A 142,620-nucleotide genomic window follows, 5' to 3' on the forward strand; every position below is an offset into this window, starting at 1 on the left:
ACTCTTGTCAGGCAGTATTTATGTTTATATTTTGTTATTTGAGCAACTGAACATTTGTTCACATTGTTCAGTGAAATAGCCGGTTTCAATAAAACTACCTGTGACTTGTCATATTTGGCTTTAACTTTGACTGAACATTTGCTCTCACTTTGCGGAAAAATATCGGGATATATATATCGTATATCGATATTCAGACAAAATATATCGGGATATGACTTTTGGTCCATATCGCCCAGCCCTACGGTAATATATAAATAAATAAGCAGCATGGAGCATAAAGTGCAGATGCAAGGTGTGTGTGTGTGTGTGTGTGTGTGTGTGTGTGTGTGTGTGTGTGTGTGTAATTAATGTGCTGCCTGTGTGTAACAGGAGATCTGTCAGAGGCTGGTGAATCTCAGTGTTTACCTCCATGCCCTCCAGGTGAGTAGATCTCTGTTTTCTCATTTCTGTATATGACATTTAAATTTAAAGTCATATATAACAATTCTATAAAACCTATTATATTAACATTAATATCCAGGGCATATAAATCTGTATGTTTATGTATTTGTGCTAATATTGTAGACATGTTATTTGAATATACCTCGATCCCAAAACCTGTCATATTTCAAATTAATATATATGTATGTAGATAATAGATATTGGATATGTGTGTGTAATATCAGTGACATCATTCTTGCTATAGGGGTGTATTTACATTTTTTACATTTACGTTTGGCTCCAGTCAGAGTCTTTACTCTGGATGGATTTTGTCCTTGAACTCATTTCAGCTTGTAAAATCTTTAAAACTGGATCTTCTATCATGTCCTTAAGGGCGCCGTCATCAAACAAGACTCCATCTTGGAGCTGCTGCTACAGGACGCCATGATGCCAACCGCAGGGGGCACGTGGCGCCCCCACTGGCGGGACGGTGGGAATCGGGAGGCCAGCGTGGGGTCGACCATCGGGGAGCTGGCTCTTCTACAGCGGCAGCACAGCCTGCTGCAGGAGGAGCTGCTGAGGCTGCGCGACACCGAGAGCCGCCTCAAGGACAGCGAGAGGGCGCGGGCCAAGCTGGAGAAGCAGGTCCGACACATGAAGGTCTGCGGCGGGAACACGCCGGGGGAGCAGGAGCCTCAGGTAAGAACATCTGCAGCTGCTCAGCAACATCTGCAGCTGCTTGACATTATGGAGACACATCCGGAGTTTCAGTCTCCAGTTGTTGGAGCTTCATAAGAAACGATCACTACCACTTCTCATTCAGGCCGATCATAGTTACTGATTAAAACATGTGAACACTAAACAGTTATCAGGAAGAAAGGCGACATAAAATGACGAGCAGGAAAAATCAAAGCTCCGTTACCTAGTAACCAGAAGATTCTTTGCAGCAACTTAAAGGGTCATCAAAACGCTTTTGGACGGATTTTCATATAATGGCGGCGGATAGAGTTCACTTTTGAATCATCTAAAACACACACTATGAAACATCCAAATACCTCCATACTGCTCGTCTGTACTGACCCAAGTGTCCTGAAGCCGCCACATGAAAAAGTTGTTTGAAAAAAAAAAGTGATCTCTGTTTTTAGCCTTGTTGTAGCAGTAGCTCCCAGTGGCTGTGCGAGATTTGCTTGAAGATGTTCTTCCGTGTTTCCAATAGTTTACAACGACGAACATCTCACAGCAAATCTTGCGCATGTGCGACCAAACATCAACACAGCCACTGGGAGCTACTGCTACAACAAGGATAAAAACAGAGATCAAATTATTTTTTTTCGAACTTTTTCATGTGGTGGCTTCAGGACACTTGTGTCGGTACAGACGAGCAGTATGGAGGTATTTGGATGTTTCATAGTGTGTGTTTTGGACGATTCAAAAGTGAACTCTATCCACCGCCATTATATGAAAATCCGTTGCCAGCCGGACCCCCCCTGGAACTCCTAAAGTGTTTTGATGACTCTGAAACCCTTCCTTGGCATGACAGAGAGTAGAAAATTGGTGTGAATTATCGATTTTGGGTGAAGTATCCCTTTAACATCTAAACACTACACTAACGGAAGACAACACAACATATTTCTATTTCAAAATAAAAGCATTTTAATGTTTACCCTAAGTGTAGAAAGAAATATTTACAACAGTAGTGAGGAGGGTTCATGATGCCTTCAGGGTCTCAACAGGCTCTTTCCTCTTGTCGTTGTTGTTCTTGCAGCCTGCGTCTCTGCAACCGGGGAGTAATGACGCCCTACGGGCCAGACAGGAGCACGTCCACCAATCAGATGATCTACAGGACGACAGCGATCTGGAGGTAGACGTGACGTCAGACGATGACGATGGGTCGGCATCAGAAAGCTCCAAAGGTCAGCACGAGAACAACTGGAAAGAAAAAGAAAAAAGATTTACACTGAACTGGTTCGAGGAGGCAGTTTAGTCCCAAATCAAACCAGTTACTTCCTGGACTGACTCTGGATCTGTTTCCTGTCTTTCAGACCTTCAGGACATCCCAGAGGAGATCTGAGCCTCGTCCTCTGCTGATCAGCTGTAATTGTAACTTTACTGATTGACTCCAACGATGTCCTCATATTTATTAAGCTGCTTTGCTTTTTGCCTTGTGACAAGTGAGCTGTTTTTATTCTTCAGTTTTATTTGGATTTCTCTTATTTAATGTCATCATCGGACTGGAAAACAGCTGGAAGACGTGAGTCTATTAGATGTGAGGGTGAGACCGGACGAACATTAGTAGGAATGATGGTCAAGGCTCCTTTAGTCTCATAGTCTCCCAGACTTCACATGCAGCAGCAGCAACAGTGGTTTGAAAAGAGTATTTTTTTTCATGTCTGTGACACATAGAAACTACAGTGGAAGCGCTACGATGTGAACATGGCATCATCATCGGTCGACTTTTTCTGCCAGAGACAAAAATAGACCTGGTCCAAAAATATGAGTGTAGTTTGTTTATTGGAATAAAAACTGTCCTCATCAAACAACAACCTAATAAACAGCAGGGCGGCTGACACTCACAGCACAGACAGGTTCGATCCCAGTGTCCACACTCAGGCTTTGAGACAAATTCCCACTAAGTCCATGACGGCTTAGTGCTGTCTCACTGTGTCCTCAGACATTTTAAGTTAACCATTTTCTGTACATCTGCATTTCTGTACACTTTACCCTAAAGATAATGATGAAAACATGGGGTTTCTGTGGTTAGACATAAAAAAAAAACACACCACAAAACAGAAAAAAGGAATAAGGTAGAAGACACGGACATTGCTATCTGTCCAAAAATCTGCTTTCAACATTATTTGATCCTACATTATTTAAAAAACAACAAGTCCCAAAACCAGATGCATCATGTTTTGGCATCGTCAAGCCAAGGTAACAGATTCCTCTTCATGCCAGCCTGAGCCCCTGCAGCCACTGACACTCAATCACTGACCAGGAGATGTCAGTTAAGTCTGTAAGTCTGTAAGTCTTCAGGACTTAGGCCTCATGGGGAACACTGGGATTGAACTGGGGCTCCACCAGACTTCCTGTCTCTCCGTCAGAGACTCGCTGTCCGACTCCAGCTCCACGTCCACGCCACACACTAAAAGTGGAGGTCAGGTCAGTCAGGGTCCTCTTTGTCCACTGACTGAACGTAGGCTTCATCACAGCAGCCTGAACATGTGGAGCAGACATTTTTAGAATATTTTAGTTTCCATTTGGTCTTCAGGTCTGGATACAGTCAGTCCTCCACCTGGCTGCTTTAACCAGCTCAGAGGTCAGAGGTCAGAGGTCAGTGCCTTCCCGAAACCATTAGACATGACTGTTGCAGATACTATGTGATCTGCCACTGCTGTGGTTGAAGTAGGTGTAAGGTAAGTGTTTTAGATTAGATTACATCAGTTTTTGAACTCCAGGTTCCTGTAACAACGCACAACTGCTGCTGGAACTAATGCATGGCTTTAATTTATCTTCTACAATATGATCAATAAGTAACAAGAAGCAGATTGAGCAGGTATACTGTGCTGATCATAGAAACAACGGGATTTTATTTTGAAAGGTCTTTTAAAGGGATAGTTCAACTTTTGGCAAATTATCCTATCGCCATAATCCCTATAGTCATAGCAGTATAGGTCCATTACCTTTAATTATCGGTGCATGTTGTTCTGAGATCAGCGGGGCAGAGACGTGAGCTGCTCAGTGAACACAATGGAGGTGAACGGTACAGGTCCCCAGTCCCTCATCAAACTCATCAAATACACAATCCAACAACTCCAAAACGCTCTCGTGGACAAGTTGTGACCTGCACATTCACCACGCTATGAAATAACAATGTAACATTATGAGACAGAGTTGTTTTCGAGGCAAATGAAGCCGAAACTACATCCCAGACACGGCTGCTGGGCAGAGTGATTTCCAAAGCGCAAGTAGTTCAGAGTATTTGCTTTGTGTGTCGTAATGTTACATGATTATTTCATAGCGTGGTGAATGTGCAGGTCACCACTTGTCCACCAGAGCGTTTTGGAGTTGTTGGATTGTGTATTTGATGAGTTTGATGAGGGACAGGGGACCTGTACCATTCATCTCCATTGTGTTCACTGAGCAGCTCACGTCTCTGCCCCGCTGATCTCAAAACAACATGCACTGATAATTAAAGATAATGAATCTACTGCTATGACTATAGGGATTATGGCATTAGGCGAATTTGCCAAAATGTTGAACTATCCCTTTAATATTTTACAGAATGGCCTTTCACAAAATAATGAATAAAATAATCCTCAACATATCTGATTTTATTCTCATCAGTTTTTTTTGCCCTAGAATGATCGTCTGCTGAAGTTATGGACATAGATAATAAATATAATTTTAAAAAGTTGATGATCCTGCATTTCACAAATATCAAATTGTTCATGTGTGCCGGTGCGGACCATGTGTGTGGGAAACTGTTAACCCACGAGCAGCAGGGTAACAGGCTGAGAGTGCTCGCTCCCACACGGCCAGTAGAGGGCAGTGTTGAACATTGACCTCAGTCGTTCACACCTGTAGTTATCACTGAACCAGATGAGCAATGAAGCAATGAAATGAACCGGAACAGACAGACAGTACGTCCTCATGCATCTCAGAAGCAATAGCAAACTCACCGGGGCTTCACATTTTTGTAGTCAATCAGTTTATTTTCTGGGGTTTTGCATGTTTTTCAACTGGACTTCAAGATCAGTGAAGCAAACACGCTTTCAGCTTTATTGTGTTTTTATCCATTGAATGTCAGATCTATCTATCTATCTATCTATCTATCTATCTATCTATCTATCTATCTATCTATCTATCTATCTATCTATCTATCTATCTATCTATCTATCTATCTATCTATCTATCTATGCTTTACAGTGGAGTTTGGTGGTTTGATTTATTCAGGTGTTGGTGTGGCCTGTGAACTGGCCTGATGCTACACGTCCTGCTCTGACATGAATGTATTTTAGTTTTGGTTTATTTTTAGCGTCGGTGGCGTCAGAGCCAGATAATGATGACATGTATGAGATAGTGTGAGCAGCAGTATCGGGTCTGATGTGTGCAGCAGATGCAATAGGTCGGTGACAGTGTTAAGGCCTGAACTAAAACAGGGACTGTACTTTTGCACAACCTTTTGTCAATCATGTGGACTGAATGTAAGATAAATAAAAGTTGTAATACAGAGGGTGTTGTGTTGTATTGTGTGATTCCCATGCTGAGCCAAGATAGATGTGACTGATACAAACAGGTACTTGTTAGGTTAATGTGTTGGTCACATGATATAAAAATGAAGATGCTGAGCTACTTCTTGGTGTTACCTGAGCTACGAGCTGTTACACAACACTCAGATATATGATTCATATAGAAAGAGATGGAGCCTATAGACCAGATCATAGTTGTCTGGACTGAGACATGGACAGAGACAATGGTCCAAAAAAGAGACACCTGGATACTAAAAAACAGAGGACAAGGAGGAGATCAGAGGGCTACAGAGATGCAGCATGTTTATAAGCTTCAAGCGCCTCACTTGAACTCACCAGAACTCTAAAAACAGGAATTATGTGAACCCAAAAGATGAGTTTTAGATTTCGATAAAAAGGCCTTGAGATGTTTCTCTGCAGCCCGCTGAGGCCTTCTACATCTACAACAGCACATACGACCATCTAGGCCAGGCATGGGCACATCATTCCTGCTGCTGGTTTTTGTTGCAACTAGAATGCTGGAATAAGAGAGTAACGTCACCCATTGGTCAAGAGGAAAGTTGGTCATGCGCCTCCTTGTGGCGGGATATGGGCATTGTTAAAGTGCCCAAGAACTGGCATTTCTGCCTTATTGGCGAACGACTAAGTGCGGAATTTTCAATAATTTAAGGACATTTCTAGATCACCCATGTAAATAGCATAATCATGGACCCTTTTTTAAAAAACAAAACAATTGTCTACATTAATGTTAGAATCTACATTTTGAATTAAACAAATTATAAGCATAACTTAATATGACACCTAAAAGCAAAAACACGGCCATTTTCATCAATTTACAAGCAAATGGGCAACAGAAATTAATTGTAGTGAATGGGGTTTCTGGGCACTTTTGCAATACCCATATCCCGCCAATAGGGGCACATGAGGCTTACCATGAGACTCAATAAAGGGGCGTTACTTTCTTATTCTAGCACTCTAGTTGCAACCAACCAAGACCACACAGTTTGACCAATCAACTGTCTGAAAAAATGATATCAGTTGATTAAATAAGTCAGGTCTGGTGTGCTGATGCTTGGTTGGAAAGAAAACCTGCAGCCAGACCGGCCCTTTGTGGAACAGGTTGCCCATCCCTGATCGAGGCCTTTTGAAGACACCCGAAGCCGACGGAGGGGAGTACAGGGTGGTGCAGTAATCGTCTAGTTTAGTTCAATTACAGCTGCAGCTGTGTGAACTGCGGTTCTCAACCTAAGGGCCGGGGCCCACAGTTTGGCCTTGGAGATATTCCAAGTGGACGAACAAATCAGTTCCAGAGCAGCTCAATGATATCGCTGTTATCAGCCAATGACGGCCCGACCACAGCATGTCGGCCTACTTCTTCTCTATCCACAAACGATTTCTCCAGCTGAGTTTCTCCTGCTGTGAACACACTCAGCCTGTAAAAGAAAAGGTCAGAGTCGAGCTCTATAAACCCTGCACAGACACACGGACTGATATCAGCTTCTTCTCATCTGATGGATGATTGGTTCACACAAACAAGAGTTCAACTTTGACAGTCACACACTTCTCCGGTGATCCTGCTCCTTCTTCCTTATCATGTTCATGTCTGTGTGTGATCTGTGTGAATAGCTGCAGACACACAATCTTATTCTAATCCTCTAGACAATGTCAGCCAAAAGATGTTTATTAATAACCTGACTGGGGGCCTACAGAGGGGTGGGTGGGGCTGCGGTGGTATAACTGACATGGTCAACCCGCCGGCTCAGTACACCATCCATCCCAGGAGAAATCCAATTATAGGCACTGGAAGCCAGGTGATGGAATAGGGTTACAGGACAGACATTCCTGCCCAGTGTCAGTTTGTATTGTGTGCTATCTCCCAACCTCTCACCCGCCATCACCAGGACAGTAGTCGTGTGTAGAAAAATCAGTGCAACCATGAGTCCAACCGTATCCCTTTTGGACAACATCATGCAATGGCTGAAATGGCTGTATCCATTCCAATTGTGAGGAACGTTAAACCTGCAGTATCTTGTAGCGGTAAGTGTTTGACATTATGGAGAACACCCAACAACCCGACAGAGGAACACCCAGTCGCCCAAGATGCTGTCATCCATCTATTTAAAATGTAACCTAAGCAAAAACCTCTTCCTCACGGGTCCTTTAACAAACAAGATCTTCCTCTCCAGTGCCTACTCTAGCTGAGGTGTGGACTAGTGTGTTGACAACTTCGAACTGTTCTGGAGTGAAGACGTCCAGAAGAGGTTTTCTAATGGCGATGTCCAACCCCGACGGCCCAGGGGAAATGTATTGTACTCGATGTGTAGCTGCCTCTCATCCTGACTGTCCCCCTCCATCACCTGACCTCATCTTCTCCTCCTGCATGGTCACGTCCAGTGTTTTTCCAAGAGTGTCTACTGCCACCTCTCTAGGAAACCTTTCGTCTCTATCAACAATCTCTTCTTATAATGATAATTTATTTAAGCGGGCTGCACAGCAAATACCAGACTGTTCTCGTCAATATTTATACACATTGGCAATTAACAGTATCTTAAAGGCCTTAAGGACAGTTTGTCTGTACTTTTGCACGTGATGCTCAAATGATAACAGATGTTTATAACACATGTGAAGAGTTTGACAATTTCACTGAGAATCAACTGATCAGTTTTGATCTGTGAGTCGTTTACAAGTGATGAATTTTACAAAGTCTATAAACCGACTATGGCTATGGTTATGGCCCGAAATAAATATTACACTAAATTATATACTATTATTGCTAATACACTATTAATACGCTGGATGCTGTGCTGCTTTCATTATGGATCTAGAACAGCTGCAATTTTAGTTTAATTCAATGCCATACACAGTATATCAGACAAATACAATAACTGGGATTATTTATTGTTTCTTTTTCATATTGATCATTTGTTGTTCATTCAAAGAAAACTATCCCATAAACTAAAGCACATACATACAAGCACGTTAGGCCACATCTGGAAAGTCAAACATAGCAAGTTTCAAAACAAGTAAATAAAAAAAGTGATGATAATTATAAATTAGTAATTTTTGAACAGCACTTCATAAACAGAATTTCATTTTAACTTATCTCAGTGATTTAATAATGAATCTGTGAGGTGATTAAAAGAATAACTGCTTTTATATACACTGCTGCCCATAAAGTTGGAATAATTTTCTTTTCAGACTCATTCCTCTTTTTATTCCTATTATAAAGGTTAATTGTGGTTTATGTTTAAGAGTGATATGTTTGAAAGAGATTGATCAATAAGGCGGAAAATAAAAACTTTCTCAAACTGTGTCATGTGTGTTGGTGACAACAACAGTAGTGTTACAACCCTACTCTCCAGCAGAGATGGACAGACTGCTGTGGAACAGTGAAAAAGACAAAAATATCCCACGAGCTCAGCAGAGATGAGGCTTCAGCATCACGTCACCGGTCGCTTTGGTTTCATGACTGGCAGTTAGCATCATGCAACCAATCAGAGGACTTGTATCCAGGACAATAAGCACTGTGCTGTACAGTATGAGCTCTGTATTGTCCCTTTATGGATTATTATTGATACTTTTAAACAATCCCTGACACATCAATTGTATTTATACACAAGGATATGTAATAATAACTGCCTGCTAAAGATTGTCAGTACTCATCCAGTCCTGCTGCATCTGTTTTGTGTTTCACATGCATTTTCTTTTAAGAACCTGGCATATTTGATGATGAGGATAAGGTGATATTATTAAATAACATCAGAAAATCTATTAAATCAATTCATGAATCATTTATTAACCAGTGTCTGCATGTTGTGATAGAAGATATTGTCCTCTCCTATTAACAGTAATGGCGCTTTCATGTCTGTCACTGTAAATTAAATGGTGGCGGAGAGACAGGGGGTCACTTAATGGCGGCAGCAGCAGCTGTTGCTGGACTGCAGGGTGGCCATAACAAAAAGCCAAATTAAATATGGAAACCTGTAACAACATGCTTATTTAAAGAGTTGAAGAGTGATGGTATTCAGAGGAACCAAGTACCCAGAAACCTTTCTGAAGTCACAATGACAGCCAGGCACTGATATTAAAGTGTGTGACGAACATCCTCAGATTGAAAGTGACAATAACATCTTCTCTGCATGTCTTCTTCATTCAGCCTCACCTCATTTCATATCAGTTACATTGACCCCATGCAGGGAAATGTGAGAGGTTTTTCTCTCCTCTACACTTCAGAACCGCATCACAGCAGGTGGAATTAAGGAAATCTGAGAAACTATATCTCTAATTGTGGAAACCTGCAGGTCCACTTTTGATCTGCACCGTGGCTGTGAGGGCAGAGGAGGGTGCGGTGGTGTGGGCAGGTTTAGGGGCTTAGGAGTGGGAGTGTCTCCTCATCTGTCATATAAATGGTCTGACTCTATCTCTGTCAGAGTTTGGTGTCTCCACCAGTTTGCCGGGCTCTCTCCTGCACCCGCTCATCTTCTCCTCTCCTGTCCGAAGCGCGTCGAAACCTCAGCCAAAATGGAGGCCATCAAGAAGAAGATGCTTATGTTGAAGTTGGACAAGGAGAATGCACTGGAGCAGGCTGAACGGGCTGAAGGGGACAAGGTTGGAGCGGAGGAGCGAAGCAAGCAGGTGGGAAAAAACCCAGAGACAGGTATTTCATTAACAGCCTCATCCACACGGTGAGAGACAAAAGGGATTCAGGAGATGCAAGGAGGTGGTTTTAGCCTTCTGAGAAGCTCCTGTGATGATTAGAGCACTTTTAAAACAACATGATTATAGTATTTTTTGTTCCAGTTTTCATTCTTTGTGGTGGTATCCAACACCACCTTTTGACTATGGACAATGACAAACACTTCTCCACAGGCCTCAAACTAAGACCAGGACCTGGTCTGTACCTCTGTCTTGAAGAACCGAACCAACTGATTCCAACTAAAGCTGCCAAGTTTGAGACTCAGCAGAGACTTGGAGTTTATTTTCTACTGTATCTTCCCATTGGGCGTCTACCTGCAGCAAATACCATTCAGATCCGCACAGTCAATGGAGAGCAAGACGACTTACTTTAGAAATAATAACTCCACCCCTCTTTCTGAAGCTTTGTTGGGGTCAAGTCTGAGTCAAATCAATATTAAACCATGTATTATTCAATAGGTAACCCTGTAAATGGACCATGACCTGAACTTCTGGATTGGTAACGATAGGTACCGCCTGAGTACCTGTGAACCGAGGACTCAGTTCAGTAGCTAATGACAAGTTCATAATTACCTGTGACACATTAGTGTCTTCATAATTAGTTTGCCAAAAAAATATTAAAGCAGATTGTTTTCTGAATTGGGTATTCTGACAGCAGCAACACACAAACTGTATAATTTAGTTTTTGTTTTTTGGTTCCGAATAGAAATTCATTTTTGGTTTGAAACAAATAATGATATTGAGGATTGCTGAAAAACAAAATTGCTCCAATTCGATTGGCAAATTACATCTTTCATTTTCAAATTACAAGTTAATTACGGATTATCATGAATGCCCAGACAGAAGGCTAACTCTGCCTGGACCAGAAGATCTGAACTTTTTTTTTTAACGCCTCTGGATTTCAGGGGCGTCTCTTGAAATGGCGTCCCTACTACGGTGGTCGATCCGAACCTGGCATGTCCCTGAATAGAGCAGCGTACCTTCGTCATCGCTATGGCTACTCTACCTATTGCAATGGCTTGGTTAGGTTTCGGAAAAGGTTGTGATTAGGGCAAAAATAAGTACTCCTTCAAGACAATCTTTGTTGTCATAGTTGCAACAGGGTTAATGTTAGCTTTAGCATGGTTACTTCTGTCAAATGGTTGTGGATAATAGAAACAATCTGAACAGGTCGATTCGTGACCCATTCGTCCACCACAACGTTGACTTTGTCCTTTATTCTACATTACGACACTTCTCCCTACACTCCTGTTGTAATTTCTACATCTGCTTGTTTTTGCCTAGCAACAAAAATTATGGGTAAAAATAACCTGCTGCACAGACTACCAACGGACTTCTAGATCCATGAGGTTAGGGATTGGGAGTCTTCTTGCATCGATTGGTCCACTTGGCTCAAGACAAACTGACTCCTGACCAGACAAGACCTGAAACCTGGTTTGAACCCGCCCGAACTCAAATCCCCTGTCAGGTGTCAGATGAAATGGTCCAAGTGGACCAATGAGGACTTCAGGCTACATGCTAATGCTAAACACTTCCAGTTGCTTCTTATCCAAACTATCAATGTAGTTTCAGACAGGTGTTTTCATACCTCAGTGAAAGTGTTTAATGTCCAGCGTATTTCAGAGGAATTCATCTCCCTGATTTACACTGATTGGTTCTGAGAGTGGTATTGATTAGTGGTAGTGGTTCTGTTTGATGACAATTGACAACGGGTGGCTGTAGACAGAGGAAGCCACCTGATTAAGTAAAAAGTGAAATATCACATTGACATAAGAGTTGAAACACTTAACTCTGACTCAGTCTCCTACATTTTCTCATTTTCTTTTCTCATTTTCTGCATCATCTGAGATGTTTCTACATGTAAGCTTGACTGGAGTGCACCTGCGAACTGAACTGACTGGACACACACCTGTCTGTACCAGGTCTCAGGTCTGATGATCCAGACCAGAGACTAAGATCAGAAACACGAAGAAGAGGGAATTGGCTGCAGAGCTCGGACAAAGGATTGTGTCAAGGCTCAAAACATTAATGCAGCATTGAGGGTTCCTGAGAAGAAGAGTGGTCTCCATGGACAACCAGGACTATTGTACAGGTTCACCTGGACATTGGAGAAAAGAGAGGAGACAAAGAACCGAGTGGTCAATCTGAGCTCCAGAAACCCTTCCAGAGTGACGACCGTAATCTCTGCTGATCTGGTCTCTTTATATCCAGATGTAGATGAAGCCTCTACTTTGAGATACTTTGTAAAGAATCAGCTAAAAGAGACTGAGACTGAGAGGAACCAGGCTCTCTAGTCTGATGAGACCAGGACTGAACTCTTTGGTCTCAGTGTCAGAGTCACATCTGGAGGAAACCATGCTCCATCCATCATCTGATCAACATAATCTCTGATGGTGAAGCATGGTGGAGGCAATATCAGACTGTGGGGGGATGGGGAGACTGGACAGAGTACAGAGATTTTCATAATGAAAACCTGGTCAGAGCTCAGGATCTCAGACTTCCAGCTGGAGAATGACCATGATAGTGCAACATCTGGAGAGACCAAGTCCACTAATGTCTCCATTCAAGAGCCTGAGAAGAATGAGAGAAGATCACTTGTTCTTCAACAAAGTCCTGAGTAAAATGTCTCAATACTTATGTCGGTGCGATATTTCACTCTATCCTTGCAGTTCATTCGTGAAACTTTTATTTTTTCTTTACAAATAGCGATTGAGTCTAGACAACATGAGAACTCAGAGTCTCAAGACTTTGAGACCATTTAAATCCAAGAGGATTTTTCATTAAAAGTCTTAAAGTGAAAGTTAGACCATCAGAATCAGTTCAACAGGTATCTGCATGTGTACAGACAGACATCTTGGTGGTTATGGTTGATGAAGGTGTTGACCACAAAGGCCAAACCAAAATAAGACAGTCTGGTTGGGGGATGATTTTCAGTTTGTGTCACCAGCTGTGCCCATCCTTACAGCTTTGTGACAATTTGACGTTTTTCACAAAACTGTAACAAACCTTTAACACTTGCTGTTGAACTGAGCATAAAAACAAGACTTAGTTCAACAGTGTAAGACCTCAGACTCTCCGTCGGTGTCGCCTGCTGCCAAATCATGTTCGTTAACGGCATGCATTTGGTATGTAAGCAGGTTCTCTGATTTCGATTGTGTTAATTTTGTGTTTGACCTCTCACACCCACCAGCATGAAGACGAAATTCTGCAAATGCAGAAGAAGCTGAAGGGGACAGAGGACGAGCTCGACAAATACTCCGAGGCCCTGAAGGACGCTCAGGAGAAGCTGGAGGTGGCCGATAAAAAGGCTGCTGACGTGAGTAATACGGTCGTCCCACACAGAAATCAAACACTAGACATGCATTCAATATGATTTATAAGAGCTGCTGCTGCTGCTGCTGCTGCTGCATAGGGGGCCCTCTGAACTGTACTGGTGGGACAGTGTGAGTCCTGGATCGGGCTCTGATAAAAGCTGTGATAATGCCACTGTAAACCAACCCTGGCTGATTCACTGCTTCTCCCTTACATTCCATTCTCATCATGCCCGGCGTGGACTCCTCAGCTGTCGGGGGGATTCAGATCCCTATTTTGGCCATGATGTCAGCCACTCAACCTTGACTGTGAGCTTAACAATGGTCCAAGTCCATTTTAGGTCCATCATCCATTCCTCCTGGGTCAACCTCCCTCTTTCTTTAGGAGAGAGACACCAATTGGATTTTACCATCCCGGTCGGTGTAGTTTATGGCCGTCTCAACATTTTCAATTTAGTCCACGACTTTAAAGCTGCTCCTGCACACAAGCAATCAAGAAATATAGTATACAATATATGTGTTTTTATGTATTATATTATATATTCCATATGTCCATATCACCAACCAGGCTGGGAGAGGCACACTGTTCCCTCTTCCTCTGTCTCATTTAATTCTTGCTCAACTTGAGTCACAGCTGAAGAATTTATTTCAGCACCTACATATAGAAAGAACAGCTGTCGACACACGCCATTGTTTTCCCTCTAGAGAACGCCTGGAACAAAATACTCATGGAGCGCAAATGCTGCCAGGGTTTGTGTCCGGCCGCGGCGACAGCCTCAAACACTGTTTATCAACTTACATCCACACAATCCTGCATCACAGTTAAAGGCTGAGGCCGACACAGAAGATGTAGCAGCATGACAGTGTGATGTGCTGCTCCTCGGAGGGTCATCTACAGCCACGGCTAATTTGTTTAGAGAGAACACATCGCCTTTGACACTGCTCTCAGAATAAGTATGTAATTGATGTTAGTGTTACTGGCAGAAGATCTGAAGGGAATCTGGCAGCAGAGCAGCAAGCAGCACACAGGCACAAGGACTACGGATAGTGCCATAATAAGGCTGGAGCTAGTCTTTTCTGGTTGCAATATCATCCACTTCGTAGGTAGACAATCTCCACAAATAACTGTACAATTAACATATATATAACTGATGCAGAGAGGATCAAAGTTAGCACATTGAACAAGTCAGAACTCGTTAATTTGTGAGCTCCATGTGCAAAGAGAAAATCCAGAACAGCACCATCTGCTGGCTGAATGAAAATACTGAATTTAATTCAGTTCAGCCATTGGTTATACCATGTATCTGAGGAGCCAATTCCAGCTGAAACTGGTTTAATTTACAGTCACAAATAAACTTAAAGGGATAGTTCACCCAAAATTCAAATTTCACTCATTATCTTCTCACCCTCATGTCGACTAAGGGCTGGGAGAAGTTTCAGAGTCCTCCGTGCCTTCTCTGAGTTACGGAGGGGGTCCGCGCAGCACTGCATGTCCATATAATGGTTGTGAATGGATACCACTTTTCTTCGTCCAAAAAGACACACCAAAAAACAATCAAATACCTCCATACTGCTTGTCTGTAATGTCCCTCTTGTATTGAAGCCCCGACATGAGAAATTGTTCCGCCAGTCAGTGCAAATCATGCAAGATTTGCACTGACACAGGAAGAGCAGTGAACTGAGACACTGGGAGCTTCCGCTACAAACAAGCTTAAAATATAGACTTAGCCTATTTAATTTTTTTCGGAACAATTTGTCATGTCGGGGCTTCAATACAAGAGGGACATTACAGATGAGCACTATGGAGGTATTTGGATGTTTTTTGGTGTCTCTTTTTGGACGAAGAAAAGTGGTATCCATTCACAACCATTATATGGACAAATACTGCTGCGCGGACCCCCCCGTAACTCAGAGAAGGCACGGAGGACTCTGAAAATTCTCACAGCTCTTAGTTGACATGAGGGTGAATAGATAATGAGTGAAATTTGAATTTTGAGCGAACTATCCCTTTAATGTGCAGGTCTTTGGACTATTGGAAAGAGCTAGTCAACTCCATGCAGAAAGGCCTCATGCTCAGGCTGGATGGCTGTTTGCATCAACCAGTTGGCTCACTATAATGAGTATATGACAATATTAGAAAATTAAATTAGGGTGGTTGTGTCGCCCTTTTCCAACCCGCCACATTAGCACTTGCAGATAAAGTCAGGTAGAAATAGTTTGTGGGCTGAACCCCGGTTTGTCTGAGTCAGTTCCTGTTATCTGTGCCCAGGCTGAGGCAGAGGTGGCTTCTCTGAACAGACGTATCCAGCTGGTGGAGGAGGAGCTGGACCGAGCTCAGGAGAGACTGGCAACGGCTCTGCAGAAGCTGGAGGAGGCTGAGAAGGCTGCAGATGAGAGCGAGAGGTGACGTTTCCTGTTTGGTGCATCCTCCCTCTGAATGATAAGACAACAAGAGGGATCAAGAGTTTCACTTTTACCCCCTTCTGACCTCAACAATGCTTCTGCACACCTTGGGCAAGCTGAGCGTGGTCCGAGGATCTATACCTGTTGGATCCTTCATCGTCCAACCTATTCCAAGATTCATTAAGCACCAGTAATAATCATATTGCAGCAAAGAACACTGACATGAGAGCATGAAGTTTCAAGCTCAGTTACCAGAACCTTTCAGAAAATAGTCTTAGATGATTCCAAAAACATGAATATCGTTATTGATTATTTCTTTATGGGCTTATCAAGGACCTGGTTCTTCTACTAGTAATGTCTGGCCTAACTCCAAACAGTGTGCATGAAATAAGTGACGGTCTCTTTGTGCAGAGGGATGAAAGTCATTGAGAACAGGGCCCAGAAGGATGAGGAGAAGATGGAGCTCCAGGAGATCCAGCTGAAGGAGGCTAAACACATTGCAGAAGAGGCCGACCGCAAGTATGAGGAGGTGAGTTCCTTCTGACCAATCTGACACTGTCTCCTATAGGGGACTTGATCGGTCAAACCTGATAATACATATATGTTGTACGATGTGTTTGTCTAGGTGGCTCGTAAGCTTGTGATCGTGGAGGGAGAGCTGGAGCGTACAGAGGAGAGGGCGGAGCTGGCTGAGGCGTGAGTATCTGCATTGGTCATCATGACTATATGAATGAAGTAGGATGAACCTTAATGGTGAAGCCTATTCTTTGCATACATACCTCTGTCACAAGAGCACCTCCTACTGGTTGATGTGCACACTTTCTTAGCAGTTGATAAATTAGTCCATTAACTGCTATGCTGCTTACGCCCAGCTGACATTGGACAAGGTCCAGTGCCTCACAGGGCCAAGTTACATACAAAGACAAGCTACCTCACACACTCACATTCATACCTCACAAGGGCAATTTAGTGTCGCCAGTGAACCTAGAGTGCATGTGTGTGGACTGTAGGAGGAAGAAGTGGAAGCCTGAGAACCTGGAGAAAACCTGGACAATATAAGTGCTGTGTCTCAATTCAGATACTTAAAGGGATAGTTCCACATTTTGGCAAATTGGCCCATTTAATTGCCATATAGATTTTGTACTAATGGGATTTCTTGGTTTCCCTCATCAAACTCATCAAATACACAATCCAACAACTCCAAAACGCTCTGTTGGACAAGTTGTGACCTGCACATTCACCACGCTATGAGATAATAACAGAATGTTATGAGACGGAGTTGTTTTAGAGGTAACTGAGGAGAGGAGACTACTTGCTGAAAAACTGTTTCTGATGGGAACACACATCAGCGGTTTTGTATGAATTTGCCTCAAAAACAACTCTGTCTCATAACGTTCTGTTATTATCTCATAGTGTGGTGAATGTGCAAGTCACAACTTGTCCACCAGAGTGTTTTGGAGTTGTTGGATTGTGTATTTGATGAGTTTGATGAGGGAAACCAAGAAATCCCATCAGCCTCCGTAGTGTAGCTCTGAGCAGCTTGCGGCTCTGCTCCGCCGTTCTAAAACTAGCTTGCACCGACAATTGAAGGTAATGAACCTACTCCTAAATTTATGGAAATGGGCCAATTTGCCAAAGACAGTAAGGAAAAACAAAACAAACAAAAAAACTAGTGAGTTTACAGTGTTACTGTGTGGGTAGCATGATATCTACAAAGTCTAAAACATGTAGGTATGGACTACTACATGATGCTATCCATGTTTGACATCACACCCTGAAAACAGACCTTTGTCACCTCACTGATCCTCTGTGTCCGGCAGTGATTGCGATATTCACACGTGACGTGAGCCTCCAGATTGTCCCCACACTTTCAGCCAATCAAAAGCTGGTATGCCCAAATCGGGCGCCTTGGAAACCTGCCTCTGGAGGGGAGGGGGGGCACAAAAGAGCTATCTTGACTTCACTCCAGTCAAACAATATGCAAAAACCCTACACCCTTACATACACTGTACCTGTAACATGTGGTGTTATTACTGACTGTATTAGGAGATATCAATTTGTTTTTATCATGATTAGTAGGCTACTTGGTCTTTACGCTACTCACAGTTTCTCTGTTCTCTCTTTCTTTTTGTGACATTATAATTAAACCAGTAAATGCGCTGAGCTGGAGGAGGAGCTGAAGAACGTCACCAATAACCTGAAGTCTCTGGAGGCCCAGGCTGAGAAGGTAAAGAAATAGGGCCATCCTGGTGGCAGAGAAATTAACACAGTGACAGAGAGATCATTGTGGAGATACAGATGGCAACAGCTTCAGACATTAAACAGACTATTCTAGTCCTGAATGCGTCACCTCCACAGTCGAGGGTCCGGTGGCTCCCTCTGCAATGTAGCGTTATGACGGTGGAAGGTCTGCACTTGATTGATGTAGTAGCTTGTGTAAATATATTTTTATACGGAACAGGTGCTGCCCCTCAGCTGTGTATGGACACCTGCAGTGAACAGTAACTCAATGTACTGTACATATACGTGTTTGGACTCTATTGTGGTGCACCTGAACAATCAGAGCTGGTCTAGGTGTATATTTAAAGATTTTAAGTGTTTAACCTTGGTAACGTCCATATAATCAATCAGCACCATGACCACCTGCATGTGTTTCCACCTTGAACCTCACACGTCACAAACCTGGTGTTGATCGTAATCTAGTTATTTGTCAGAATCACATAAGGAGAAGCTGCGGAAACGTTGATGTGTTTACATCTTTGGATGTTGTGTCTCGCCACAGTACTCTCAAAAGGAGGACAAGTATGAGGAGGAGATCAAGATCCTCACTGACAAGCTGAAAGAGGTGAGAGAGTGGGAACTTTAAAACCCAGAAAGGCTCAATTTGAGTCACAGTTTCCAATTTTGAATCCATTGAACTTGCAGAAAGATTAACAGAGTTTTTCATATCATCTCAGGCTGAGACCAGAGCTGAGTTTGCTGAGAGGTCTGTAGCCAAGCTGGAGAAGACTATTGATGATCTGGAAGGTATGACTCTGACTTTTTCTAGCAGTGCACCTGTATCTCCTGACTGACACACTACAATACAACAACGAAGTTTGGACAGTTGTAAAAAAAAAAAAGGTTTAATACTGTACACTGTATATTACATGTTTTGTATGACATATATTTTGTCCTTTGTTCTCTCTTCGGTTTTTGCTTGGACGAACAGATGAGCTTTATGCACAGAAACTGAAGTACAAAGCCATCAGTGAGGAACTGGACCACGCCCTCAATGACATGACCTCCATGTAAGTACTGATGAGTCAATGCTAATAGATAGATAGATAGATAGATAGATAGATAGATAGATAGATAGATAGATAGATAGATAGATAGATAGATAGATAGATAGATAGATAGATAGATAGATAGATAGATAGATAGATAGATAGATAGATAGATAGATCCCAAGCTGGGAAATTACAGTGCAGCAGCAGCATTACACAGACACACAGTGACGATAACAACATATAGTATAAGAATATAAAGAATAAGATTATAAAAAACAAACTATACATAATAAAATAGCAAAATAGCAATAGCAAATAAAATAGAATGTAATGTACAAAAGTATAAACAACAGAATTGGCAGTGTTGATTTTAGTGCAAAGTAAAAAATGTGCGATGTGTAACTGTGTAGAAAATAAAGTGTGCAGTGACTGTAAGTTATGATAATTAAAGAACACCATGATTTAAATTGTGTATTGTACGTGGGGAAGGCTCCTTGTCAGTTCAGATTACAACATGATGACAGCTAATTTACTTGAGCCTGTTTTTCTGGATTATAGTGGTTTACTTAAAGGTTTATTAGTGTTTCATGTTTTTTTCATGCACTAATTAAAACCAGCACTTATTAATAGACCTGTACAAGCTGCAACTACCTTTGTGAAGTGAGTAGGACGCTGAAGGCTGAGAAGTTCAGCTTTGACGATCTCTGTTCTTGTCTCCTGTCTCTTCTGTCTGCAGCTAAACGGCCTGAGGCTCCACCGTCCGGTCCGGTTGTGGTTTCAAGACTCAGCCTTTAATGCTTCACCCTCCCCGCCCCGCTCCGCCACTTGTCTGAGCCTGTTGTACTCTGTTTTTAGATCTTTCTCAGTGTCTCCGTTGAATCTGGATCGTCACTGTTCTTTGTATGTTTTTCTGTCGATGGATGTTTTTATGTCTGATTCCAGTCTCCTTCTGTATCAGTCCTGTACCTGTGTTGAAAAAAACAACAGAGGGAAGAAACGCTTTGGTTAATGCATCTGTGTCTGTGGCTTTTTTTCTTGTCCACAGTTCAGTGTTAAGTTCAGACAGGAACTTGGAACAGGAGGTTTTTGTATTTATTGAGACCCAGGAAAATGTGCATTAGCTTTTGAAATATACTTGTGCAATTTTATGATTTTCTCAATGAAGATATTCATATGCATCCACGTGTGTTCGGTGCAGGTGTGTTGGGAAGTGTCACTTCAAGTCTTGAAGAGAAGAAGATGGCCATATGCTCTGGAATATCGATAGAGTTTACAACTTGTTCAATTTCAGTGATGACAGATGACAGCTACAGCGATTGGTCGACTCAGACAGCTCAGATATTGATTCATTGTTCACAAACTCCTCAGGGTCTGGAGGCAGCAAGCCCAGTCTCAATAAAACTACTCAGTGTAAAATAAATCACACAGGCCATGGTCTAACTATAATCAGGATCAAACATTTGTACGATACATTACAGACACTAAGATAAATGACTACACGTGATAATCACTCAGAAAGACCATCCATACATTTATATATTAATATTTACACAAATTTCTTTAACACTTACTTGGGGGATACAAACCTGGCACTAGCTCTAGATATGTATAACCTAACATCAATGACATCAAACAGGAAACATAGGGACTTGAGTCAGGACAGGAATGGTGTTTACAATCATTATAGCACAGGACAGAAATAAAGTGAAATTGTTATGTTTTATGATCAATATCACAAATAACAACAACAACAATAATGTTCTGGTTATTTACAGATAGATAGATAGATAGATAGATAGATAGATAGATAGATAGATAGATAGATAGATAGATAGATAGATAGATAGATAGATAGATAGAAAGAAAGAAAGAAAGAAAGAAAGAAAGAAAGAAAGAAAGAGAGAAAGAAAGAAAGAAAGAAAGAAAGAAAGAAAGAAAGAAAGAAAGGGTAACCCTTTAATTTTCAGGCTGTTAATTACGCGATAATGTCAAGAAATAACAATTAATTGCGTGGTAAAGTAATAGCCTAGAAATAATGGTCAATTTCATAGTAATGTCATGTTTTTCCACCAAGTCCTTATTGCTTTGACCATTATTTCTGGGCTGTTTCTACACAATCTTTTCTTGGCTTTATCTCTTGACATTGTGTTATTTCTACGCTATTTCTAGACATTATGACACAATTAATTGTTACTGTAATTCTTGGCTATTGACATTATCACGTAATTTACGACCTGTAAATTACTGTAAAGGGTTACCAAAAGAAAGAAGAGGGAAAGAAAGAAAGAAAGAAAGAAAGAAAGAAAGAAAGAAAGAAAGAAAGAAAGAAAGAAAGAAAGAAAGAAAGAAAGAAAGAAAGAAAGAAAGACAGACAGACAGACAGACAGACAGACAGACAGAAAGAAAGAAATAAAGACAGACAGAAAGAAAGACAGACAAACAGAACGAAAGAAAGAAAGACAGACAGGCAGAAAGAAAGAAAGAAAGAAAGAAAGAAAGAAAGAAAGAAGACAGGCAGGCAGAAAGATAATGTACGCGGCTCTCAGCTGGATCGTATTTCGTCGGAACCACGTAATGACACCAAAGTTATCTGGGTGAGTAAATGATGTTAAATGCTTTTGATATTATGCTAGAAATAAGGTCCAGATTGTTAGCTCATCATCAACACCATTTGATTCTGTGTCCACATAAGGAAGAGGAAAAGATTTGATTGATTCTTTGGTTAAAACAGTTTTATTGATGATGTGAAGCTTCAGTTTGTTCACACATTGATCAGTAAAGTATTTTCAATGACTGTTAGTAATTGTACAGCAATTGATTATCATCATGGTAGCCTATATGCAGATTGAAGCTCATAGACCGTATTAGTGAATGGATCTGTGATCTTACAAACATTGATTGACTGTTTGATTGACAGGTGATCTCTGTGCAGTGCAGAGACACAACAGCAATGAGCTTTTATAGCAACAAACATGGAGACTAAAGAAAGTGACGAACTAAAATACAGATTTTAACCAACTGGACCTTCAATGATCTTTGTCTATTTGAGTTTACACAACTCTGCTGTGTCTCCATTACACCAGTAAAGACAAAATCCAGCATGTAGAGGCTGAGTGAACGTGGTCTGGACTCTGTGGAGGAGAGTCATGGTTTCAGAGACGCCGTAGAAGGACAGAATACCTGCACTGTGATCCAGGTACACTCCTACTCTGGAGGACCGAGGACCTGAGACTGGAGTCTGGATGTTGTTGAACCAAACTGAGAAACTGTTGTTATGACAACGTAACGCCCAAGATTTGTCATTGAATCCAAATCCACATTCATGCAAAAACCCTCCTCTGCTGATATTCTTGTATGCGACTGCTACATAAACTCCTCCTCCTCTCCACTCCACCTCCCAGTAACAACGTCCAGTCAGACTCTCTCTGCTCAGGACCTGATAGTCAGTGAATCTGTCTGGGTGACGAGAATAAGACTGTGGTTGAACTCGTGATATCTTTCTGTTTCCTTCAGATAATAATAGTTCTGTGTTTGCTGTGTTTGGATCCAGTGTGATTTCCTGTGAATATCTTAAAGGAGCATTATCGCAAATCCAAATTCTTAATTCGGCCACTAGATGGAGCCAGGCGGAGCTTATCAGATATAAACAAGCGGGCAGCTGTCAGAGAGAGAGAGCAGCCTCGTTTAGTCCTCCTTCCTCCCCCCTCCCCCCTCCCCCCTCCTCCCTCACCAGGCTGAATGAACGTGCAATCGCGGGAAAGGAAAAAGAAAACTCGCTAGTGGAAGCGGCAGCTCTACTCGCGCACAACCACAACAACGGCAACAACAGCAACTGCAACTTCCTCCTACAAATGTATGATAGTTGGTGTGACGTGCAGACCGCAGTGGGACGATTCAGTGACTGTAAGCAGCCTAACACTGCTACATTACAATTTACTGTTGCATTTTTCCGGTTCGGAGGTCGGATTTGCGAGTTCCGAGTGCAATTGAACGCAGCAAGCGCTGGGCCGGCTTGGATCATAACAAAGACAAATGCTGCATTTGCCCCACGGACACTATACTGTTGGCGATTTTTTTTGTAAATTTAGTTATGGCTCCCCCCGACCCATCTTTTGCATATTTCAGTTTGTTTTATGCTATTACTGCTGTATTTGCGATAATGCTCCTTTAAGAAGTCAGCTCTGGTCCTGGGCTCTGGTGGTGGTGACAGTGAAACATCCACTTGAGTCTCTGTCAGTGAGGTGTTTGTCCTCGTGTCTCTCAGAAGGTCCTGTAGTTTATCTCTGAGCTCTGACACAGCTGCTGTCACATCCTCAAAGTGTCTGAGAGGACGGATATTGATGCTGGACGAGTGTGTAGACGGACTGAGTGCTGACAGTGAGGGGTAGTTGTGTAGAAACTGGGTGTGATCCTCTGTGTGTGACAGCAGCTTCAGCTTAGCGTCTTTCCTCTTCAGCTCAGTGATCTCCTGCTCCAGCTTCTTCTCAAGCTCTTTGACTCCACTCACTTGAGTTTCCTGCTGGGATCTGATCTGCTGCTTCAGCTCAGAGCTTCTTTTCTCCACGAGACGGATCAGCTGAGTGAAGATCTTCTTACTGTCCCCCACTGCTTTATCAGCAGAGCCATTGATGGCCTCCACCTCCTTTTGAAGCACCTTCACATCTTTCTCTCTGTCCTGGATTCTCTGCTGGATGTTTTGTCGACTCAGCTGCAGCTCTTTCTGCCTCTCAGTCCTTTCTGCTGCAGCTGAGACTGTGTCGTGGCCTTTATGTTCATCCACAGAGCAGAGATAACAGATACACTGATGATCAGTGCGGCAGAACATCTTCATCACCTCATCATGACGAGAGCAGATGTTCTCCTGCAGCTTCTTGGTTGGCTCCACCAGCTTGTGTTTCTTGAACTGAGCTACATCATAATGAGGCTGCAGGTGTTTCTCACAATAAGAGACCAGACATTGCAGACAGGACTTGACAGCTTTGAGTTTCCTCCCAGTGCAAACATCACAGGCCACATCTTCAGGTCCAGCATAGCAGTGATCAGCAGCAGCAGCTTGGAGTCCAGTCTTCTTCAGCTCCTCCACTAAAGCTGCTAACATGGTGTTTTTCACCAGGACCGGCCTCAGTGTGAATGTCTGCCTACACTGAGGGCAGCTGTAGATTTTCCTCCCATCCTCTCCATCCCAGTGGGTTTTAATACAGTTGAAGCAGTAGCTGTGTCCACAGTGAATAGTCACTGGATCCTTCAGTAGATCCAGACAGATGGAACAAGAGAAGGTCTCCTGGTCCAGATGAACTCCTTTCTGCGCCATTTCACCTCTCAGAGAAGACGACCGTCTGAGTTTCACATCCTCTTTACAGGAACTAGTTTGAGCTCTGATCTAAACAACATGTGTTTCTGCAGTGAACGGGGCCTGTCAGCTCCTCCTCTTCACCACATGTTGGGTCCACCCATCTTCAAACTGTAGATCTAGAGGGGATGGAACAAAGAAACACAGCGTGGAGTTCACTGTGTTTCAGAGCAGGGCGTTGGGAGTTGTCTTAATCTGCAACAGGAGAATATCTGTTGCTGTAGTCGTGTAAAAAGTCCAGTATTTCCATCTATAATGTGAAGAAAGAAAGCATAAAGGTGGAGAAAAAGAAACCTACTCAAGTCAAATAGCCTACAAGAACCTCAAGACTGTACATTAGCACTGTTTGCATCTCACATCTGTATGTCAAATGTAGTTTTAAAGGAACTGGAAGTTCATGTTGCTTAGACAACACTCATTCATTATTTCATTCCCAGACGTTGTACCACCTGATATCATCCTAGTGACCCTTAGTCTGAATAATACAGTCTGACTTGCTGGCCTACGTACTGCCCATTCAATTATTGTGAAGTGTCATAGCCTACAATACATATTTATTTATATAGCACATTTAAAAATACAACCCAAGTTGTCGAAAGGGCTGTACAATAAACACACAAGTAAAATAAAGCTAAATGGGATACAGATAATAGTAGTAGTAGTAGTAGCTAATATAATCTCCCTGTTCTCTTTGTTGTTGTTCTTCGTCTAATTGGCTCTATGCACAGCTCCACTACTTCCTGAACTTAAGGCAGCTCCTTTATTTCCTGTCTTACATTATTGGACAAACTAATTAGCCTAATTAATAACTAATTGTGTCTAAAGTTGTCACAATGGTCAGACACACCTGGATTAATCAGTTTGTCCAATAATGTAGGGACAGGAAATAAAGGAGCTGCCTTAAGTTCAGGAAGTAGTGGAGCTGTGCACAGAGCCCATTACTATTATTGTATTACTTTATTATTACTGATAATACCGTAATTCGTTTATATTCAAGTAGCCTAATGGTTGCATCTATTATATTCCAGTAATGAGTGGTTGTAGTAGGTTACATTCATTGCCACTGTGCTACAGTTCAGACTGTGACCGGCCGGCGGCGCTACGTCTCTAACGGGGAAACACACACAGAGGAGGAGGAAGAAGAAACTTGGCGACCGGCTTCATCTATCTGCATCATCACGTCGCTGCTGCTGCTCTCTGCTGCTGCTGGGCCGCATGACATGTGTGTGCGGCTGAGAAACCTGCCTAGATAGAAGAAACAACAGGGGGGAAAAAAGGACACAATAAAGTTTCTGCTACGTCGTTTTTGTCCGTAAAAGCCCCAGTTGAAGCGACAAAATGCCCCGCAAGACGAGAGAGGAGCCGGAGTGGGTGGACGATGAAGCGGCGCCGGCAGCTGGTGAGAAAACAACGTGACTGTTTCTGCTGAAGCTAACAGGAGCTAACAGCTAACTAGCTAGCTACAGTAGCAGCGTCACAGCTAATAGCGTTAATCTGGCAGCAGCAGAAACAGAAACAGAAACAGCAGGGTTATAATAAAGGTGTCAGAGAGAGAGGTCAAAATCCTCCTGTTTCCACCATGAACTGCACTGTCAGTCGCTACTTTATCTCTCTGTTCAGTCCAGCTCATCCTCTGATGCACTGGCGTTAGATTGAAGGAAAACAGTAAAAACTATAACCTCATCTGTTTCCATCAGAATTCAAGGTTAATTAATAAACTGGATAAATAGATCATAAAAGGCCCTACTTGTTTTCTTTATTACCGGTATTCACATGTCATCATGAGGAGGCAGTTAGTGGATATGTAATCTAAAGATGATGCAACTTGGTGAAATCTACCTGAATATATCAACACGCATGATGATGTTTAACTACAGATTGAGGTTTGTTTTTATGGGACTACCTCAGTTTCAGCCTATAAGAATAATAGTAATTTTACTTTTATAGCACATTTCATACAATTATTGCAGCTCAAGGTGTTTCACAATAAAAGGCAAGGCCATAGCCCGTTTTTACAAACAGTTTGCTTCACATGACATCATAACAACATCCTCTGCCCTTAGACCCTCACATCGGCTGAAGAAAAACCCCATGGAAAACCCTTTTAACAGGGAACATTAAAAGAGCATAAGAACATTTAAAGAGAGAAAAGAGATAAAATAACAATAAAAGATTGATATAAAGAATAATAACAATCACTACTGTTGTGTGCAGTGACATGTGTTGTCAAAGTTGTAGGTTCAGTCTCAGTTTTCTTGACATTAAAATTAAGATCAGGTGCTGGTTTCGCTGGCGGACTTTCAGGTAGAAAGTGCTGACTGGGGTTAATGAGCAGCTGCAGGGTGGACGATGTCCCCATTGTGTGAGCAGAGATGAACCAGCACCTCTTTCTATAGCTGCCTACAACAGAGGTGGAGTGTGTGTGTGTCAGTCACACAAGTCCAGCTGTGCGGTGGGTATGCAGACACACCAGATGTTCCCTCCTGAGGCGTTCAGTCCTCAAATTAAAGCCAAGACTCGGCCCCTGTACCTCTTAATCATTGTAGGGCTGATCAATAATGGCAAAAATCGTGATTAGTTATTCTGATCAATGTCGAGACCGTGATTGTTTAACATTGTTACTACTTAAAAAAACATTTGGACTTGAGCTTTGTAATACAATTCAACTGAAAAATAAACAAGTCAATAAATGCATAGATAAATGTAAAGGCAATATTTACCGACACATGCATCATAGTCATTCTTTAAAGGTCCAGTGTCTAATATTTGTCAAGGTTTATTGGTAAAATCTGAATATACTACCAATTAATATATTTTTATAAGTGTATAATCGCTATAAAATAAAATCCATTTGGTTTTCATAGCCTTATAATTATTCTTTTATATAAACATATAGCAAGGGTGTTGCTTAGAGAGTGTCGCCATCTTGCGCCGCCAAGTTTGTACAGAATGGAAAATCCAGCCAACCAGGGTTTCACGTTCATAAATAAACAATAGAATCATTTAATAGATAAATAATAGAATCGAAATGCTAGATGTCACTGTTTTCCCCTTATTTTACACACTGGACCTTTAACATTTTAAAATGCCTAGTGTACAAATAATGCGGCTTGTTGATAATAAGGCTAATATCAAGCACCGTCAAAAAAGAAAAAACAAATTAATTACAGAACCGAATTCAAATCAAAGTGTTGTGTTGATGTAAGTTTAGTTAAAAGACTGAGCGCTGCCTTGAATAAATAAGTTTTAAAAACATCCAACTGTTTTCATTTCAACATGCTCTCTGTCAAGAACCGGACCAAACTCTCAAAGGTAACCAACACTGCTGCAAAGATAGTAGTTGTTCTTCTTCCCACACCCAACCTCACTGAACTCAACGACAGGGACATTATTTCAATAACGGAGAGACTCCACACATCCACACAACGAACATTTAGCTCCACTGGGTGTAGAGAGAGAAGAGCTGTTTATGTGTGAGAGTGGATGGGAAGTGTTGTTTTTTGCTGTTTCTGTGTTTTGTATTGTGTTGTGGTATCTAGTATTGCTGTTGTTGGTTTTTATTTGTCAAACTAGGGGACAATAAAAGTCAAACTCAAAGTGTGTGTGTGTGTGTGCTCCTTCTTGCAGCCTTGTGTGTCTTGCTATTAGACTAAACAGGACCTCTATATTATGCAAAGATCTTGGAACAGTTCAGTTGTTTTAACGTGATGATAATCTGGTTTTTAAACTCATATTTTAGGAAATAAAAGGACATAAATAGCTCAGTACTAGGTCACTGTTTAATTTCAGGTTCAGTGTGATGATGGTGCAAAGAGCTGATGAGCTGATGTTTTCCACTGCTTTTTTTTTTCCAGCAGAGAAAACTGTGAAGAAGGGCAAGAAAGACAAAAAGGGGAAGAAGAGTGTGAGTACTTAAACTGCCTGTGGCTCTTTTGATGAGTTGATACCTGAGTTTGTGACGCAACATATCTCACTGGATTTTGTGTCGTGTGGATGTTTCCCTACAGTTCTTCGAGGAGCTCGCCACAGACAGCAAACCTGAGCCGGTAGAAGAGGCTGTGAAAGAGACACACGGAAAACAGGTAAACTTCACCTCTTCTGGTTGTTCATCCTGACTCCACAGAGCCGGACTAACTAACTAACCTCTCTCGCCTTACAGCCTCAGAAAAAGAAGAAAGACCGGCGGAAAGGAAAAGGTGGAGATGCGAACGAGGATGACGATGACAACGACGTCATGGAAAAGCTGAAGAAGCTCTCGGTCCAAGCGAGCGACGAGGAGGAGGACGAGCCAGGTACAACACGCCCAGGCCGACGCTCACAGCTCGGTGTCTGTTGATCCGCTCCGTGTCGTCTCATTGTTCAATGTGTCTCTTTTCCACAGTCGTGGCCCCCAGTAAAGGAAACAAGAAGAATAAGGTTTGTTTGTTACTCTGCTTCACCTCTACTCCTCACATGTAATTCACTCTGGAGCATTTTTACTTGAAGAAAGATTGTTCACTATCTCTCTTCGTTCTGAGTTACTGGTTTGTTTGGAGGTTGTGACGTCGCCTCTTGTGTCTTTCAGGGTGGAAACATCTTTGCTGCTCTCCAGAGTGATGAGGATGAGGATGCTGAGGAGGAAGAAGAGGTGAAACCAGTGAAGAAGGTACAGTGCTGAGCTCCTTCTGTTATGATGTTTTTATTCTGGTGTTTGATTTGGAGGTTAGTTTAGTTGGTTGCACCGTAAGGACGTTTACAAAACACACTCCAACTCACTTTCAGTGATGAGTTTTTTAAAGGGGTAGTTCAACATTTTGGAAAATTGGCCCATTGCCATAATCCCTATAGTCATAGCAGTAGGTTCATTACCTTTAATTGTCGGTGCAAGCTATTTTTAGAACGGCGGAGCAGAGCCGCGAGCTGCTCAGAGCTACGCTACGGAGGCTAATGGGATTTCTTGGTTTCCCTCATCAAACTCATCAAATACACAATCCAACAACTCCAAAACGCTCTGGTGGACAAGTTGTGACCTGCACATTCACCACACTATGAGATAATAACGTAACGTTACGAGACAGAGTTGTTTTAGAGGTAAATTCATGCAAAATCGCTGATGTGTGTTCCCGTCGGGGGCAGTTTTTCAGCAAGCAGTCTCTGCGTTTCCCTCTAAAACAACTCTGTCTCATAACGTTCTGCTATTATCTCATAGCGTGGTGAATGTGCAGGTCACAACTTGTCCACCAGAGCGTTTTGGAGTTGTTGGATTGTGTATTTGATGAGTTTGATGAGGGAAACCAAGACATCCCATGAGCCTCCTACAATACAGTAACAGATTAAAGACTTTACACATAGATATAGAAATTAGTCTTGAAGTCTAGCTGCTGCTGCTGTTATTTCTGTGTATGATGCATGAAGAAAGTCAAACAAGAGAAGATGTAAACATGAAGGATCTTCAAACAGAAATTAAAGATCACCTCGGTGATGTGTAAGCTGAGAAATAAATCAAAATACTTAGATAAACTGTCAGATGTGATGTGGTGCCTTTAAGGTTTGTCGTGGTGTTTTTCGCTGAATGTGCCGCAAAAGTGATGATGAACCCAGATTGTGTTAAAGCTGTGGGTCTGTGTCTACATGTTTGTGCGTCTTTGGTACAGGAGTTTAAAAAGGCCGAGAAGAGAAGAGAAAAACCTAAACCCAAGAAGGTGGGAGCCGGAAATTTGTTTTCCTTCCTATTTCATCCGTTGTCTACATCTTCCATCCACTCATAAATCCACGTACTAACCCGTCTGTGTGGAGCACAGACTCGTCTAACTCCATCGGTCTCCAGGCTGATTTCAGAGAAGCTGCAAACTTTACAGTGACACGTGTGTTTGTTATTATCAGGAAGAGGTAGAGGAAGAGGAAGAGGAGGAGGAGGAGGAGGCGGAGGAAGAGGCGGAGGAAGAGGAGGAGAAGACTACGAAGAAGAGCAAGAAGGCAGAGCCCAAGCCCAAGGTGAGATCCAAGTCTTCATGAATCCACAAGTTAAAAATCAAATTTGTCTGGTTTGATGGAAACTTTTGTAACACTTATGTATTCTTTTTTTTTTTTTTTTTTTTACCATCTTTTAATTGAAAACAAATGTTCTTCTAGTCACCAGACAATGATGAGAAGCCGAAGAAGGGAAAGAAAGAGCAACAAAAGGTGAGAGTTTGTTCGTTGTTGTTTTGTTTTGATCTGACTTTCAGCTTCTTGCCGGTAACAGTCAGTACGTTTACATGACACTTGAGAAAACCAAATTATTGCCTTAATCCGACTATAACTGGACAACTGAGTGCATATAAATGCCTTAGTCCGACTAATATATTAATATTAATAATATATTAACCGGAGTATAACTGGACAACGCATGCTCCACACCCCCCGCGCAGGCGTGAGACCCCGGGAAAAAAAACATCCAAGAAAGCCGGTCACAGAAGCTGTTGTTGTAGCGTTACGGCGTTCTCGTCTGCCTCTAGAAATCACCATGACCACGAGGGATAGCGTGCACCTTATCTACACAACAAGTAACGCGCACACTACATATGAGATGAACAAAGCCGTACGATTAACCATCTCGCTGTTGTTCGAAAACGCCGGTCTGCCGTCTGGCTAATGGGCTCTATGCACAGCTCCACTACTTCCTGAACTTTAGGCTGCTCTTTTATTTCCTGTCTTACATTATTGGATAAACTGATTAATCCAGGTGTGTCTGAATCATCACAATGGCCAGACACACCTGGATTAATCAGTTTGTCCAATAATGTAAGACAGGAAATAAAAGAGCAGGAAGTAGTGGAGCTGTGCATAGAGCCCATAGGTCAACAGGAAAAGGTGCCGTATTAACCCGCTGAAACGAGGCATCATCGCCACCTGGTGTTGAGGAGGAGGACACGTTCCCGTCAGTTATTAGATTTTCTCAGTTGCTTGTAAACTGGGACAAGGACAGAAGTCGGATTAGACGCCAAAATTGAATTTTCAGCCTAGCTCGATGAAGCTGTGCATGTCAACGTACTGAGTGACTTGACTGAACTGTGTGTCTGTGCAGAAAGGAAAACCGGAGCGACCGCGCAGCGAGGACGAAGAGGAGGCGGAGGACAGCGACCAAGGAGACATGATGTTGGTAAGTTTGCTCCTCTCTCTCCTCTCCTCTCCTTTCTCTCTCTCTCTCTGTCCTGGATTAGTTTAGTTTAGTTTAATAAGTTTATTTGTATCAGGGACAATGTACAAAATAACATTAGTCTCGAGATGAGACGAGATGCCTTGTACCGGATTTAGCTTACTAGCTACTTTCCATCCGTAGTCCCTGGGCAGATGAATAGGATAGAAATATAAGAATTATCAATTTACATAGCATTCTAAACATCCATACACATATGCATATACACGCTCTCACACATCACAAACACTCAGGACATAGGCCTATTTCATATCAGTTAACAAAACATACAGTTATTAAAATACTTCACACTTTGCCAAGGTTAAAAATAATTTAGGCTCATGATTAATGCTGACATGTCTGATTTCTTAGCATCCATTGTTTGACTTCCCGGGAGAAAACATTGAAGTCTGTACAAAGTTTCAGATTAGTTGGAAGATTGTTCCATGATTTGACAGATTTAAAAGAAAAGGCAGATTGAGCAAAGGCAGAGCTACGCTTAGGGATGTTACATGTGTGTGATTATTATTATTATTATTAGTATGATCAGTGCGTTAACTCGTCCCCTCCTCTTGTTTCCAGAGCGCCGAGGACGTCATCGCCGAGCAGGCCAAGCAGCAGGACGACGACCCGTACGCCAACCTCAGCAAGAAGGAGAAGAAGAAGAAGAAGAAACTGGTTAAGAGATACAGATTTTTTTATTAGCACATGAAATATATATATAAAACAGCATATTAAAAAGGGGAACAACAACAACAAAAACATACAAAGTATAAAGCAAGTGGTCCTCCTAAAGATAAACATTCAACATAAATTTAATTTACAGTAATGTGAAGAACAACATAAAACAATTAGAAAAGAGAGAGAGAGAGAGAGAAAAGCAATATTGTGAGGTGATGTAAAGAAAATATGTGGATTATGCGTTGCTCAACTGGGCCAATAGAAAGTGAATTATTTGTTTCTTAAATGAATTTATGCTTGTGCAGTTTCTAAGGTGGATTGGTAATGAATTCCAAAAGTGCAGACCTCTAAATACTGAGAGAAAGTAGACTTGAAAAAAAAGGGATGAAGATTATTTGCTGACCTAATGTTGAAATTATGAATCTGGGAATTGAACTGAAATACAGTTTGGAAACAGATTGGAAGTAACTTGTGAATGGATTAATTCTCTCTCTGTGTTGTGGCGGTCAGTCACATCTCATCGAGGCTCTGTGTTGTCGGTTTGTGTCGTTGCAGCTGGAGTACGAGCGTCAGGTGGCCAGCGTTCGTGCTCAGAGCGCCCTGGAGGGAGACTTCTCCATCTCCCAGGCCGAGATGTCGTCCAGACAGGCCATGCTGGAGAACGCCTCGGATATTAAGGTTGGATACGCTGATCACTAATATTCTCTCTCAGCGACTCGGTTGAAATGTTCTTCACGGTCTCCGTCAGTAAAAATCTGTTTTGTGCTTTGTGCGCCGCAGCTGGAGAGGTTCAGCATCTCTGCTCACGGCAAGGAGCTCTTCGTCAACGCCGACCTTCTGATCGTGGCCGGGAGAAGATACGGTTTGGTTGGACCAAATGGGTGAGCACCTTTTTTTATTTGTGTGTTTTTTTGTAGAAATGTGTTTGTTTTTCAAAGGAAGGAAAGAAAGACACGGGGAAAAGAACAATCACATAACATACAGAACACAGCACATCTCTGTTTGCAGCAGTCGTCCATGGTCACTAAGGGCAGATACCTCTCAGATGGAAACGCACTTGAATTGGCATTATTTGCATGAATATTTTTTATCATTGTTTAGATAATTCAATTGTCAGGTGGATGGAAACATGGTTTCAGCCTCTCCAGATGTAAGGTGTTTTTCTCCCAACCACAAATCATATGTAGGCACAGAGTCCATTTTCCACACACGTAAAATCCATTTATTTTGCAATCACCATCCCAAATTGAAAAGCCTTCCTCTCATATTTGATGATAGAAGAAAGACACTTGCAGCTACAAGAGGGTTGGGTACCAAACTTTTGCCAAAAGCCTCAGAAAAACAGACCAGAAGGAAATGTGCTAGAATAATTGTAGAATAAATGTAATAATTTACATCGATTACACACAGGTGAGACAGAATCTGTGTAGCTTCTCCTGCGATTAATGACACTTTGTTGTGATTGAACATGTGACCGTGACAACAAGACCGCAGGTAGTTTGTAGGATCATGACGAAGCCGGTGAAATGGACGCACAAATTTGACATGTGTCCTCTGTGTGTTGTCGTCTCTCAGCAAAGGAAAGACCACATTACTGAAACACATAGCCAACAGAGCTCTGAGTATTCCCCCCAACATCGACGTGCTGCTGTGTGAACAGGGTAAGTCCAATCCATTTTATTTATATATTTATATATGTTTCCAAAGTTCTGTACAGTAAAATAAAAACCATAAAACATAAAAAGACAAAATACTAAAGATAAAAGACACAACACATAATAAATAAATAGACTGTCCACCCCAGATAAAGTATCTATGCACATAAAATCAACAACCTACGTAGTGTGAAAAGCCAAAGAAAAGAGAGACGCTCCGTCGCTGATCGTCACGTCAACATACTTTGTGTTTGTGTTTTTTTCTCAGAGGTGGTGGCTGACGACACGCCGGCGGTGCAGGCGGTGCTGAAGGCAGACACCCGCCGTCTGAAGCTGCTGGACGAGGAGAGACGGCTGCAGGCTCGTCTGGAGAAGGGAGAGGACAGCGTGGCCGAGAGGCTGGACAAGGTGAGTGAGGGTCCATCGTCACACACCTGGAGCCGTGGTTTAATTAGACTGTAACACGACTGATGCTGCTAAGTCACAGCTGTGTGAGTGATATTTCTGATTCATTATTAAGTTTGAAGCATTTATTGTCTTTTACATCTATGTCTTTATTGAGTGACTTGATCAATTTAGCCTCACAAATCAACACTTGAGCTTCATAGATTTAAAACACTTAATAAAATAGTATCACCACCACAGTAAATGGGCATTTGTGACAAACTGAGGCTGCAGCTTGCCTCGGCGTGCAGAAAAACAAACTGAGATCAAAAACAAAAACAAAAAATATATATAAAAAACAAACAACAAAAAAACATGCAGGGTGTCTTACCTTCCGCTATGCATCAAAAATCAAGGCTTCACCACCAAACAGGGCCTTTCTTATTTCTCCAGTCAATAATCTTTGTTTTACCATCGCCAAATTTAGTTTATTATAACTGGTAGACATCAAAGACATAAATTGGAGAAGCTTAATTAAACAGGCCTGATGCCAAGCCAGAGGGACGCAAATGAGTTGGGCTCAGGGTGAAATACAGAGCTCTAGTAGGAGGCCTCGAGTCAGAACCAGCACACTGATTATAGATTAGATGAATATAGATTTCATGTAGCCACTGGAACGACTCAGGATCCTCCAGATGGAAAATGTTGCTGGAGAGGAGGAACATCTAGATCACCTCCATTATAACTTTACAACAGAAAGAAACATGTTGACAGCCTGATGGAAACGCTGTTGTCTAATTCACACACACAGAGACTGTAAACAGGTACAAGGCCATGTACTGAGTCTTCCTCCTCCTCCTCCTCCTCCTCCTCCTCTTCTTCCTCCTCCTCCTCAGGTCTATGAGGAGCTGCGGGCCATCGGAGCAGCAGCAGCTGAGGCCAAAGCCAGAAGGATCCTGGCTGGTTTGTCTTTCACCCCTGAGATGCAGAACAGACCCACCAAGAGGTTTTCAGGAGGATGGAGGATGAGAGTCTCCCTCGCCAGGTAAAACCGCCGCCGCCGCCACCAGACTTCACCCTGGATCAGGTCTGAGTTTGACCTTTGACCTTTTCACCTGACTGTCACTGTTCCCATCTGCACACACAGAGCTCTGTTCATGGAGCCCACGCTGCTGATGCTGGACGAACCCACAAACCACCTGGACCTGAACGCCGTCATCTGGCTCAACAAGTAACAAAGCTTTTTATTTGATCTAATGCACGTCCATTAACCCTTTCATGTCTGTGTATGTGTATGTGTGTGAATACATCACTAACAGGAGATGTTTCTTTCTCCTGCCTGCAGCTACCTTCAGGGCTGGAAGAAGACTCTCCTCATAGTCTCTCACGACCAGAGTTTCCTGGACGACGTGTGTACGGACATCATCCACTTAGACAACCAGAAACTCTACTACTACAGAGGGAACTACTGTGAGTATCCACTCAGACCAGGATCCTTCAGACTTGTGATGTTGTGAAGCTGAAAACAGCCCAGAACAAAAGTTTGAGGCTCTGAAAGTGACGAATACTTGACTTGAACAATTAAAATCTCTCAGTGCACGTCGGTATAAGAGCCGGGCTCCAGACTAACATTTTTTAATAGGAGCACAGTGGCCCACGAACTACAAATTTTAGGAGCGCAAGCAGAAAAGTTAAAGGGATAGTTCAACATTTTGGCAAATTGGCCCATTGCCATAATCCCTATAGTCATAGCAGTAGGTTCGTTACCTTTATTTGTCGGTGTAAGCTACTTTTAGAACGGAGGAGTGGAGCGGCAGGCTGTTCAGAGCTACACTATGGAGGCTAATGGAATTTCTTGGTTTCCCTCATCAAACTCATCAAATACAAAATCCCAAAACTCCAAAACGCTTTCGTGGACAAGTTGTGACCTGCACAATCACCACGCTATGAGATAATAATGGAACGTTACGAAACGGAGCCGTTTTCGAGGTAAATACAGAGTCTGCTTGCTGAAAAACTGTCCCTGAACGCAACGCGCATCAGCGGTTTTGCATGAATTTACCTCTAAAACAACTCTGTCTCGTAACGTTCTATTATTATCTCATAGCGTGGTGATTGTGCAGCTCACAACTTGTCCACGAAAGCGTTTTGGAGTTTTGGGATTTTGTATTTGATGAGTTTGATGAGGGAAACCAAGAAATTCCATTAGCCTCCATAGTGTAGCTCTGAACAGCCTGCCGCTCCGCTCCTCCGTTCTAAAAATAGCTTACACCGACAAATAAAGGTAACGAACCTACTGCTATGACTATAGGGATTATGGCAATGGGCCAATTTGCCAAAATGTTGAACTATCCCTTTAAGGTTTCACACCATAAATCGACTTGCAAAGCAAATATTCACGTTTCCTTTTCATTCATGATCCTCACACACATTGACCTGCCACTTTAAATGACAGATAACAGATTCTTTGAGTCGCCTCTTCCACATTTCACCAGTGTTAAAAAAAACAAACAACAACAGCAAATTTACTAGTTGCACATAGAAGAAAGAAAAAAAGGGAAAAACGTTGCTCGCACACTGTCCTTTGTAATGTAATAAAAAAACTTTAATAAGGAAACAAAAGGGCACAACGTTTCAGTCCTCAGACCTTTGTCAAGCAGAGATTTACCCGACTGGTTGCACATACAGTATGCAAGCAGATGAATTTTTTTTAAATATATTTTTGGGCTTTTTGCCTTCATTGGATAATATAGTTAAGAGAGACATGGAATAGGGAGGCAGAGATGCGGGATTTGAACCGAGGCCGACTGCAGTGAGGACTGTAGCCTCTGCATATGGGGCGCCTGCTCAACCCACTGTGCCACACGGCACCCCAGATGAAAAATGTACTTGCCCTGTTTCATTTAGGGGCAAAATGACCACATTTAGGGGCAGTCTGGAGTGAAAATCTCAATGCGTTTGCCCGTTAGCAATAGCAACATTAGCATGGTTCTCTGACATCATGTCTGAGGGAGAGTTGATGGACTCATTCGTTCTGTGTGTTTTGTTTCTTTGCTTTTTCCTCAAGTGACCTTCAAGAAGATGTACGTGCAGAAACAGAAAGAGATGCAGAAACAGTACGACAAGCAGGAGAAGAAACTCAAAGAGCTGAAGGCTGGTGGCAAGTCAACCAAACAGGCTGTGAGTACGACACGCAGCCCACGAACCCTTCAGATCTCTGACTTTAAAGACCTGTGCTGTATCTATCTATCTATCCATCCATCCTCTCTGCTCATGTTGGTTTCCCTCTGAATGTTTCCTCTCAGGAGAAGCAGACTAAAGACGCTCTGACCAGGAAGCAGCAGAAGGGCAAGAAGAAGGGAGCCCAGGAGGAGGAGAGCCAGGACGCCACAGAGCTGCTGAAGAGGCCTAAGGAGTACACCGTCAAGTTCACCTTCCCCAACCCGCCGCCGCTCTCGCCTCCCATCCTGGGACTCCACAGTAAGAAGAACGTGTGCAGCTCAGGGTCAGAGCCTCAATGTGAAGCCTCAGTCACGATGGGGAAGTAGCTTCTGTCCATCGATTGAGCGATGGGCCACTGTGGTGGCGTTTATCGTCACTAGTGAAACTAACCTGCTCAGATCCACTTACTTTGGGCTTTTGCGGCTCCAGTATCAGTTTTCACTCCTGTTACACCTGAAACGCAGCAGCAGCAGTGTGAGCTGTAGTGGAAACAGATTTATAAACATGTCCAACCTTCATTTGTTACTGTTCAGCAGCCAGTGCAGGTTGATTCAGGTCGGCTTGTGTTGATAGTAGGACTGATAGTGGCACAATCATGAAATTTTAGTTGCTGATTAGCTGCCATACAAATAATTGCGATTAATGATTTAATTGTCTTTTTCTGATCATTTTATGCCACTCTTATAGTATGAGCCATTTATTGGCATTAAAGGGATAGTTCAACATTTTGGCAAATTGGCCCATTGCCATAATCACTATAGTTTTAGCAGTAGGTTTGTTACCTTTAATTGTCGGTGCAAGGTATTTTTAGAACGGAGGAGCAGAGCCGCAAGCTGCTCAGAGCTACGCTATGGAGGCTAATGGGATTTCTTGGTTTCCCTCATCAAAACTCATCAAATACACTCCAAAACACTCTGGTGGACAAGTTGTGACCTGCACATTCACCACGCTATGAGATTGAGTTGTTTTCAGCAGCTCGCAGCTCTGCTCCGCCGATCTAAAAACAGCTTGCACCGACAATTAAAGGTAACGAACCTGCTGCTAAAACAATTGGGATTATGGCAATGGGCCAGTTTGCCAAAAATATTGAACTATCCCTTTAAACATTGGAACATCTAAATAAAAACTGCATTTCTGTTTGACTTAAGGTTTTGCAACCAAATCCATGATGCTAATGTTGATAGACGCTCATCGAAAGGAAGTCGTTGAATATTAGAAATGAAGCACCTCGAGATAAACAGTTGGTGGCGCTCCACTCATGTGTCATTAAACCCATAGCAAATGATGTCATTAAAAGAGGACCAGTCAAACCTCAAACGGTGGAAAACAAGGAGAAAATAGAGATGGAATTATGACATTTCTGTTTCTGTTTCATCCAGCTGTTTTTATACAGATGATGAATTAAAAAATTTGAACGATTACGCAAAAATAATTGCAGTCAGCTCAAGTAACTGCAATCAGGCAGTTTTGTAATAATTATAACAGGCCTAGTTGATAGATATACAGTAGTTTGATCTGAATTTTTATGTTGACTGAACTGCAGTAAATGAACCCACTGTGGTTTCTTCTTTCTCTGCACAGCCGTTGACTTCTGCTACGACCCTCAGAAGCCTCTCTTCAAGAACGTGGACTTTGGCATTGACATGGAGTCCAGGAGTAAGTGAAGTTCCTCCAACTGACACACGTGTGAAATGTCTGTGACGCGTTCAAAGAGCGTCCGTGTTGATGCTGCACCATTGTCCCACTGTCCCACCGTCTGATGACGTCGTTGTCCTCTCCCCTCTAGTCTGTATAGTTGGACCTAATGGTGTGGGGAAGAGTACCTTGCTGCTGCTGCTCACTGGGAAGATAAATCCTGTAAGTGTGTGCACATGTGTTGGTGTCTTTGTTCCAACATTTACAGGAGAAAAACATCTGCATCATTTAGATTGATCAGATTGATCAGTGTAGGGTTGAGACCTCTGACCTCAATAGAAGCTAACCAGAGTGTTTTTCTGTTTCAGACTAAAGGTGAAATGAGGAAGAACCATCGTCTGGTGAGTAAGATACTGTTGCCAGTTCAGTTTATCGGCTGTAACAAAACACATAGTCACTGTTCTAACATTGGTCTTAATATTTAATGTTGTGGAGAATCGCGCTGCTGCAAAAAAAAAGCTGAAATCAAGACTCAATTCACAATATTATTATGCTTATCTTGCAGCCGTAGTGGAAACTAGTGAGACTGAACAATAATTATAATGTACATTTTTGACGTCAGCAAAAATTTTAATTTATAGGTGCCTTTCAACACACATAATACGAATAAAAATTACACAAATAAATAATAAAAAATAAATATAGTTTAGTTGCTTTTTAGAAATAAGAGAATCAATACAGAAGTGACCAGCTAAAGTGATTATTGTTGCCTAGATGAAACATGAACGAGCTGCAGAGCTGGATAGTAACGAAGTAGATGTACTTTGTTACACTACTTAAGTCGTTTTTTTGACGATCTGTACTTTACTTGAGTTTTTTTTTTAAATCAGGACTTTTACTCTACATGTTTGCTCAGGTGTTTTTTTTTTTTTATCATACCACATCTATTTCATTCACCTGAAAGTGAAATAAAGAGAACAAAGGGAGAACCCTTATTGGTTGTTTTGCTTCTTTTTATGCGTACTATAAAAATACTTTGCACTTTACTTGTACTTTTGATATTTCCGTATATTTTTTTCATAAGATGTGAGCTACTTTAAGACTTTTACTCATGTGGTTTTCTTATGGGTGACTTTAACTTTTTACCAAAGTCATTTTCAGTTATGGTATTTGTACTTTTACTTAGTTTTTCTTTTTTTCAAATACGTTATACACCTTTCTGACAAACTGTTTGTAAAACCGAAGAGAGTAGTAAACAGGAGTCAGAATAAAGACTCGTCTGTCCACACTGATGTGAGACCAGTTGTGACCTGGTGTTGTGTCCGTCTGCAGAAAGTGGGCTTCTTCAACCAGCAGTACGCCGATCAGCTCAACATGGAGGAGACGGCCACCGAGTACCTGATGAGGAACTTCAACCTGCCCTACCAGGACGGCAGGAAGTGCCTGGGTCGCTTCGGCCTGGAGAGCCACGCCCACACCATCCAGATCTCCAAACTCTCCGGTAAGAACATGAACCGTCGGACGTTTACTGTGACCTGTGGTGGTGGTGGAGGAGGAGGAGGAGGAGGAGGAGGAGGAGGAGGAGAGGTTTCCTAACGCTGAGTCTGGATCTGCTCTCTGACAGGCGGCCAGAAGGCCAGAGTGGTGTTTGCTGAACTGGCGTGTCGTCAGCCTGACGTCCTGATTTTGGTGAGACTTTTATTTTCCTAATGTTTGTAAGAAAACAGAGCAGGTCTGGATGTCACAGCATGATCAAAAAAAAAAAAAAAAGTTGGGACGCTGTAGACAACTTTAATACAAACAGATTTGATTATAAAACATTTTAACGCCATATTTTGATTTATATCGTGTTAATTGAAAATAAAATGGGCTTATGTTTATATAGTAAGTCCTTCACAAAATGATAAAAACAAGAATAAATCAACAAGAACAGTGGTTTATAGAAACATAGAGGATTATATCATCCTAACGGAGCCTTTTATCCTCTCTAACTGTCCTTGTGTCTCACAGGATGAACCCACCAACAATCTGGACATCGAGTCGATCGATGCTCTGTCGGAGGCCATCAATGAATACAAAGGAGGTAAGTGACTGAGGATGAAATGCCTCACGTTGACCAGCAGGGGCCTCACTGAGCTCTAATTTAAGTTATGAACCCTTTTCAATGCAACTGCTTTGAAAGCTTTACTCCACTATTGTTTATTGAGGATTCCCATTAGCTGATGCACAAATGACAGGCTAGTTACCTGGGGTCCTCTTCTTTTAAGACATTAAATAAGATCATAAATAAGATGATCAAAATATAGGCACTTGAATGCGACTCTAAGGTTTCTTATTTATTCATTATAGGACTCTGAAGACTTTCTATTTCCAATTAAATACAATAAATATTTTATTTCAGTTCATTTTTATTTGTTCCATGCATGGACATTTTCAATTTGTTTATTATGATAGATTATAATTTACATATTCCATGCATGGAAAAGAGCAGGGTGAAGAAAACAAACTGATTTTTCCTGCCCCTTAATCAATTCATTTTTAAATTAGAAATAGATGATTTGCCTTGTAAATAACACCGACTCAACTTAATTACGGCCAATGACTTCACATTAAAAATGCATAAAGATATCATAACAAGGCTCATGTTATGATGTATATTTTATTACAGTAATACAATATTAATCCACTGTTGCTTGTTGTTGCAGCGGTGATCATTGTGAGTCACGACGCCCGGCTCATCACAGAGACTCAGTGTCACCTGTGGGTGGTGGAGGACCGCACCATCAACGCCATCGACGGAGACTTTGACGACTACAAGCGCGAGGTGCTGGAGTCCCTGGGAGAGACCATGGTCAACAAGGTCAACCCCTGATCACGCACTCACTCGGAGGACACGTCCCCCCCCCCGACCCCCATCCCATCATGAGCTACCTGCGCTCCATCTGGACTGGTTGCAGCTGGACGGATACTCGAGTGTTATTCTAATATGAAATGCCCCGACTAAATGATCTATGATCGAAATCTGCAGAAGCCAAACAATAAAATCCATTTTTCATCATGTGGTTTTTATTTTGTAATTTTATTTGTACACGTATAATTATGGGATATGAAAACATGGTGGAAATTCACAGAGGTCATGAGACAGGAGCAGCTCTGTGTGTGGGTAGGAGCAGTCTCTTCACTTTAAATAAGCCTTGTATGTCTTCTTGACCTTAGCGACTTCTCCCTCATCGGGAACCACCTCCCTGTACCAGTTGTACCAGGTGTCGCCAGAGGTTAAGGATGGGGAGGGTTTTGTGTGTCCCACTGCATCATGGGAGTTGGAATAGTCTTCTCCTGAAAAGTCCACGAATGGAGTCTGTAGGGGAAGAAAACCTGAGAGAGAATACAAGGTGTTAGTGACGCTTCACCGTGTCTGCGATCGAAACAGATTTAACTCAGATCAGTGAGGAAAGGTAGACTTTCTAAACATCTGTAACAACCATAATACTCTGACAGATGTTTTCTTAATATGTCAGAGCTGAACTTTGACCACATGTGCGTCACTACCAACATCACTGTCTTTCACATTAATACTGAATTTAAGGCCATAATCCTGCACAAAGTGACGATAGCAGTAGGTGTTGCTAATAGCTACAGGTTGTTATCTCAGAGCCTGATCCAGGTATTTCAGGTGAGGATTAACTAAAACTGAGTGCACAAAACCTGACCTAACATCAGAAATACAAAGCTGTGTGTTTGAATTGGTTTTGTAAAGCTCACTGCCAAATACTGGTCTTTTTTATTGATCAATTTAATGTAAACTTTAGTAACCCTTTTAATTTACAGACCTTTAATTACATGATAATGTCAAGAAATAGCCACGAAATAACAAGGAATTTGGTCCTAATGTCTAGAAATAACGGTCAATTTCATAGTACCGGTAATGTCAAGAAATGGATCACAAAATAACAATTAATTGCGTCACAATGTCTAGAAATAACGGTCAATTTCATAGTAATGTCGGGAAATATAGCCGAGAGATAACGATTGATTGCGTAGAAATAGCCCAGAAATAACGATTCATTTGAAGGACTCGTGGAAAAAAATTACATAACAAAGCATGCAAAATGTTCTGCCTTTATGAAAAACATGACATTACTATGAAATTGACTGTTATTTCTCGGCTAATTCTTGACATTAATACGCAATTAGCGGCCTGTAAATTAAAGGGTTACCTAAACTTTTGTTGTGGTCAGGATCCTGTAGGAATGATGACTGTTTGGTCAGACAGGTTTTGGTCTGAACCCGACTAACCTGATTCAGAGCAGGTTAGGAGTTCAGCACCAGTTACCACCGAGATCTACGTGAAAATACCCCGGTAAGCACAGATCTTGCTTCTGAGTCATAACTGTGAATTGTCAGTGTTTGAGAACTGTTTAGTTACAGAACTAGCTTTAAAAACATGACAACTGCTCTACTAGGTTCCCTTTTGTGATTCATAATCGAAGTATTCAGGGTTTTCTTTTTTCAAAAATAGAAACAGAAACATAAGTCATGGTTCAGAGGGTTCAGTGTTTTTGTTATTTACCGTGATCTCGGGCCATGTTGACGGCCTCGGTGAGCTTCTTCTGCTGTTTCATACACACACCTGGGGGACAGAACCATGGTAACATGAGCCACCTGGTAAACAGCTGGAAGATGTAGCGACTTCAATAATTGATGATTGATCGATTCGTGACTTACCGGTCCGAGTGGGATCGTGCACCAGTCCGGTGTGGGGACTGACGAACTGCTCAAGTAACTTCACATTCTGCAAGAGAAGATTATGTGTTCATTATAGACACAGAGAGAGAGCATGAAGGAACAGTTAATTACAGACAGACAGCTAATGACATTCACACTGAATGAGGCAACAGAAAGGTGACTGAGCCTTATGAAGTTATTTGCATGAGGCTGGTTGGAGCCACAGCCAATGAGCATTTGTACACAGCCTTGTCTACTTTGGGTGGGTGGTCTGTGATAGAGCTAAGCTGCTTTTTGCATTTAATCAATATATCGTCTGTCATGGTTCAGTGAGGATCCAAATAACAAATAAAAGTAGTCAACACTCACGATTACGTTTTAATTGCACACAGCAGCAGCAAAACGGACACGTTTCAGCCCTTGGCCTTCCTCAGTGAGGATCCAACCAAATATGTTTTAGGTTTTGCACACAGGTCTGTTCAGGGAGCTGGTGGGGTTGCAATAAAAACCTATCTCTGGTGCATAACCAGGGCTCCAGACAAATTTATTTTTACTAGGAGGATAATGGCCCATTGGCCCCCAACTTATTTTAGGAGCACAAGCAGAAAATGTATAGGCGCACACCATGAATCAACTTGCATTGCAAATATTCACATTTCCTTTTCATTTATAAGACTCAAACATTGGTCTGCCACCTGTAATGACAGATTCCTGATTATTTGAGTCGCCCCTGTCACATTTAATCAGTGTTAAAAAAACAAAAAAATGGCAAATTTACAGGTTGCATATGCGCAAGTAGATGAAAAATGTACTTGCACTGTCTCAAATTTGAGGGGAAAATGCCCCCATTTAGGAGCAGTCTGGAGCCCTGATGACTGAAACCTAGAATGTATTGTGTGTATATTGTGAAGTGAGACCATGAGACCAAAGACTGCAAATTAGCTGAAGCTATACGTCTTATATGCATCACATTTTCCCATTTTTTGTGGCAATGTTGTATGTATCGTCCCTGTTAAATAAACATTAAAATAAAATAAAAATAATGAGAGTGACTGAGACTATAACCCACCTGGTGGTGGACAATAATGTTGGGGTCTCGACATATCGGACAGGGGTTTCCACATATCTTGTCTCCTCTCTGCAGAAACAGAAACAAAGTTCATGTTACTTTAGATGGCACGAGATGCTTTATAACTACTGTTCATTATCTGTGATGGGTTAAAATATATATTTACAATGCAGGTCCTGCGGGTCTTCTGTGGGGGGATGCCTCCTTTGTGGTTCCTCCTGTAACCTGACCACACTGAGCTGGATCCATACTTCTCTATGTACTCTGTGTCAGGGTGGGGGGCAGGAAAGACACTGTTAAACCCTATTATATGTGCGGGCTGAAGATGATGATAATTTATTTTCCCCCCTAATGTACCTTCACTCTCCAGGTAATCCCAGGGTGCGTCCTTGTAGCGGGACAGAGCCTCTACAGCCTGAGCAGCCTCCGGATCCTCGAGTGAAGCCTCTTTGCAGAAAGAGTGGCTTGAAGGTAGAAATGGAGGAGGATATGTTCTTCCAGGTAGCCTCCGTAGGCAGGGCTGAAAGCACAACAAAAAGTCAGCATCACAACCCCCTGCTGTGGATGTGGACAACAGCCACCGCTCATGCTGAAGTGTCAGGATGCTGATGTCAAAGTTTATGTTTCTAACCTGTCAGTTTAAAAAATCACTTCCTGGTACAACACCCCTTTAATAAAGGACAAATTATCTAATGCAAAAATATCATCCCCCAAAAAATGTCAGATCTAAACATTGTCATAATTTTGGGCAAAACCCATACTTTTGCAAATGTCAATGAGATAAAGTGCCTTGGATTTGTGTTTACCTTTATTATTATTTATTCAATATGTATTTATTTTCTATATAAAACTTTGTAGATTTAATTTATAAAAAATTGATGCGTTATGAAAAAAGGAGAGTCTATGTTTGTGGGAAAAATATCACTTCCTGGTACATATTGTTGTCACTAAATAATCTGTAAACATCACCCCAAATGCCTGACAACAAACAGTCTTCAACAAAATTTGCACAAGCTTGACCAACAAACACACACACGTTTTCAAACATAAACTGATAATTTGCAAACCATGACACCGTCCTCTACCTAGGTTAACACCATAGACACCAACACATCTTCCAGCGTGCTCTCTATCTCCAGTATTACAAAAAAAAACACCTTCGTGGGAACCAAATACACAATAAATCCCGCTTGATAAGTCGTTTTGTACAATTAAATGCAATACCTGATAGTGTCGTAACGGATGAAGTAAAGGTGATAAACTGCACAACGTCTTCGCGATGTGTCTGATGGAGGCAGCCATGTTTACTTCTTCTTTCTTCTTCTACTCCTCATACGCGTACTAATCAGCGCACTACCGCCCTCACAGGCCACCGTTCTTCTGACACAGCCTGGGGTTGTATGTGAAAGGTGAAAGATCAAGCAACGCTGTAGCCAAATAATATTTCATATCGAAATTGAATCATTGAAAAATAACAAATAACCCATATCATGCATAAAACCATATTGTGTCGTGCTATTTTAATCAGAGGGGCATTCATAACTGTTGAGCTGCAGCTCTCTCTCTGAGTGGCTCATGTGACCAGATGGCCGTAACTGACAAATCAGACGCCATTTTGAAGAAATATTAATGATCTAATTTATTGGTCAAAGGTTTCCTGTAACCCAGGTTTCTCTTCAAAATACGTTGTTGTTCTTTGGTATCTTTCAAAAAATGTCGAAACATGGCGATTTAAGGGCGAATATAGGTAGAAATTCAAAATAATAGTTTCAGAAATGTGACATGCGCCATTATGTCCTTGTACGTGCATTGAAGGTCGCTTATTCGCCATTTTGTTTCCCCGTAAACGGCGAAAAACGTAGCCAGTGACGTAAAAAACGTCACGCAGTATAAATACTGAAGTCCCTCCCTTCGAGCTCATTCCTGGATTTGGTCAGAGGTAAGTGAAGTCAGAAAGACAGCGAGCGTTATTTCAGCCGTTTTTATATGGAATTCCTTCTAAATGTATTCAGAAAACCAACAGAGGACATAGACTGAAGACGGACGCTTAACAGTCGAAGTTATAATGTTGTTTTTGTGTGTTTTGCAGGTATGAAATCGCTTTGCCGAAGACTGAACCGTCGAGGACTTTGAACAACTCTACTCAAAATCATATTTTTTTCTTCAAGTAATGGACATTTGATTTCTATTTTTGCCTCCAGTTTGTTTGTTCCTGAAGGAAAGGCTATAGCTTTTTAGCTACCACAGCCCCACCCATAAGAAGCCTCTTTCAGTTGATATTAAAACCATGAAGGTTGCCGACATAAACTTTATGAAATAAGAGATATAAGTGCATGAAAGGCACACAATAATATAACCCGAGACGCTGAGGATCTATAGTATCAATAGTAAGTTGATTTTGAAGTTGAATTGAATCGAAATTCATCAAATGAAAATAGTCGTAGTAGATACAAAAAAATAGGGCTAGCTAGCGGTAGCTGGCTTAGCAGGCACCGCGAGTTAGCTTGAAGCAATTTGAAAATAGACAAGTGATAGTATGAGCTCACACAGGAAAGTGGACGGAGGCACAATGCTCCGTTTCTTTGTGTGTGAGACGGGATGGACGAATTGTATAAATGATAATAATAAAAAAAAACTAAATATAGCCAGTAAATTCGCAAAAGATAATAATAACCATAAGCAATCTATTCATAAAGATTGCCGTGGGCATAGGTAGATCAGATCATGAAATCGGACTTTTTGCCTGTTTGCCAGATCCTGTTTTGTTGTTGTAGGGGCTGCTCCACGGAACAAACACCCCACCGCAATCTACACATAAAGATTGCATTAGTTTGATGGTGATGATGAGAAGGAGGATTGATTGTGGACATAACTTTATGAAGCACTGTGTGTGGTGTTGATAATGTTGATAATTATAGCCCGCACCAACCCATGTTAACTTAAAAACTCGGCAATCTGTGGATAAAGATTGCAGGATCATGACGATGACTCAAAGTGAAGCGAAGTATCAGTCGGGATTGTGACAAATATGGTGGTGGTTTGGACTTTAGTTGTTGTCGTTTTGCCTTTTCTTTTTTCCTTCCGTCCTCGGGACAGCTCCAAGTGTGTTTTTTTCCTCCTCGAAGCAACATTTGGGACTTGTTTTGTTTCGTTTTTGGTATTTTTTTATTTTATTTTTTTGTTACTTCTCAAAAGAAAAAAAAACGTAAATTTATGCAGAATAAGTACAGACTGGTGTCGATCGCGTTTTGTCTGTCTGACTTGACTGACTTGCCGTAGGCTCCGATAGTTATCCATCCAGCGCTGGTCGTCTGATGTTTTTCCCCCATCTTTTGCTCTGAGAGCCATTGTTGTTCGTGTGTAGCGAGAGAGAGAGAGAAGAGTTTGTGCTTCCTTTTTTTTTTTTTTTTGTGCAGCCGCCGCCGTCGTCGAAGTGGTTAATAGAGGGAGGAGGGATCTGTTTAGCAGTCGGCCTCCTCCTCCTCTTCCATCGCCCTCCCCTCCCCTCTCGCTCCCTCCCTCCTCCCCCTTTTGTCGGGCAGCTTTAGCCGCAGGAGCAGCGAGGGCCTAGTGTACTCAGCTCAGCTATGACAGATGTCAGGTTAAGCGCCAGCCTTTTATAGGGCCGCCTGATCTGCTCTTATATAAGCGTGGGCGTATTTTTTCTTTTTTTAATAGGCTGCACTGTTATTTGTCTCTTTTTGATGTAAATACCTTGGTGCCGTTTATTTGTAGTCGGGTCCATTGTTGCGCAACGCGTTATCACAATAAGAAGAGAGCAACGTTAGGCCTACTTACTTTTTTTTTTTTTGGTAGGAGGCTTGGTCATTGAGTAGTCAGGTTGTTGTTTTTTATTTTATTTTTGTCATGATCTACTACTACCAGTGATACGTAATAATAACACCACACTGTGACTGTGCACAAATAATCTTCTTCCCCCCCCCTTCTCCTCACTGAACCAGGAACCAGGGCATGTTTTATTTATTTAATACTGATTTTCTTTTTTGTGTATATGTGTAACAACTGTGACATTTGCAGGAGTTGTGTTATTTGCAGTGTTGTGGAGGTCTGAGACTCTATATAAAACTTCTACTACAACAGTTATGCGGGTAAGACTTAACTGATTCCTCACATCATGACTTTTCCGGTGGATTGATTTCCACCAGCATTGAACGACTCTTGTACATGAATTGGTAAATTGGCACAGAAGCTGTTTCATTATAAAGCTCATGAACAAGGATAAAAGAGTGCATGCTTTATATGGTTAAACCAAACAGTTATACAATTAATCAATACCCTTTTGTCATCTCTATTTAAAACAACAGTAAAGTAATACTAAAGACCCTCATTAAGGCCAGATGACCTTCTGTTAAATAGATATTTGGGCTTTGAATTTACACCCTAGTGATTTATTAACAGTCAGATCAATGTGTTATATTTTTCAGGCCAATATTATGTCATGTTGCACTAACAATTGTTCCTAATTAGTGTGATTTCTGTGTTGTGTAACCACACACAGTCAGTCAGTAGTGCCAGTGTGTAAACATGAACGAGCCTGTAGGGGGCAGCACGTGTCCTGGCTTTTACCCTGTGGCTGCCACAGCTGACAGTGATGTCATAAACACCACTGTGACCCAATGCAGAGATAGATACCTTCAGTCTGATCATCACATGTACAGGACACAGATAGTATATATTTTTTAACAAACTTAATTTTAAAGGTTTTCAAGCATTTCATACTTCATACAGTAACCAATCATGTTTTGATTTATACTTTGAGTTTGTACCATCCATACTTTCACCATGTACCATGTTAATGATAAGAGATCTTTAGAGGTTATTGAGTTTTTGTTTTGTTTTTTAATCCCTTGTTTGAGTGAATATGAATGACAGTGATAGAAGTGTGCTATCATAATGTTGATTAGTAATAATCATTAATTAGAAAAGAAGTAACATGCTGAAGAAATTCTCTCTTTTGCTGTGAAACACCCTTTGACCTTTGACCTTGTTTCAGATTTGCTACATAGATATAAAAACAAGTTAATACATAATGACTGTAAACAGTAACACACAGTTAAAGAGAGTTTTTCCATTCTCCCTTCTCTTCTGTGATTAGGGAATTAACAAAATAAAGTTAAGAGATTTGGTAAATAAAACAAGTGACCTTATAGTGAATGTATTAACATTTTGTTGTTTTGTCAGTTTCATAAATATGCAAATTTTTGTTTTGTTTGTTTACATTTACTGCTTCCTCCTTGATCATAGCCTGGAACAAACAGCGCTGCCTCACTCACACACTCACACTCACACACAAAAAAAATGAACATACTATCAGTCTACATGTCCTGTCGTGAGATGAGACAGTCTAGCACTGATGACTAAACTGCACTGTCCCTCCCTCCCTCCCTCGTCCCAGTTGCACCGGTTTCTAGTTGCCCCCATTAAAACAATCCACAAACATCTGAGCTATGAGGCAGCACTGAAGCCACCGTGGCTGTTCGACCGCCCCAGCAACAGGCCGCCGCCGCCGGGACAAAGCCGCTCGCTCGCTGCCTGTGGGTGAAGGAAGTTCAGTTCAGTCTAGATAGATGTTTGTCCCTCTTGGCTTAGTATCAAAAAATAGCGTCCTGGGTTGTGGGTCAGCGCGGTTTCCTGCTGCAGCATCCGTCTGCTGGTAGGATGATGTTGTTGTGCAGCTCGGTGGGTCTGGTGAGACCTTGTTGGCCTTCTCTGGTGTTGATGTGTGTCGGGTTTTGGTGGATGTTTTCACAGTGAGATCTGGATGTTGAGTTGTTGGCCTCTTTTTGTTGCACTTTTAAGATTTTGTTGTTGCTGTTGTGAGTTTGATATGAAGCAACTGTTGAACCCCGAGGGGATTTTTATCGGTTTGAGTCTGGACCGTGGAGCTCCCTTTTTTTTTCCTCTGTCTGGCAAAAAGGCAAAAAGTCCTCAACAACAAAAAGCCCTTTGATTTATATTTGATCATGAAAAGAAAGAAAGAAAAGTTTTATCTGTAACATGCCAGGACATCTCATACACTTGTCTCCTGTTTGCCTTGTGTGTATTAATGTTTTTTCTTTAAATGTATTGTGTGTTTTCAGATGATGGCAGGCGGGCCGGTGGACCCCAGGGAGATACTGAAGGGTGTGGAGGCTCTGCTGGGGAAGGATGGAGAGCTGCGCAGCCTGGAGGGAGTCCCAAAAGTGTTTAGGTGAGGAACTGAACTGAGATGAACTATTGAACTCAACCACCCCACTCATGACTTGTACATTACATGATATCTTAATAACCTCTGCTCTTTTTTTCTTTTCTTTTTCTTCAATGCAGCCTTATGAAAGCTTCTACCAAGATGGTCAGCAGGTGTATGTACCTGAACATCCTGCTGCAGACGAAATCCCATGACGTTCTTAACCGGTGAGTTCCTCCTCAACTTTGTATATTGATAGTTTGCAGGTGGTCCTTAGCAATATGAACACAGATTAAAGTACAAACACATTTAGAAGAACTTAGAAAACATCTGTGCTGCTGATATTTCAGGTGATATATTGCTGCTTTGTTCATAACTAAAAAAAAAAAATACATGGAACGATTAAATGCCAAAAAAAAGTCCATACAAGTTTTAGTCCACAGTTTCACCTGTTGTTTTTTTGTTGTTAAAGTTAATTCAAAGAAAATGATACTAAAGACATTTCTAGTGTTTTGCATTGTGTCTTTAAAACATATAAATATATAAATTAAGGTCAGCTTTAATTGAACTGAACTATAATCAGTTGTTTTCTTACCTTCCACTCTGTTAAAGACGTATCAGCATGTTGTACTGTGCTGCTGCTGAAACTGTTTAGTAAATGTGAATTGATCCATGAAGCCCAGAAACTAATTAATAAGTAGTAGGTGATATTAAGTTCATGTGAACAGAGAAAAAGAAACAGAAAGAGAAAAACACCACAGCAGCTGCTCAGTTCTGATCATCTGAGTTCACATTACCAGGTTTTCATGTCTCTGTTGCTCCGTTGGTGTCGTCATTGAGCTTCATTAAAAATCCATTGTTCCTTCCTCTCATTAGGTTCATCAGAGTCGGCGGCTACAGGCTGCTCAACTCGTGGCTCACGTACTCCAAGACCACCAACAACTCCCCTCTGCTGCAGCTCATCCTGCTCACGCTGCAGAAGCTGCCTCTCAAAGTGGACCACCTCAAACAGGTACCGGCTGTTTAACCGACTCAAATCACCTCTGGGATGTTAAAACCCGGGGAAACTATTGCAATTAAACCTGCTTTTTTTTCTTCCCCAGAACAATACAGCCAAGCTGGTGAAGCAGCTGAGCAAGACCGCCGATACTGAAGGTCAGTTCACTTTTACAGAAACAAAACTACTTTGACTCAGTCTTGTTTGTGTGTGTGTGTGTGTGTGTGTGTATGACGCTGACCTGTTCTGTGTTTTCAGAGCTGAGGAAGTTGGCCTCTGTGCTCGTGGAAGGCTGGATGGCCACCATCCGCTCCCAGAGTGTTTCGGCCAGCAACAACTCTCCTGCTGGTAAGGACACCTCATTTTGTTTTGTTTTTTTAATTGATTTTTGCAGTGAAAAACAAAACACAAACATATAATAAATATTTGCATAGAACAGGTACAACACAATGGCAGGCTTTGTTCAAAACAAAGGGGCTGGCAGAAATCAGGCTGACGAATCGGGTCTAGGGGCTTTTATGCACCAAAAGTTCTCCATTAAAGTTGACACAAAATACCTCAGTGAAGTCCACAAGGTCACCGGCCAAAAAAGAAAATGACCCAGAGCAACATTTTTCAGTATTGTATCTCAGGGAGAATGTTAACCTTTCCATGTTGTAAATTTCTTCAACTGTTCCTATCCAGTCTGAAATTGTCGGACACTCCTTGCTCAGCCATTTCCTGGTTATTGCCTCATCGTTTTACTTTTTAAATGTGTCTTTCTGTTTCTGGCAACTAGTTTGTAACACACTCTGTACTGTTTCTCTCTTCCAGATAAGAAAAAGAAGAAGGAGGAGACCAAGGTGCCGATTCGGGAAGTGAAGGAGAAGATTGTAGAGGAGGAGAAGAAGAAGGAGAAGCCCAAAGCTCACGCACCAAGCCACGCTAAGATTCGTTCCATAGGTAAAAAAAAAAAAAAACAGAAACGTGTTTGGCTCTGAAATGTTAAATGAAAACGTCGTCTGTCACAAAAGACCTGTGTGAAATAATAACCGACATGCTTTGGTGTTTTTGTAGGACTGGAGATGGATACCCCCAACCCGGCTCCACCCAAGAAGCCCCCCGTCGCCCCCCAGCTGGGCGACAAGTACAACATCAAGCCCCCGGTCCTCAAGAGACTCAGGTACTGAAACAGCACCGTCTTGTGGTGTATTGTTGCACTTCACTCGCTGCTGCCCTCCAGTGGCCGATGGTAGTAACAACATGTTTTCTTTTCTTTTCTTTTCTTTTCTTCTCAACAGTTTGGGACCATTAGAAGCTCCACCTCTGGAGAAAAAATACAAACCCCTGAACACCCCCTCCAACTCTGCCAAAGAGATCAAAGTCAAGATCATTCCAGCCCAACGTGAGTCCAGTCGCATCTCGTGTTGTTTTCCGTTTTTTTTTTTTTGAGTGATTTAAGTTAAAGTTAAAGTTAAAGAATGCTGCAGTTTATTTAGTGATTTAGCAGCCTCAGTGTTGACATTTGTCTCTCTTCCTCCCCCTCGCAGCCATGGAGTGCACCGGGTTCCTAGACGCCCTGAACTCCGCTCCGGTCCCCGGGATCAAGATCAAAAAGAAGAAGTCCGGTCCTAACGCTCCAACAAGTGCCAAGGCTGTGTCCCCCACGTCCAACAAGGTACCGACCGATCTCATTCATTCATTCCCAGCAGTTTGTAAACATATGTATTTATTATTTAAAATGTTTTCACCAACTCCTCAATATAGATTGTTAAGATACTTTATTAATCCATAAAGGAAATTGTAGTGTCACAGCAGCAGCATCTCTAACAGACATACACAAAAGAAAACAACAACCATTAAATAAAACAGATTTAAATAATTAAAAACTCTAATTAGGATACAAACATATTATTGCACACTACTGATCATTAAAAAGTCTTACAAAAAGTGTCTGTCTTGCATTTTAAATCTGTTAAATTTGCCCCAAGCATCGTGTTCTGCTCCAGCTGTGACATAATATCCTGTCGGCTTGATAACATCTTTGCCTTCTGCTCATCAAATAAACTTTAAATGTTGTCGAACCAGTCGTCTCACTCTGTTGTTTTCTCTTCTTCCGTTCACAGCCGAGTCCGTTCGACGGCAAACCCTCCGTGTATTTGTCGTCTTCGGCCAAACCGTCGTCTCCAGAAAGCGCTGCGTCCGCCACTCCGGCCGATGAGAACCAGGAGCCGGAGCAGCCCGGCACCCCGGTTCCCTCTGAGGATCCTGAGGCCGCCGACAACGGTGAGCTCTAGAGTTCAAAGAGCTTCTTAAACTAAACACCACACCGCCTCCTGTCCACACGGGTTTTAACGTTTGTCTTTTCATGGTCCGCAGGCGAGAAGCCGAACGCTCTGGCAGAACCACGAGGAGACGAAGAAACCCTGACGAAGAAGGGCAAGAAGAAGAAGACGGTCCACTGGGCCGAGGAGGAGCAGCTCAAACACTACTTCTACTTTGACCTGGACGAGACGGAGCGAGGTAAGACTCATGTTCTGAATAAACCGGCTGTAAATCGTATGAAGACGTTTGAATTACGGCACTAAAAGTTTTTTTTTTATCGCCCTCAATTCACAGTCAACGTCAACAAGATCAAGGACTTTGGCGAGGCAGCTAAACGAGAACTGATGATGGACAGGCAGACGTTCGAGATGGCCCGGCGGCTTTCCCACGACACCATGGAGGAGAGGGTTCCCTTTACGCCGCCGAGGCCTCTGACGCTGGCCGGCAGCCTGGTGATCCCCGGAGCCAACAGCACGGAGAAACTCACCCAGAGGGATCGTGAGATGGGAATCCTGCAGGAGATCTTCCTCAGCAAAGAGAGGTACGGTGTCGAAACTGTGATGTTTGTCGGATAATCTGATGTGACGTTGTCCCGCGATGTGTGTTTAACATCTCGTGTCTTTTTCCCATCACCAGTGTTCCTGACAGTCCGCATGAACCAGACCCAGAGCCTTACGAACCCATGCCTCCTCGTCTCATCCCCCTCGATGAGGTTAGTACAGACACACAAACTCTAACACATGTTCTCAGTGCCCTTCCTCTTATTAAAGGGTGGTCAAATGCACCTATCGCCACAATCCCTATAGTCATAGCAGTAGGTTCATTACCTTTAATTATCGGTGCATGTTGTTTTGAGATCAGCGGGGCAGAGACGTGAGCTGCTCAGCGAACACAATGGAGGTGAACGGTACAGGTCTCCTGCCCCTCATCAAACTCATCAAATACACAATCCAACAACTCCAAAACGCTCTGGTGGACAAGTTGTGACCTGCACGTTCACCACGCTATGAAATAATCATGTAACATTACAAGACAGAGTTGTTTTTGAGGCAAATGCAGCCAGAACAACATTACAGATTTGGAGTGATTTCAAAAGTGCAAGTAGTTCCGAGTATTTACTTAATGTGTTGTAATGTTACATAATTAAACATGATTATTTCATAGCGTGGTGAATGTTCAGGTCACAACTTGTCCACAAGAGCGTTTTGGAGTTGTTGGATTGTGTATTTGATGAGTTTGATGAGGGACAGGGGACCTGTACCGTTCACCTCCATTGTGTTTGCTGAGCAGCTCACGTCTCTGCCCCGCTGATCTCAAAACAACATGCACCGATAATTAAAGGTAATGAACCTACTGCTATGACTATAGGTAGACTATATTATGGTGATAGGAGAATTTGACCAAAATGTTGAACTACCCCTTTAAACACTGTGTATGCCCGTGTGTACCGGCCCGCCTGCTAACTGTCACTCCCTCTTCCCGCCGCAGGACTCCTCCATGACGGACGAAAGCTACGCGGAGCCCATGGACACCAGCGCTGCGCCGGGCTTGGCCCTGGCGGCGAACGAGTCCTCCAAACTGCCGCCGGTCCTCGCCAACCTCATGGGCAACCTGAGCACCAGCAACCTGAGCACCAGCTCCCGCAGCCCGCAAGCCACCAACACGGTCACCAACCCCGTGGCTCCTTCCGTCAACGTGCAGGAGCTGCTCTCATCCATCATGGTAAATATTCAGCTGAATGTTTTCTGTCTTTGGTTTCAGTCGTTCAGTAGTTGTGATGTGTAGCTGACAACGTCTGTCCGTCCTCAGGGCGCTTCTGGGAACCAGTCGACCGAGGACTTGATCAAGCAGCCGGACTTCTCCGACAAGATCAAGCAGCTGCTGGGCTCGCTGCAGCAGACCCAGAACCAGAACCAGGGTGGACCTCCACCAGGTAAGCTGATGAGGTCAACGACATCCACCTGGCCTTGTCCCTGTGGTCCACTTTGTTTAGATATTTTCAAGAGCAAAGTTATAGTTACCAACTGATAAGACAAAATCAAATCAAGAAAAAAGACAAAATCCAGAAGGTGGCAAAGAAAAAACTAAATGAACCCTTTATACAATAACAGGACAATAGAAAGTGGAAACATAAATAAAAATAAATTAATAAATAAAATACATTATGCAATCATTGGAGATACAGAGAGAGACAAAGGGCATCACTGCTCATAGGTTAAGCTCCAATACAGAGAATTTAGTCAATCTGTAGTTCTGGGAGATTTTCCATATAAATAAAAAAATGATTGCCGTATTATGTAAAAAGTTTTACTTCTCTTCTGAATCCAATAAGTTGTTTTCTCTGGGGGCACACAGCTATTGATTTCACCAAGCCACAATTCTAATTAATACTGATTTCCACTTTATCGCGATACATTTCTTAGCAATTGTCAAAGCGATTTCTGTAAGTTTCTTTGCATAGATAGATATCTGTCTTTCTTTGCATAATTTGTGTCCACGTTGTTTTAAACGTCTTCCTCTCTCTCTCTCCAGTCAACCAGGGTCTACTGGGCCACGGACCAGGCATGAACAACATGAACAACATGAACAACATGAACATGCACATGCAGATGCCCATGAACGGCGGCTACCCGCCCAACAACCCGCCCGGCGGCCCCCGCTTCAACCACCCCCCGCCCCCGCACAACCACGGACCGCCCTTCAACGGCGGCGGAGGCCCGCGCATGATGGGGCCGCCGCCGGGCCAGGGCCGAGGGGACGGCAACTACTGGGGAGACGACTCCATGAGAGGAGGCCCCCACCGAGGGGGACACTTCCACAGAGGAGGCCGGGGCCGAGGAGGGGGAGACGGGCCGGGCTTCAGGGGCCGAGGACGAGGAGGACCCAGAGGAGGACACAACAACATGAACGGTACGAGGCACTCGCCGTGTAGTCTGCAGTTTACTGTGTGTATTTATACAACAACTTTTCATAATAAGTAACACACGTGACAGTTTTAAGTAACAACAGGAGACAGGATGGAGAGGATGGAGTATAACAAGGACTTATATTGCACATTGAGAGTTAGGAAAACAATTGACAAGTGCATAGAAAAAGAGTAAAAGACTATAACCAGCGACTGTGTAAAAGTAACATATCATTAAAACAAGTGTTGGGAATAGAAATAAGATTAAAGGGATCGTTCAACATTTTGGCAAATTGGCCCATTACCATAATCTCTATAGTTTAAGCAGTAGGTTCGTTACTTCGTTTATTTGTCGGTGCAAGCTATTTTTATAACGAGCCTCCGTAGTGTAGCTCTTAGCAGCTCTCGGTTCTGCTCCGCCGTTCTAAAAATAGCTTGCACCGACAATTAAAGGTAACAAACCTACTGCTTAAACTATAGAGATTATGGTAATGGGCCAATTTGCCAAAATATTGAACTATCCCTTTAAAATACAATAAAATGCACATTAGAACTTAAAATTTAAGATTTCACATTTGAGCATGTCGTTTGTTCAGAAGGGCGATTGATACGGGGAGGTTTGTGTGTGCGGTGATTGTGACCCTGTTGTGTTTTTCCTCCTGTCAGACATGTCCAAGAGGCCTGTGTGTCGACACTTCATGATGAAGGGAAGCTGCAGGTACGAGAGCAACTGTGCTTTCTATCACCCCGGTGTAAACGGACCACCACTGCCCCCCAACCACCCCGCCAACAACCAGCACAACCAGCACCCACAGCACGGACACTAGACGACTTTCGGACCCCCCCCCCCCAACTGTGTTGAACTACTGACCTCTGAACGAGCCGTTCTCCGATCAAACCCCCCGCAGCGGGGTGTCGTCAAAAGATCAGGACATTGTGACCGACAGACTGTATAGAGTCGTTCTGCAGGCGACGGCCTCACCGAGAGAGAACACAGAGGAGAAGTGACCTGACGGGATCACTGAGGGGACTGTGTTTTTTTTGTTTTTTTTTTATTATTGTGATCATTTTAAATTGTGAGACTGAAACAAGCCACCGGCTCCTGACCACTATGTATCTGCTCTGTCACTCTCCAAACCACCCACACACACACACGTGATTGGTCGACCAAGTGGAGGTCTCCTCCCCGTCCTCCTCCTCCTCCTTCCACCAGACTGACTTTTCCTTCTTACTGTGGCTGACGTACTGTGTTCCTACATGTGGTGTTGCTTTTGTATTCCCTTAAGTTCAATTACCTCATCGGTCAGTTTGCCCAGAAGAGTTTTCTGTTTTTACATGAATCTTAAATGTGTGTGGGGGGAAGAAAAAAAAATGTAGGAAGCACTTTATGAAGATAAATTTAGCCACAGCTATTATTTAGGAGGCGTGGGACGAAGAGAAGAAGAACTGCGTGGTATTAAAATTTCTAAAACTTTATTTCACCCAGGCCTGAGAAACATTTAGAAACTGACTCGGAGCCGAGCTGACGAGGAAAGCTGTTGCTTGTTTTCTTCTCTTGCAGCAGCGGTTGGTATTGAATGTGAAGAGACTGTACGTCGTCGTGTGTCGGCTTCACGCCCTGTGCGGCACAACAATCATGAGCATCGAACGTGTGCCATGGTGGTGCTGTGAGAAGAGCAGCGTCTCCCTGAGCCCCGAGCCGCTGCCCGCCTCTGTACCTCCACCCCAACCTACTGTCAGAGTCAGAGGAAAGATAATGAACTGTTCTGTGGTCAGTTATACTGAACGTTTTCTGTGAAAACGATGACCCTCGTGTCTCTTGTGGGACTGTAAGAATGTCATGTTTTTTTTTGTTGCTCTCCACCCTTTGTGTATTTTTTTTTTTTTTTTTTTTTGGATCGTATTTTCAGTTGAAATCTTTTGTACACAGTGTATTAAATAAATGCTCAAATATAAATGTTGCTGTGTGTGTGTGCGTGTGTTGAAGCTGGACAGCTGACAACAAGCAGTGTGGATTAAGTCAAAACGTCTTCAAAGAATAATTACAGAGGATTTGACACAACAAACGCAAACAACTATATATAAAAAAAAAAATCACTAAAATCCATGCTTTCCTTTAAGTATTCACATATATAACCCCAATGTAAGTAAGAGCTGAGAGGTGCAAGTAACTTAGCTTGAGTTTGTTTGAGAGAACTCCCAAGTTCAAAAACTTACTAAAACCAAAAAAATATATAGAAAATTAGATGTGAAAAATGTTTTCATTATCTAAAATGAGAATTATATAAACAGAAACCAACTGTAACTGTGTTGTGTGATTATCAAACTAAAATAAACCAAAGTTTAAGAACAAAAATGAATGGGTTTGATCTCTGTCTATTTATTTCATATGGATGTCTGATATTTTGGCTGCTATTCAGATGGAGAAGTATCTCACAGCTGAATGGCTCTCAGTGTACAATCATGTGTACGTATAATATATACGTATATGTATATGTGTTATGTTTAAGGTTGAATATATTTGTTTTGTCTATTTTGTTTGTTTAGGTGCATTTTCATGTTTGTCATCCTACCTTACTCCAGCTGAGCTATACTTCGGTATGAAAGATAAATACGGAGGCTTGAAGTGCCATACATTGGAAACCTTTTGGTAAAATGCTCAGTGACCACATTAATCAGAAGAGTGCCTCTGGCTGGCTGCCTGGGATTTAGAGGAAACACTTCATGCTTCCCTTTGTTGTATCCACATCACAGGGAGTTCATAACAGATAGAGAACCATCACAGTGTTTGTCTTATGAAAACACTACACAGTTATCTGCCGAAACCCGGGATCGAACCAGGGACCTTTAGATCTTCAGTCTAACGCTCTCCCAACTGAGCTATTTCGGCGTGAACGCTGTAGCTATGGAGGCTCTGGAGTGCCAAACATAGAATTTATTTCCTGTCCATGGCTCTAATTCAGCCTCCCTTGGAGTGAACTGAGGCCGTGTGGCCTTAGGCTCCGCAACATGCGTTATTACACAGTCATAACACAGTAATTACACAGGAATTGCCTAAAACATGATTTCACATGATGAACAAACATGCCTGGTATGACATTGGAAATAAGAAAAAATAGAGACTAGAGACATAGTGGAGAAAATGGAAGTTGTCAGGTCAAGTCTTTGTTATATCCACAGAACAAGGACTAACATGTAACAGTAATCTATAGTAGAGAAACCATCAGGATATTGTCTTGTGAAAACACTGCATTGTTCTCTACCGAAACCCGGGATTGAACCAGGGACCTTTAGATCTTCAGTCTAACGCTTTCCCAACTGAGCTATTTCAGCGTGAAAGCTGCCTGTATGGAGGCTCTGGAACTTCTTGCCTGGCCATATTTAGTAATTATGGGTCCTCCCAAAATACTTAAGTATTAATATACTGCCCCCCTGTATTATGATTTTTTATTTTATATATATTTCAACCACACAGGCCCCAGCCTCCGTTGGAGTGCACTGAAGCCGTGTGGCCTTGGGTTCGGCTATATGCGTTATTACACAGTCATAACGCAGTAATTACACAGGAATTGCCTAAAACATGATTTCAAATAATGAATAAACTGATAATAATACTTGACCTGTATTGAAAAATAAAATGCACTGTCACTTACTAAATCAATACAGGATGCTGTCTCTATTGCTACACTACATTTGTACACCTGGTATGACATAAGAAAAACAAAAGTTTCATGAGACGTAGAGGAGAAAATAGAAATTTTTAGGTGAGATTTTTTTAAGCAGAAGAGTTGGAGACTGGATAAAGCACTTGGCTCTGCCTGAGATTTATAAACAGCATTTGCTAAATCCTGCTTCCACCACTGGAGTCTTGTTGTAGCCACCGAACAACGACTAACATGTAACAGTGATCTATTGTAGGGAAACCATTATGAAAACACTACACTGTTCGCTGCCGAAACCTAGGATTTAACCAGGGACCTTTAGATCTTCGGTCTAACGCTCTCCCAACTGAGCTATTTCGGCACAAATGCTGTTATCATGGAGGCTTTGCAGTGCCAAACATTGACTTCCGTGCCTGCCCATTGCTAGTAATTCTGGGTCCCCCCCAAAAAATACTGGCCCCCCTATGTCTTATCATTTTTTATTTTATATTCATTTCAACCACACAGGCCCCAGCCTCCCCTGGAGTGCACTGAGGCCGTGTGGCCTTAGGCTCCACAACATGTGTTATTACACAGTCATAACACAGTAATTACACAGGAATTGCCTAAAACATGATTTCACATACTGGTAATGAAAAACTGATGATAGTACAGGATGCTGTCTCTACACTACACATGCCTGGTATGACATTAGAAATAAGAAAAATAAAAGTTTCATGAGACATAGAGGAGAAAATTTACATTTTCAGGTCAATTTTTTAAGCAGTAGAGTTGGAGACTGGATAAATCACACTGTCACTTACTAAATCAATACAGGATGCTGTCTCTATTGCTACACTACATTTCCACGCCTGGTATGACATTAGAAATAAGAAAAACAAAAATTTGATGAGACATAGAGGAGAAAATTGAATTTTTTAGGTGAGATTTTTTAAAGCAGAAGATATTTGAAGTGCCACACATGGAAACCTTTTGGTAAAATGTTCAGTGAGGACATTAGTCAGAGAGTGGATATTATAGGAAACAGTAGTTCATGCTTCCCCCACTGGAGTCTTTGTTGTATCCACTCAGAACAGGGAGTTCATAACAGACAGAGAACCACACAGTGTTTGTCTTATGAAAACACTACACTGTTATCTGCCAAAACCCGGGATCGAACCAGGTACATTTTTTTTAAGCAGAAGAGTTGGAGACTGGATAAAGCACTTGGCTCTGCCTGATGGGTAGCATTTGCTAAATCCTAAACCCTGCTTCCCCCACTCTTCATTGTATCCACAGAACAAGGAGTAAAGGTCCCCACACACCGGCCCGATGCAAACCGACAACCTTATTGTCTTATGAAAACACTAGACTATTATCTGCAGAAACCCGGGATAGAACCAGGGACCTTTAGATCTTCCGTCTAACGCTCTCCCAACTGAGCTATTTCGGCATGAAACCCGTTAGTATGGAGGCCGTAGACTGCTGAAAATTGACACTTTCAGGTACATTATAACAGAGAGTGCATATTACTGTATGTGCCTGGAGACTATTGCTTTAGGCTGTGGACGGTGCTCATACCACGTCAGAAAACTTGATGAAAGTGATTGAAGCACAATTCCTGCTGAACTACTGCAAGATTTACAAGTTAGGTCATTATACACTGACTGGTGATGAAACACATTGTATCTAAACACATGCTGGAAACTAGGTATTGTCTTATGAAAACACTGCCTAAATCCAGAGCTGAAGCAGGGACATGCTTAGGGAAAGGCTGTGGAATTATGGAAAATACCAACACAATGTGTGTGTTGGTATTTTCCAGCTTTATCTTGACTGCTGCATTGTGCTTCACTTTTAGACCATGAAGTTACAGTACATCCTACTCTAGTAGTATGTACGTATGTGTGTGTGTGTGTGTGTGTGTGTGTGTGTGTGTGTGTGTGTGTGTGTGTGTGTGTGTGTGTGTGTGTGTGTGTGTGTGTGTGTGTGTGTGTGTGTGTGTGTGTGTGTGTGTGTGTGTGTGTGTCAGATCCGTGTTATCAGGGCAGGGCTGAATGCAGCTGGTGAATGTGAAGTGTTAAAAGGAGCGGCCTTTAACCCTGCCCTTTAGTTCAAATATTGACCATGGTGCTGTGACTAAACACAGTGACGGAGAAAGACATGCAGTGAAAGTTTGTATGGAGGGTTAAGGACACCTCAGCACTAAGCAGCTCCCACATCCTGGTTACAAGGCAGCATCACCACACACTGCATCGAAATGTCATGGGAGGGCAACGAGACACAAGATTGATACATTACTGAGAAACAAAAGAGGAATAAAGCTGCATCATCAGGAGCCGATAACCTAATAAAATCCTACTAACTCACAGTTTTTATCAGTGGACAAAGACAAAGAGTTTAGTCGACTAAGAATGACGTTTCAGTCACATAATAGATGATGACGATGTCTGTCCACTGACCTCTTCATCAGATGTTGGTTTGAAACATCACGGCCAAGATCAGAACATTTTACCTTATATGTGCCTCGGTCTGTTACTGTTACCCCTATGGTGTCCACACGAAGGTTAACTATTGCAAACAGAAAGACTAAAGTTAAATGGATAGTTCAACCGTTCTAAAAATAGCTTGCACCGACAAATAAAGGTAACAAACCTACTGCTGAGACTATAGGGATTAAGGCAATGGGCCAATTTGCCAAAATGTTGAACTATCTCTTTAACATAAAAAAAGCACCTTGATGTTTAGCTCTGATACCATCACAAAGTCCACATACGGCATCACAATGGTTGTTTCCTGACTGGCAACAGGGAGGGTCCAGCACCCAGCAGAGTGGTCTTCAACACCAAGGGGCTCAGAGTGGAGTAAGTTTCTGGGTGTCCACATCTCCAAGGACTTCTCCTGGCCAGGAAGATGCAGCAGTGGCGAATCCTGAGGAAACACAGCTAAAAATCTTTGCTGAAGTCACTACAAATAGAGGTGCATTAATATTAGTAGCCTAAGTCATTAATAGAGCAAAGTGTCAATTATAGTTACAGATGTGGTATTGAAATCGGTCTATTGTTTTTCGTATTATTGTCTGTCTTTTTTGTAACGTCATTGGATATGGAAGGTGTGAATTAATACTGACTCATCTCAACCTCACTTTTTGACCTCCTTCCTTTGAGAAAGTCGTACATGCAGCTAAGCAACTGCCCTACAGGAGTGGCAGCAGTTTGTCTGTTGAACTGAACTGAACTGAACTGAACTGAACTGAACTGAACCGGCAGCAGCAGCCTGTATCTGTCTCTGTTTAAGTCCTTCTTCATCTGTAGGCTACATGTATAATGTAACACCCCTATACATACTATATTATAGCTAACTGTGCTGTACATGTTCATCCTGACAACACTTTACAATTAGACACCATTATTTATTACAAATTCACCTCAAAGTCCATTTCAGCAGCTGGTGAAAATTGCTCACCCAGCGTAAATGTGGACACTTCAAGAAGATTTTAAAGTTAATTCTTGATGCTGGAGACAGCAATTCTTTCTTTCTTTCTTTCTTTCTTTCTTTCTTTCTTCAAGTCACATAGTCCAGCTGGAATTGCTTCCTCATACCTGATCCCATGTATGTGACCAATAAAAGTCTTAGTGATTTTACATAAGAGCAAGTGTGGCACAGTTTTTATTTTATTTTATTTTACCAGAAAAGGTTTTACTTAATGTGTTATAGGTTTCATTTAAAACCAAAAATGTAGGCATGCATCTAATATAAACATGCAGCATGTACAAAATTACAACAATTTCTTGCTTTTTATTATTTCCTGTGCACAAATTCAGCTTTTAAACTCTTGTGCAGTTAATGTAAGATAAAAAAGAAGCATCTGTCTGCTGACGGAAAGAAGAGGAGAGGCAGCAGTATGTGTGAGTGTGCCTGGTTCAGGAGCAGGAGCTGCAGTGAAAGGACTGATTCAGTCCCGACCAGGCTGAGGACTGAAGTGAACAAAGCCCCATTGATGCAGCCCGACCCCCCCCCCCCCCCCCCCCTGCTGCAGGACACAGGAGGAGACTGTTGAGATGCCTTCAGATAAAACCCACACCCCTCCTAGCCTGGACTCGTTCATATCCGCTAACGATCAGACATTAAGGTAAACTCGGTAGAGGCGTGTTCATAACGTAAAGTCCAACCCAGAGAAAACAGGATTTCACCTGCTCCAGCCCCCCCTCCACCCACCCCACCTCTGGATCCGCCTCTGGGCCGCTGAGTGCTGACGGCTGCTTGTGAAACCCGCGTCTCAGTCGCTCAGACAGCATCTACTCTCCATCTCTAGGACTTGAATCAGTGTGTTGACTTAGTAGGAAAGGCGCCTTCACCTGCACTTCAGATCGAGAGCCAATCACAGAGAGACTAATCATCATCATCATCATCATCATCCAGCCTCGATCCGGTCGTGTTCCTCACTTTTTATGCTGACCTGTCCTTGGATCAGAGCCAATATCATCCCGTATCACAGGTATCACACCTGATCCCCCCCCTCCGGCCCATGCTTCTCTATCACAGTCCAGCCTGTAAAATGATCCATGTTACAGGATTAAACCCGCGCTGTGATGTGAACATGTGCAGAAAACTGAGCGCAAAAAAAGAGAAAGATTTTAACGTGCGATAATAACTAATTCAACGTTGATGATAATGATCTCGCACCTGGACATTTAGGGAAACGCACAGAGCAAACAAGAAACAAACAAACACCAATTTGACCAGTTTCTCCAGGTGAGTTTGGTTCGCAAACAAAATCCTTATAGAAGATGGAGCAAGGAGGAAGAGGAGGGGGAGGAGGAGGAGGGGGCGGGGCCGGAGGTGCGGAGGGGGGAACAGGTGCTTAAATACGGGCCAGGTGAGAGTGGAGGTACAGCTCATACTGGAACTGCACATTCTCACCTGAGCAGACCCGAACAGGTAAGACACAGAGCACAGAGCCCGTCCTCCTCACAGGCTGCTGAAATCTTCATCTTCTCTACTAAAAAGGAAAAGTGAACCTGATTATTTAAGTTATCTTAAAGTTATCAGCCTCTCGGTCCTTTTTTAGACCTTTTTTCCATTTTTCTCTTTTGATTTGCTGATAATTTTGGCTGTGTTACAGCTAAAGGTTTGGATTTCTGATGGAAAGTTTCTTTTTTTTGAAAATGTTTTTGGAATCTAATTACACTGGTAAAACTTTTTGGAGGAACCCACAAGGGTTAAGAAGACAAAAGAAAGTTGATCCTTAAGAAAAATCAAAGTAAAGGAGAGTCTTCAGTTATTTGATGTGACTTCAGCTACTTCAGCTTCACCGTATTAGATTAGTTCCTTTTGTCTTCTCAAATATATTAGTTATATTTTTCTTGTGTTCAGAAACTGTCAAAACTGTCAAGCAGGTAACACCATTCTTGATTTCATTGTCTGAACACAAGAAAAATATAACTAATACTTAAGCTTCATTTACACCTGAGATTCAGATGTAACTTCTGTGATTTCCTTTAATAGTAACAGTTCTGTGGTTTTGCGAATCAACTCTTTACTTGTTAGTGTATGCAGGAACTTGGTATCCTGCGGGCTCGGGGTTTAAGGTGCACGGTTACAGTCCAGATGTGGACCGTGTCACATATAGCCAGTTGTCATATTAAATCAGTTAAACAGCCTCTGTCGTAGGAACCACTAGAGGTCGCAGGCAGCTCTACATCGTTTCCCTGAGTTCACGTTTCTTTAATCTCATCATCAAACAGTTTGCACATTTCAGGTTTAGTGATTTTTTGCTCCCTTTTTGCCTTTTGCTCTGATCCTCACGATGCAGGAAGCCTGTGAAGATGATCAAAGCTGTGGTGTCCCTACTCCTGGTCCTGGTGGCCGTGACCTCCACCTTTGGGAAATACATGCCAAAGACTGGCAAGAGGATCCCTCAGACTCTGTCCCGAGGTCAGTGAGGGTCACCCGAACTTCTCCTTATGACTTTGAGAGTTAGGTGCTTTGTAACGAACACTGCAGATAAAGCAAGAGTCTGTCACTGAGCTGTGAGTGTCCATGTCTTCTCCAGGTTGGGGTGATCAGCTGGTCTGGGCTCAGACGTACGAGGAGGGTCTCTACTGGTCCAGGTCAAGGTAGGGAAACTGTTCTATAACTCTGAATCTATCTGACCCTTCACTGAATCTGATGACTGGATCTATAAGCGAAGGTGTTTTGTGTTTCAGGAACAAGCCTATGTTGGTCCTGTTCCACCTGGAGGACTGCCCACACAGCCAGGGTGAGTTTTATTTGACTTAACTCAGGCAGCGATCGAAGAGCCAAACCTGTTCGAAGAGCAAGCAGTAGTGTGTTTGCTCAGATGTGACGTCACCCTCTCGTATCCTGGTACAGTTGTGAACCGGGCCCTGGTCTTTGATGTAGGACTAAAATAACTTGTTTCTCCTGCAGCACTGAGGAAGATTTTCTCTGAAAGCAACGAGATCCAGAAAATTCTTGATGAGGACTTCATCGTCCTCAATCTTGTGGTAAGTTACAGGATGCTTTAAAGCTCCTTCAAGCCTAATATAAGATTTACATTTCAATATTTCTCTCTTATAATATTGGCACATGACCAGAATTACAACCTTTATTTACCAGGAGTTTATTGCTCGTCATTCAGATTTGTTGTGTCCATGGAGAACTTAATATCTCTAATAATAATAATAACCACTTATGAGCTTCATTATTTTATTTTATTTCCTACAGTATGAAACCACAGACAAACATCTCTCCCCCGATGGACAGTACGTTCCCAGGATCATCTTTGTCGGTAAGAGATAACGTGTGGTAGGCTACAGTGGTTAGCACTGCAGTGCACCAGGGATCTTTTAAGTGACTTCTTAACCTTTGATATGACGGTTGTTTAGTCGTTTGTGAGTATTTACTGTGTCAACATCACCTCTGTTTTTATTGCTGTTTAATTTCCCTCCAGGAAACCCAGTGAAGTGTCAGTGTATTTTTAGTGTATGCTAATGGTGTGTGTCAGTCAATAAAGCCACGACACTGTCGTAGCAGAGGTAGCCAGTGGAGGAAGTAGGCTACTCACAAATTTAAACAATATAACTACTACTAAAGTACTTAAAATACTTAAAGTAAAGTGCTGTGGGTATATCACAAAGTATAATGAAGAAATCCAAGTTATTATCATTCAATTATCATTATTATTGGGTGCATGATTGAGGCAGTAACAATGTTAGCTGTAAAAAGTGAAGGTCGAGGTTACTTCCAATACACTGTGGTGTAGTCAGCATCATCATGTTCTGTGTGTAAAATCTACAAAGTTACTGGTAATCATTTGAAAATGAACACAGATATTTATCATTAAACAGACTGGTTGATCACACCGAGACAAATATCTGTGATGATAAACTAGCTGCCAACAAGCTAGGCTACTTCATAATGGTCATCGCCACTGACCAACGTTAGCAACATTAGCATGTAAACCAGGGGTGTCAAAGTTATTTTAGTTTACATACAGCGCAATTTGATCTCAAGTGGGCCGGACCAGTAAAATAATAACATAATAACCTATAAAAAAAAACAAGAACTCTTAATTCTTCCCTTTGTTTTAGTGTTAAGAAGTACAAGTACCTTATTAGGATGTTTACAGTTAATGAACTACCTTTTTACAAAACATATTATGAACAACCTTGAGAAAAATATGTGCAATTCCAACAACATTAAGCCTCACATGTCTTCAATGTAATTTGACACGTTTGACACCCCTGATGTAAACAAACCAGCCTGCTTAGAGCCAGTGTATCACTCAGTGAAAGGGTCACACGATCACAGACAGCTCCGACCTCACCTCCGACCTCTGCTGTCCCCACAGACCCCACAATGACAGTGAGGGCTGACATCACCGGTCGCTATGCCAACCGCATGTACGCCTACGAACCAAGTGACATCAAACTCTGTAAGTATAGGCTACTGAAGCTAAGACATGGTGAGTTTAGTTACTTTTGTCCAGGAAACATCGGCTGATCGGCTCTTCCTCTTCCTCAGTGGTCACCAACATGCAGAAGGCGAAGAAGCTCCTGAAGTCTGAGCTGTGAGCGCGAGGACGGGACGCAGTCGCAGGCTCGACCGGAGACCTGATCCAGAGTCAGTGACACCACGCGGATACCAACTAGACGTGCGCGGTCACTGCAGTTTACATAAAGAAAACTACGCACTGGAAAGCTTCCTCCCTTCACACCCACACATGAAAAAAGTTTTCTCCTCATTTTTTTTCTCACATTTGTTGTTATTGCTGTTCATCCACAGTGTCTTTTAAATAAATATTGAACTGTTCCTTCAGGTTGGATCCTCGGCCTTTTTATTTATTCTTATTTTACCAACAGGGAAATAGAAAATTCAGTCATGCAGCACACATCCGTAAATGATTTCCAGTCATTATGTCGGTTAGTTGTTTGCTAATCATTACACAGTCGTTACAGTTAGTTAATAACAGAACATGCAGGAGTTTTTATGAAACCAGGAAACCTGCACAGAAATTGTAGATATTTAGACATTTTTCATCACTGAATTTGTATTTGTAATTGCACGGTCCGCTTTAAACTAAAAACGTATGTTTATTATGGGTCTATTCATGCGAGTTGTCCACACAAACCATACGTTTTGTTTGTGTTGCAGAGATAACACAAACAACCTACATACAATTTTGAATGCACTAGCTTAAAAGATGTTACAACCATCCCAGCATCGTATGTGTGCCACAGTCAACATAGATGCTATATAAAACATTCCCTGACCATTACATTTATTAATTACAGTCTTAATTTGCGATAGTTTTATCATGATGAGATGTTGAATAATTTGAATTTCTACCTCACCTTTACATTAGTCTTCAGCTTAATGGGGCATAAAGCAACAACAGTGGTCGGAGGTACACTGAATATTTACATTATACTGCATATAAGTGGTATCATTGAGTTGGGTTATGGAATAAAAGACAGAGATAAAAGACTCATCAGTGCGAGATACAGAGATTTGAAGGTGGTTGGGCCCTCTTACTTCAAATCCAGCTGTCGCCAAGCTAAAGGTGGATTTAAATTCAGCCGTTTGAAACCATCCACTTGTTGACCTCACAGGTTTCAGGGATGTTCCTCGTGTCCATGTGGGGGCAGCAGAGTGAGCTGTAACTCCACTTGCCTACCTCACCATATCATCTTATCTGTTCGGAAGCAGTTTCCTGAGCTCATTCTCTCCACCAGCTCCTGAGGGACACGTCCGGCTCTGTAGCATGCTAAACACTTCACTGTGTTCACCAGCTGCTCTCTGACTGTGTCTGTAGGTGGAGGACAGAGGAGTTTTATACAGCTCTGAGCAGCTAATTCCCTGTAGGCTGCCTCATTTACATAGAGGATATGCAAATTGATGTGAGCTAATGTTGTCTTGACACTGATAGCTGCAGCTTTAAAGACATTTTTATTTATCTCTGACTCTCACACCTGTATAAACACTGCACTGCACATATTTTAAGGTCTTCCTTGTGGTGCAGTGAAGTCACCACTTCCTGCAGAAGAGAGAGAGAGAGGGGTACTAGTGAAAAACAGAAGGAAACAACCTGCCAGACCACGATGAGGGCACTAAAGCTTCACTTGTCCAGTTTTCTCAAATGCAGTGCATTCTGGGAAACATGCCAAGCAGCGCACAATAAGTTTGTTGTTCATCGCATCACATGACCAGTTCTGTAAATGATTGTCAACCAGTTTCATTCCCTAAGTGATTCATGATTAATCAGATTTTTATGAACCAACATAACTTCACAAGCACGAGTCTATTCATGGAGCACATTGTGTAATCAGTGTGTGTGTGTGTGTGTGTGTGTGTGTTTGTGTGTTTGACATCCTGGATGGGCGGGTTCACACACACCAAGTGTTGAAAACGTTTTCCTGTTGCTGGGTTACCACTGACCCTCAGTTGAGGCTATTGTCCCATGGTCGGGTCAGGATTTCGGCCGCCATCTTCTTCCCTGGGAGAATCAAACAAGGCTGAAGAAACCTGAGACCCACGTGGGTTCATGCAGCCTGGCCCGATGAGGTGATGACGGAGGAGGAGAGGAGGGACACTAATGTCCACTCAGCTCCTGTGGGAAGTGATGTTTGAAGGCCGTACACTGTAAAATAACATTGTTTGTTCAATGCAATTCAATTTATTTATTCTCACTTTAATGAAAAACCTCTGAAGCCGTTTTCCCTGTCATGTTGTTTGCAAAAATAAAAAGGAGACCCATTTAAAACAAGACAATAATTCTAAAGACGAGACAGCAGAAGTTTTGTTAAGTAAAATGAAAAATGAATAAGAATAGATAAGATGACACGTATTTGCCAGAGATTTCTTTGGAAGGGCAAACAGGCTGAAACCGCCATTTCCGCCATCTTCTTACGTCCACAGTTGTCTGCAGTCGTACCTCTGTCTATTGTGACCTCTTCACTGAACTGTTTATGCACGTATATTAATTAAATAGTGTTGCTAAGCTGTTCAGTCACTGATTCCTCCCAGCAAGAAGGAGCTGTTTGATTCCTGTTCTCCCACAGCGCCAAAACCATGCAAACTAGGTTTATTGCTGAGTCTTAGTTGCCAGTATAAACTCAACAGTCTCAGTTGATGACCTACTACTTCTTAAGGTTTAGGGATCTCTTCAAACTAGGGGTGCACCGAATGGCATTTTTTTGGCCGAAGCCGAATACTGAATAAAGTCAAAACGCTACTACCGAAAGTGGTTATAAAGTTTTTAAATAAAATATTTTTTTAAACTTAATTTTCAAAGAAAGTAAATGTTTATTGACTATTCTGACAGTTTTTGAATATTCCAGTTGCTGTTGCTCATCAAAAAAGCACAACAAGTTATATAAAGTTTTTCATTTATATCGGCCCATTGTGAGTGCTGAAAGATCTATGCAAGTACATTCCAAAAAAACCCAAGTGTCTTTTAAAACAGTGGCTCCTAACCTTTCTTGGTCAGATTTTTTTTAATTCATCAATTAGGCTACTAGACATTTCAGGCGACCTCATTTGAATTTCAGGCGACCTCACGTGGGGTCCCGACCCCAAGGTTGGGAAACACTGTTTTAAAAGACGTCGGCCACGGACGGAGTGGGCGACATGCTGGGACGAGGAGCTTTCGTTTTAACTGCAGCAGCCGTCTCTCCCTTTCGTACTCAGCATGCTGTCAGAGAATAGACTGGCTCTGATGCTGTTCAGGGTGTTTGGTTTTTAAATGATTCATTAAAAGGCGCGTTCTTACAGGAACGGTCCCCTCACTCAGTCCTCTCAGTGGCCGACCGTGTCTCCGCTGCAGACAGGACGCACCGGGCTCTTGGAGCGCGAGCAACGGTGCGCGCGGTCGCTGTGCAGCTTCCCCCCCACTGCTCTTGTTGCTGTTGCTTTTCCAGCAGTAGGTGTCACTAATAAAGCTGGGGTTTAAGCTGCCGTTTCGATCGTCGCGATCGCGTATTTATCAGACTTTTTTTTTTTTTTTTTAATATTCGGCCTTGCTTTGCGCTCATTCCACCGAAGGCCGAATGTTGCTTTTTTTGCAATATTCGGCCGAATATATTCGGTTACCGAATAATCGGTGCATCCCTACTTCAAACAGCTGGATTTGTCCAGTGATATTGTTTTAGCTGTTAGTTATAAAAAAACAACCTGTGGAATTTTTTTTTTCATTTGGTCCTGAACACCTGATGATTTTTTGAAGGAAGACAGAAGCAGATTTACTTTTTCTTCCAGTAGTGTTGTTTTATTGTGTTTTACAGTACAAAGGCTCGGACAGGTGCCTCACAGAATCATCATACAGCAGCTTAGAGTCATGCAAAAGGCCACAAACACAACACGCAGCCAGGTGCAACACACACACACGCACTCACACACACACACACACACACACACACATACAGAGTAAAAACAGTTACAGGTCATCATCACCTGTGTCCTTCATTCTCTCACACAGTGGTCGACATTATTGCGTTCAGTGGGTCGGACTGAAACAAATACAACAAACACACACACAAACAAACAGTGTACAGTGTCAAAATCAGGCAGACTGCATAAATACTTCTGGAATATACAGCAGACTGCTGTGGACTACGTTCTCTCTTTTCTATTTTTACACCCACAATGCTTAGTGTCCTAACTGTGTGTGTCAGTGTCTCACGCTGAAGGCCACGTGTGCCCGTGTCGTGCCACAAACAGAACACACATCGCCCTTAAAAACCGCACACATCACATAACAACAGCACGGCTGCAGCAGGAAGTGGAAACACGCAGGTCGGTCTCGTATTTACAGGTAAAGCCCAGAGAAAAGTCCACAGAGTTGGAGTTGGAGAGGGGGACAGAGTGGGACAAGTGCTTCAGGAGGACAGGTGGGCGCCGTCTCACAGGAAAGCGCTGGGGTTCGCCCGAGGGTCTTTCTGGTTCCTGTAGCGATACGTCAGCCACACCCCCAGAATCTGACGGATGGACACAGCAACAGTTAGAAGAGGATCTCAAATATACACAATTTCAACCCTGACTAAAATATAATTTGAGTTATATGTTTCTCTTATTTTATTCCTTAGTTAGTAACGACTGAAGGTTAGAATTTCACTGTAATTACTTGTATATTATATCAGAGCGATAGATATAACAGTGGCGACAGCTATATCTATCGCTCTGTATTATATGTGACAAATAAACCTGAATTTGAAAGGAGGAAATTAGCTGCAGAGACCAAACAGAATTTTTTTGTACCAGGCTCTCAAGATGATTATTTCTACTTCTAGTGATTCTACTTAGGCTACTACAACAACAACAACAACTACTGCTACTGTTATGACTGCCACTTATTCTGCTACTGCTACTACTAATGCCATCACTGTTACTGCTAGTAGCCTACTGCCACTACTGCACTTTTGAACTGCCAACCCTCTGGTTACCTCCTGCTCTCAGGTTCTAGCCTACCTCCTGTTGCCACTGTTGTATTTCTATGACTGTGTAAAGCACTTTGCCTCGTTAAAGCAGAAGTAAGCGATCCGGTCGTTTTGGCTAATGCTGCGTTCCCGGCAGGCTTTTGAAACCGTAAATTACAGCTTCAAGTCACGACTTACGACTTTGTAGCGTTCCAGGCAACCCACTCATGTTTTTCCGACCTGTTCTACCTGTGAAAGTCACTAAAACGGCCACTCATAACTTCCGACCCGTGAACTCATACCAGATCGAACTGGTACGACTTCACAGGTCGGAAAACCACTGCTACTACTTATGACTGTTGCTATCTATTTCTACTGCTAAGTTGAAGTACCAATGGGAAAAGCAGCAGTAGGCTACTGCTTCTATTCCCATTGGTATATTAATGCCACTAATCCTGCTACTGCTGATGCTACTGCGTCTAGTGGTACTTCCACCACTGTTAATGCTACAGCTACTTTTACTACTGCTCCTACTCTGCTGTTTGTACCAATTCTATTATCTTTGCAATGACAGGTGGTCTGTTACTCATACTACTCATGACAATAGCTACTACTAATGCTTATACGTTATGATCCCATTGATGAACCCTCAGCAGTGTTGCAGTTGTGACTCACCTCAGTGAAGCTGAAAAAGAGTCCGATCCCTCCGACAAAGCGCAAAACTTTTCCGGCATGTTCCTGGATCTTATTTGCACAAGGCTGACAGGAGTGGTTGGGGAAACACACCTGCAGGGAAGACAAGAGGCACAATACATTGTTAAAAATGCAACAAGGAGCAGGGGAACTTGTCACGATCCCGGACGGATTCTGACTCACGGCGTCACAGGTGCCATTGTAGTCCACCTGTCTGAAGCCACAGCAGTTGATGCTCTTCTCCACGTCCCCCTGAGTGCTCGGAGAGTTATTCCAGCCAACCTCCAGCAGATGATCCTGCAGCACATCATGCATTAACATTTGACAGCATTCTCACACTGGTCCATACAGCCGAGAGCAAAGAATATCCACCACAGATGTAAACACCTGGCAATAATTCTAGTTATGTATGAATTTACTATGAAATATTATAAAAAGGAATTCATTAAAAGCATTTTTCTCTTTGTGGTTAAAATAAAGGGTAAAAAATCAATGAAATTCATGTAATTTAAGTCATATTCTAGTTATCAAGTTTTTTATAGGGATCAAATCATATCAAACCACTCAATGACCTTTGAGCCACAGAGTTTATGTGACATGCAAGGCATGCAAGTTGTTGTTTATTTATTGATATATTGATCTCCTTTGACCCAGAATTCATTACAGCACTTCTGTGACACAACACCATAAAACATTAACGAGGAACTATGTAAGTCTGGTCGCTTTTCCGCTGTTTTGCTAACCTTCCTCTCGGCCATGTGCATTTGTTTACAATGAAGCCAGCGAGGAATCAATCAATGGAGCGGTAGATAACGTTATGTATCATTTACGATGTTACGACATGTATATTAGTGTTGTTTAGTCTGTCATAAACAAGAGATTACGGTATACGGGGCGCGTTTGTGTCGCGGTATAGACGAGAGCTGGGACACCAGGGATCTTGCAAAGTTATTGCGTCTCTTGGCTGAAAAACAACTTTGACACGCAGGTGGAAGGTTTAATTAAGATGAATGTAGCATAGTTAAGGTAAATCCTGACCTGCAAGTTCCTCTTTAAGGCGGCTGACATGAATATTATTTGCATGTGATGTCTGAGGACAAATTTGACTTTTAACTTCATCACTCAACACATGTTGATACATGAGGAGGATAAACAATTCAGAGGCCACGTGATGTGAGGTGAAAGGTGTAAACACACCTGTACAGAGGGTGGAGGCACAGTTACATTTCTTCCCGTCGCTGTAGTGATCAACACATTGTAAACAACAACAAGATGGCCGTCACTGTTAAACTGGATGTGCAGTTCTTACCTGCTGCTCTTTGTTGATGGCCAGACAGGCGCTGGACACGGAGAACTGCACGATGAAAACCATGAACAGGATGATCATGTACTGAGCTTCGCTGTCAAGGAACGACAACAGATACACACAGTCCTGCTGCCTGCGCCCGGTCTGAGCTGATTGCAGAGTGAAACACGATGCTGCTCATGCATACATGAATGGAAAATGGATTTTCCAAAACACTGTGTCTTGTGTGTTGTGTAGTTAGATACAGGTCAGGATGTCCAGGTCTGTTCGCTTCGTGACCCAGATGAATATAATCTAGGTCATCGTGATCGGCCCTCAAGATGTTAGTGAATAAGGTCAGAGATCGCAGCGGGTTGCAGGTATGGTATTAAAGAAATGTAACATTATGTCAGCCTACATTTACTGTGATCAATAAACACAATACAAATCATCCAATTTGAGATAATAAGATGTTGTGAAGTGGATATAAAATGTTTTTCATGTATTTTTTTTTACTTGATTGCACTGAAAACATACAGAAAACTGAGGTCAAAACTGAGGTGTGAATGAGTTTTGCATACTATTTTAATTATTACTAGATTAATAGTAATTCATTGAAATCAGTGTATGGCTCACAAACCTCATTACAGTAACAGCATGTAATTTTACTGTTTGTATCCTTATATTCATATATATTTAATTTTTCACAGGATAAATCAGCAACCAAAATCTGATCCACAGCTAAAATGGACCTGCCTCTGCAGGGGTGATTTGTTAATCCTGGATGTAATAATCCTGGATTACTGTGGAGTTAAAAAAAAAAAAAACACAAGCAAGTGAAGATGAGGAGCCACGATCAGGACTCTCCCAACTATTATGAAGCTACAGGACTAAGGAAGCAGTTTAATCTCAGGTCTCTGGGTTCGTGGATTTGGTTAGCCCAGTTTAGCATAAAGACTGGAAACCAGATTTTACTTTTTTTTTTCTTTTTACAAAGTTTAAATGTATACCTACCAGCACCTTTAAAGCTCACTCAATAATTCACAATTACTACATCTGTATCTATAAACGACTAAACTGTCTGATGGGTTAAACAGTCAACCTCCACTAGGAAAATTAAAGCCTGATAAATAATGTGGTCAAGTGGTTTTATTGACTCTTTTCTCCGGCTCAGTCTCTAATAATAAAAGCACTTTAATGCCACACATTACATCACACTGCTCTTTATTTAACTGTTGCCATGGATCAGTGCTCCATTGATAATGGCTTTTTATATTCCTCCACATGCACGTGGTTCAACTCAGAGTGAACTTCTGAACTGACTCAGATCAGCTGTTCTGGGAAAGAAAACTCATCTCAGAGTATTTTTTTTAATTCTAAGGTTATTTTTTATTCCTTCCTGACTCATGGTTATATTCATAAAAAATAATTTAATACAGGTATACATACTTTAGAAAGCTAAAATCAAAATTTTAGGGAATTTTAAGAATATTTTTTGCTGCTGTTTCATTCATGTATTTGTTTCCTTTAAATGCTGATGCATTTCAACCACCTGTCACTTTTTTGGGTGGGGGAAATAAGAAGTAACGTTGAAGGATACGAAGAAGAGCAGGACCTGGTGATGCTTCATGGCCCCGATGAGGCCGGCCAGGGCCACAAAGAAGAGAAAGACCCCGACGCCGATCACACCTCCTACCACCTGGAAGCTGGAGACCAGACCGAACCATTTCCCCCACGCTGCGATGCCAATCATCAGCAGACTGACCATCTGCAGGAGGACAAGACACACAAACACACTGAGAGAACTACAGAGCATTTGTAATAGATGTTGTGCAGTAGTGTTGTGCACATTTACCACATGAAACCTCAGCTAAAAACACCTTATCACCTTATTTGTGACTCTAATCTCCTGTTACAGTATGAACTCTGAGCTTCACACAGTGACGTCTTGTGACAGCTGTGTGGACATTGACCAGCCGTGTGTGAGACAGTCAGGAGCAGGTGAGTGTGTGTTCACCTGCTGCAGCTGAACAACACCAGACATATAATACAGCACGGTGTGTAAAAGTGTCTAAACCAGTTCCCCTGAACTCAGTGACATCACAAAGCAGTAGTCACACTGGAAACTGACTCATATTCTTCTTCTTACTCAGATGCTCTTTGTTTTACTTTACACTGTCTTCGGTTTTAACTCTTTTATCCCGTCTTTTTCCTATCTTATTGTATCTCATTTTATTTCTTCTTATACCCCCCTTTTATTCATTTTTAACTGCATCCTGCACTCTAATTTGAGTCCTCCTGGTCTCAATCTGTTGTTGGGTTCTTGTATTGCCTGTGTTGCTTTATCGTGGCGGTCCATCTCTTATGGTTTTATGGCATTTGTGACTTGTCTCTTCTATATTGTTTTGTGAAGCACTTTGTAAACTTGTGTTTTTAAAGGTGCTATATAAATAAAGTTATTATGATTATACATTAAAAATATCTCCTCTTGTATGCATGTGTACCATGGATGTGATGACATCATTATGACATCATCAGACAACAGATCAACAGAAAACATTATGTAGCTATGCAGCACATCAGGCTCAGTGGTTGGTGCTCCTTTAACCTGACTGGAGGGTCTGTGGTGCCCAGGGCCCCTGTGAGGCCCCGGGGAGGAGGGCCCTGCCGAGGCCACACACACACACCTGTATTCAGCGGTGATAAGCGCTATCTGAGGCGGACACGTACGTCCTCCGCCGTGGCGCTATAGAAGGACGCAGCATTAATAAAAAAACACACACAGCCTCATACTGCCTCTGGCTATTTTTTTGTTTTGTTTCAGGCCTGACTGGCTACAACAACCCGCATCTCCACCCTTCCCTCCTCCCCACAGACATCCCTGACGACCGCAGCGCACCGCAGCGCAGCGCCGCTGTAACAGCTGTCCATATGGTGAGAGGTGATACTCACCACATAGAGGATGTTGAGCGCGCATAGCGAGTGTTTGGAGCAGGTGAATCCGGCGCAGCCCATCCTGCTCAGAGGAGAAGTCACTCAGCCCAAAGAGACGGTGAAAGGTGTCGGCTCCACACAGACACGACCCCCCCGGTACAAGAGACGGTCGCTAAGCAGCTGTAACAGCAGCAGCAGCAGCGGCAGCAGCAGCAGCGGTAGGCAGGTCTAACCTGGACTGAGCCCAGCGTCATGCGTCAAACACACGCACGCAAGCGGTGCGGCGGAAGTTGGATGACTGTCAAAATTAAAGCACGCAGTTTGTCACCTCCGCAGTGCAGTCTATTTGGGGGGAGGGAATGGGGGAGTTAGGCTACTATAATGCAGGCTAAGACTTAGATGACCCAAATATTACAATTTCGGTTAATGGTAAATGGACTTGCACTTATATAGCGCTTTTCTAGTCGCTTGGACCACTCAAAGCACTTTACACTGTTTTTTTTTTGTCGCATTCACCCTTTTATAAACACATTACAGCACTGTTTGCAGACAGGATTTGGGAAGCAACATTCACACAGGGCAAGTGTGGGTTCAATATCTTGCCCAAGGACACTCGGACATGCAGACTGGAGGAGCTGGGAATTGAACCACTCGTGAACGACCCGCTGTACCTCTTGAGCCACAGCTGCAACATTTAAGCAAGCAAAGATAATGACTGAATAAATGACTGAAGTTCAAAATCACACAAACAAACATTTTACTCGCCTTCACCCCAGTATTATACATTTATCTGCAACATAGCATACTAAATAAACCAATACAACATAGATAAACAAACAATTGTTTTTTTGTTTGTTTATCTATGTTGTATTGGTTTATTTAGTATCCATACACACACACTGAGCTAAAATCAGATACTCTGCTCAACTGATGTTATATTTGACATGGTGCTGGAATGTAGCCTATTGTAGATGTATGTAGATGTATAGGCTAGTGTAATGTGTGTGAGGAGTCTGGCTGAATATAGGCCATATATATATATCTTATGACAACATTAATATTCTTATCAAAACAACAGTCTTGAGATTGCTATTATTGGCTTAATAAAAAAGAAAGTATTTTATGAATATGTCATAAAATAAAAAGGACAAATTCAAAATGTTGTTTTAACAAAGGGTACGTCCCTTTGTTTTTTTTCCTGATACCAAAATTAGTTCCAATTATCATCTGTGCTGCTAGAGCTGTTGAATCTGTGATCATCTATAGGCTAATGAACAGGTAATGGTCCATTATTATTAGGGTTCATGCTTTTATTTTGAAAATAACGCCCGGTGTTGGAGTGGGTGTTTAACTTTAACTTGCCTCCTGCACGGTGTTCTATGTAGGACCGAGGAGAGGGGAGATAAAGGGACGGGGCTCCGGGGGACCGGGCCTGCTGATTGGCTGCTGAAGCCTCCTGTTGTTCCAGGGAGAATCCGGATCAGTCAGACCCGGTCCACCTGACCCGGACCGGACCGGACCAGTCCAGTCCAGTTCAGAGGAAGATGCTGTTTGTCTGCTGCTGATGTCTCATGTTGCACTTCATTCATTATTCATCATCAGACCTGAGGAGAGAGCGCAGTCCTCTCTGGGTCACACACACACACACACACACACACACACACACACACACACACACACACACACACACACACACACACACACACACACACACACACACACACACACACACACACACACACACACACACACACACCTGTCCATCAGCAGCCTTTACCTACTTAGCAGCAATCAGACCACTGTTACCATGGTAACAAGGGCTACACATTGCAGCTTTTTTTTTTTTAACAAATCATTTTTTTCATTTTTCACTCTTCAAATAAAACAACATTATAACTCACAAAGAAACATTAGATAATTAGTGAATAGATTTTTTTTTTTTGCAGTGGGTGGATTATATGGAAGCCCATTTCTGCCAATGTTTATAGGCTACTTACTGCTGGTGCTTTCATCCTCCTCCAAATGCAAGACTGCATCACAAAGTTGAAAATTTCTGTTCAGGAAGGAACTGAGAAGATATGATTTTTTTTTTCCGTCAACATGGAAATCAAACGCACAACTTTGACATTATGAGTCACACATTGTTCAGACAGAGCAAAACAGACACATGACCATCTCTCTCACTCTCTCTCTCTCTGAACACTGACATAGGAGCTGTCAACCTGTCTGTGTGCATTTGTCTGAGTGGGAGTGAGGATTGGTAGATTTGAGGTTCAAATCCCAGTCAGGGCTAGTATGCTGCAAGAAGAAGAAGAAAAACTTCTATCAAAACCAGGCCACCCAGTCCACAGAGAGAAATCTTTACATGGGTTAACACTAGTAAATGGCCAAGAACAACCAGTGTGATATTTTATTATTATTAAATGCAATTGTTTATTATCTACTCCTCTTTTTCTCCAGTTTTAGTTTTGAATGATCTGTGTTTTTATTTTTATTTTGTAATTGTTGAGCAGTAAAGTGCAAACATAAAATAAACAACAGTGAACGCATTATCTATGACAGAGTTTATAAAACACACATACATATAAAACCAGTTTATTCATAAAAAGATGAGAGCATCGCTGAGTCAAATACACAAAAAAGTGTTGTTTTTTTGTTTTTGTTAAACTCTAAAACACATGTTACATCTGTGTTACATCTAGGCTACTGCAGAGGTCACACTGCCATTGCTGGACAGTGTCACAGATGGAGTGGGCGCTGAAGACTTTCTGGTTCCTCTGACGGTGCTCGGCTGCTTCGGGACAGGAGGGAGTGGGTCTGAGGACGACGTCGAGGGCGGAGGAGGAGGAGGAGGAGGAGCTCCACCTCGGCTCAGACAGGAGCTACTCTACAGGGTCACAAGCTGCTGCACAGTCAGGACTCAGGAGGAAGACGACAGGAAGCGCTCCCTCAGCCCTCTTCTCCCTCTGACTCGGACTCTGTGGACAGGAAGAGGAAGGAGGACAGGTGAGCTGACGGCTCCACCTGCTGGTCGCTACGGCTACTGACGTCAAAATACAGTAAGAGCCTGTGGAGTTGGGAAGCTGATGCTGATCTATGCACAGATGATTAAAGGGATAGTTCAACATTTTGGCAAATTGGCCCATTGCCATAATCCCTATAGTTTTAGGAGTGGGTTCGTTACCTTTAATTGTGGGTGCAAGCTATTTTTGGAACGGTGGAGCAGAGCTGTGAGCTTAAAGGTAACAAACCTACTCCTAAAACTATAGGGATTATGGCAATGGGCCAATTTGCCAAAATGTTGAACTATCCCTTTAAAGAGGAACTATGCAGGATTTCCACCTTAGTTAAGATGCATTTTTACCTTTATTAAACAGATTTGGAGTAATTGTGATGGTTAAATAAATTACTTTTAACTTGTTATGAGGGAGAATGGAGGCTCTCTGCCTTCCTCGTAGCATCTCTTTGCTGAAAACCAACTTTGCAAGATCAGAGCCTCCAACACACCTTGTAACCCGTAAAGTCTTGTTCATGACAGATAAGACTACACAAATATACTACACAAATATACACATCGTAACATTGCATATGATATATAACATTATCCACCGCTCCATTGATTGCTTTCTCGCCAGCTTCGTTGAAAACAAATGCACATGGCCAGGAGGAGGGTTAGCAAAACAACGGAAAAGCGACCAGATTTGCGTAGTTCCCCTTTAAGTAAGACCTGGCAGTGACATCGCCGAGTAATATCAACATATCTCACATATCTAACTGTGTGTGGAGAGCAAGAAATAAATGAAGTCGTGTGGTTCTTGCCTTCTTCGGCGTTCTGGAGCCACTCCACAAACTTCTTCATCTGTTCCAAGAAGACACTCTTCCCTTTAGCAGCATGGGCGTCTTTGTACCACTTCAAGATGGCCTCCTCACTCAGGACATCAGCTGAGATTAAAAGGGGAAACGGTCAGTGTGGAATAGATAAAACAACACCTATTCTGTATGAAAGGGTTAGGGTAGGAGGAGGAGAGATAAGTTAAATGCACTAAGGAGATTGATAAAGACAAGTAATAAGATTTTGGGTTCAACAGTGCACACGTACAGATCTGTTCAATAGGCAGATAATCAGGAAAGCTAATGCCATCCTTTCTAACAGCTCCCATCCTTTACACTCTGACTTTTTTCTCTCTGACCAGTTTTTAACAAAATAAAATATAACAGGTACAAGCTGTACAGCCGTTTCCCTTTTGAATTGAGGACAGGGTAGAAGGAGTTGCACCTGATGGATTGATATTATGTGGTTTCTCACAGGCAAACTGTTCTTGTTTTTGTCTCTTTTTGTTTTTGTGTGATGCTGATGATGTTGGAAATAATTGTTGATACGCACTCATTGCACTTTCTTTCCTTGTGTGGGCTACTTGAGTCGCTGCACACTGTATTATCCCTCCCTCTTAGACTTTTAATCGTATGTCTCGTATACTTTCTTATGTCTTATTTAGTTGCTGCAACACTAATTGCCCTACGGGGACACAAATAAAGCTGAACTGAAGAGTAGAGAGAGTGTGCGAGGTGCCCACCTTTGTAGAAAAGCATCACAATCTTGGAGAAGGACTTCATGAAGTGGATGTTGTCGTAGCAGTACTCCTGGATCTTCAACAGCAGCACCAGCTCGGACTGACCCTGAGTGCTGAACACCGCCAGCAGAGGAGCGTAGTACTGCAGGAAAACACACACACACAGCTGAATGTCAACACAGCTGCGATATCAAAGCTAAGAGTGAAAGTGCCACTAGAGACAGTTCAGAGAGGGCAATCATCTCCTGTATGTGTGTCACTGTGCTGTGTTGTGATCATGTGTGTGTGTGTGTGACCTACTTTGAGGTGTTTGAGTGCCTGCTCTGTGACCAGCTCCTCCTTCTTGTTCCACTCCACGGCGTTCATCAGGCACGTCCACAACAAGCCGATCACCGCCTGCTCCTGCAGCTCGTTCCTCTTCATCTCCTCCTTCACGTACACCACCATCTGAACACACACACACACACACACACACACACACACACACACACACACACACACACACACACACACACACACACACACACCGATTGGCTTGGTGTGCTATCTGCTGATGCTAATAGCACTGTGAGTACCTGCTTTCTTTACCTCTCTGATGGGACACTGCTGTGACAGGCGCTCCTGCAGCTCTCTCTGCAGCTCTTTGCGAGTGCCCAGGGTCTGTTGCACGTGCAGGAAGTCCGACAGCTCCTTGAGCCCGGCTTCATTGAAGTACTTCGAAAAATGCTCCACGTTCTGTTTACTGACTGGAAACAGCTCCTAAAAAGGGATCGACACAAATAAAAGCCAGTGCTTTAGAACAGCTCAGACTGCTACACAAACACACACACATATATCTGGGGCTGCGGGTCAGTAATTGGACTGAAAAGCAAAATCTGGCTCATAGGAGGAGACGTAACTTGTATTTAGAGTCGTTTCCTTCAGCAACCGGCCAGGTTACATGAAATATCATAACGGTATTGACCTTTAAACTTTTTGGATATAAAATGTCATCCCTTCATTTTGGTGTTTGAGTTAAAGTTTGTTGTAGATCAATGACTTGAAGTAACGGTGTTGTCTCTTAATCCAATAAAGAAACCTGGGTTCGTCTGACTGACTATATATCCTTCCTCACTGTGCCAACTCTCTTTAACAATGTAGCTGCCCTCTGGTGGCGGGAGGTAGCACCTCCACCACATCCCCCTTTCCTTAAGATAAAAACATACATTCATACTATAACAACTAACACAAAGCTGTTAATGCTGTGCTTCATAACAGCATAAAGTGTCCAGTTCTTTCTAAAAAAGGATACATACTGGCTTTACAGATTCAGCCTGAATGGAAGGTAAGGATGCCAGTCAGCTGGCACCTTGACCTTTGACCTTTGGCCACCAATATCTAAACAGTTCATCGTGGAGTTTGTGAAAGAATTGAAGAAGATCAGTCGAGGCGTTACTGAGATGTTATGTCAATGAGACTGAGCTTTCTGTGGGTTTAGCGTGAGGTTTAGGTTTAGATTAGGCCTAAACCTGAAAACAACATGCCTCCACCTCTGACTGTTGCCGGCATAGAGGTATATGAACAACTGGATGGCGGTCTGACATCAAGAATTTGTTGAAGAGGCTAATTGAAAGAGATCCCAGTGTAATGAGGAAGAAACTACCACACCGCGAACATGTCTCCACACAATCACCACTAATGATACAAAGCCTCTACAACAGTCCTACACTGATAGGACTTTTGAAAGTGAGTAATGCTAAACTCTGTTACAGCTCTGGATGAAGCCGTTATAGAGCCTCGGTTGTTCTCACCAGAAGTCTTTTATCCAGGTTTGCCTTCCTCAGAGCAGACGTTACTGAGTTGGCATCTTTCTCTGCGATCCATGCTTTGAACATCTTCACAGCAAACAGCGCAGAGATCCCTGCAAAAGGCCCAAACAGCCCAAACAAAAAAAAGTTAATAAACGCTTACAGAAAATGAATGTTGCATTTACCTAATTAAGTTATGTCAACCAGTCCCCCAAAAAACCTTGTTGTTGTTCTCTTATATACAAAATGTTAATGCTTGACTTCCGCCTTATACAAGAAAATGCCTGAGAAACATTTCCTGGGACCAGTCTCATATATTCTGGGACCGGCATTTTGGAAAAACATCAAGGAGAAGAAGGGCACTCCCATGGACCCCCCTCTGTGTGAGCATTACAATTTATTACAGACCAGTATTACACTGCATGTTCTGGTCGTGATGTTTGCAAGAACAATAATAATACAATTGTAATTGAAAAGAAACCTGACCTCCCCAGTGTTTTGATGACTTCTTAGGTCTTAGTCATACTATTGCGCCTGCACTTTGCTCACTTTCATAACAATAAAAATGAACCACAATAACCAGTTGTAAAGACGACCGGACTATTTTAGTTGAGAGCACAGCAGAGTGTTAGAGTCCTCTCATACCTTCTTTGACCACATTCTCACTGAAGAGGCTGTTGATGATTGGAGGCGGTAGGGCGTTGTTGGCCAGCAGGATGCCGGTCAGTATGGCCAACTTGGTCTGCTCCGACTCGCTGAAGGCCTTCAGGAAGAGCAGCAGCTACACAGAAACAGACACACAGCACACTGTACTGTAACAAAGATTTCTGATGACAGTCAAGATGGATGGATTACTGCAGTTCTAATAAAGTACTTGTTGAACAGACTGATCCAGACCTTTTTGATCTCGTCCTCAAAGGCCTTCTCCAGATATTTGTATCGTCTGATGAGCTTATTGAAAACCTGCAGTCACAAAAGCACAGTCACACAATGTTTATATAAAATGTTCGGTAACCCTTTAATTTACAGGCTGTGATACTTAGGTGATAATGTCGAGAAATAGCCAAGAAATAACGGTCAATTTCATAGGAGGCTAATGTCATATTTTTTAATTTAATTTTTTTAGGAAAGGACAGAATTTTTCTCCAATGATGCAATCAATTGTTATTTCTTGGCTATATTTCTCGACATTACTATGAAATTGACTGTTATTTCAAGGCTATTTCTAGACATTATGATGCAATTACTTGTTATTTCTTGGCTATTTCTTGACATTATCACATAATCATCAGTCTGTAAATTAAAGGGCTACCAAATGTTCACATAACCCCATCCTCCTTCTTCATTGGTGGGCACAGTGAGTGTGAGGTCACCTGAGCATATAGACGTAGAGCAGCATGGCTTTCCTCCGTGGTGAACACACAGTACCGTGTCAACTTGGCCTTGTCGCCCTCATCGATTCGAGTTCCTCCAGGAGCTGAGGAAGAGAACGGGAGGTTTAGAGTTGACTTGTCCCGACCAGTGTGGTGGTATAGACTCTGAGCTGGTAGAAGGTTTTTAGGTCTTCAAGTGTCCCGAATAAAGTGCCACCACGAGACCACTAAGGCTCCCCACCAGATTCCCAGGACGTTCTCATGGAAGAGGCTCCACAAACACCTCACCTGTTCCCCTACGCTTAACACTGAGCCTGGCCACCCTGATAAGGAAACTCAGCAGAAGTGAGGCTTCACCTTAACCCTAACCACGGTCTAGCAAGGACCTGTTCAATCTGTTTCTTGTGGCCACTTTTCACATTAACAGCAGAAGTAAAGACTTAAATGTGAAAAACACTGAAAAGGTGAAGGGAGCCATACATGGGTGGGTAGATAATCAATTAACTTCTCTGTGTTATTAACTCTCATCTAGCCTGGGAGCAAAACATTTAAGTGTAATTGGTTTAACAGAGAGTGAGCTGCAGAACACGCACAGACAGATTAAGATCAGTCTAAAGGTTACAAGGTTGCACAGGTGACAGTAAAGGTCTTTCCTTTAACCTGCAGGTCGGTGTGTGATTTCTACCCAACACTGGGAGGGAGGGTCTCCCCACAACCACAGGTCTGAGAGCTCCACGTGGTCTCTGGAATATTTTCATAAAAATCTGACTACGGTACATACAGGAAAATAAATCTGGATTCAAATGTGGAATAAATGTAATATCTTTCTTGACAAGTTTTAAATTTTATTTGTCACATTATTTAGAAAAAAAACTTTCGTTTTTAGACTATGTCCTACCCAGTGTTGCTAAAATGCATTACAATTCAAATATAGCAATACAACCAAGAAAAGTACACTTAAGTAGGTGGATTCAATATCCATCATTCTTTTGTGGTTACACCATTTTACATTTTCAAGGCATTCAGTCTTACTTTTGGTAAAAAAAAAAAAGAGAAAAAAGGTTCAAATGTCATTTCAAATGACATAAAACCAACATGAACACAAAATGCAGGATACATTTACACAAACCTGATGCTTAAAACATTTTTTAAAGATATTTCTGAACTTCTCATCTTGCCAGCCTTTATTTGTCACTGAGCCCTTCATACAGCTCAGTGAAGACAGTCAAAGATCAGAGTCAATGCACTTGTAATTTGTAGCTGATGGCTAATTCACAGACACAATTGTGCAATGACCACTTCAGTGACAGAGCTGAAGACTTGAGTTCTTTGGTGCTTAGCGAGGAGATCTCTTTGATTAGTGGGCATTACTGTGTTAATCTGACAAAGCCAGCACTGCAGTGAGCTCTCTGTCCTTGTCTATGTGAACAATGCGGCCGTGGACTGAGCCGTGAACAGCGTGTGACGTGTGTGTGTGGTTGAAAACACTGACGACTGTTGTCCCTTCCTGTCAGTGCAGAACCTGAACTCAATGTCTCCCTTTTAATTGACCAGTCCTTGAACCCAGGCTGATATAAGACTAAATGCTGTCAATGGCCTCTTAAAGGTTAGAATTAGGGTTAGAGGTTAACATGTCCAACCAAGGATGTTTACAGCCTGGCATAAAAACAAACAGTTGTAATCTCGGGGTGGTGGTAACATGATAACCTCAGCCAGTCTGGACTCACCGAGCATGCTCCCTGCAATGAGGATGTCGAACAGCGTGTCTGCATAGCGCCTGTAGTCCAGCCGCGATCCTGTGGTGTCCAGAAACTTGGCTACAGCGTCCAGGTCTCCACCTGCTTCATTGAGGCCCGCAACAATCGTGTCTCGGAAAACTGTCGGCTCAAACTTCTCCTTTTCATCTGTAGGACAGAGGGTCACGGGATCAGGTTTTAGATCAAGTATCAACACTGAGCAAGTGCAAGTAAACACAATGGAAACTCTACAGGGGTGAACTGTGGTTTGACAGTAAATATAAAGCATTTACACAGAACATGGGGACCATATTTTTTATTGTTGAAAGAAAACACACTGTTAATAATCTTTTGTAGTTGACCATTAGAAACCACACGAAGACAGCTGAACCTCTGAGCCCCCTGAGGATTAGACAGTAGTATATGTTTCCTTGTTATTTGTGATGCTGCAGGTCACAATTTTTAATAATTTTAATAAGTTGTTGGTTGGTTTGTCTGTTTTCATGTCTTTCCATTTCTCCATCCATCTGTCCCAGTCTCATTGATGGGACATTTTCAGATTTGGCACAATCATTTTTTAAATATACTGAGTTCAATTCAGTAATTTAGGGATTTAATTCAGTTTAATTCAATTCAGTACAATTCAATTCAAGTTTATTTGTCACCTATAATTATGAGTAATTATAGTGAAATTCTTATGTAGCCTACCTTTGCTCGTTGCATGAAAGTACAAAAACAAAATATTTAAAAGCAATAGAGGTGGCGGTAATAATAGAAATTTAAATCAAATACAGTAAACTAAGTGCAAGTTTTATAAGGAATAAAACAAGAGAAACAGAATTAATGGTGATCAGTAGTGTAATAAGTTATTATTGATGCTGCGTGGCAGAGATGTGGTGGTGATTGTGTGTTAATTAACAAATAGTTCATATTTTTTATAACTCTTTCACCTGAAACTTCTGGCCTAAGGATAAAACCACAAGGACACAGGAACTCTAGTTCTTTGTTGTGTTCAGCTGCTGCTCTGACGTAGTGCAGGCTGACTCCTTACCGTGTGTGTGTGTGTGTGTGTGTGTACTGTGTGTACAGTACTACACTGGCATCATGATCGGGGTATATTTAGACATTTATCTGCTGATTCTTTCCTGTAACCCAGAGCTGAAAGCGAGTGGAGAGCTAAGCTGCTCAACTTAATCCACTCAGCATTCAATCAGATATTTAAAGCAGAAGTAAGCGATCCGGTCGTTTTGGCTAACTTCTTGTCAGTGGATGGAGTTAGCAGTCCCCGCCCTCGTCCCTACGTCACCACATTCACGCGCATCCCTTGGCTGCACACACAGAGAGGACCGCCCCTTTATGCCGTTCTCTCTCCTCATTGGATAAAGGTTGTAGGATACAAGGAAAGTTTTCTCCTCGGCTCAGAGCAGAGCAGAGTGACTGACAGACCCGTGTTTCAGACCAAACACTCTATGTAAGTGATTGCTGTCGGAAGATATAACTATTTAAGACTTATATTAACACAAACATTCCGCTTACTTCTGCTTTAACCATTCAATTGTGATTTTGCCAATTTCAGACTTTGCTGTGTTTTAGAAAAAGTTTCTTTATGTCTGTTTTGAAGCATTTTAAATAACGTTGACCTTCACTTTCACCTCCTTCATTCACTGTCAAGATGAACTTGAAGTGGTTTAGTTGTCATTTCTGAAAGTCAGGGATCAAACAATGTCTCTGCAGAAAGAGTCCTGCTCTGGTCCTGGTCTCTGTGTTTGACTGGTCACATTAGCATTTAGCTGATAACACTGATAGCGTGTCAGTCAGAGCAACGTCTGGAATATTTTCCACCTACTCTCAGGACTGTGCAGGAAACATGGTGTGTTTTGCTGGATAAACGTGCACAGAAATGCACACACACACACAGCAGCGTAGACACAAACACACAAACACACAAACCTGCTACTCACCCCTTTTCCTGGTCTTGAACCTCTGACCTGTGAGCACTGGCTTCTGCTGCTTACCGGTATTCATACAAGTCCTGAAAGACACAAACAGGTCCTGACAGGTCAATAACACTGCTCATGAGTTGTGCATTGTGTACTAACTGGACTCATGTCACATGACGGTGGCGGTCGCTTGAAGCTTGAAGCTCGTTGCCAAACTGGACTGAGCTGTCTCTGCTTCAAACCAACACAAAGCAGCTGTCCTGACATGTGATGTTTTTATTTATAGGTCAAAGGTCATGCAGTCACTTTGGTGCAGGTATTGTATTGTTGTACTGTATTAATCTTTCAAATGTGAATAAAAGGATCAAAATAAGTAGATTATTCATCGGTGAAAATGTCAAATTTCAGAAACTGACACTTTCCAAGATTTCCAGTGAATCCTTTGTTTTTGATGATGAGGATTTCAAATTCTCATTATTTGACATAAACATAATGATTGATTGACACTACTGAGGTTTTTGACCTGTCACTTGTGTCCTGATTAAATATTTACAGGTTTCACCTCTTTTTTTTTTCCACAAAAAAACTACAACACTGTTAATTGATGAATTGGGAAAACGGTGGGCGAATTTGCTAAAATTGACACGTCTTCACCAGAAATATCATCCATTTTGTAAATTGTGCAATGACAATAAAGATAGTTTAGTTTTTGAGTCGCTGACATGTTTCATCAGGGAAGAGTTGTGCCATGTTTAGTATTGTATTATGCAGAAACCAGCTGTGCTACTGGCTCAGTCTCTAGATTTAAGTTATGCAAAGAGTGAACATGCCATAGCTATGCTGTTGACACTGTTACGCTGTTGTTGGCCTGAGAGGAAAACAGGAAATAAGAAGGATAGGAACAAACTTTGATTTGAGATGCAGAGATTTGCAGAATTCACATTAACATGCAAACTCAAAACGCAGCTGAGGGAATTAGCAAACGGCAGACATAGCCTACTGTATAACAACAGATTAATTCAGCAGCGGTAAACGCAGCAGGAGTTATGTCTGTCAGAACAGGTCTAATCCAGCTCAGTCCTGTCGGGACAAAAACCTTCTCACAATAGGTGGAAAAACAAAAACAAGAGTTTGTGTAACCCATCCTGAAGTCTCACCTCCCACAGCTTCTACATTACTGATCGAACTACCTTGACCTGTTGCACTCTTTAAACCACTGATATCAATATATTTAAGATGAATCACAAATAGCAATGATGGAACTATATCTCAAGTTGTATAAAACTCAAGAGAGAGCCGCTCTAATAAAGTACCTGTATTTATCTTTTCCAATATCCCGTGTTGAAAACCCTCCGTCGATCTCAGCAGCTCTTCCTCTGAGGATAGTGGTTGAAAAGTTGGAAAGTGCTTAGCAGCGGTGAGGTCCTAGCGCTGCCTGTGAGTGTGTTGGGCTGAGTTGACTGTCTGAGTGTCTGTCTGCCTGTTAACCTTGTGCTCTGCTCTATATATAGTGGGCTCATCCCTGCAGAGTAAACCTTGCCTCTGACTGATGGGCACACAGACACGTGTCATATTACTCAGAGCGAGTCCGACTCATTCTCTCCCACCCCGGTCACCTCAGTCGCTCACTGACACTGACACATTATATAGAAACACAAAGGTGTGTTTGGTGGTAATGTTGGTATCTGAGAGTGGTTCAGAGACACATGTTGCAGGCCGGGGGTTTCCAGCAGAGACGGAGGGAGAGCTGCCGGGTTCAGGCTGCAGAGCCGCTGGCTGGGTCAGGGATTACTGCACTTTCTAATCCACAGCATCAATCCCTGTTGTCTGGAGCTCAGGGCCAGACTGAGAGCCACTTCACTGCCATTATACACACACATGTGAACTTAATGGGAGGTGCAGGAGCTCCATTAATACTCAGGACCATCACAGTGTGGACAGATGTTAGCAGCTGCTCACCACTCTAAGATTAAGGGTCATAGTTTCTATCTATCTATCTATCTATCTATCTATCTATCTATCTATCTATCTATCTATCTATCTATCTATCTATCTATCTATCTATCTATCTATCTATCTATCTATCTATCTATCTATCTATCTATCTATCTATCTATCTATCTATCGCTGTGATTTGTTTCTCTGGTGTATCATCTATCACACTTTCCAAATAAAATAAACTTTATTAAACTGACAAAAAGTTCAATCCTTCAAGTAAGAGTACCTCATAGTGGAGTCAAATATTGGAAAAATTAAGCAGCTCAAATTGGGTCATTTGACATTATGATAATAATTAATTGTTACTGTAAACATAATAATGAGTTTTGTAGTGGGAGAATGGGCAGAGCTAATGAGATGCTAATAAGACTTAAAGAAGTAGAAGAAAACCAGGTAGAAACATTTCATACAACACATGATTGATTAGACAAGTACAGAACTAAATGTTAGTGTCCTCCTGCAGGGGTGTGAGCTGTCGTGCTACAGGTGATCTTACCTGTGGGTTGCAGTAGTCTGTGTATCTGGTGGAGCACTCTGCTGTCTGAGGTGTGTGTGTTGAGCTTCAAGCTGCAGGACAACAGACAGGACCAGACCCAACACTTCTCTGCAGGGGGGGAGGGGGGATCTGATCCTGGACTCAAACCTCGAACACACCAGAGAATGACTGGTCCGAACTACACATAAACATCTTACCCGAGGAGACAAAAAGACTCAATTGAGTGACATTGAACATCAGCATTGGATTTCTTCCCAGTGTTTTCACCATAGACTGTAAAAGGTTTTCACTCAACACACAGCAGGTGTACTGTCCACCCCCCTGCCTTGGTTTGTGCAGTGGTATCTTCCAAGAAAGGCCCAACTCTGTGTGAGATGCTGCTGGTTGTGTCTGGAGCTGTTCAGTTCAGTCCACATGTGAAGTGAAACTGTCAACAGACACATCAGAGCTGATCAGAGAGGAGATGGCTGCACCTCAGAAAGGAGACCTGTCGGCATCCGAGAGGAAGATCCTGCAAGTTATCGCTGCTGGTAAGAAACTGCTCCGTTTTCACATCATAGTCTACTGCTATATGATTTCTTCACTTACTGTAAATAGCACAGTCACAACTTTTAATATGTGAGAGCTTTTGTTGCACATACGAGGAATGTGACTGTTTTTAGTTGCTCTCAGTGTCCAAGAATAATAATATAGCTAAAACAATGGGAACAAATGTTGTGGTAGAGTGAAAAATGATGATGTATTTGAGTCCCAGCACAAGAAACTGTCCAAAAACTAACACTGTAACTTACAAAGATGAGTTTTTATTTATTATTATCGTGTTTTAATGTTTTAATCATCATCATTGCACGTCTGTAACTGACAAATGAGTGAATATGGGAAACACTGGGAGGCCACTACTACATAGGTAAATCATAATGACTGGATTTTATGCATATGTCACTCCTGAAAAGTGTGATCTGGCACCAGTAACAGGGAACACAGACAAAGGGTTGAACTGAAACTCTTCAGCTGGAGAGATATTGTTTCAACATATATGACGTGTTTCCTGAAATGGCTGTGAGGGAATATTTGGATTTTTCTGCATTTCCAATCAGAAAATCTCAAAGCAATTGATCCAGAAATTGCAGACCAATAAGATGAATAATAATAGTACTGTATTAATGATAATAAAATGAGCTCAGTGTGTCTGTTTTGTTTGCAGGTGATGTGCATGACGCTGCTCAGCTGCTCGCGAGCAAAGAAGTACGAATCAACTGCTTGGACGAGGTATGAGAACATTTTGTAGCGAATATAGTTTTCTTCAAAGTTATTAGTAATACATTTTCAGGCTCAACTAACTGATGTATGTTTAAAATATCTGTATCTGACCAGTGTATTTAAAGGAACAGTACAAACAAATAATCACTACAGCTTATTTCTAACCATATAACAAGAGGGAGTTTCTCAACCTGGCTCAACTCTGGCCCTATTTCATATCCTCAAATCCTATTATTTTCAACACATATTTTCAGTACTTTACTTACTTATCTGTGTAGGCCTACAAACCCACAGTTACCAAATGAAACAAGTGGTTCATGTTATAAAAGATGACACCACTGAAGATGACCTAAAGCTCCCCTGCTCCGCCCATAATGCAACAGTTATGTCACGTTAACATATGTTATCCATTGTGATGGAGACATATGGAGACGACTCTTGAGAGGCAGGCGCTGCCCTCTCCAACGCTGGGTGATAATAGCCTCACGCCACTACATGTAGCCCACAGACTCCTTCACGGCGCCTGTCTGTCAGATTCAGGTGTGGTGACAGTCATCCCTCCACCCACGACACAGACACGGAGCAAATGTCTGCTCTGTTTGTGTTGTAACACGCACACAGGAAATTCATACCAGTAAATCCTCCTCTTAGGACCTCTTATAGTGATTATATCATTTAATGGTATTTATATCCTAGACCAGATTATTTTAATAGGGCTGTCCCATCTTTTTCTCCAGGTACAATAAACTAATGTGATGTTTTTGTGTCTGTTTGCTTTGTTTATCAAGTATGGCATGACTCCACTGATGCATGCAGCGTATAAAGGCAAGGCAGATATGTGTCGTTTGCTGCTGCAGCATGGGGCCGATGTGAACTGCAACCAGCATGAATATGGCTACACTGCTCTCATGTTTGCCAGCCTGTCAGGTACATGTGTTTATGTGTGTGTTTGTTTTGTCATCCTAGACTTAGATTAAAGGGATAGTTCACCCAAAATTCAAATTTCATTAATTGTCTACTCACCCTCATGTCGACTAAGGGCTGGGAGAGTCCTCCGTGCCTTCTCTGAGTTACGGGGGGGGGGGGGGTCCACGCAGCAGTATTTGTCCATATAATGGTTGTGAATGGTGCTCACTTTTCTTCGTCCAAAAAGACACACCAAAAAACATCCAAATACCTCCATACTGCTCATCTGTAATGTCCCTCTTCTATTGAAGCCCCGACATGAGAAATTGTTCCGCCGGTCAGTGCAAATCACACGAGATTTGCACTGACACAGGAAGAGCAGTGAACTGAGACACTGGGAGCTTCCGTTACAAACAAGCTTAAAATATAGACTTATTCATTTTTTTCCGGAACAATTTCTCATGTCGGGGCTTCAATACAAGAGGGACATTACAGACGAGCACTATGGAGGTATTTGGATGTTTTTTGGTGTGTCTTTTTGGACGAAGAAAGTTGGTATCCATTCACAACCATTATATGGACAAATACTTCTGCACGGACCCCCCCGTAACTCAGAGAAGGAACAGAGGACTCTGAAACTTCTCCCAGCCCTTAGTCGACATGAGGGTGAGGAGTTAATGAGTGCAATTTGAATTTTGGGTGAACTATCCCTTTAACCTCCAGTTTAGTTTAGGTATTGTTGGTGAGATGAAGCGTTTTACTTCTGAATATCAAACCACTGATTCCCTCCTCCTCCTCCTCCTCCTCCTCCTCCTCCTCCTCCTCCTCCTCCTCCTCCTCCTCCTCCTCCTCCAGGGAAGACAGACATCACCTCCATGATGCTGGATGCAGGAGCAGAAATAGATCTGGTGAATTCTGTGGGTCGTACTGCTGCTCAGATGGCTGCGTTTGTTGGTGAGACAGACAAAAGACTTTACTGTTAGTTACTGTATCCATCTAATGACTCTGGTTGCTCACATCTCAACCACTTTGTTCTCCCTCCAAGGCCAGCACGACTGTGTAACAGTGATCAATAACTTCTTCTCGCGGGCGAGGCTGGAGTACTACACCAGACCACAGGGAACGGAAAGAGAGCCCAGGCTGCCCCCGCGACTAGCAGGGCCTTTGCACAAGATCATCATGACCACAAACCTCAACCCAGTCAAGGTGAGGCCCACTAACGAGCTGAAACAATCCCACTTAATCACAGGTTGACTGATCTCAGAAACACATTTCAGTGTTTCAGGGTCAGCGCTATAATCTGTAATGTCCCTAATTTACTGACTGACTGATAGACTGACTGTATTTCCTCCACTGAGCTTTGGTTACCCAGGTACTTGAGAACTGCAGGGAAGAGGAGGAGCACTTCCATTACACTGTGCCCCACCTCCACTATTACTTATAGCAAATTAATTTCTTACATTACATTTATCATTATTACTAAAGGAGGCAGTGGAGGAACTACACATAAGACACACCAACCAGAGAGAGTAGGAGAAAGAGCGAGAGAGAAGTGGTTGCTAACTACGCTAAAGAAGCTAGTGAATCTGAACAGCATGAACAGTGGAAACTCGAGCAGGATTGGACCATAATCGGTCCATCTCCCCTTCCAGGATTTTAACATATAGCCTTTTTATTTTCTCCTTACCAGAGTTGTATAGTGTCCAACTATGCAACTGAGAAACTTCATGTCAAACTAAGTTTTTGTGGATCCTTCCAGTTGTTGCTGTTTGGTCTTTTAGTTGCAAGGCCAAGAAGTTATTCTACATGGCATGTGGTCAGTATGGTTTTGTTTGGATTAAGTGTAAGGAAGACAACCTATCTCACTGCCAACCAACAATCAATCCATCCTGCAATGACCATGAATACATCTTGAAATGTCAGCTTGTGGTGGTGCTAGCTACAAGTCGGGGTCATTCCTATGTTCCCACAGCCTGATGTTTCCACATTTCTAACTTTTGTTGTCACTGAAAATTAGGCCCTATGTTCCCACAACCCTTTGGTCCCACCATTGGTTGGGTTTAGGCAATGAAGAAAAGAGTTGGTTAAGTTTAGTAAAAAGACCAGGTAGAGGCTAGACAGGCCAGATAGATAGAGTCCAGATAGGTAGAGAGAGTCCAGTGGGAACATAGGGCCTAATTTTGAGAAAAATAGTGCAGTAGGCTAAAGGCTGAATTCACAGACAGTCTTCGAAAGCCCAGTGCCCTTTGAATTCCATACAGGTCCATGTGATCTGTGCTGGCTGCACTTCAGTCCGCAGCTATCTCTGTCCCAACCTTCATCTAAATATATCGACCGGGAGAGTCAGTCAGATATATTTGACGACACATGCATGCAAAAATATTACACAGGGTTTCACCAGGAAGCAGTATTTGGTGTGAATAAATTAAGATTTGATAGAATTTTTGAGTATATGAACATCCTAAAGACCAACAACAACTTTATATCTGTTTGGTCGACCGCTCTGATCTATACTATCAATAATTCAACAATGATTGGATGGATTGTCCCTAAAATAACATTCCTCTCTAAGGATAATCCCCACCAACTTCTGATGGTACTCACTAACGTTTTCGCCAGCTCCTGCATAACGTTTGCATGTTTGATAACCCCCTTCATTTACAGGCCGTTAATTATGTAGTAATTAGTAATATGATGTTACCAGCTAACAGTCCACTAAAGTTGCAGTGATTCTGATGCACTGGTCTAATTACTGGGAATTACTGTAAAATATTGATTTATTATGGAGTAAATTTGAAATAGACTAAACAGGGCTGGTATTTATATTTTTAGTTTACAAGACAAATGATTAGAAAGACCCTGACCCTTCATTTACATAAATGTTGCCTTTATCACAGAGGCAAAGGAGCCGTGACTGTCCGAATTGTGGCAAGCATTCGCTCACCCACCTGTCACTTAAAGAGACACAATTATGCAGAACTTTAAGCCTTAATATAATTTGATCGAGTAAGCTATATAAAAATCTACACCCTATAAAATTGTCACGAACGGGCAAGGATTTGCTGTAGAGACGAATGAGTTTCAGTGCCAGGCTGTAAACATGTTTATTTCTGCTGTAAAGCTGGACACTTTAATATGGGAGTCTGTAGCTGCAGCCAAACCCCAATTGGTACATTTGCTCACAGTCTTTTATCCAACAGAGGATGAAGATGTTTGCGTTCTTTTATTTGACATCTACTGGGCTTATTTCCAAAGAATGAGGGATTAGTGTCTGGTTTCTGTCACTATAAGCCTCAGTGTAGGCAACGCAGTGTTAACAGTACATGATGCATACGCTATGAATAACACAGAATGAGATGGAATAACCTAGGGATATACTGTATGTACTCTCTCCTTCCTGTCCCCAACACATTGTCCTGAGAACAACTCTGGCCAGAAATGTTTGTCTAATCAGGTCTCCCATCTGTCAGATAGTCATGCTCGTCAAGGAGAACCCAGTCCTGGTGGACGTGGAGGCGCTGGAGAAGTGCTACCAGGTGATGGACCTGCTGTGTGAGCAGTGTGTGAAGCAGCAAGACATGAACGAGGTGCTGGCCATGAAGATGCACTACATCAGCTGTGTGCTGCAGAAATGCCAGGCCTTCCTACAGAAACAAGATGACAAGCTGGACGCACTTGTCAAGAGGTCAGTTTGTCCTCTGAATATACACACTGTCTTTCTTTTTTTTTTTTTTTTTTTTTAGAGCCAATGAATCTTCACATCTAATGATCAAGATTGACAAAAGGTCTCTGTTTCTAGACATTTTTCTGTATTCATTAAAAACCTAAACTGTTGTCAGCCACTTCCTGTTTCCTTTAAAGGGGGCATATTGTATTATGGAAATATCACTTTTTGAAGGCTCTTTAACATATATTTGGGTGTTTGTCTTGCCTTCCGGCCCCCAAAATGTGAGAATTGAGAAAAAAATCTGTAATGTGCAGGCTCCCTAGGTTGAATTCCCCGTGGTTTTATGAGCTGTTCCCTCAGTTGTCTTCCAGTGATGTAACTTGGACTCGAATTTGCATAATCCCACCCCTACCGGTATTTGCATTTAAAGGGACAGGCACTGAAACCAGCCGTTATGAACAGGGCAGCTTTGAGAGTATGAAAAGAGAGCTGTGATGTTTAATCCTTGGAGTATTTTGACCAAAGCATGTCACAGATATGTCTTTGAGACACCTGGGAACTATTTTAATTTGTGGAAAAGGGGCATAACATGCCACCTTTAATTATCCTTGATGAGTCTAGAACTTGATGGAGTCTTATACAGTTCGTCTCTACATAGGTGAGGACAAAGACTCTCTGTAGACCTCTCTGATCAAACTATGGTGAGAATCATGAAGTCTGAACATGAACAAGTCTGGAACCAGAGCTCTTGCTGGTGTCCAGATAAACTGTGGGACCATGGAAGGACAGGGTGGGGGTTTCAGAAGTCCTTTGCAGACATGGAGAAACTGCTTGAAGGACTAGCATCTTAGATTTCCTTGAGGAGAACCTAATCAGAGTCCAGAAGATGTGAGACTGGACCAACAGTTCAACCTTTCAGCTTCATAATGACCTGAAGCAGCAAAGACTGGAGAATCGTTCAGATCGTGTCCTCCAGTGTCCCTGACATCATCTGTCCAGACTTAAAGCCTGGGGACCATCTGTGGAGAACCTGAAGATGACAGCTCACAGACACTTCCTGTCCAGTCTGAGTCTGACAGGATCTGAGTTAAACTGCCTATATCCAGTCTCAGAGCTGTAGAGACTCAAGACCTGAAGCTGTTGCTGCTGCTGCTGAAGCCGGTCCAAAAAAGAACCGGATTAAAAGCCTGGAGGGCTTTGTGGATGGGAAATTCAAGATTTAAATTTTTTGATACATTTGCAAAGATTTGTAAGAACATGTTTTAACTGTGTCATGATGGATTAGTGAGATGACGGCTTGGTTGTGATGGGAGATAACACCAAGATATGTTTCAGTTATTCATGGATCAGACTGATTTGAATAGTTTTACATGTTGCTCTTGATAACTTGTCCACTTTTTCCTCATCTTCTGGTGACCCTTAATGTCTATAGCAAATATTGACGGCATGCATTATACAGTATATATGCATAAATAATAAGATATCGCTGCTTTCTGTTGTGTTTGACCTGTTTTGATGCTGCTGGGGTCCAGCCTGCTGAGGGGGAGGGACAGTGATGGTTTCCCACAGTACCAGGAGAAGTTCATTCGAGACTGCATCAGGAAGTTTCCGTACTGTGAGGCCACACTGCTTCAGCAGCTGGTGAGGAGCATTGCACCGGTAGAGATTGTAAGTGAAGAAGAAGAAGAACTGAAGCACAGTGAATGAAATATCATGTTTAGCTACAGACCTCAAGAATAAATAAAGATGAATAGATGGATGCTTTATTTCTGTGTCACTGATGTATAAAACATCATGGCACCTTTTTTTCTTTTTGCAGGGCAATGACCCAACAGCGTTCTCCGTGCTGACCCAGGCGCTGACGGGTCAGATGGCGTTTGTTGATGCTGACTATTGCGTAACCTGTGGGGAGAAGGGAGCGGACAAGAGGTGCTCCCTCTGTAAAGCAGTAAGTCAAAGTCTGTCAGATAAGTCCGACAGTCATGACAGTCGTCCATGTTGTGCCTGTTTCATTCATGTTTCTCTTTGTTCTTCAAGGTGACTTACTGCAGTTTGACCTGCCAGAGGCTCCACTGGTTCACCCACAAAAAGATGTGCCGGTCTCTGCAGGAGCAGAACGCCGACCTGGAGAAGGACACTCCGAGGCTGAAGGAACTGAAAGGTGCTCATCTCTTACCTGGCTTTTACAGATACACACACTGTACACACCTGTAGGTCATAGAGTCTTGTGTCGGGGAAACACTTCCTGACAAAAAAAAAAAAAGGTCTGCAAAAATCCATTCAGTTTTAGCCCAAGCAGACCGATGTGAAAACAACAAGCATGATCTAATTTTTACTGCCTCTGTCAGTCACTGTATCTAATGTGACACTTTTGGGCAAGAAAAAAATACAAACAGTAATACCACATATGAGTTCATGTAGATTAGGTTACATTTTAGTCACAAACATGCAAATTTTCATAAACTGGAATATATTGAATATCAAATGATACCTCATAATGCATCTCAGGCTTACAACTCGGTAACACTTTATAATAATACACATTATTAAACATTAGTTAAAGCAGAAGTAAGTGATATATTTGTGTTAATATAAGTCTTAAATAGTTATATCTTCCGACAGCAATCACTTACATAGAGTGTTTGGACCGAAACACGGGTCTGTCAGTCACTCTGCTCTGCTCTGAGCCGAGGAGAAAACATTTATCGTATCCTACAGTTTTTATCCAATGAGGAGAGAGAACGGCATGCAGGGCTGTGTGTGCAGCCAAGGGATGCGCCTGAATGTGGCGACGTAGGGACGAGGACTGTTATGGTGCGTTCAAGGAAACTCGTAACTCGTGTTTTTACGACCTGTGAAGTCGTACCAGTTCGATCTGGTACGAGTTCACCGGTCGGAAGTTACGAGTGGCCGTTATAGTGACTTTCACAGGTAAAACAGGTCGGAAAAACACGAGTGGGTTGCCTGGAACGCTACAAAGTCGTAAGTTGTGACTTGAAGCTGTAATTTACGGTTTCAAAAGCCTACCTGGAACGCAGCATTAGCCAAAACGACCGGATCGCTTACTTCTGCTTTAAGCATTAATAAACACTGAATTCTTAATTTATAATGCATGAATACTCCTTAGTATGTCGTTTATACAGTTAGTGCTTATCAATGATGAGGAAAACATTTTCAACTGTGTTTATAAACTAAATAGCTACTAATGTGTATTCATGTGTTATTAATAATGAATTCAGTATTTCATGCTTAACTAATGCTTAATAGTGTGTACTTATTATACAGTGTTACCATGGAGGTGTTCATGCCCCGTCCTCCTGGCTTTTAAATGGCAGCACATAATAGTCAGATAATAGTCAGATAAAGCTGGTGCTGATGAGAAATTGCATTTTTGCACTGTGAATGTAGATGTGTGTTTTCTTTTTGTCCATCCATCAGAAATTGCTATCTGGTACTGAGTATTTATTATCATGCATTTTTATTAGATTTTGCATTGCCCCATATATATATTGTTGTCTTATAGTTTTTGATGATTGTATTTATTAATTTATCTTGATGTGATGCAGCAGGACAGTGAAGACTGGAGCTAACAGCCTATGGTAGACGACGTAGGCCTGCGCCCTCTAGTGTTCAGCAGAGATAATAACTGTGTGTGCTCTGTGCTAGATGATGAAAGCGACCTGGTGCTGGAGACGGCCAACTTCCTGCAGGAGCTGTGCATGCGGGCGGAGGAGAAGGTGGCTGCAGCGGGAGGATGCCCTGCAGAGCTGCTCGCCTGCCCCTCCCCCTCCCCCTCCACCTCCACCAACGCGCCGTCCTGCACCCAAGACTGAGGCGGGCGGGGCAACGGGCCGAGGACCACGGATCACTCTGACTCACCTGTGTTTGTGAACTGTCACAAAGGTTTCACATGGAGAGGTGCAGCTGGGCAGAAACCATGTCGACAGGATACTTCCTGTTTGTATATGTCGCACCAAGCCACGTAGTTTTAGATCAACAAAAGCTGCTCATGGTAACAGCTGCTAACAGTAAAGTATAAACTTAAGCCAGCAAATATTCTGGCTCGTTTGATAAGTGAATACTGTAATAGAGTCTAGTACTAGTTCTTCCTGAGAGAAACAACCTCTCACAGCTGTTAAAGAGACCTTCTGTAGTAAAGTCGATTACTTTCCTCATGTAAGTGTTTGAGCAGATATCTCGAAACATAATGAATGAAAGTGAGGTAATGTTGGTCATAGGTCAAAACAAAAATATTGCTGAAGAACAACTGTATAAGTTTGAGTTCATTTCAACAGACTGAAGAGAAGAGGAAGAGAAACTTCTCCATCTGTGGCTCAGCTCAGTGTAGTAAAATAGTAAAAGTAGCAAAATCCTGAATTACAGCAACCACAATAATATTTCCTGACTGAAGTTTTTCCAAAATATCTCTGGAAACATATCTGCTTACATCCACTGCGTTAGGGTTTTTATGGCTAATAACAGTTAGTTTGTGGCAACATAAACATCTGGAAAAAGACTAGAATTTCTCCAGGTGTGTAAATCAAAGCTTCCCTTGTGTCTGTATTACCGTAACAATATTCCCATGAACTGTACATCACTTTGACTCTACACGCTAATAATACATACATGCAAAATATTTCAACAGATGTCAGGTTGTACATGTGTTTATCTGTGCATACAGTGTGTCATTATGGAAGCCTAGCGGGGCCATACTCACAAATACGTCTTTATCATGTGTGTATGTCTTAAGTTGACAAACCTTGTTTTTATCCCAAGATACAATATAATTAGATTCAGATAATCAATCCCTGGTTCAATAATTCATAACCAAAATGTTGTAATTACCCAAATGATAGAAAGATAAAGACATATTTCCAACTATGGCCTTTCTTGACTTCCGTACCACAAAGTGTGTGAAGACTTTGCCTCAGTGTGGTTAATGTATGTAGTTTAGAGGCTGTTTATCGCATCACAGGAAACACACTCAACAACCTGAGAATGATTTTATGTATTTATGACTTTTACTTGAATGTGTTTCCCTGAACCCAGCTGTAAAAACACAGTTTCATATGAGGTGAACTCTATAGTGCGTAGTTTTGTTGTGTGTGTTACAGTAAAGTAGTCACATCTGTCTGCTATAATCGGCCTTATCTTCTAAATGAATAAAGTTTGCCTACATCAAAGGGACAAAATTATGTTATTATCCTGTGTCCAGAGGCCTGAAGTCAATCGCTGTGGTTTTCATTTTTTATGTTCGTACATCCTTGATGCAACCTCTACATAATCTGGCTCAAACATTCAAATAGATTTTGGTGGTCAAAGGTCAAACGGTCAAAGTCAAAAGGATCTCATAATACACAATTGAGCATTACCACTAATTTGCTGTGCTGCTTATCTGTGCAGTGTCATGAATGTGGGGTGGAGACAATCTCAGCCAACATAAGATGAAGGTATACCCTGGACAGATGGAGACGATCAATGTGTTTTGAGTCACCAATCAAGCTGGACAACCCAGAGAGCCCACACAGACACAGGAAGAACATGTAAACTCCACTCAGACAGGCCTGTAGAGTCAACAAGTGCTACTGTACAACCATCCAAGCCCTTATACTGACATTACTCCAGTTGCACAAGCAGGTGGCAGTGTCTTCCTTCTCTTTTTCGTTTCCCTGTAAAGCTTCCCAGTGTCTGACTCAAATATCCTACATCAGATAGATAGATAGATAGATAGATAGATAGAAAGAAAGAAAGAAAGAAAGAAAGAAAGAAAGAAAGAAAGAAAGAAAGAAAGAAAGAAAGATATATGTCAAGGTCAAAAAACAAGGTTAAAGACAGTGCAGTGAAATGCCAAGCGCACAACTGTACCAAAACACAAGAATATATACAAAAATATATGCACACATACACATTATGTACATAAGTTAATTGAAAATATCAAACAACAAAACAAGTGTAAAACATCACAAATGAATAAATAAGCAAAGCCCATTAAAAGCAAAAAACAAAACATGTTTATGATCCCTTTGCAGCATCAGGATGACATGACAGGATGACATTATTGCTTTCTATTCCATACAGTCATTATATATCCACTCTTTATTCTCACAAATTGAGATGTAAAAATAATCTATAACTGCTTAACTGACAGCCTGGAGACAAACAAAGGGGGTAACCAGGATGAAAATCTTCTTAAAAAAAAAAAAAAAGAGAGGCTTCTCCTCAGCTTCACTTTCTCACACACGGTGAACGTCCTTCGGCGATCGCTTGGTTTTCTATGGAGCTCTGTCTTCCTGACGGCATTGTTCTCCATTTCCCATGGGAGCCCACTGACCCCTGTCACTACGCTCATAGGCACAAGCAGCAAGCACGGCTGCTGTCACGCTCACAGCTCGAGCCCCGTCCTCCTGTTTCTGCCCTATTATCCCCTCTCCCCCTCATCTGCGTGTCACACTCGCTCTGGACCGCTGTGAAGCATAAAGGCTTGATCTCAAATTTCCGGTTTGTGAGATGTAAAAATTAGCAAATGCTCCGTGGGATCAAATAACTTTGATAGTCTTCTTACAAGCCCCCGGGTTCTGTTGTCCACGGCCTCCCCTCATCCATAACCTCCAGCTGGATGATGTGATGTGACAAACACAGCTTTTTGGGGTAATTGGAGATCATTTTGAGGGGACAGGGGAGGGAAAATGGGGAAAAACACACACCCCACCTCTGTGTAATAATAATGGCATGAACTGGACAGTTTTGGAGTGGATTTATTTTCAGTGGTATCAAAGGGGAGACAAGGAGAGTTGGAGGAAAGTCATTGTCAGAGAGTCCTGGGAAAGGCGTGTAAGAGGACACCTCGGGTCTTAGGGGCAAAGTTTCGGCAGGATAAAGGTGGAGAGGAGGCTTTGTCTGGCTACTGTATGATTTGGATAATGGACATATACATACATCATGAAGGTGAGCTCATCCACACAGCTTCAGCTGCATGAGGCTCAGTGAAAAACCATCATCCAGAGCATGAAACCACTTAAACTCTTAGTTTAGACCATGTGAAATAAATGTAACTGCAAATAGAAATATTATTCAAGTGTTTTTTTTATTTTTATTTGACGAGCACGACGCACATTAATGAACAATTGGTGAGGCACACATGACGTCATGTAAATATGGCCGATTTAGCTCAAAGCTAATTTCCATCTCCTCAAAGACGGACAGACATACCATAAAAACAGATAACAATAGGAAGCTACCTGTGTAAATATAAGAAAATGATGCCACTTGTCTGATTAACATGAAAAGATAATGTTCCAGGGCCAAGTATTGACCAAAGTCTGCATGCCATATTGATTGATAAAAGTGGATGGGGCCTATTCATCAATATCTGCCATCTAAAGTCTTTTTTTTTCTTCCAATTTGCAGAAACCTGTAATGAGCCAGTGATTATGTGCAAATTCTTCACAAAAGTAAGATCTCAGTCAGCCCAGTGAAGGGGGCCCTAACCCTCCACACCCACAGTCCTTGGCATTAAAATTGTGACATCTGAAGCTCAAAAACGAAGCCAACCCTTAAAGGGACAGTTCAACATTTTGGCAAATTGGCCCATTGCCATAATCCCTATAGTCATAGGAGTAAATTCGTTACCTTTAATTGTCGGTGCAAGCTATTTTAAGAATGGCGGAGCAGAGCCGCGAGCTGCTCTGAGCTACGCTATGGAGGCCGATGGGATTTCTTGGTTTCCCTCATCAAACTCATCAAATACACAATCCAACAACTCCAAAACGCTCTGGTGGACAAATTGTGACCTACAGATTCACCACGCTATGAGATAATGTAACGATATGAGACAGAGTTGTTTTCGAGGTCAATTCATGCAAAAGCATGCGCGTTCCCGTTGGGGGCAGTTATTAAGGTAACAAACCTACTCCTAGATCTATAGTGCTTATGGCAATGGGCCAATTTGCCAAAATGTTGAACTATCCGTGACGTGATGAGTTTCTGCATCAATATGAGCAGCAGCATCAGTTTAACAAATGTCATGGAGGAAAGTTGAACCCTACATTGGATGTTATAAGACGAGTTAGACAAGTTACTTCACGTCTCTTCTCATATCAGAGAACAAGAGAGATTCTACATGCAGGTCCCAAACAGCACCTGCAGTGTGTTATCGGTGCTCTGAGCTCTGTCATCTTGCAGCGTGTTGGTGCTAATGCTACAGTTTCCAACAGGATGAGATCATCAAGAAAGCTACAAGGCTATCAAGTGCTTCTGGACCACTCTGTGTTGACACCTTATACCAGATGAGGAACAAACAGCACAGCTTTTATGTCCTGCTGTCTGCAGGGGTTGTCTGTGGATAGGAAACCCTGTCTCCTTAATGTGGACCCTAATGGACCATCTTCAAGTTGCCGTCACCGGCTCTTTCTCCTGACTTCCCTCTCAACGAACCAATGACATAACGGTGAAAACACATCTCACTGTCTCTATGAGAGGAGCGCAAAACACACAACTGCTCTGTGGTGTTTCTTGTATCCGCTGCCAATTGATTTTCCCGCATTAGTCCCCTGTGTTCGTTATGTCTGTGAATCTATAGCTTCAGCTCAGAGTCTCGCCCCCTGTAGGAGTTCTCTGGTCACTGCTGTATTGTGTCTCATCCGATGGCCCTGAGAGCTCAACGTACGTGCAAAGACACAAACACACTTCAAATTCAGAAAACAACCTCATCGATTTGGCAATGCATGTGTTGCAAAAACTCAGAACACATGCAGATACACAAACTCAGTGCAAAAACTCAGAACATAATAGTGGGGCGCACATTGTTCAGTGTTTTCATCTTAAGAAGTTATGAAAACCACTACGTGTGATGGGTCTTTGAAAATAAGGTGATTTCGTTTGGTTTATTAAAGCATTAATATCACATTTCAGAGGCTGTTAAGCCATAGTCTTTAGCCGTGTTCGTCACACTTTGAGTCCTTGAAAAGTCTTGTAACATATTTGTGTTTACTTAAAGCTGCAGTGTGTTAAGCTTTCAGGGCCACCGTAGTCTGGGTATTTCAGACAATATGTACAGTAAAGTCAAGTATCAGTTGTCACTATATGGAAAAGCTGTCTTTTCTCCTCACGCGTAAGGATTTGAACTCCCAGACTGGTTGAGGTGATCGTGCTTTTTGTGCTCCTTTACTTTTGTGGTCTCACTTCCCTCTCTGATGCTTTGACGGATCCAGCAGCTTTAGAAGTGGATCTCGCAGAGGTCTGGCATGTGATCCCTGTGTGTCTTTGTGTGGCGACGGTTTTCTCAGCGTTGTGGCTGCGAGGGCATCCTTCACTTACATTCTGCCTGAATGAGGAACAGGTGTGTCTGCAGCACGGAGATTAAACCCTCTTTGACGGTCTGAGGCTATTGACTGCAGAACACACATGTAGACAGACATCCAGCAGCAGCACCTTTCACAGCTTCAGGCCTCGGGACACACAACAAAATGGACCTTTGTATGATTCTATTTTGGTCTTTTTCTTAGCATGTTTGCGGAAGATGACTTTCTGCGGCTTTTGATGTGGCTCCCGCCCTTTCTTTGATGTACACAACATCAGAAACCTGCCCACCGATTTGATTCATAACGTAGGGAAAGAGGAAGATTAACACTTAAGGTTGCGGGCCTTTGTCAGCTATGATGTGGCTGTGAGGCAGCAGAGGCGCAGCGGCATTATCTCATGATTAACTGCTGCTTGTTTTGGTCTGGACGTGACCACATGGCTTCCTGACACCCAGCGGTGTCCCCGCCTGCGCCGTGAGCCTCCTATTCAGCCATGTGTGAACTCTGGAGCGAGTGCGTGTTGTGTTCAAAGACCGACGGCGTAATGTTCAGCTACCAGAGTTCTGCAGGATGTGGACTCTGCTCGGATAATGTATTGTAAGCCGGTGGTTAAGAGAAGAGATGCATCAATAGACGTGTAATTACAGCTTGCAGCAGATGTCTCAGCACAGAGTGTGATGTCTGTGACCCTCCGATCAAAGGTCCACACCCACCCACACAACATGACTCACAAAGGCAGGAAGTGCCAAGACCACAGCCAATATACAGCACGATGGACTGAACTCATGGAGAACGCAGAACATATGTTGATATCTCTAAAAGCAAAAGAAGAACTTTCTTTTCAGTCTGAATCTCACTTATTTATTATTTGACTTATCTATTTATTGTTGTCATATTGTTTATTATTTATGTATTTATCTCTTATCCTTACCCCACCCTATTCATCATGTGAAATCATGTTTTAGGCAATTCTTGTGTAATTACTGTGTTATATCTGTGTAATAATGCATGTGGCTGAGCCCATGGCACCTTGGTCTCTCGTAGGGGAGCCTACCTGGGGTATCTATCTTAAAGCAGAAGTAAGCGATCCGGTCGTTTTGGCTAATGCTGCGTTCCAGGCAGGCTTTTGAAATCGTAAATTACAGCTTCAAGTCACAACTTACGACTTTGTAGTGTTCCAGGCAACCCACTCGTGTTTTTCCGACCTGTTTTACCTGTGAAAGTGCAGTATAACGGCCACTCGTAACTTCCGACCCGTGAACTCGTACCAGATCGAACTGGTACGACTTCACAGGTCGGAAAAACACGAGTTACGGGTTTCCTTGAACGCACCATAACAGTCCTCGTCCCTACGTCACCACATTCAGGCGCATCCCTTGGCTGCACACACAGCCCTGCATGCCGTTCTCTCTCCTCATTGGATAAAACTTGTAGGATACAAGAAAAGTTTTCTCCTCGGTTCAGAGCAGAGCAGAGTGACTGAGAGACCCGTGTTTCGGTCCAAACACTGTATGTAAGTGATTGCTGTCGGAAGATATAACTATTTAAGACTTATATTAACACAAAAATATCGCTTACTTCTGCTTTAATGTTGCTCTCACCCAAAGCATTTATATTCTGTGCTCCTGCTGCTTCCGACCTCTCTCTCAGCTTGTACCCAGATTTATGTTTTGGCATTCTCTCTCTCGAGCTAGTACGAGTAAGCTGTTGGTGCTACTGTTGCTCCAGCATAGATTATTTTAAAAAAGGGCAGGGGGTGGGGGATTTTGTGGGCCCTACTGGGCTGTGGGCCCCTAGAGTTGTCCTCACCTTTCTCCCCAATGGCCCTGGTCACATCCACTCATTCACCAGAGGATCAGGGGTTTGAACCACTGTCCTTTTGGACGTGGACAACCCATGAGAGCAGGGGGGTTGGGATCACAAGAGAGAGGAAACAAGATGAAAGAAATACATAAATAAAAACTATGAAAGTAAAAAGTAGCCCATGTTTTCTTTGATTATAACCACAAAAAGACACCAAACGTTTCTTCTTAAGGATCAACACTTCAAATAAACCACAGCAGAGGAGGGAAACATGGAGCTTTAAACCAGTATGTGGAGTCAGGTGAAAGTATATCGTCTGTGATAACACAGAGTTTGAGCCCTGATCTGACAGAATAAATCAGTTGCAAGTGTCAGTAAAAGTCTGTGTGGAAACCCCCAGTGGTCCTGCAGGTTTGTGCCGGAGTCAGGAAGACTCTGATTGTGTGATCAGAAAGTTTCTCTCAGCTGTATGGAGAGTATTGAAGTGTTCAGTTTTGTCCCCTGCCATTTCATTTATAAACTATATTGTGAACAGTGCAATTTCAGGTAAATACAAACCAGTTCCTGCCTGTAGGTGGATTGGAGAAGTAGGTATTCATGCCATAAATCATAGCATAGATCCTATAAACCATTATATTAACAATTTTATTTATAAAGCACTTTTCAAGCAAGGCACAAAGTGCTTTCCAGGTAAAAACAAACAAACAAGCAGCTCACAATTACAAGGAAAAGGAATCCCTTGTGAGCCAGAAGAGGAATGAATCCATAATAAGTAGGATTTTAATGTAACAAACCAGCATTTGGTAATATTTTTATTATCTAAAAACACATAATGAATACTCAAAAACACGTTGCATCACTGAGGGAAGGGGCAAAGGTGATGCAAGAATATAATGTTGATCTTAATAACCATAATGTTGTGTTAGACTGGCTATAACTTGCAGGCTGCTACTAATGTTAATGTATTTTTGGTGAATCTGAGCTGCTGCTGTTTGTGAAAGGTTGTTATCATTTCTAAGGTGGTCAAATTCAGGACATGTTCAGGTGTTGTGTATTGATAAGTACAACAGCTCTCCTCTGTCTTATTCATTATTCTCTTTTCTCTGTGTTAAGGAAGAATGGCAGCCACTGTGACTTGTGAGGTTTTTCAACTAAAAAGTCTGTGGTCATCAAGTCGTTGTCACATTTGACAACTGCATCTTTGTGTTTGACTTCTCTGCTTTGCAAATAAAATCCAGCTTTAAAATCCAACATATGATCCGTACTTTATATACATATACTGTACATGCTTAATTTTATGTGCATTTGTGTGTGTTTCGTAACAAAAGAGCCATAGAGCCCCTCATAATAGCCCACACAGCGGCCCATTAGCCTACAGTTTGTGAGAGTGGGTACTTCCACTTCCACTGAGTGTGTGTTTTGTGTCGCTGTGGTTAGCCTGCTAGCCTGTTAGCCTGCTTCTTTATTCACCTGAGAAAAAAGCCGTAACATGTTTTTGATCGACGCTCCCGTTGACCCCTCGGTGCACCTACAGGATACTATTGACAAAGAGACATCAATCCTTTTTTATCCTCTGGGGGAAACACAAGTTAAACATCCTGTTGTCAACCAGCGCAGGTGATTCTATTCACCGGCTGCCTCAGCCCACAGCTTTCAGAGGGAAAACATGAAGGGATACATGAGACAATAAAGCGTCTTAACATGTTGCCGCAGCTGGAACAAGCCCCACCACTAGCCTGGAGGTAAAGGTATCCCCTTCATAATAACACAAAGTAAAGAGAGCTTCATCACTGACTAATGCCTCTGTTGTTCAGGAGTTCCTGTTTGCAGTGAGACTGTCTGGCATGCCTGCAGCCTTATGTCAGATACACACACTTTCACCCACACACATACGTCTCATTAGATGTTTATTTCAGACATATTTATAATAAAAAAAACAATTTGCATTAGTTGGTACAAAAATAAATTACATAGCATTCACTCTGAAACCCATAACCCTTCCCACATGCTGTAGATCCACACTACAGGCTACCGCTAAACGCTACTCTACGTTACGTAACTCTAACTTCACATTTGAAACTTTTACATCATGATTTGCATGTTTGCATCCACAGTCTGTTGAGCCTTTGACTTTTTGTTCTCCATTATTTTGTACATGCACGAACCAAAACCTTTACACCCATCCTGGTTCCCTTCTCTACACATCTATACGTCCTGGCGTGGGGGGGAAGTCTCAGGGAAACTATCGCTGTTGCAGCTTATTCGCAAATGGGGCATGTTTTCTTTTCTAACACAAAGAAATGTTAAATTAAGTTAAGGATATCTGACTTGTACACCAACAAAAAAGATGCACAACACGTCCTCGAGTTTGGATTAAAAACCTTCAGCTCCATTTGACATAGTAGAAAAAATATATGTGGGCTAAAAAAGTCCCAGCAAACTTTTTTTTAAACGTATGTAGAAACAATTGTAAGCAACTAATACAGTTTTATAGATTAATCTTTAACTATTTTGATTTGATTGAACTTTTTTGTCTGTTTTCTTTTGTCTCACCTATACTTACTATAATGTATCTGTACTGTATGTAACGGATTGTAAATCCACCAACATCTTCCCTGACACTTCTTCATCCATTGTCAGTGATTATGTTTACATGTACTGTATGTAATATCAAAATCATTTGGAAATATTCACTGTAATCTGGGACCTCTGATATTTAAACTATTTTTGAATCAGAAAGTTGAGCTACGTTATGAACATAACAACTTCCCGTTGGACTGGCTGGTTGTTTGGGATCTGAGATGGTTCATCCACTCTATGGAAATAAAGTCCCTGCTTCTAAACACTGGCCAACCTGCACATTTGGTGTGATACATAAAAGCTGCACTCAGTCATATTGTATTTACAGAAGTTGATCAAAGGTTCACCACCGTCTTTTTCTAAAGTCTAACATCTCTGTTTGATCTTTATAGGTTTGTGTAATGGCTCTCTTCAATCTATTCCCTTTTTATCTCTGTATTGTCCTCACCAAGACACTGTGTCGCTTCATGCCATCGGCTCTCTCAACAGTTGTGGTTCACCTAGTTTAGCATAAAGACAAGAAGTGGGAAAAAAATGTAGAATTCACTAATGAAGATGTTTTGTGTTTGATATTTGTGTGCACAGATTGAATAAACAAGACTTAAATATGTATTTGCGGTATTTGTATCTGTTTCTTACAGTCTTCTTACAGTCTTTAGGCTAAACTAGGCTAAACATGACCTGACTCAGTAGTTAGAATATCATTCCCTGTTTCCTCCACTGTTTCTGGTCTGGCTCTTAAATATTTGCACACTATATCATAATTCATCCATAAACACCATGTGATGTCCTCATCAGGTGTGGCTGTTGGAGGTTTTTAGTTTTCAGACTGCCTCCCGCCTCTCTCCTCCTGCTGTCCAGGCCTCCTCACGTTTTTTCTCTGCTTGCCACTCTGGACAGATGTGTCCTTGTGTCCTGAGTCATTTTGCTCTCTGGTGTAGCGCTTGCACTTGCAGGAGGTCACCACGGTGATCTTGTAGGTCCTGGAGCTTCCGTCCTGGCACTGCAGACGGATCCTCTGGGTCCTGGTCCGGTCGATGACGCAGCGCCACTCCTGTGCGTCGCGGCGGCTCCAGTACCTCGTCGTGTGACCGTTGCCACCGCCGCCGCCGATCCAGTTGGGCAGCAGGTGGGCCGGCAGACACTCCCCAGCACACACCAGCTCCTTGATGGGGTTGACGCTGGTGCACTGGCCATCAGAGATGTACTTTGTGGACCTCAGCTCCCTGCAGCCCACCTGGCTCTGGTCTGCACCTGAGACAAGAAACTGCATTATACATCTGTACGTCCATATTCATACACTTGTAAATGGATATAAAAGTGTCTGTATGGGCATTTTTCATACGTTTCTGAACACTTTTTTCTGCTGAACCTGTGCAAATAAGCACATTGCCATATCTTTGTTCCAGTGGACCCCCACACTCTCACTGGACACCTTAACCCCTTTAAAAAATATATATGTTGTCCTACAGTAACAGGATCTTTAAGTCTGCAGCATGCATTCTGACTGAGCAGGTTAATATTACATTTTGAACCTAGAAATAACACTTTCACTACACTAACAGGGTTGAGACCTTAATACTTAAGCTTTATCAAAACTAACCTGTTAAGAAACCTGACCTTTGAGCCAAAACAACACATAAGGAGCCACAATATTTATAATGAGCTGAGACTTTTTATTTATTGAACAGGTATAGGTATGGCAGCAGCTGGACCCTGTACCTGCGAGGGTCTTTGCAGAGAGGACAAGTGAACCATAATAAAACCAGAGAAATGCCTCTGTTTGGACAATGGACTCAACTGGACATCAGGCGTCAATTTGAGACCAAACCCTCTGCTCACAGACTCTATAGATCTCATCTTAAATATCTTCATACATCAGGACATTATAAGAGAATTCCCATCATACTTTATGAAAATCCACCTGCTGAAAGAGTGACGTCACCTCTTGCACATAACTACATGTACATCACAGGTAAATCTACCTTGTGTGCGTCGTGCGTAACCGTTTGGACTCACCGTTGCGCGCAGCGTCAGCCGGCCGCCTCCCGCCGTTCCTCGCCTGGTTCGTGTCGTCATTGGCCGGTTCGTCCTGCGTGTCCTGCACCGGCTGAGTATCGAGAGACTCCGTGGCGTCGTTGTGAACAGCCGAGCTGCTCCTCCTGCTCAGCAGCAGCAGGAGCGCAACGAGCTGGAGTCCGCTGGCACGACGCAGCATGCTTCACCTGGCTGATCTGAGAGCTGCTGTCAGTGACAGTGTCACACCTGATGAATGACGAACCTGCTGCTGCTGCACCCGGGGTTTATATAGGCGCACGGGGACTTTATGAATGAAGCAGACACGCCCACTCTGACAGCAGCCCGCGCTTCGTGTGTCAGATTCATCTCTTCTATAAAAAGTCATCAACTGCTGCATTATGTGATGACATCAGACAACGTCACTGTCAACACGTAGGGCTAAATGTCCATCATCGGTGTCTAAATGTCGATATTTTATTTTGAAATAAAACAATAGTAAAAAAAAAAAGAAAAGAAAAAAAAAGAGGAAAGTTGTTGATATCCACAGCAAACAGAAAAAAAAGAAGAGCAACAGAAACATGGTGAGTGTGCATGTCAAAAATAAAATAAAACTGTGACAATATAATAATAATAATAATAATAATAATAATAATAATAATAATAATAATAATAATAATAATAATAATAATAATAATAATAATAATGAAAATGGTTGAGTGTTTTCCAGACTTTTGATGGAGAGTGAACTCTTCACAATCACATCAGTAGATAATTTGCAGCACAGAGTCTATTATGTTATCATTAATGTGACAGAAGAAAATAAAGGCAACTTACATGTAGGAACATATCCATGATCCCCTGGCTTTGCAAAGTGATGAGAAATCATGCAACTTCCCCTCTCAAATATCAGAGGTCTGTCAAGATGATACCCGCCTTAGAGCCAACCCTATGAAGTTAAAAGCTTTACAGTCTGGATTCAAGCTTCCTCAAGGCCCAATCTAAGGTCTTCAAACATCCAAAATGTGATCGCTCACACCTACAAGGTGGATCTGACCTGGATTGAGATGCAGCTTGAACGGGACTTGTTGTTGACCTGAGCTGAAACCAAATGCAGCTCCAGAGTATCCCTGATCACTCAACTGGGCTATGGAGACATTTAAATTAATCATCTCTTTACTTATCATCATTCAGGAGATGCTTGTGCCAGAGCAAGAGATCAGACAAAATCTTTTTTTTTTTTTACAGAGTCAGGTCCAGACTCTCTCACAATGGAGCATCATGGGAGTTCCCCCGGCAGACAAGGCCTGTAGCTGTCTTTACATTAAGGACAAATTATGATTAATATTCACACAAGACAGGAGAAAAAGAAGCTGATTCAGAACTGTCCTGTATTACGGCTAGAAAAACCAGGAAATACGTTTGGTGCTGATATGCTGCTCACCAGTATCTAGTGTTACTGCTGACCACAGGATGCTGGAGATTGGATATGACCAGCAAGAGACTCTAGTGATTGTTTATTCTATTATTTGTCGACCTTATTTATAATAAATAACCATGAATTTTCAAATATCTTTGAGATCTACTGAAATTATTACTGTTACATGAAATCTCTCATGACTTCAGTGTGTTGTCTCAACCAGCAGAGGGCAGCATTTTGACTCCTGACAGTCGGTGGTGACAGAGACGAGCTCATAAAAACCTGTGATGAACTCAGTCGGACACTTCAAAGGACCGTCCTCTGGCTTCGTCTTCACACACTCATCATTCAAAGCAGAACTTTATTTGAAACGTGAATATGATGTTATTATAGTGAAGGACAAGAAGCTGTTTCCACGTTAATGTTGCTGCCATGAAATTATTATTTTCTCTGATCCACTTTTACAGTAATGTTGCTGCATTTTCTCTGATCCACTCAACAGAGTTTGTCGCTTTTCTTTCTCTTGAAAAAACCTCCCACTCAGAGGAAAACCACACAGCATCCTGTGTGAGCCAAGGGGGCTGATGGGAGCTTTGAGGAGCCGTTACAAACCACGTGGCCTCGTCTCAGCTCACAGCTCGTCCTTGTTTGTCCTCGGCTGCATCAGAGCTCCACTTCTCCCCAGGTTCACCAGAGGAAACACCACAGCACAAAATGCTTTTCCTCCCAGCTGCTGCTCTGTGCTGTCTGTGTTCAGGTGAGTGTTTCCACACAACCAGGAGCCAACACACTCAACCTGTCACTAACACTCACACACTCACCTTCATCTACCTGTCTTTGTCTCTACAGCGCTGGTTACCATGGCAGCAGAGGTGCTGATTCAGGACCAGTTATCATTGACCAGGAGAGTTGATGAAACTGTCTCATTCAGCTGTGGACGAACTGACCAGTGTGGCACTAATGTATTCTGGTACCAGAAGAGAGAGACAGAAACATTCAGAGTGATTCTTGATATTAGGAGAAGTGATGGCTACATATACTCACAATACGGCCATCCTCAGAAAGATGATTTCACATCTGTTAAGAAACAAAACGGCTGTGAGTTGGAGATAAAGAAAGTTAAAGTCTCTCATTCAGCCTCCTACTACTGCTCCTGTAGGAAGTTAGATCCCCCACAGTGAGAAAAGATCCATGCAGCCTGTACAAAAACCTCCAACAGTCAAACAGTGGTAGTGACAGGAAGAGAGCAGTCGACCACAGACCACGTTCACATGTTTCACCTGCAGCTCAGACGCCTTTTCAAGACTTTTCTATGATATTGATTCATGTTTTCATCAGATATTTCAGCAGGTTTCCTGTTGTTCCCCACAGTGACGACAAAGAAGAAACACACAAGCTCAACGACAAAACAAGATGAAGACAAAACAAGGAAAACTACTAAAACAATAAGAGGTCTGGAGCTCTCCGGATGTTTGACCATAAACCAAAGTATTGGACAAAGTGAAATGTGACCTGATGGTGGCGCCAGATGAAGATTCAGAGGTTCAGCAAAGTGATCAGCTTCATCCTGAGGGGAACATGAACGTCTGAACCAGTTTCAATGGGAATATTTGTTGAGATATTTGAGTGTGAACAAAAAGGAAAAACAACAAGAGACCATGTCATGTTGATATGAACATTAGAGAAACACATGATGGAGCTGAAACATGATCCTGGTTCATAATGTGTCGCCTCAGCTGACACATTCAGCAGCAGCAGGTTTTTGTATTAGTCTTTCTCACTGTGGGAGCAGATCGCTCTACATCGTCTTTGGCTCAACTGGAACTAAACTGTTTGTAACAGGTACGAACAAACTTTTATTTTCCTTCAGTTGTTTTATTGATGAAGTTGAAAATGTGTTTGAAGTCAGAATTTTCAAAGAAATATTAATTTTAACAACTTGAGGAGAAATTAATACATTTGTTAAATATTATGTAATATTGATATTGATATTTAAAAATTAAGAAAGTCAATTAAATGTAATCAACAGAAGGAATTTTAATTATTCTGTGTATATAATGTATGTTGATCTACACTTTTATAATAATGTTTCCTTAATTACCAATTAAACTTATAACTATTAATTTAATCAATATGACAACATTTTATATAGAGAATGAAACAAAATTGTTGTTTTCATGTAAAATAAAAATACAGTAGTATTAGCAGTAAATGGTATCATGTCAAATGAGTAAATATTTTTATTTCAAATTTCTTTATTAGGATTAACCCCTTGAGGTGTATCACCTCATTTTTCGAGGGGGTCCCAAGTAAAAATAAGAAAAAAAACATAAAGAAAAGAAAATAGAAACAAATAACAAGTACAACATACATACAGCATTCACACACAAACAATGAAAAGAATAGTCCAGACATTACAAACATTACAGCCTAAGAATACATGAAATAGTGAGCTATTACAAGCAGTTAACTTGAATGCGTAGCATATTATGGGGTATAATAGCTGTACTGTACAAAAATCATGGGCAATAGGTGGGTCCAACTCATGAGGAGATGGTGAAATAAAATACCTTTAAACAGGGGCGGAGTGGCCATCGGGAGGACCGGGAGATTTCCCGGTCGGCCGGCGGCCAATAAACTCAAGGGAGCCGGCCGCAAGCAGCCCTGCGTGGCCGTGTGGTGTTCACGAGTTAAAAGTAACTACACGCCCCCATGAAAATCTTCAAGCTCTACCTCTATATCCATTTGGAAAGTCCAACCATTATTTGTACCCCTTCATGTCTCTCTACCTCTCACTCATGGTTGCGATAGTGAATTAGACTCTCATCAATCCAGCCTACTAAATGATTTTTGTTTAGCCTCCTATCTTTATCTAATTATTTCTGTTCAATGTTACAGAACTTTCATGACCACAAAATATAAAATAACCAGCAATTTAATTTGTTTGTTTGTTCTTAAACTAATGTAGAATGGTGCAAAGCCTCATGGGAAACGAGCCTATCACTGTGAAAGTTATCATTAAACTAGCGGCTACGGCTAAAAACAGATCGACTCACGGAAGCCAACCAGCAAACCTTATCAGTCCTGCCCGTGTGTTACGTAATCTATAAGTTATATTAATTTAACAAGACAACACAGTCCGTGCTTTACTGTAAGTGGGCCAGTGCGCGTCGGTACGCGGACCGCGGTACCGTTACGAGACGGAACCTCTCACATCACAGCAGCAGCCTGCTCTGTCTTCTCCATGGGCACCGAAGCTGTTGGTGAGTAGGACAAGACCCCAAACCGTGGTGTTTGCAGCGCGCTGTCAGCAAAATCAGACAGACATCAAGCAGAGTAGAGTAGTTGAGAGGGGGAAATAAAGGAGTAAACATGACTGGATGTAATGTTATGGTCAGCAGTGTTAAGTAGGCTAAATCTGCTCGGGAGGCACTAATTGCAGCTCTTTCACATTCTGTATTTCTGTAATTTCTTTCTTTCTTTCTTTTAGCTAGATAAAAGTAAGTTAACAATGTGTTAAAATGCACCAGAATATGGGAAATGGTGTAGCCTTTATAAAAAAAAATTATGTGGGAGGACCCCCAGACCCCCAATTAAGTTGTTTCACCCACATTTTTGTTTTGTTTTTTGCTTCTGGCACTCATATATTTTGCCATATGGAATGACACATAGCTCTGTTTGAGCGGTGAGCGGTACAGAAATATGTAAATGGTGTGTGTGTGTGTGTGTGTGTGGGGTGGGGGTTGGGCCGATGGTGGGCCGGTGCGGTCAGAATTTTCCCGGTAGATTTTGGTGCCCCACTCCGCCCCTGGTTCCAGAGCCCAGGCTGTGCGTGGAGGTGAGCCCGACTATCTCTAGTCGATACCTCTCAGCCTCCCGCACGAGCTCAGGCTCTTTCCCCCCCAGCGAGGTGACATTCCATGTCCCTAAAGCCAGAGTCGTCGTCCGGGGATTGGGTCGCCGGGGCCCCCGCCCACGGCTGCCCCCCAATCACACGGCACCTGCCCCTTATGAACCCTCCCGCGGGTGGTGGGCCTACGGGAGGGCGGGCCCACGTCGCTCTTTCGGGCTGCGCCCGGCCGGGTCCCGTGGGCCAAGACCCGGCCACCAGACGCTCGCCTGCGAGCCCCGACCCCAGGCCTGGCTCCAGGGTGGGGCCCCGGTAACGCCAGTCCGGGCGACGTACACTTCCTTGCTGTTTTCTTCTTCATAAGGGGCTTTGAACCGCTCTTTGTCTGACCCGATTTTAAAATGTATAATCATACAAAAACAGATACACAGTATCAAAGACACATGTTATCATAGAAAAAAAAAAAAAAAAACCTTTTTAAAATATATTTTCTGACAACATATTAATTAAATATTAAAGAAGTGTGCATGTATTTTTTCTTATATTTACAATGTTTTCTATGTGTGATTCTAACGTACCAAAAATATTTGTTATTTTCTAAATTATGACGGATTAAAAAAATTATAGAGAATTAACCAAACATTTTATGTTTTCTATTTTTTATTAGGTAATTAAAGGCTGTTTTACATTCGTCATACTGTATGATTGAAAGATACATTTTACATTAAAAGAACTTAGGTACTTAAAGAAACATCTATATTAATAGTATTTATACATTTATAGTATTTAAAGGCAGGGGCGGAGTGGGGCACCAAAATCTACCGGGAAAATTCTGACCGCACCGGCCCACCATCGGCCCAACCCCCACCCCACACACACACACACACACACACACACACACACACACACACACACACACACACACACACACACACACACACACACCATTTACATATTTCTGTACCGCTCACCGCTCAAACAGAGCTATGTGTCATTCCATATGGCAAAATATATGAGTGCCAGAAGCAAAAAACAAAACAAAAATGTGGGTGAAACAACTTAATTGGGGGTCTGGGGGTCCTCCCACATAATTTTTTTTTATAAAGGCTACACCATTTCCCATATTCTGGTGCATTTTAACACATTGTTAACTTACTTTTATCTAGCTAAAAGAAAGAAAGAAAGAAATTACAGAAATACAGAATGTGAAAGAGCTGCAATTAGTGCCTCCCGAGCAGATTTAGCCTACTTAACACTGCTGACCATAACATTACATCCAGTCATGTTTACTCCTTTATTTCCCCCTCTCAACTACTCTACTCTGCTTGATGTCTGTCTGATTTTACTGACAGCGCGCTGCAAACACCACGGTTTGGGGTCTTGTCCTACTCACCAACAGCTTCGGTGCCCATGGAGAAGACAGAGCAGGCTGCTGCTGTGATGTGAGAGGTTCCGGCTCGTAACGGTACCGCGGTCCGCGTACCGACGCGCACTGGCCCACTTACAGTAAAGCACGGACTGTGTTGTCTTGTTAAATTAATATAACTTATAGATTACGTAACACACGGGCAGGACTGATAAGGTTTGCTGGTTGGCTTCCGTGAGTCGATCTGTTTTTAGCCGTAGCCGCTAGTTTAATGATAACTTTCACAGTGATAGGCTCGTTTCCCATGAGGCTTTGCACCATTCTACATTAGTTTAAGAACAAACAAACAAATTAAATTGCTGGTTATTTTATATTTTGTGGTCATGAAAGTTCTGTAACATTGAACAGAAATAATTAGATAAAGATAGGAGGCTAAACAAAAATCATTTAGTAGGCTGGATTGATAAGAGTCTGATTCACTACCGCAACCATGAGTGAGAGGTAGAGAGACATGAAGGGGTACAAATAATGGTTGGACTTTCCAAATGGATATAGAGGTAGAGCTTGAAGATTTTCATGGGGGCGTGTAGTTACTTTTAACTCGTGAACACCACACGGCCACGCAGGGCTGCTTGCGGCCGGCTCCCTTGAGTTTATTGGCCGCCGGCCGACCGGGAAATCTCCACTCCGCCCCTGTCTGGAACCCAACTCCTTGAGAGAGGTTGGACTCTCTTCCACTCTGGAGTTGCCCACGGTGAGAGGCGGCGAGCTGGTGTGGGCTTGCTCATAGCTCCCCAGCTCAGCCGCCATGTGTTGGAGTTCTCCCCACTTAACGAGAGGGTCGCTTCCCTGCGCCTTCGGGTCGGGGATAGGTCTCACTGTCGTTTCGGCCTACGGGCCGAACGGCAGTGCAGAGTACCCGGCCTTCCTGGAGGCCCTGGGAGGGGTGCTGGAAAGTGCCCCAACTGGGGACTCCATCGTTCTGTTGGGGGACTTCAACGCTCACGTGGGCAGCGACAGTGTTACCTGGAGAGGTGTGATTGGGAGGAACGGCCTCCCCGATCTGAACCCGAGCGGTGTTTTGTTATTGGACTTCTGTGCTAGCCACAGTTTGTCCATAACGAACACCATGTTCAGACATAAGGGTGTCCATCAGTGCACGTGGCACCAGGACACCCTAGGCCGGAGGTCAATGATCGACTTTGTAGTCGTGTCATCTGATCTCCGGCCGTATGTCTTGGACACTCGGGTGAAGAGAGGGGCTGAGCTGTCAACTGATCACCACCTGGTGGTGAGTTGGATCCGCTGGCAGGGGAGGAAGCTGGTCAGACCTGGAAGACCCAAGCGTATTGTGAGGGTCTGCTGGGAACGTCTGGCAGAATCCCCTGTCAGGGAGGTCTTCAACTCCCACCTCCGGGAGAGCTTTGACCGGATTCCGAGGGAGGCCGGAGACATTGAGTCCGAATGGACCATGTTCTCCACTTCCATTGTTGACGCGGCCATTCGGAGCTGCGGCCGTAAGGTCTCCGGCGCCTGTCGCGGCGGCAATCCCCGAACCCGGTGGTGGACACCGGAAGTAAGGGATGCCGTCAAGCTGAAGAAGGAGTCCTACCGAGCCTGGCTAGCTCGGGGGACCCCCGAGGCAGCTGACGGGTACCGGCAGGCCAAGCGGACGGCAGCCGCGGAAGCAAAAACTCGGGTCTGGGAAAAGTTCGGGGAGGCCATGGAGGAGGACTACCGGTCAGCCTCAAGGAAATTCTGGCAAACCATCCGGCGCCTCAGGAGGGGGAAGCAGTGCTCCGCCAACACTGTTTACAGTGGAGGAGGGGAGCTGTTGACCTCGACTGGGGATATCGTCGGGCGGTGGAAGGAATACTTCGAGGATCTCAATCCCACTGACACGCCTTCCGTCGAGGAAGCAGAGGCTGAGGATTCAGAGGTTGATTCATTCATCACCCAAGCTGAAGTCACTGAGGTAGTCCGGAAGCTCCTCAGTGGCAAGGCACCGGGGGTGGATGAGATCCGCCCTGAGTACCTCAAGTCTCTGGATGTTGCGGGGCTGTCGTGGCTGACACGCCTCTGCAGCATTGCATGGCAGTCGGGGACAGTGCCTCTGGGCTGGCAGACCGGGGTGGTGGTCCCTCTCTTCAAAAAGGCGGACCGGAGGGTGTGTTCCAACTATCGGGGGATCACACTCCTCAGCCTCCCGGGGAAAGTCTATTCCAGGGTGCTGGAGAGGATAATCCGGCCGATAGTCGAACCTCGGATTCAGGAGGAACAATGCGGTTTTCGCCCTGGCCGTGGAACGCTGGACCAGCTCTACACCCTCCGCAGGGTGCTCGAGGGCGCATGGGAGTTTGCCCAACCAGTCCACATGTGTTTTGTGGACTTGGAGAAGGCTTTCGACCGTGTCCCACGTGGCATCCTGTGGGAGGTGCTCCGAGAGTATGGGGTCGGAGGCCCTCTGCTGAGGGCTGTACGGTCCCTGTATGACCGGAGCAGGAGCTTGGTTCGCATTGCCGGCAGTAAGTCAGACCTGTTCCCGATGCGTGTTGGACTCCGGCAGGGCTGCCCTTTGTCACCGGTTCTGTTCATTATTTTTATGGACAGAATTTCTAGGCGCAGCCAAGTGCCGGAGGGGGTACGGTTCGGGAGCCACTTGATTTCATCTCTGCTTTTTGCAGATGATGTGGTCTTGTTGGCTCCCTCGAGCCAGGACCTTCAGCATGCACTGGGGCGGTTTGCAGCCGAGTGTGAAGCAGCTGGGATGAGAATCAGCACCTCTAAGTCCGAGGCCATGGTTCTCGACCGGAAAAAGGTGGCTTGCACCCTCCAGGTCGGGGGAGAGTTCCTGCCTCAGGTGGAGGAGTTTAAGTATCTTGGGGTCTTGTTCACGAGTGAGGGGAGAACGGAGCGCGAGATCGACAGGCGGATCGGTGCGGCGGCCGCAGTAATGCGGTCATTGTATCGGTCCGTCGTGGTGAAGAAGGAGCTGAGCCGAAAGGCAAAGCTCTCGATTTACCGGTCGATCTACGTTCCCACCCTCACCTATGGTCATGAACTCTGGGTCATGACCGAAAGAACTGGATCCCGGATACAAGCGGCCGAAATGAGTTTCCTCCGCAGGGTGGCGGGGCGCTCCCTTAGAGATAGGGTGAGGAGCTCTGTTACCCGGGAGGAGCTCGGAGTAGAGCCGCTGCTCCTCCACATCGAGAGGAGCCAGCTGAGGTGGCTCGGGCACCTGTATAGGATGCCCCCTGGACGCCTCCCTCGTGAGGTGTTCCGGGCATGTCCCACCGGGAGGAGGCCCCGAGGAAGACCCAGGACACGCTGGAGTGACTACGTCACTCGGCTGGCCTGGGAACGCCTTGGGGTCCCCCCGGAAGAGCTGGAGGAAGTGTCCGGGGAGAGGGAAGTCTGGGGATCCCTGCTCCGACTGCTGCCCCCGCGACCCGACTCCGGATAATGCGGCGGACAATGGATGGATGGATGGATGTTGTCAGAAAATATATTTTAAAAAAGGTTTTTTTTATTTTTTATTTCTATGATAACATGTGTCTTTGATACTGTGTATCTGTTTTTGTATGATTATACCTGAAACTAAATTAATAATAAAATATGTGGATATGTGGTGAACAAAGACAGTACAAAGATTTTAAAATCTTTTTCCATCTCGGTCTATCTTGAAGTTGACTCCTCTGTGATGAAACAGTGAACACGTCCATGATACATGATGTGTAGATGCTGCAGCTCAGTAACTCTATGTACAGGTGAACCAGTGTGTGTGTGGACCTCTGTGCTGTATTGATGAGTAGTTGAGTGATCAGAGTCCATGTATTTTCCAGGATCAGACTGAAAGCAGTGCAGTGCTGGAAGCTGCTGTTGACTGTGTGAATGTGTGTCTGTGCTGCTTGTTGCTGCTGTCAAACTTCAGATGAGCAGGTGGTGAAGCCCGTGGTGAGCGTGTACCCAGCAGCAGCCAGAGCCCACCTGGAGGGGAAGAGCTCCCTGCTGTGTGTGGCCTCAGCCATGTCTCCTCCTCTGGTCCAGTTCTCCTGGAAAAGACACAAGGAGGACGGTGAGCCTTCCCCTGCTGATGGAGAGCAGCTGGAGCTCACAGAGTCGGGACGCTCCGCCGCCATCTTGCTGGTGGACCGGCCAGAGGACGCCACGTATAAATACCGCTGCTACGTGAAGCACGAGGGGGGCACAGTGGAGGCCCAAACACTACAAGGTGATGAAGGCTTGGTGACTGTGTTGAGCAGTGATTCAGCTTCATGTGGAGACGCTGTCACAGAGAGCAGAGCAGCAGAGCTCACACATTTCTCACTACAACTCCAAACATCCCACTCCTTTTCTGTTTCAGAGCTTCCAGCTCCAGCAGCTCCCTGTCCTCCAGAGAGAGAGTCAGCACGCCTGGCAGCTCTGCACCAAGCTGACTGTAAGATCACCTGCTGCCTCTCTGCAGGGACAGCTCCACTGCTCTGCTGCACTTAGGGCCCAATATCAGTCTGTTCACTTTCTGCTCATCACTGAGGGACTCAAACATACACTCCCTGATTGTGTTAGAGTGTCCAACAGCACAACAAAGCCCAGTCACAGAGCTTTCACTGCACCATCTGACTAACAACACCTGTTGGGGGCGCTGTACTCAATGTCTCCACTCATTCATATTTCTATACATGAAGAATGAATCTAATGAGTGTGTGAGGTCAAAGGTCACAGAAACAAAAAAACTCAGTGAGTCCAACTTCAAACTGTGTGTTTTTCTCTCAGTGATGCTGCAGTGGTTTGAATTGTCAGCAACACTTGACAGCAGAAGGTGATGAAGGCTTGGTGACTGTGTTGAGCAGTGATTCAGCTTCATGTGGAGACTCTGTCACAGAGAGCAGAGCAGCAGAGCACTGACTGATTTCTTGTTGACTCCTTTTCAGTTGCAGTGCTTCTTCCCCTGGATCCTCTCCAGCCTCAGTGCAGGGTGAAGCTGCTCTGTCTGCTCTACACAGTGCTGATAGTGAAGAGTCTGCTGTACTGCTGTGGACTCTCTCTGCTGATGAGCCTCACAAACAAGGGACCGTCCACCAGCTGCACACGTGCTGACTGACTGTTTCCTGCTCCACTTTACTCTCCATCACATCTCATCACTTCATCTCATTTATCTCTTTCATCACAGATTCAAGTCTAATGTGTCTCTTTATTCACACGTTAGAAAATTGTTACATCCAACATGTTTTTTTGTTTTTTTTATTCATGCTTAAATAGATACAGGCGTTATGAGATCAAGTTCAGAGATCTGCAGCTACAGAAATAATACATGTCAAACACAAATATTTCCATTTGTTAAACTTAAACTCTTTTTTGTTCTTTATCCACGTTTAATTGTGACTTATATATCAATATTCAATATTATACTTATATATCAACTTTACTGAATTATAGTTTTTCTGGTAAATCCTTTTGTTTATTGATTGTTTTACAATCTTATGTTCTTATGTTCTTTTTAATATTATCTGCAGAGTGTGGCTGTTGTCACATTCATTCACTGTAAAATTCTCAATATATCAATAAATTGGAGTGTTTGCTTTTGATTAAGAACTTTGTTTTTATTGAATCAAATTCAGTTTTAATATACAGACTCTGTTATAATGATCAGATTTATTTAAAACAAACATTCAAAGATGGAGGTCCAGTCACACACATCCAACACTGTGTTACTGTTGTGTTAAAAACAAAGTAAATAGCATTTTTCCAGATGTTTGAAATAAATACACAGAAATTGTGTCTGTGTTAGTTTTACTGAACTCAGTTCTTTAACAGTCATGAGGCGACACTCACATGTGACACATCATGAGCCAACACCAAAACCAATCTGCCAAAAATAATCAGATTTGTGTGTTTCTATCATTAGACTTAAACATGAAGCATCTTTATCAACTTTTACAGTGTGGACGTACAACTCTACGCTGATGACACTGTTATTTACACACACACATAAAACAGCAAACTTCAAAACCATAAACATGAAATTATTTATGAGCCATTTGATATATACAGGTTAAAGAAATAACATGATTTACTTTAAATGAACACAAATGTAAACTCAAAGTTTGCACCTGACATGTTTCAACCTCAAAAATTAATTTCAATATGTGTTCAGAAAATGATACAATGACTGTAAATTTACTTAAATAGCCTAACTAAACAAATGTAGAAATTGAAAGTTTTCTTTGATGAACTTGTAGAGACGTCACATCAGAAAACTCTCATTTGTGTCCTGCTGACAAACAACCTGCACCAGTTGTGTAGCAGCTCTTTGTTGCAGGTTTCAAATGTAACGTGACCTTCGGCTGCTAAAACTCCACATCCCCATGACAACATGAGCTGGACCAGACCTCCAGTGGCGGCCTTAGACATCTGGGGCCCGTTTCAATATTTCATATGAGGCCCTACCTGTTAGACATAAAATTATTTGCCAGCTATGAGCCCATGTGTCGCTGATGCTTTAAACCCTGAAAGGACGCAGTAAATGCACCATGCATCCCAGGTATGCACAACACATTAAAGCAGAAGTGAGTGATATATTTGTGTTAATATAAGTCTTAAATAGTTCTATCTTCCGACAGCGATCACTTACATAGAGTGTTTGGACTGAAACACGGGTCTCTCAGTCCCTCTGCTCTGCTCTGAGCCGAAGAGAAAACATTTATCGTATCCTACAGTTTTTATCCAATGAGGAGAGAGAACGGCATGCAGGGCTGTGTGTGCAGCCAAGGAACGCCGTGAATGTGGTGACGTAGCGACGAGGACTGTTATGGTGCGTTCAAGGAAACTCGTATTTTTCCGACCGTGAAGTGGTACCAGTTCGATCTGGTACGAGTTCACCGGTCGGAAGTTACGAGTGGCCGTTATAGTGACTTTCACCGGTAAAACAGGTCGGAAAAACACGAGTGGGTTGCCTGGAACGCTACAAAGTCGTAAGTTGTGACTTGAAGCTGTAATTTACGATTTCAAAAGCCTGCCTGGAACGCAGCATTAGCGAAAACGACCGGATCACTCACTTCTGCTTTAAGTGTTAAAATCACTATCAGGGCAAGAAACCAGGACTTAGCAGAAAAAACGAGGACTGAAGTTGGTTTTCATCAAAAAGCAAAATCATTATGTACATTTTCAGACATGAACAGGAATCTTAACACAATCAAAAACTACAGGCTTTAACAATATTCTGAATTTAAATTGGCAACAAAAGTAATGAGAGCAAAGTGCTCCGAGTTATTTCAGCACCACGACCACGGACAAGGAAAGGACGAGACATGCGGACATACAGACGTCCACTGGAGCAGCAGACAGACAGCTGTCTCCTCCATTATTAAAATCTGTAAATAAGCTGCGCATAATATCACATTTTAGTTGTGCTCTCGCTGTGTTTTATTTCTCTGTTAAGTTAGGACGTACTCATAGATCGCCTGTTTGGAGGCATTTTAAAGGGATAGTAGCATTTTTTTAAGTGGGGTTGTATGATCTACAAATAGCCCCTAAGTACTTTAATTGCAGTAGAAGACTCTCTACACTCCTCCCGTTAGCAACGCCAGCCCATAATAGCCCTGCTCAGAGATTTACAACATGTGTTGTGAATGGACCCAAAGAAACGGCCTATTTTCACGGCCTAAAAGAGGTTTTACTTGAACACAGTTCCATTGTTCGCTATAATATAATTTTTTCCAGCCCCTCAAAGTGCAGGAAAAACGCAGTTTTTATTTGGACCTAACCAACTCATATCCCTCCGGCCCAGGGTTAGCGCCCGCCGATCAGCAGTTGGTTAGGTCCAAATAAAAACTGCGTTTTTCCTGCACTTTGAAGGGCTGGAAAAAATTATATTATAGCGAACAATGGAACTGTATTTTTTTTTTTTTTTCAGGTAAAACCTCTTTTAGGCCACGAAAATAGGCCGTTTCTTTGGGTCCATTCACAACACTGTATGTTGTAAATCTCTGGGCAGGGCTATGGGCTGGCGTTGCTAACGGGAGGAGTGTAGAGAGTCTTCTACTGCAATTAAAGTACTTAGGGGCTATTTGTAGATCATACAACCCCACTTAAAAATGCTACTATCCCTTTAACCCGAGGAAAAAAAGAAAAGAGGAGGAAAGTGATTGACAGACGTCAATCATCAGGTTACGCAACTGGGCGCACGAAAGCAGGAAAAACAAAAGGATAGAAACGCTAAGAGAAAACAAATAATACTGGGAGAAGGAAAACCAGGGTCTATTGATAGTTTGCGGGCCGTTTTCAAAGGTAAGCCTATACGTTGTTATTGATATTTCCTGCCGTATTGTTAATTAGGAGCGTCGCGGTGTGGCATGATACACGCATCAGTGGTTGTAGAGCGGATCAGGGGTCGAGTGTGTGACCGCAAGGTGGACAGAGCTGTTTGTGTGTGTGTGTGTGTGTGTGTGTGTGTGTGTGTATGATAAGATGAAACCTATGAATTATTGTGCTGTCTTTTACTTGGTGGTTGGCAGCTGGGGGCCCCCGGCTGGGGCCCGTTTCAGTTGAAACGGTTGAAACATAGGTAAGGCCGCCTATGCCTCCAGGTGGGTGGTGTTTGTGGGTCTGTGAGCTCAGATGAACTCTGTGTGGGTGGAGGGCTCAGTGGAAACAAGTGTCACTAATAGACAAACCACAGAGACGAGTGTGTTCATGAGTGTGTAGAGCAGCAGATATGAATCTGTTCTCACTAGTTATTAGGACGGACTGAAAAACTTCTGAGAACCAATCAACACTTCCTTTCCTGCAGCAGACGAACCGTGTGGCTTTCTGCTCTGCAGCCTCCACAACGTGAGCTGTGGCTTTTCACCTCAACAACACAACGACAGCTACAAACACACACTCTGATAAAGAGTCATTGAAGGAAGGATATTTGTAATGTTACAAAACACTTGTAGATAATATCATTTACATGTATGTGTATTTGTATTTACTTTAACGTATCTGTAAAGTTTCAATAATTATGATGAATAATTTCATATTTCCAACTTTACCTGAATGTGAAGTAACTCACTGCTGAATTTGTGTGTGTAAACATCAGTGTCATCAGCACTGACTGAGAAATGTGTTAAAGGTGTTTAATAATCCAGGAAAAATGTCACATTGAGGCTCCTCAATCTGCTCAGGTCCCATTTCATTATCTGACTCTAATTCTTCCAGTGTTTTTAGTCTTTAGAGAGTTCACAAGAGACAAACTACAAACTGAAGACATTTTGACTGAGGTGTTGGTGGACGCACTATGTTAAACTGGGAAAGAGTCAAAGACAAAGGCAACAAAGTAGAATATTTAAAGCAACAATTTGAAAAGATTTTGATATTAAATTCAATCATATTCAATATTAAATTTTTCTGAGTTTAGGTGATGTCACACCTATAAGTCAATATTTTATATAGCCTAAGTATATATATAAATGAAGATCAGCTGTACATTAGATATTCTCCTGTATATTTTTAGGAATCAAAATCATCAATAATTATTTTTGATAATTGTGTTTAGGTCACTAAATTATTTGACTATTGACACCCAAGGCAATTATTAAAAATTATTTACTATTATGAAGCAATTTACACTTAAATGTCCATTAATCTGTAAATTATCAACATTTGAATGGCTTTTTATATTTTATTGTCACATTTTGCCAATGAATCAAATTATTTCTAGGTTCAATGAAAATTGTACTGTGTTTGAACTGAGACCATGAGAGTTTTCAACACTGACTCCTTGAGTGTAAAAATATGCGTATAATAAAAGGATTTGTTTTGACTGGCTCTACACACAAATCTTAAAAATTTCAAAAGTTTCAAAAGTGTCACATATCTGTTGTAAAATGAAGCACTGCATTGAAAATATGTAATGTATTGAAAAATGATCAATATCAATACAGTTTTTTCCCTTAAAAAAAGTGTTACCGTTTTTTCTTAATGATTTATTGAAATACAGAATAAAAAACAAAATCACATGATATTGAAATTAAACAATAACACTGAAAGAATCCGATTAATAAAATATATTGAAATGAAAGAGATGAAATTAACTATACATTTCTATGATAAAATGAAAAATATCAAATACAACATCATAACACAACACGACAAATGCAACTTTACTAGGTAAAAATACAAATGTATATGTGTTTAACCCCTTTTGGTCTTGGGCCCAGCATGCATTAAAAGCAATGGGACCCACAGGCCAGTTGGTTTTAAGGGGTTAATTGTTGTAGGCCAGTCGTATAATCTGAAAATGAAGAAACACATTAGACTTGAATCTGTGATGAAAGAGATAAATGAAATGAAGCGATGAGATGTGATGGAGAGTAAAGTGGAGCAGAAAACAGTCAGTCAGCACGTGTGCAGCTGGTGGACGGTCCCTTGTTTGTGAGGCTCATCAGCAGAGAGAGTCCACAGCAGTACAGCAGACTCTTCACTATCAGCACTGTGTAGAGCAGACAGAGCAGCTTCACCCTGCACTGAGGCTGGAGAGGATCCAGGGGAAGAAGCACTGCAACAGAAAAGGAGTCAACAAGAAATCAGTCAGTGCTCTGCTGCTCTGCTCTCTGTGACAGAGTCTCCACGCTGAATCACTGCTCAACACAGTCACCAAGCCTTCATCACCTTGTAGTGTTTGGGCCTCCACTGTGCCCCCCTCGTGCTTCACGTAGCAGCGGTATTTATACGTGGCGTCCTCTGGCCGGTCCACCAGCAAGATGGCGGCGGAGCGTCCCGACTCTGTGAGCTCCAGCTGCTCTCCATCAGCAGGGGAAGGCTCACCGTCCTCCTTGTGTCTTTTCCAGGAGAACTGGACCAGAGGAGGAGACATGGCTGAGGCCACACACAGCAGGGAGCTCTTCCCCTCCAGGTGGGCTCTGGCTGCTGCTGGGTACACGCTCACCACGGGCTTCACCACCTGCTCATCTGAAGTTTGACAGCAGCAACAAGCAGCACAGACACACATTCACACAGTCAACAGCAGCTTCCAGCACTGCACTGCTTTCAGTCTGATCCTGGAAAATACATGGACTCTGATCACTCAACTACTCATCAATACAGCACAGAGGTCCACACACACACTGGTTCACCTGTACATAGAGTTACTGAGCTGCAGCATCTACACATCATGTATCATGGACGTGTTCACTGTTTCATCACAGAAGAGTCAACTTCAAGAAAGGCAGAGATGGAAAATGATTTTTAAAATGTCTTCATGATATTATGTCATCACATTATATCATATATTTATTTGGTTTCAGGTATGATAATACAAAAAAATATGATGGAGTATTAAAGAAAACTATGGACATAATATTATATTTTTCTTCAACAAGATCAACTTGTTTAAATTCATATTTTCTGACAAAATATGGAATAAAAAATGTATAATATAATGTGCATCTGTGTTTTTTAGAAAATATATTTACAGTGTTTTTAAATTGATCATTCTAACAGATCAAAATATTTCATATCTAAATTATGACAGATAAAGAATATACAGAATTAACCAAATGTATTGTTTTGTTATTTTATATAAGATAAATATTGGCTATAACATGTTCATATGATTCAAATATATAAACCCGAACAGGTTTAGATATATTTTACATTTGAGGAAAAACAGGCAGAAATATTTACATTTATAGACAAGTGTTCATAAATATTGACTTTTTACCTCTGCATTCACAGAATAATTATATTTCCTAATACAATTTCCTTGATTATATAATGGAATCACATTTGTGTATTTATCAAATACAATATTTTTTAACAAATTTACTAATTTCTCTTCTGGTTGTTGCTGTTTTTTTTTAAAATAAAAATGTCTTGGATAATAAAATTAAATCTGTAACTAATGTATTTATCAACTGGTGAAAGTTATTTCACGTGATGGGAAATGAGGTTTAAAAAAATCATGTAGACACATACAGAGTGAATTTAAAGAATGAATCAACAGAATATTCACTTTTTTCAACTACACATTTTATTGACTCTACTTTTATATGAAAGTGAAGTGAGAGAAAAGTAGATGAGTGATGAAGCAGCAGCTGAGGAGAATCCAGAACGTAGGCTACTTGTACAATATCAGACTTTTTGGACTCTTCAAAAAGGTTTTAGCTGCAGCAGAAATAAAGAGTTCCTTCTGCTGTGATATTGAAATATCACTTCAAACACATTTTCAACTTCTTCAATAAAAAAGATTAAGTTAAAAAAAAAGTTTGTTCTTACCTGTTACAAACAGTTTAGTCCCAGAGCCAAAGGGGTAGTACCACCAGCTCCCACAGTGAGAAAGACTAATACAAAAACCTGCTGCTGCTGAATGTGTCAGCTGAGGCGACACATTATGAACCAGGATCATGTTTCAGCTCCATCATGTGTTTCTCTAATGTTCATATCAACATGACATGGTCTCTTGTTGTTTTTCCTTTTTGTTCACACTAAAATATCTCAACAAATATTCCCATTGAAACTGGTTCAGACGTTCATGTTCCCCTCAGGATGAAGCTGCTCACTTTGCTGAACCTCTGAATCTTCATCTGGCGCCACCATCAGGTCACATTTCACTTTGTCCAATACTTTGGTTTCTGGTCAAACATCCGGAGAGCTCCAGACCTCTTATTGTTTTAGTAGTTTCTCTTGTTTTGTCTTCATCTTGTTTTGTCGTTGAGCTTGTGTGTTTCTTCTTTGTCGTCACTGTGGGGAACAACAGGAAACCTGCTGAAATATCTGATGAAAACATGAATCAATATCATAGAAAAGTCTTGAAAAGGCGTCTGAGCTGCAGGTGAAACATGTGAACGTGGTCTGTGGTCGACTGCTCTCTTCCTGTCACTGCCACTGTTTGACTTGTGTTCATCTGGAGGTTTTTGTACAGGCGGCACGGATCTTTTCTCACTGTGGGGAATCATACTTCTGACAGGAGCAGTAGTAGGAGGCTGAATGAGAGAGTTTAACTTTCTTTATCTCCAACTCCCAACCGTTCTTTTTAACAGATGTGAAATCATCTTTCTGAGGATGGCCGTGACCTGAAAATATGTCGCCATCAGCTCTTTGAATCCAGAGAATCAATCTGAATGTTTCCGTCTCTTTCTTCTGGTACCAGTATACGGCAACGCCATTACACTGGTCAGTTCCTCCACAGCTGAATGAGACAGTTTCACCAACTCTCCTGGTCAATGATAACTGGTCCTGAATCAGCATCACCTCTGCTGCCATGGTAACCAGCGCTGTAGAGACACAGACAGGTAGATGAAGGTGAGTGTGTGAGTGTTAGTGACAGGTTGAGTGTGTTGGCTCCTGGTTGTGTGGAAACACTCACCTGAACACAGACAGCACAGAGCAGCAGCTGGGAGGAAAAGCATTTTGTGCTGTGGTGTTTCCTCTGGTGAACCTGGGGAGAAGTGGAGCTCTGATGCAGCCGAGGACAAACAAGGACGAGCTGTGAGCTGAGACGAGGCCACGTGGTTTGTAACGGCTCCTCAAAGCTCCCATCAGCCCCCTTGGCTCACACAGGATGTTGTGTGGTTTTCCTCTGAGTGAGAGGTTTTCAACATTAAAGACACAAAGAGTAAAATCAACTAAATGTCTTGGTATCCATAAATTAAAGCAGAAGTAAGTGATATATTTGTGTTAATATAAGTCTTAAATAGTTATATCTTCCGACAGCAATCACTTACATAGAGTGTTTGGACTGAAACACGGGTCTCTCAGTCCCTCTGCTCTGCCCTGAGCCGAAGAGAAAACATTTATCGTATCCTACAGTTTTTATCCAATGAGGAGAGAGAACGGCATGCAGGGCTGTGTGTGCAGCCAAGGGACGCCGTGAATGTGGTGGAGTAGGGACGAGGACTGTTATGGTGCGTTCAAGGAAACTCGTATTTTTCCGACCGTGAAGTCGTACCAGTTCGATCTGGTACGAGTTCACCGGTCGGAAGTTACGAGTGGCCGTTATAGTGACTTTCACCGGTAAAACAGGTCGGAAAAACACGAGTGGGTTGCCTGGAACGCTACAAAGTCGTAAGTTGTGACTTGAAGCTGTAATTTACGATTTCAAAAGCCTGCCTGGAACGCAGCATTAGCGAAAACGACCGGACCACTTACTTCTGCTTTAATTAACTTTTAGAGTCTCATTGATGTTTTAATTAACAAATTATACAGGTTCATTTTTCAAATGAAGTCATTTTCTTCCTCTCTCTGCTCTCCTCACTCTATATTGATCCTTTTTCAACCACATATCAACGACTGCAATATCATATGGTGTCACACTTTCCCAAGTTCTCTCATCAAACTACATCTTTATAAAAGAAAGTAGTTGGTGCAGTAACATGGTCTGACTTCACTGCTCCCTCTGGCCCACTCTTCTACACCTCTGGTCTCCTGAGGCTTCCTGATTACAACACCTATCACACTGCCTGGATCATGTTCCAGGTTATCAATAGACTCAACGATCGATCATGTGAGCTCGTCACAATCTCCCGTCTCCTGCTCATAAACAATACCAGGAAAATAAATCTTATTTGGGGGGAAAAGTGAAAACTCAAATACAGTATAGCCTGAGTATTGTGTGTAGAGTTTTTCATCACTTCAACTCTTCATCTTTGATTTATTCTCACTCTTTTTTCTGAATGATGATTTTTCCCAGACTTCTTCTCAGACCAGTTTCTCTGAGTGAAAAGTTTCTTGCTCTGGATTTTACAGTAATGTGACAGCAGAAAAAAAAAGTGTGTCACCATGATGCAGAAACACAACAACACATTCAGCTTGGTGGTGAAGTAACACTGTCACTTGTTGTTGAACAGCTGTGACGGAAACACAAAAGTACAAATCCACAGAGCCCCTCAGCTGTGATTTTAACCCTTCAACTTCCCTTCACTTTATTCACTTCACTTCAATAACATCAGTCAGTTTCTATGGACTTGAATTATCATGATTTTATTCCACTGATGAAATATCCAAAGTTCAGACTCCATCAAAAGTCAAAAGAGCTCAAGGCAAAGATAAAAACAAATTCACATCTAGTTTGTTTTGAGTAAAAAATAATTAAAAACCAACTTCAGTTCATGTCTCAGTTTTTGATGAGCTCCTCTCTGTTGCCACCGACTGTCAGGAGTCAAACCTTCACACTGCTGCTCTCTGCTGGTTGAGACAACACACTGCTTCATCTACACACACTTACACTTGTAGACCATATATATATATATATATTTTTTTTTTAAGCAGTACATTTTATCAGTATTGTTGATGTAAATCACGCTGTCTCCACCTTTAATGAGATGTCTTCTATATTCTAATGAATAAAATTCAAGATTTCTCTTTTTTGTCGTTCCTTGTCCACTTCGTACATTAGAATAAGAACATAATGAGAACAGATAACATAAAAACATGAGACATATCGGTGGAACATCAGCCTGAGCTCAGTGTGTTAAAGTGCTTTCAGTAAAGTGTAAATAGTCGACACTCAGCAGCACAGTGTGTAGCTGCTGAACCAGGAGGTGAGGCCATAGGATAAAACAGACTCAATGGTGCCAGTAAAAGGTGGTGAGGAGGGGGAGGGGGAGGCTGCTGTTTTCTGATGGTGGAGGGGACGGAGCTGCTGATGTGGCTTTTTGACAACGGCTGTGGTGTTGGGATTTAGAAACTTTATTGTTTTTTCTAATAAAAGAGTTGTTAAACACTTGAACTGCTCTTCACAGGACCGTCCTCTGGCTTCGTCTTCACACACTCATCATTCAAATCATAACTTTATTTAAAAAAGTAAAATTAATGGAGTCTGAACTTTGGATATTTCATCAGTGGAAGAAAATCATGATAATTCAAGTCCATAGAAACTGACTGATGTTATTGAAGTGAAGTGAATAAAGTGAAGGGAAGTTGAAGGGTTAAAATCACAGCTGAGGGGCTCTGTGGATTTGTACTTTTGTGTTTCCGTCACAGCTGTTCAACAACAAGTGATAGTGTTACTTCACCACCAAGCTGAATGTGTTGTTGTGTTTCTGCATCATGGTGACACACTTTTTTTAAAATCTGCAGTCACATTAAAATCCAGAGCAAGAAACTTTTCACTCAGAGAAACTGGTCTGAGAAGAAGTCTGGGAAAAATCATCGTTCAGAAAAAAGAGTGAGAATAAATCAAAGATGAAGAGTTGAAGTGATGAAAACCTCTACACACAATACTCAGGCTATAGTGCATTTGAGTTTTCACTTTTCCCCCCCAAATTAGATTTTTATTTTCCTGGTATTGTTTGTGTGCAGGAGACGGGAGATTGTGACGAGCTCACATGATCGATTGTTGAGTCTATTGATAACCTGGAACATGATCCAGGCAGTGTGATAGGTGTTGTAATCAGGAAGCCTCAGGAGACCAGAGGTGTAGAAGAGTGGGCCAGAGGGAGCAGTGAAGTCAGACCATGTTACTGCACCAACAACTTTCTTTTGTAAAGATGTAGTTTGATGAGAGAACTTGGGAAAGTGTGACACCATATGATATTGCAGTCGTTGATATGTGGTTGAAAAAGGATCAATATAGAGTGAGGAGAGCAGAGAGAGGAAGAAAATGTCTTCATTTGAAAAATAAACCTGTATAATTTGTTAATTAAAACATCAGTGAGACTCTTAAAGTTAATTAATTTATGGATACCAAGACATTTAGTTGATTTTACTCTGTGTCTTTAACGTTGAAAACCTCCCACTCAGAGGAAAACCACACAACATCCTGTGTGAGCCAAGGGGGCTGATGGGAGCTTTGAGGAGCCGTTACAAACCACGTGGCCTCGTCTCAGCTCACAGCTCGTCCTTGTTTGTCCTCGGCTGCATCAGAGCTCCACTTCTCCCCAGGTTCACCAGAGGAAACACCACAGCACAAAATGCTTTTCCTCCCAGCTGCTGCTCTGTGCTGTCTGTGTTCAGGTGAGTGTTTCCACACAACCAGGAGCCAACACACTCAACCTGTCACTAACACTCACACACTCACCTTCATCTACCTGTCTGTGCCTCTACAGCGCTGGTTACCATGGCAGCAGAGGTGATGCTGATTCAGGACCAGTTATCATTGACCAGGAGAGTTGATGAAACTGTCTCATTCAGCTGTGGAGGAACTGAAGGGTGTAACAGTGATTATGTATTCTGGTACCAGAAGAGAGATACGGAAACATTCCAAGTGATTCTTGATATCAATAGAAATAGTGGCAACATTCGCCGAAGTTACTCACGCCATCCTCAGAAAAATGATTTCACAGCTGTTAAAAAGAACGGCTGGGAGTTGGAGATAAAGAAAGTTAAAGTCTCTCATTCAGCCTCCTACTACTGCTCCTGTTGGAAGGATGATCCCCCACAGTGAGAAAAGATCCGTGCCGCCTGTACAAAAACCTCCAGATGAACACAAGTCAAACAGTGGTAGTGACAGGAAGAGAGCAGTCGACCACAGACCACGTTCACATGTTTCACCTGCAGCTCAGACGCCTTTTCAAGACTTTTCTATGATATTGATTCATGTTTTCATCAGATATTTCAGCAGGTTTCCTGTTGTTCCCCACAGTGACGACAAAGAAGAAACACACAAGCTCAACGACAAAACAAGATGAAGACAAAACAAGAAAAACTACTAAAACAATAAGAGGTCTGGAGCTCTCCGGATGTTTGACCATAAACCAAAGTATTGGACAAAGTGAAATGTGACCTGATGGTGGCGCCAGATGAAGATTCAGAGGTTCAGCAAAGTGAGCAGCTTCATCCTGAGGGGAACATGAACGTCTGAACCAGTTTCAATGGGAATATTTGTTGAGATATTTGAGTGTGAACAAAAAGGAAAAACAACAAGAGACCATGTCATCATAGACGGATTATCATGACCACGGGCCCTGGACACAAACTCGCCACGGGCCCCTGCCTACACATGCAAACAGTGTGCGCGCAAAGGCGCTCTTCCCATTACGCACATAACAACACCGGGCAACACACAAAACACAACACAAAATTACTGTCATTTTAGGTCTTTTTTGCGAGGGGGTTGGGGGGGTTGTGCTCCCCTGAACCGGGCTCTACAAACACTGGTGCGCATCATGCCACGTAGCAATGGATTGGATTATTAATAAGAGCCTATTGCACAACTGAAAAACTGTAAATATTGTAGCGACCCCGCAGTAACGTTCTTGTTATGATGTTTAAGTTCTGTGATTTCTGACTGACTGTCAATGTGTACGGTACAGTACGGGCAAGTAGGGTATGGTTGGATGAGGGGCCGGGGTGAGGAAGACAGAGTCCTGTGTGTGTAGGTGAGTTAGTGAGGAGGAGCAGATGACGAAGTGAGAGCTGTCAGATAAATGTGTGTTATGTTGTTGTAGTTACGTCGGATCGGACACGACAATGTCAATAAAAACGTGAGTTTACCATAGACGTCGGACGTGAAATAGCCGCGGAGCGGAGCCAGCCCAGTTTCCTTTCTGCGCCGTTAACAGATTGTGCCAGATGCGCCAGAGCGCGCACCTCTGTGCCAGGCTCGCGCTCTGCAGCGGTTTCTCTGTTTATTAATTTAACAGAGCGCGAGAGAGATTACACACACATAACCAGGGGGTCGGACTGCACTCGGATGCCGAGTAACCTACTCGAGTATCGGCTACAGCCTATAGACTCACCAAAACCACCGGCTTTTTCCTGGTCTTCTTCGAGGAAAAGTCCTTAAGGTAGTCCAACACTCGGATCAGTCTGTCCTCTACGGCCACTTACATAGCGCAGTTTAAGCCGTTTCAGCTTTTTCTTTCCTTTGTTTTCGTCTAGCAGCAACAGCTGATCCACTGAGCGCCCGTGTCTCCATTTTAAAAATGCACTCTATATTTGACCCCAGCGCACGTAGGCTTACGTCATTGTGTCATCACACATTACTGATTTATCATTTCTAAAGCATTCAATTGATTTTATAATCATACTACATTTTCAAAACCACATTCATTCCAATATATTTTTTTTAATGTACAAAAAAAAAAAAAAAAAACTCTGAAGGCCAAGGGCCCCTAATGGATCTGGGGCCCTGGGCACACGCCCACTTTGCCCATGCGGTAATCCGTCTATGCATGTCATGTTGATATGAACATTAGAGAAACACATGATGGAGCTGAAACATGATCCTGGTTCATAATGTGTCGCCTCAGCTGACACATTCAGCAGCAGCAGGTTTTTGTATTAGTCTTTCTCACTGTGTGGGGCTTGAGCGTTCCCTACCTCATCTTTGGCTCTGGGACTAAACAGTTTGTAACAGGTAAGAACAATATATATATATATATATATATATATATATATATATATATATATATATATATATATATATATATATATATATATATATATATATATATACAATTAATGTTGATTTATAAGTTTATAATTATGTTACCTTAAAGCAGATATCAGTGGAATGTTTTTGTTAATATAAGTCCTAAATAGTCCTATTTTCCGTCAGCAATCACTTACATGAAGTATTTCAGCCTAAACACGAGTCTCTCCGTCACTCTGCTCTGCTGTAACCCGAGGAGAAAATTTTCCTTGTGGGATACAAGTGTTATCCAATGAGGAGAGAGAACGGCATGAAGGGCTGTGTGTGCAGCCAAGGGATGCGCGTGAATGTGGTGACGTAGCACGAGGACCAATTGATGCCTGACAAGGGCGGGGGCTGCTAACTCATGGTGCGTTCAAAGAAACTCGTACTTTGTGTTTTTCCTTCCTGTGAAGTCATACCAGTTCGATGGATCATTCATTAAATCTCAGCACGGAGTTTCACTTTCAGCTCTATAGACAAAATGCTATAGCACACACACTGAACCAAAAGGCTAACTTACTTTAAACTTCAGGTAAACAACTCATATTTAGACAGCAATTCTACCAGTCAGCACCACTCTCTCTCTTTCTCTCTCTCCACCTCGCGAACCAATATACCAACGTAAGGGGGGGGGTCGGAGGGGGGAGCTCGCCTTTGAATACTTGAACAACGATCTCACCTTGTCTTTGCTCATCTCTAATCTCATCTTCAGAAGAGCTGCCAGGACTGACCACTGCTGCTTCTGCTGCTCCAGCTGCTGCGGCTGCGCCACTCTCTGTTTCTGAAACTGGTTAATATTGACAACTAACGTTAGCTGGCCTGTAATTGTCTTTATACTTACAGCCGCAAGCAGCCTGGTTGGCAGCTAGCTAAGCTAAAGACTTCACGTGAGCATACAAATATAAGCAGCAGCTGTCTGGAGTGGACTATGTTAACTTTAATTGGACTTTGCATGACAAGCTAACTTGGTTCACCTTTGGGAAAGAAAGCAGTCAGCAGCTGCCTCCCCTCGTTCTGGCGTCTTTCTTTTTGTTTCCTCTCTTTCTTTTTCTGATAGCCCGATTTATGTTTTTTGGGCAGCATGATGTCCTGCACACAGGTCTCTCTGATCTGGGCGCACTGTCTGACCTTACACTTGTTGCCGGTCGCTGTTGGGCGGACTAAACCATTTTGCATCTCCAAGAGGGGGGCCCCAGAATGTCTAATATGTTGGGAGAACTGTGACATTAAGTTCATTCTCTCATTTGATGTTATCAATATATTTGAAATAAATTATGACACCAATTAACTGGAGGGCCCAATTCATTCGAAATAAAAACATCACAAAAAAAAATAAAAAATCTGGATTTTCATGGGCCCCTCTCTCTACTCGGGCCCTGGGTAGTCAGGTCCACTTTTCCCCCCACTACAACGCCCATGTGTGGACCTCTGTGCTGTATTGATGAGTAGTTGAGTGATCAGAGTCCATGTATTTTCCAGGATCAGACTGAAAGCAGTGCAGTGCTGGAAGCTGCTGTTGACTGTGTGAATGTGTGTCTGTGCTGCTTGTTGCTGCTGTCAAACTTCAGATGAGCAGGTGGTGAAGCCCGTGGTGAGCGTGTACCCAGCAGCAGCCAGAGCCCACCTGGAGGGGAAGAGCTCCCTGCTGTGTGTGGCCTCAGCCATGTCTCCTCCTCTGGTCCAGTTCTCCTGGAAAAGACACAAGGAGGACGGTGAGCCTTCCCCTGCTGATGGAGAGCAGCTGGAGCTCACAGAGTCGGGACGCTCCGCCGCCATCTTGCTGGTGGACCGGCCAGAGGACGCCGCCACGTATAAATACCGCTGCTACGTGAAGCACGAGGGGGGCACAGTGGAGGCCCAAACACTACAAGGTGATGAAGGCTCGGTGACTGTGTTGAGCAGTGATTCAGCTTCATGTGGCTGTCACAGAGAGCAGAGCAGCAGAGCTCACACATTTCTCACTACAACTCCAAACATCCCACTCCTTTTCTGTTTCAGAGCTTCCAGCTCCAGCAGCTCCCTGTCCTCCAGAGAGAGAGTCAGCACGCCTGGCAGCTCTGCACCAAGCTGACTGTAAGATCACCTGCTGCCTCTCTGCAGGGACAGCTCCACTGCTCTGCTGCACTTAG

General features: G+C 42.5%; 11 protein-coding genes across 15 annotated transcripts in view; 6 read left to right on the forward strand and 5 right to left on the reverse strand.

The window, feature by feature from the left end:
* The window catches only part of arhgef2a (Rho guanine nucleotide exchange factor (GEF) 2a), a 24,404-nt gene extending 21,510 nt beyond the window's left edge, over positions 1 to 2,894 (forward strand). For both annotated transcript variants that reach the window (XM_083981768.1, XM_083981769.1), the window contains exons 20-23: positions 370 to 420; positions 814 to 1,119; positions 2,186 to 2,333; positions 2,463 to 2,894. In XM_083981768.1, coding sequence (XP_083837894.1) covers positions 370 to 420; positions 814 to 1,119; positions 2,186 to 2,333; positions 2,463 to 2,491 — 534 coding nt within the window. In that variant the 3' untranslated portion in view covers positions 2,492 to 2,894. The remainder of the gene's footprint in view (positions 1 to 369; positions 421 to 813; positions 1,120 to 2,185; positions 2,334 to 2,462) is intronic.
* Positions 2,895 to 10,110: 7,216 nt separating this feature from the next.
* On the forward strand, positions 10,111 to 20,728 carry tpm3 (tropomyosin 3). The gene is made up of 10 exons (XM_083982065.1): positions 10,111 to 10,301; positions 13,552 to 13,677; positions 15,942 to 16,075; positions 16,487 to 16,604; positions 16,701 to 16,771; positions 18,227 to 18,302; positions 18,858 to 18,920; positions 19,033 to 19,102; positions 19,287 to 19,365; positions 20,084 to 20,728. The coding sequence occupies exons 1-10, from the start codon at positions 10,188 to 10,190 to the stop codon at positions 20,085 to 20,087; spliced, it is 855 nt and encodes a 284-aa protein (XP_083838191.1). The 5' UTR covers positions 10,111 to 10,187; the 3' UTR covers positions 20,088 to 20,728.
* Positions 20,729 to 22,387: 1,659 nt separating this feature from the next.
* On the reverse strand, positions 22,388 to 24,658 carry LOC310993371 (tripartite motif-containing protein 16-like; the record flags this gene model as incomplete). Its single annotated transcript, XM_083981700.1, has 2 exons — positions 22,388 to 22,908; positions 23,491 to 24,658. The coding sequence occupies 2 exons, from the start codon at positions 24,656 to 24,658 to the stop codon at positions 22,388 to 22,390; spliced, it is 1,689 nt and encodes a 562-aa protein (XP_083837826.1).
* Positions 24,659 to 25,850: 1,192 nt separating this feature from the next.
* On the forward strand, positions 25,851 to 42,482 carry abcf1 (ATP-binding cassette, sub-family F (GCN20), member 1). Of its 3 annotated transcripts, none has more exons than XM_083982717.1 (27): positions 25,851 to 26,096; positions 28,552 to 28,601; positions 28,705 to 28,779; positions 28,857 to 28,989; positions 29,079 to 29,113; positions 29,262 to 29,342; positions 30,331 to 30,378; positions 30,560 to 30,670; positions 30,809 to 30,859; positions 31,743 to 31,817; positions 32,436 to 32,531; positions 33,090 to 33,212; positions 33,315 to 33,415; positions 34,110 to 34,195; positions 34,458 to 34,597; positions 35,470 to 35,618; positions 35,721 to 35,804; positions 35,919 to 36,043; positions 37,641 to 37,753; positions 37,879 to 38,053; positions 39,377 to 39,451; positions 39,582 to 39,652; positions 39,799 to 39,831; positions 40,763 to 40,931; positions 41,055 to 41,119; positions 41,441 to 41,513; positions 42,136 to 42,482. In XM_083982717.1, the coding sequence occupies exons 1-27, from the start codon at positions 26,036 to 26,038 to the stop codon at positions 42,300 to 42,302; spliced, it is 2,565 nt and encodes an 854-aa protein (XP_083838843.1). In that variant the 5' UTR covers positions 25,851 to 26,035; the 3' UTR covers positions 42,303 to 42,482. The 3 variants fall into 3 exon arrangements, with proteins under 3 accessions (XP_083838843.1, XP_083838844.1, XP_083838845.1); XM_083982718.1 differs by having other exon boundaries at positions 30,566 to 30,670; XM_083982719.1 differs by having other exon boundaries at positions 30,617 to 30,670.
* Positions 42,483 to 42,484: 2 nt separating this feature from the next.
* On the reverse strand, positions 42,485 to 50,325 carry mrps18b (mitochondrial ribosomal protein S18B). Of its 2 annotated transcripts, XM_083982721.1 has the most exons (8): positions 48,495 to 48,547; positions 46,449 to 46,614; positions 45,582 to 45,744; positions 45,391 to 45,488; positions 45,225 to 45,293; positions 44,156 to 44,222; positions 44,001 to 44,060; positions 42,485 to 42,805 (listed from the first exon to the last, which is right to left on the reverse strand). In XM_083982721.1, exons 2-8 carry the CDS (start codon positions 46,524 to 46,526, stop codon positions 42,609 to 42,611), a joined length of 732 nt encoding a protein of 243 aa, XP_083838847.1. In that variant the 5' UTR covers positions 46,527 to 46,614; positions 48,495 to 48,547; the 3' UTR covers positions 42,485 to 42,608. The 2 variants fall into 2 exon arrangements, with proteins under 2 accessions (XP_083838847.1, XP_083838848.1); XM_083982722.1 differs by lacking the exon at positions 46,449 to 46,614 and having other exon boundaries at positions 48,495 to 50,325.
* On the forward strand, positions 46,694 to 59,650 carry ppp1r10 (protein phosphatase 1, regulatory subunit 10). The gene is made up of 18 exons (XM_083982720.1): positions 46,694 to 47,611; positions 51,326 to 51,435; positions 51,552 to 51,638; positions 52,288 to 52,423; positions 52,515 to 52,566; positions 52,667 to 52,756; positions 53,222 to 53,350; positions 53,465 to 53,570; positions 53,689 to 53,792; positions 53,938 to 54,065; positions 54,514 to 54,673; positions 54,767 to 54,910; positions 55,007 to 55,253; positions 55,349 to 55,424; positions 56,201 to 56,434; positions 56,522 to 56,645; positions 57,245 to 57,622; positions 58,284 to 59,650. The coding sequence occupies exons 2-18, from the start codon at positions 51,326 to 51,328 to the stop codon at positions 58,442 to 58,444; spliced, it is 2,466 nt and encodes an 821-aa protein (XP_083838846.1). The 5' UTR covers positions 46,694 to 47,611; the 3' UTR covers positions 58,445 to 59,650.
* A 7,426-nt stretch (positions 59,651 to 67,076) lies between these two features.
* Positions 67,077 to 69,384, forward strand: agr2 (anterior gradient 2). Its single transcript, XM_083981467.1, has 7 exons — positions 67,077 to 67,195; positions 67,314 to 67,377; positions 67,468 to 67,520; positions 67,691 to 67,767; positions 67,988 to 68,051; positions 69,114 to 69,197; positions 69,287 to 69,384. Exons 1-7 carry the CDS (start codon positions 67,087 to 67,089, stop codon positions 69,334 to 69,336), a joined length of 501 nt encoding a protein of 166 aa, XP_083837593.1. The 5' UTR covers positions 67,077 to 67,086; the 3' UTR covers positions 69,337 to 69,384.
* Positions 69,385 to 73,523: 4,139 nt separating this feature from the next.
* Positions 73,524 to 79,168, reverse strand: tspan13b (tetraspanin 13b; the record flags this gene model as incomplete). The annotated part of the gene is made up of 6 exons (XM_083981462.1): positions 73,524 to 73,737; positions 74,851 to 74,961; positions 75,052 to 75,165; positions 76,178 to 76,258; positions 77,754 to 77,921; positions 79,106 to 79,168. The coding sequence occupies 6 exons, from the start codon at positions 79,166 to 79,168 to the stop codon at positions 73,663 to 73,665; spliced, it is 612 nt and encodes a 203-aa protein (XP_083837588.1). The 3' UTR covers positions 73,524 to 73,662.
* A 2,868-nt stretch (positions 79,169 to 82,036) lies between these two features.
* Positions 82,037 to 91,961, reverse strand: bzw2 (basic leucine zipper and W2 domains 2; the record flags this gene model as incomplete). Its single annotated transcript, XM_083981488.1, has 12 exons — positions 91,808 to 91,961; positions 90,516 to 90,586; positions 88,546 to 88,722; positions 86,819 to 86,922; positions 86,343 to 86,408; positions 86,091 to 86,226; positions 85,449 to 85,558; positions 84,247 to 84,417; positions 83,959 to 84,105; positions 83,662 to 83,800; positions 82,907 to 83,029; positions 82,037 to 82,065 (listed from the first exon to the last, which is right to left on the reverse strand). Exons 2-12 carry the CDS (start codon positions 90,577 to 90,579, stop codon positions 82,037 to 82,039), a joined length of 1,266 nt encoding a protein of 421 aa, XP_083837614.1. The 5' UTR covers positions 90,580 to 90,586; positions 91,808 to 91,961.
* Positions 91,962 to 93,451: 1,490 nt separating this feature from the next.
* LOC310994185 (ankyrin repeat and MYND domain-containing protein 2-like) lies at positions 93,452 to 102,654 on the forward strand (the record flags this gene model as incomplete). Its single annotated transcript, XM_083982781.1, has 10 exons — positions 93,452 to 93,518; positions 94,193 to 94,257; positions 95,037 to 95,175; positions 96,010 to 96,108; positions 96,200 to 96,360; positions 98,625 to 98,839; positions 100,354 to 100,489; positions 100,641 to 100,769; positions 100,859 to 100,982; positions 102,488 to 102,654. 10 exons carry the CDS (start codon positions 93,452 to 93,454, stop codon positions 102,652 to 102,654), a joined length of 1,302 nt encoding a protein of 433 aa, XP_083838907.1.
* A 10,666-nt stretch (positions 102,655 to 113,320) lies between these two features.
* On the reverse strand, positions 113,321 to 114,721 carry sostdc1b (sclerostin domain containing 1b; the record flags this gene model as incomplete). The annotated part of the gene is made up of 2 exons (XM_083981489.1): positions 113,321 to 113,757; positions 114,523 to 114,721. 2 exons carry the CDS (start codon positions 114,719 to 114,721, stop codon positions 113,321 to 113,323), a joined length of 636 nt encoding a protein of 211 aa, XP_083837615.1.
* Positions 114,722 to 142,620: the final 27,899 nt, after the last annotated feature.

The sequence above is a fragment of the Trachurus trachurus genome (genome assembly GCF_905171665.1).
Source record: "Trachurus trachurus genome assembly, chromosome: 11".
Classification (NCBI taxonomy): Eukaryota; Metazoa; Chordata; class Actinopteri; order Carangiformes; family Carangidae; genus Trachurus; species Trachurus trachurus.

Coding starts and splice junctions, on each gene's coding strand:
- tpm3 (XM_083982065.1), top strand. CDS start 10,188: ATGGAGGCCATCAAGAAGAAGATGCTTATGTTGAAGTTGGACAAGGAG. Junction 10,302..13,551: donor CGGAGGAGCGAAGCAAGCAG/GTGGGAAAAAAC, acceptor CACACCCACCAG/CATGAAGACGAAATTCTGCA. Junction 16,605..16,700: donor CCGACCGCAAGTATGAGGAG/GTGAGTTCCTTC, acceptor GTGTTTGTCTAG/GTGGCTCGTAAGCTTGTGAT.
- abcf1 (XM_083982717.1), top strand. CDS start 26,036: ATGCCCCGCAAGACGAGAGAGGAGCCGGAGTGGGTGGACGATGAAGCG. Junction 31,818..32,435: donor ACCAAGGAGACATGATGTTG/GTAAGTTTGCTC, acceptor TCTTGTTTCCAG/AGCGCCGAGGACGTCATCGC. Junction 39,452..39,581: donor CATTGACATGGAGTCCAGGA/GTAAGTGAAGTT, acceptor TCTCCCCTCTAG/TCTGTATAGTTGGACCTAAT.
- mrps18b (XM_083982722.1), bottom strand. CDS start 48,572: ATGGCTCTCAGAGCAAAAGATGGGGGAAAAACATCAGACGACCAGCGC. Junction 45,745..48,494: donor ACTATCGGAGCCTACGGCAA/GTCAGTCAAGTC, acceptor TTGTGCTTTCAG/CCCTGCCTACGGAGGCTACC. Junction 44,061..44,155: donor GCACGATCCCACTCGGACCG/GTAAGTCACGAA, acceptor TCTGTCCCCCAG/GTGTGTGTATGAAACAGCAG.
- ppp1r10 (XM_083982720.1), top strand. CDS start 51,326: ATGATGGCAGGCGGGCCGGTGGACCCCAGGGAGATACTGAAGGGTGTG. Junction 53,351..53,464: donor CGCTAAGATTCGTTCCATAG/GTAAAAAAAAAA, acceptor GTGTTTTTGTAG/GACTGGAGATGGATACCCCC. Junction 56,435..56,521: donor AGCTGCTCTCATCCATCATG/GTAAATATTCAG, acceptor GTCCGTCCTCAG/GGCGCTTCTGGGAACCAGTC.
- agr2 (XM_083981467.1), top strand. CDS start 67,087: ATGATCAAAGCTGTGGTGTCCCTACTCCTGGTCCTGGTGGCCGTGACC. Junction 67,521..67,690: donor GGACTGCCCACACAGCCAGG/GTGAGTTTTATT, acceptor TTTCTCCTGCAG/CACTGAGGAAGATTTTCTCT. Junction 68,052..69,113: donor TCCCAGGATCATCTTTGTCG/GTAAGAGATAAC, acceptor CTGTCCCCACAG/ACCCCACAATGACAGTGAGG.